This window comes from Vidua chalybeata, chromosome 14, assembly GCF_026979565.1.
Source record: "Vidua chalybeata isolate OUT-0048 chromosome 14, bVidCha1 merged haplotype, whole genome shotgun sequence".
NCBI lineage: Eukaryota > Metazoa > Chordata > Aves > Passeriformes > Viduidae > Vidua > Vidua chalybeata.
The window spans coordinates 19840826-19973650 of NC_071543.1; the positions used below are offsets into that span (position 1 = coordinate 19840826).

General features: G+C 43.4%; 4 protein-coding genes, 1 long non-coding RNA gene and 1 other non-coding gene across 17 annotated transcripts; 4 read left to right on the forward strand and 2 right to left on the reverse strand.

The window, feature by feature from the left end:
• Positions 1-21980: 21980 nt before the first annotated feature.
• LOC128795139 (transmembrane 9 superfamily member 2-like) lies at positions 21981-50181 on the reverse strand. The gene is made up of 17 exons (XM_053955675.1): positions 49969-50181; positions 49528-49595; positions 48129-48222; positions 46435-46562; positions 46071-46200; positions 44987-45114; positions 43684-43795; positions 41479-41558; positions 40483-40591; positions 37128-37260; positions 35925-36044; positions 35690-35747; positions 32635-32794; positions 31825-31976; positions 30740-30851; positions 30152-30323; positions 21981-22621 (listed from the first exon to the last, which is right to left on the reverse strand). Exons 1-17 carry the CDS (start codon positions 50083-50085, stop codon positions 22554-22556), a joined length of 1941 nt encoding a protein of 646 aa, XP_053811650.1. The 5' UTR covers positions 50086-50181; the 3' UTR covers positions 21981-22553.
• Positions 50182-50244: 63 nt separating this feature from the next.
• Positions 50245-53188, forward strand: LOC128795140 (uncharacterized). Its single transcript, XR_008433418.1, has 3 exons — positions 50245-50330; positions 51029-51169; positions 52650-53188. It is a non-coding gene; the product is annotated as an uncharacterized LOC128795140 (long non-coding RNA).
• A 1661-nt stretch (positions 53189-54849) lies between these two features.
• Positions 54850-65197, forward strand: RBMX (RNA binding motif protein X-linked). 5 transcript variants are annotated; one of them, XM_053955475.1, is made up of 9 exons: positions 54850-54918; positions 56179-56308; positions 56506-56612; positions 62040-62211; positions 63298-63414; positions 63758-63872; positions 63989-64114; positions 64191-64294; positions 64801-65197. In XM_053955475.1, the coding sequence occupies exons 2-9, from the start codon at positions 56200-56202 to the stop codon at positions 65106-65108; spliced, it is 1158 nt and encodes a 385-aa protein (XP_053811450.1). In that variant the 5' UTR covers positions 54850-54918; positions 56179-56199; the 3' UTR covers positions 65109-65197. The 5 variants fall into 5 exon arrangements, with proteins under 5 accessions (XP_053811450.1, XP_053811451.1, XP_053811449.1 ...); XM_053955476.1 differs by having other exon boundaries at positions 54870-54918; positions 56182-56308; XM_053955474.1 differs by lacking the exon at positions 54850-54918 and adding an exon at positions 55216-55239 and having other exon boundaries at positions 56182-56308; positions 64206-64294.
• On the forward strand, positions 56361-56432 carry LOC128795453 (small nucleolar RNA SNORD61). The gene has a single exon (XR_008433556.1). It is a non-coding gene; the product is annotated as a small nucleolar RNA SNORD61 (small nucleolar RNA).
• A 7945-nt stretch (positions 65198-73142) lies between the features above and the next one.
• Positions 73143-111950, forward strand: ARHGEF6 (Rac/Cdc42 guanine nucleotide exchange factor 6). 8 transcript variants are annotated; one of them, XM_053955717.1, is made up of 22 exons: positions 73143-73346; positions 74368-74451; positions 82271-82355; positions 86937-87061; positions 87473-87674; positions 90239-90309; positions 91485-91579; positions 92241-92336; positions 93173-93295; positions 94596-94734; positions 96569-96628; positions 98751-98897; positions 99760-99846; positions 100817-100895; positions 101774-101907; positions 102178-102303; positions 105062-105082; positions 105898-105991; positions 107099-107188; positions 107885-107984; positions 108813-108867; positions 109575-111950. In XM_053955717.1, the coding sequence occupies exons 1-22, from the start codon at positions 73182-73184 to the stop codon at positions 109713-109715; spliced, it is 2319 nt and encodes a 772-aa protein (XP_053811692.1). In that variant the 5' UTR covers positions 73143-73181; the 3' UTR covers positions 109716-111950. The 8 variants fall into 8 exon arrangements, 7 of the variants coding, with proteins under 7 accessions (XP_053811692.1, XP_053811691.1, XP_053811685.1 ...); XM_053955716.1 differs by lacking the exons at positions 73143-73346; positions 74368-74451 and adding an exon at positions 79257-79335; XR_008433423.1 differs by lacking the exons at positions 73143-73346; positions 74368-74451; positions 82271-82355 and adding an exon at positions 83558-83686 and having other exon boundaries at positions 107885-107988; positions 108816-108867; positions 109575-109597.
• A 3859-nt stretch (positions 111951-115809) lies between these two features.
• On the reverse strand, positions 115810-122110 carry CD40LG (CD40 ligand). The gene is made up of 6 exons (XM_053955895.1): positions 121955-122110; positions 120093-120230; positions 118914-118956; positions 118557-118613; positions 118213-118275; positions 115810-116275 (listed from the first exon to the last, which is right to left on the reverse strand). Exons 1-6 carry the CDS (start codon positions 122108-122110, stop codon positions 115884-115886), a joined length of 849 nt encoding a protein of 282 aa, XP_053811870.1. The 3' UTR covers positions 115810-115883.
• Between the last annotated feature and the right edge of the window lie 10715 nt (positions 122111-132825).

Sequence of the window (132825 nt, forward strand, 5' to 3'; positions counted from 1 at the left end):
CACCCAGAATAACTCCCCTGAAACCAGCAAGACCAAAACACCAGTCACAAAACCGTCCATACGCACTAAGGTCCAAGCCATGCAGCTGTACATACCCCACTGCTCCCTGGAGTATCACCTGTGTTCATGGTTTCTCACCACGTTTATCCCCTGAACTTTCTACATTCTCTCTCCTGCCTGCATCTTGCTGCTGGGAAAAACACACTTGCAGTGCCCATCACCAAAGAACAAGCTTTCAGAGGAACAGCAGCTCTGTGGCTTCATCAAGGTGGGCTTGGGTTTTAAGGAGTAGGGAAAGAGTGGAATAATTCTCAGGGATATAAATCAAAATTAAAATAATTGCTTGCCAATACCTTATAAATAGGACTCTGGGGAAAGCCACAGGCTCAGATCTCAGAAGTGCTGCTGCATCACATGCTATATGGGGCAATGGTTGTGTTTGTGCCTTTTCCACCACAAAACAAACAGTTAGCAGGTGGTTAAAGAGCAAAATTCAGAGACAAAGATTACAATCATGACTATTCCCTCTTCCTGGTCCCAAACCTCAGGCTTTTTAGAAATGCTAGTAATTCTTATTCCAACAGTAGATTATTCTCTGTCATCACTCCTATGAACCAAACACATGCATGCCTTTACTTTTCCAAAGACTCTCTGGGGGCTTTTTCTCCATCACACCAGATTCCTAAAGGACTCTAAGGTGCAGGGAGGAACAACAACTATCCTGCTGTAATTAAAATAAATAAGCATGTAAATTGAGATTTCAGTGATTTTTGCAGAAGTTATCTTTTTTTTTGCAATATTCTACTTTGCTGAACTTCATACTCTATGAGCAGTGCTCGAAAAACAGGTAGGAGAAAGAGAACAATTCCACTGAAAAGTAAATATAAGGATCAAACACTGAGGCTTCATCCCCCTCCTCTGATTATCACTAGTTCATACAAAAATTGGGGAATAAAAAGTCTGTTTAAAAAATCACATGTCAAACACCCCAAATGTGAAATATTTTGTCTTTGAAATGTTTGGGATCTAGTCTGACAGATCCTTAATACATACACATGTGCATCCCACTCCATGGCTGGAGATGCTCTGGGTTCCTGCGCCACAGAGCCCTCGCTGAGCTTGAAGAGGCTGATGAGAGCAGTTTCCCACAACACCCACTCAAGGGATGAATTGTGCCAGGGGTGAGACCACAGCCTGGTGCTGCCCTGACTGAAAATGCTGTGGGATGGAAAGGGGTGTACAAAGCTGTACAGACAATAATGGAAAGAGAACGAGGTGGAAGCCAGACTGGAAGGGAGATAAGGCACCACAGCAATGACTGTGCACAAAAGGGAATATCCCATCAGGTGATGACACGTTTGAAGAACATGTACTGAGACCATAATGCTGTTTGTCATTAATGTGTCATTAAAAACATCCCTGTTCATCAAAACATGAGCATGTGCTGAACTGCACCATAGAGCTAAGTTCCGGTGCTGAAATGCTTTGTTGTGTGTGGCCTGGATGGTGGGTAGCTCTGGTCCAGGATTTCTGCAGGATGAAATCCACAATCTGAGCAGGATGAAATCCTTCAAACTTATCCCAGAGCCCATGGAAATTTCACTCACCTTTCTGCCTGGATTTCCCTAGAAAGCAAACCATCTCAGTGGCTCATCTCCTGACTTTTAAATCCAGTATTTGAATCACATGCACACAAAATCATGTATAGCTATCAAGATTAATTATGTAATCAAGTCTCATTTGGGCAAGATATAATCTTGCTTGTACTAATATTTGATTCCTATTACAAATTTCTCATGCTGCTAAGCCTCCCCCTCCAGACTAGTCAGTAACATTTGGTGCTGAGGATGTACATAGGAGTGGAGAAGGAAAACGCCAAACCTCCAAACCAAGGCAAATTTCAGATAATTATTTAGTGCATTTACATAGAGATAGTTCTAGTTTTACAGTAGGCTAAAACACTGGACTATGGGCAGAATTAATCTGACATAATGAAGATAATTTTCTGAGTTTTTATAGCTCATATCTCTCTGAGAGGCAGATGCCAAGGACCAGAAGGGTTTTCAGATGGCAGCATTGCTGCTTGGCAGGCAGCTCATTAGCAACTGAGCACTTGTTTCAGCAATACTGATGCAGCTAGAAGTGATGTATTAACTCCTGCTAGGTGATCTGGGCTTGATGCCACATGCTTCTTTAATAGCAGTAGTGTTTTTCAGGGCAATCAAATTTTATTCCTTTCATGTTCAAATATGAAACACTTTCATGCCACATAAAATTATGTTAAAACACCCAAACTTACATACTGAAGTTTATTTCCACCAGAGAGGCTTCAGACATGTACAGATAAAATGGAAGGATATTTCTGAGTTGTATATTATAAATGTTCATTGAAGTCAAACAGAGTGGCTTTCGCCGACTTCAGCACACACTGGATGAGATCTTTGAAGATCAAAGGATGCAATTATGTCTTATTTGCTGCTGTGAATTTGAGTCTTAAGCAAATTATTCTGTTGGTCTGTGGTGGTATTTTTGGTGTGGTTTTTTTGGGGTTTGTGGGGTTTTTTTGTTTGTTTTTTTGTTTTGGGGTTTTTTTGTTTGTTTGTTTTTTGTGGTTTTTTTTTTTGTTTTTGTTTTTTTGTTTTTTTATACAAAAGCTATGGCTTGTCTTGAAAAAGAAAGGACAGCTTTGGGCTTGTAAGCCTGCAAATAGCCAAAAAAGGAGAGTTGCTACGTTACCCAGAAGATATCGATGATACCTGCCAGACTCCTTTAGGGTGGGAAAACTTATCTTTAGAGCCATTTTGCAGCTAAAATACCTCAGGAAAAATGAGGTGTAAGTTGGGCATGTAAGCATGCCCAACCACTCTCCACCAGCAGGTATTTGTGTGGTAAGTGACATCCCTGGCACTCACACAGTCTGGGGACACCACAGCTGCCAGCCCCAGGGTGCCCACAGGGTGCCAGTTCTCATCAGAGCAGCAGAGGGTGGAGGTGTAACAAGGCTCATCATCCCTCACAATTGACAATGGGTGCTTTTTATTTTTAACATGAAGGAGTAATCAGCAAGAGAGGGCATTTGCCATAGGATGGGATAGGCAACAGCTAAGAGTAGCTGATTTTCCAGAGGACTGGAAGCACTGTGCAACATCAACAATTTGAATTACACCAGGGTCAGACAAGTCCCAAGGAGTTCTCTGCTCTTGCTGCCCACCCACAGGCAGGGTAGGCCCTTGGCTTCTGCTTATTACCTGAATTACACACTCATTACCCTCACACGAAGGAAGACAGGCAGTGTGCAACCATTTATTTCATTAACTAATCCTTTCCCATCCAAGTTTCTTCTTGACTTCACTTATTGTGCAATTTTCCAATGCACAGCTCAGCATTTTTTCTGCCAGGGACACTGGTCACCAGCCGAGAGAGAAAGAGCCCAGCTTGTCTCTGCAGCGCAGGCTGTCTCCCACACTGGCTGCAGGCTGGGGATGTGGCACTGACAGAGCCTCTGCATGGTGCAACAACACAGCCAAAGTACACAGGGATGGCAAATCTTGGGAAAGGTGCAGACTCATCTGAGTACCTTGTTCTGCACAGGGATTTGTATCCACTGTGGTCCAACACAAAAAACCAAAAATGCATTCATGCTGTCCCAAATTTGGATAGCTCCAGACCTCCAGCTACCTTGGACAGTTGCCACTTCCAATTTCCTTATGACCATCTCAGGGTGGTGGTTTTGATGCAGCCTTACAAAAAACTCCTGCATTCAGAGGTTTGAACCAGCCCATGTGCCAGGGGACCTCTCAGGCTGAACATCCTCCAGGACAATGGGCATTTTCAAACTAATCACAGTGGCATCTATCTTGAGTTTTGGCTAGCTGGCACAAATGTCACATCTGGATAGGTAGGTAAAACTCAGCTGAACCTCCTACACTTTATCACTCCTCCTCACCTACTTCCTCCCATCCCAAACTCCACCTGCTCTCTAACCCCCACAGCTCAGTCCCTGTCTCCAATCCCCTTGCCATCCATTGATCCACAGCCAGGCAAGTCCACAGCTGGATCCCGACATCCTGGCAGGGCTGGGACAGCAGCAGTCGCATTTTGCCACCCCCAAGAGCCACAGTGGTTTCACTCAGTCAACATTGTTACCAGCAGAGCTGTGCAAGAACTGCAGCCCAGCTGCAGCAGCGGCTCCCGCAGCATGTGGGGACAAAGCCAGAGCCTTTGAGAGCTTTCAGCGCTCGAGAGGAACTTTCAGCCATCCCAGAGAAGTGACAGCTGTGCACAGGGACTGCCCTCTCCCTGATCCAAATCAGAGATGCTGTGCCACCTTCCCAGTGGGCACCCTGTTAGCCGGAGCCTCTGCACTGGTGCCAGCCCAGCCATTGCTCTGCAGGGCAGGAGCAGCAGAAATCCCACCTTGGGCAAACACTGATGACAGAAAACATATATTGCAACAGACCAATATTTTGTCCCAAAATGAGGAGTGCTAGCAGCAGACTCTCAGCGACTGGTTCTCACTTTACATGTGTGGCAGCAGCCAGCCCCTCCTCAGCCTGGCTGGTGAAAACAGAGGGTAAATCACTGACAAGCAGATCAAATTAGGTAGGATTAATTAATCAACATCTGTAAAGAGGTTTGAAGATGACAAGGACTTGTAGCTGCTCTGTGTTGGACTCTAGTGGACCCTCCTCAAGATCAAAGCCACTTTGCCATCCCCTTTTGCTCCCACAGGCAGTCCCACAGATATGACCCACAGCAGCACTGGGAGAGCTCCAGGGGCACAGTGCCACCACTGGGATGTGCTCTTGCCCAGCTGTCCCCACAGCTGTTTAAACCAGAGCAGGGAGAGCAGAGCCCCAGAGGTGCTGAATTTCCCCATGATGCTCGTTCATCCCCACATTCCCTGCTTGGGAACTGTGATTCACCTGCACCTCAGCTGACGGCAAATGAAATTTGCATTTATACAGCACTCTCCATCCACCAGTATTTCTGTGCTTTGATTTAAAAAAATAAATAAACTCCACCACAGCAGAAATGAAAAACCTCTGAGGAAAAGTGCAGTCAGCCCTCATAGTCCCCAGCTTCTCACAGAGCCCTTGCCTTTGGCTTTCCCACTGTCCCACGCAGGCTCACCTTCCACCTGCAGCTGGAAATGTATTTAAAGTCCAGCCTTTAAAATAAAGTCTCAAAACTTTCCCTGAACTTGGATCAAATCCTGAAACTATTAAATCTTCTGGGATGAGCACAAAGAGTTTCTCTAATCAAGGAAATAGAACAAATTATTGCAATAATACAGCACCAGTTTCAGTAAAAACCTCCCCAGTTCAGAGATTTTCAGATCCAATTGTCCATTCAACAGCCAGGTTTGAAGCAGATAACACAGCAAAGATTAGCATAATTAGCCCCAAAGTAAAGAGTTCCTTGTTAAGTGCATTTTACTGCCATTGCCTTGAATTCTTTTCTAGACAGAGCCTGAACCTCTTCTTTCCCCCAGCAGGAACACCCCAGTTTGTGTGTATTCATTAAAATCCTGTCCTAATTGCTTCCTCATCAGCTATGAATCTTAAGAAGCTTTACTGTAAAGTGGTAAAACTGTTTACTGACAGAAAATAGAGTATTCACTAATGATGAGATGGTGATGACTCAGGATTACTGTGGGGCCTTCACACCTAAGGCTTTGGGGATGAGGCAGTAATGCTTACACTGAGATTTCTGTCCTTAAAGATGACAGAGAGGCTTTGCCTGGACTGTACAGCACAAAACACACCCTGTGATGCCACTAGGTTCCTCTCCAGCCAGGGGAGCTGGAACAGCACCTTGCAACCCTAAAAAACATCTTCCCAAGGCACCTCCCTGCCCTGCAGGGAAGGGCCTCCACCAGCCCAGCATAGGGTGCTTCCAGTTTGACAACACCTCTCCCATTTCTGGGCAAAGTGCACATCAATGAGCTCAGCTTTTTCAGATTTAACCCAGCAGAAAGAACACAGATATTAGTTTAAATTTCAAAATTCCCATCCCCTGGCCTTGGCCCAGTGATGGCTGCTGTGGGGCATCAAGTAGTTGATATATTTATGAAGTCCTAACTTCCAAAAATATTGCCAGCAGCAGCTCATAATTCTCTGACGTGTGACCTATGGTTTTTAAATACTGACCTGAGAAGACTGGCTGCTGGGAATTGATGTGGTTTTTTTTCTTTCTCAAGTTCTCCTCTGAGACATATTTGCTGAAATACTTTATTACCTCATCACTGAGCATAATTTAAAACTGCAGTTAAGCACTCAGCATTTAAGTAAGAGCATGCATCATTCTGACGGTGTTCAGTTGTCAGGGTATAAAAACTTCACAAACATTAGTCCCAAAATTCCTTAAAATCCTCAGCTATTTGCTCGGCAAAAATGTTCTGACTTTGGCACATTCATTGACATGCATTTCGAAGCTTTAGGTTCAGCCTTCTGTGTTTCAAGGTAACTGTTATGGCTTGGCAAAACGTGTGAATTTAATTAGTGTAATCTAAACAAAAGCATTTCAGAGCTGCTTTAATCCATATGAGACCAATATGCTGATTTGTCAATGTGAATTTAATTAGTGTCTTTGAGTCTAAACTCCAACTCCCTCTTCTTTTATGTAATTATCACATTTATAAAAAATATTATCACATATTCATTTGCCTGACTGCTTTGCCACGCAGTCACACTGAAATCTCAGAGTCAACATGCACTCCTAATAAGCTCAGTATGTTTCAAGGTCACCACACTGGGCACAATAGCTTCCCACACAGCCATTGCACACTCCCTCTCCCAGAGGCCCAGGACAGCTCCTCTAGCATTGCATCTTTTCCTCATATTTGCCATGCAAAGTGAGATCCTTCTGGTGTAACCATCAGTTAAGTGCATCAATTATGCACCATTCTGGGGATGTCCACCACAAGGCATTCACTTATATAAGAATAATTGAGCAGAGAACAATTGCTATTCCTTTCACAAGTGGTTCCCAAGGGCTGCAAGGGGACTGAAGCAATTCACTCTTCATCGAGTAAACATTCAAGTCATAAGCCTGACCAAAATCTCTCTGCGGTACTTAAAGATGTCCTAATTTCTCCCTACAGCCCATATTTGTTAAATCCAGCAAGGCAGCTCCCAAGGCCAGTGCTTCAGCTGAAAGTGGGATGCCAGGCCCTGGGGAGTGGGCAGCCAGAGCCAGGCTGCACTGGACTCACACTGTGACCCCAAAGCCCTCGGTGGCCAAGGACCTACACAGGGGCCCAGGGCAAAGGAGCTGCACCTCCACTCAGGCCACCCAACCAGCAGCAGGGAAGCTCTTGCATGTGGAGGGAGACAATTTGGGAAGTTCCCACCTGCCCACCCTGACCCTCCAAGAGCGCTGCACACAGCCTCCGTTACTCTGCATGCCAACAGCACCAGGCTCCAAAAACTCCTTTCCATCAAGTTGCCACAAGTCTGCAACCTTTAGCTTTTAAGATGAGCAGACAAGCCTATATTACAGGGAGCAAAAAATATGTACCTGGGCAAACTCAACCTGCTGGAGCCAAGCAAGGAGTGGGTGATGGCTCCACATCTGCACTAGAAGCAATGAATTCCCTTACCTCCAGCTCCAACAGCACTGTCACCTGCCTTTCCCCAAAGGAGAAAAATCCTTCTGCAGGTTATTCTTAGGAACTGCAGCAGGATTGTTAAAAGAGGCGAAAAATTTAGACCCAAATACTGTTTTTCTTTTAAAGTTGGTCAAATTTCCCTAAATGCAACCCATTGAAGGTCATTCAAATAATATGTGATCAGCGATCCCAGATAATTTTTCCCTTCCACATTAGAAATTTGTAAATATCCTAAATTGTCCCCTTTTCCCCATAATAAGCAAAAATCCAGTGGGGCAAGGTCAAAGGCTGGATTTCAGACAAGCCCTCAAAGCCTATACAGCAGCACCCTATCCTTCAGGCCATCCTGCTGCCCACCCTCCTTAAACAGGGCAGCAACTGAGCATCATGCTCAGTTTTTTTTTTCTTCTGCGTATAGTTGTTGCATTTTAAGATAAACTGTCCTTGCTTGGTCAGGTTGTGATTATCAACCAGTTTGGCTGAGAGGTACTGTCAAGGAACTTAATCACCGGATACTGAAGAAAACAAGACCTTTACAAGAGCAGCTGGATCAGGTTTCTCTTCAGAAACAGGCAGACAGCTCTGCCAGAAGAGTGAAATCCTTGAAATGCTCCTTGCTGCACTTTAAACTAGTGCCTGGATTGCTCATCTGAGGTGGTTGCCTTGCCTGTGCTACCAGCAGGGATCCTCCAGTCTGTGCCAGGGGAGGGGAAGAGCTGGCCTTGTGGAGGCGAACTGCAGGCCCACCTCAGAAACTGTGTGCTGGAAGCTAGAGAGCAAAACTTGAAAAAAGTGGTCTGGGAAAGTTATTTAGGTCAAAATTCTCTGAAAGTCTTGAACCACAGAGGACTGAGGAGTTGTTGCCCTCTAGAGACCTTGCCCCCACACAACCCTTGTGAATTTGGCCTCCCTAAAGTCAGTCTGGGCAGTGGGGGAGGGCAGAGCATTGTTGGGAGCTCACTCACACAGCTGGTACAAAGAGAAAAAGCTTGGTCCCACTTTGGATGGAGAGACTTAAGGAAGCATCCAAACAAAGCCAGATTCAACTGATGAACAGCCAAATCATTACGAAGCTTCCCAAAAACCAGTGAAACTCCAGGAGGCCAGTGTTGGGAGCAGGAGAGCTGTGCACCGTCCTCCAGCACCTGGGTCCAAGTTGCCCAATAGACAGCTTGGAAGGTGCCAGAAATCATAGGAAATTGAGCTAGAAAAGATGCCCTAGTCTGTTCCCCTACTTCAACACAGACTGTGTAAACCTGCATGGCTGCAAACATGCTCAGCACGCTGCACTCACCCCACACTGTGCCACAGATGTCCTGGGCAATCCCATCCTTTACATTTAGGAAGGATTTCTCAGCATGAAGACTACCCATTCCTGCTGCAGCCCAAACCCTGACTTGTCACCTTACCCCTTGCAGATACAGGGAACAAATTACTTGTGATCCCAGCAGCAGGGTTGGGTATGTTCCTCTTGTATGTGTGTGAGATGGGGTGGCAGGAGAGGGGGAATCTCCATCAATGACAGCCAATTTTTTTCATGCAAAGAGATGAAATTCTGCATTTTTGGCAAAAGTGAACTTTCATTAATTCTCCCAGCTGGAGGTTCACCATTTTCCAGAGGAATTTGGCCATTTTCCCAGTGTGCAAAGCCTCTGTGGGTTAGCACCAGCAGGGTTTCATTTTCACAAGATCAGACTCCAAATACACAACACAGCCTATTGTCTAAATACAGTATGAGCACAGCTCAAGTCACCTGATCAGGGCCTGGTTTCCTGGCATTTACTTTCCCCATCTGTTGGCTTTTAGCACAAATTGAAGATAAAATGCCTACTAATGCTAGTCTCACATATGAACGTGCTCACAAAGCCATATTCTATCATGCAGAGCATATTGTACCCAGTTCAGTTTGTGTGAAATGTTCTCCCAAAGGCAGAACTGGAATTGCTTTGAGGGCATGCTCCTTGCCCAGACCTTTCTCTGCTGAACATACATATGCTGGAGACCTCGTTTGGAAAATAGAGAAATGCACGTAAATGGAAGCTTCCCTCAGGCTGGCTCTGATCCTGCTTCATTTCTCATCTGACCCCCCAAACACGTTCCAAATGAGCTTGGACAAATCAATCCTGTTGTGTGAGAGACAGCGTTTTGAATGATGATGCCCCAAATTTCTCTGCACGCTGACAACAGGGATGTGTGAAGAAGCGATGCAGCAGGATGGCTCCCTGCACAGCCACATGCCATCCTACAGCCAGCCTGGCATTTCCAAGCTGCCCACAGCTTTTGTGGCCTCCAAGGATGCTCTCTGCACAAGGGCTGCAATAAACCTGAGCTTCTGGACCACATTAAACATCTACCCTCCTAAAAGCGCAACGGATGGGTACAGAAACCAAAGCTTGTGTTTCTCCACCAGTCATTTTCAAAGGATCCTCTTTACGCATTCCAGCTCAGTGTTGTCTTGGGAAATTGGGAGTCAGAGTAGGCATTTGTCCTGTGCCCTTGTCCATTTCCTTCAGTCTTCTGCCCTGTGTCACAGCCCTGTGGAGCAGGGCCCCTCGCATGCCACCACCCAGCCTCAGGGATTGCCAATGCTCATCCCTGAACCAGGTTTCTGAAGGTCAGTTCGCCCATAACCCGGGCAAGGAGGGATCATGCCCATTAAGAAGCTTACCAAAATCAGCACCTAGACCAAACCCACAAGGCTTTTCTGGATTTGTGTGCCTGTAATTTCAATAAAGGAGCTTCTTCCATATGTGCACCTTCTCAGCATCTCAGTTTGCCTTTATCTCTTTGATTCATCCTTAAAAAAAGCTATAAAGTCTTGTGTCACATTTCATCTTCTGTTTCTCAGAAGCGCCTCAGGGAATCGCCAGGAGTGTGCCCAGGGCACCACAGTGAATTGGGAGAAAGCTCCACAGGGCCAGGACTGTTTCCCATGCCCACACAAGCTGTCTCACAGACTCCAGCCCTGCTTCCACCAAGAGCTGTTCACTAAGTGATGCCACGTGGACTTTGTCCCAGCAAAGATTGTGCACAACTTGGCCAAGCATTTCTCCAAGACAAAGCAAAGGGCTTTTTGCCCTGCACGTGCCCAGGGCAGCTCCCCACAGATGGAGTCGCAGCTCTGCACATCAGCACTGGCCATATCTGGAAACAGTCACTGCTCTGCAAAGCCAGGAGATTTGTTCACCAGCAGAACCCACCCTGGGGAGCTTTGCAAGTGGTGTAAGACCAGCCCTGGGAGCACACACCACTTCTGCCCCTTGCCAAACTGCCCCTTTAAAGAAAAAAAAAAAAAAAAATCCACCTTTCAAAGTATAAGGAATTGCTTAGCAGTGCATCTAACACCATCTTTGATGTAGCCAAATGGTGTGGCTGGGAGTGCAGCCCCATGGTCTGGCGCCAGCACTGGCAAGTTTGGAGATGCTGTTGCTTCACTTCACAGAATGAGAAGAAACCATTGATTTGACTTCCCTCCAACAAATGGTTTTGGATGAATCTTGTTGATGCCCACCACCTTTCTGACAGCAAACCAAAATTTCAGCTGCCAAACTGTTTGGTTTTTTTTTTTTTTTTAATGCTGAAGCCACAAATTCCTCCCTCCTGTGAGTTTCTTATGGCAGGGAAGATTTTGCTGCTGTAAGAAGGGGTAAAAAAAACTTGCACCACCCCAGACCTCCTCAACTAGAAGAAAGCCACTTTGTCACTAATTAATTTCAAGATGTGTGGTTTTCACTCCACAACCCATTGTGACAACTAATGGGCACCACAGCCCATGCCGAGGGCACAGTCAGAAACAGAAACAGGCTGGGTTCTGGATGCCCCAGCTGTCCCTCACACAGCAGTCCCATGCAAAGTACACGACCTAGCTGTCACCCCTGGGGATCCCAAGTTCTGGTCCAGTCCTGGAAAAGATGTTCTGAGTGTTGGTAAAGACACCTGTATTACCCTGCTATGAACAGTCTCTTCAAACTCTGATGTAACACTTCTTTCCAGCACAGCAGGGGTTGTGTCCTATTGCAAGCACTGGCAAATATTACATGCTTTTTAAATACAAAGTACAGCATCCAGCCCTCAGGCTGAAGTTTTTAAAATAGTCAGTGTGATGTGGGCCAATAGGTATTATATTTAGATGTATATGTGTCATATATAAGGAGTCTTACTCTTTGATAATCAAGACTGAGCAACAATTTTTTGAGTTTCTAGCTATAAAAACACCTTTCAAAGAGCAGCTTTGTCACAACAGCATCTTTCCACTATGGCATAGAAAGAGGCAGCCTGCAGACCCAGGACTGAATACTTGAGGAAGTGTCTTTGCACACATAGCGTGCAGAGAACCCAAGCTCCTGGAAAAGCCTGCCTCAGTCAGACAAATCAGGCTTATAAACTCACCCTTTTGGGGAGGAGGGAGTGCAGAGAGGGGGCTAATGGCTGCTTTATTGCATTAGGCAATATCTTCATTAAGGCAGAGGAGAGTAACCATGGGGAATGTGCATGTAGCGTGACTTCTTTGCTAGAACCCCACAAACCACCAACTGGCAGCTCCTTGGCTCCTCGCCACCCAAATCCAAGAGACCATCTGGCAACTGGTTCAGTTATCCCTCCCCACTTAACAGATGTACACTAGATGGTGTGGGAATGGCATTTTGCAGAAGCAATTAGTTTAATCCTCAGATAAACAGTTTAAATTCCAAGTGGTTTGAGGAAAGAAAAAAAAGGGAAAAGAAAATCCAAAAAACAAACCAAGTTGTTTCCACTTTCAGTGAGAATAACTAATGAACAGCCAATTCAGCTGGTTTCACCACCAATGTGTGGTCACAGGGCTTGTTCTATTTCCAGCTTCATGTGCTGGACAACACAAATCCACCAGATTTATTTGGAGGCAGCAACTGCATGGCCCCCACTCCCACGGCTCTTAAATAGCTGCACCCACTCTCCCACAGCCAAAACCCAACTGGGGAGAGGCTGATCTCTGAAACACTGCTCTTTCCTGACTTCAGCTCCTTGTCTGGCCTTGGGCAAGTCATTTAACCTGGTTAAATCAATTTGCCTGGCTTACACACCTCTCTGTCTCCAGAAAATGAGGTAAATTATGTGGTCCTGCCACAGGGAGTAGTAAGGTGGAATCAATTAGGGTTTGTGAAGCACTTGGAGAATCTTGAATGGGAGAAATTGCTAAACAGAGAACATCCTTATTAATTACACTAACTGATTAATTATTATTAAATTAGAACAATTTTGTTCTCTTGAGAGGAGAAAAATATATTTTCCAGCCATTTCTTTTGCTCACATCCTTGGAAAAGTGACGTCCAACTGAAGAAGACTGAATGAGGAGCTTAACCCAAATAAAATAAATTGCCAGTAATTTCTGGTATCCCCTATGCCATTATTGAACAATTTGCATTTGAATCAAGGCTTTTTCTATCACAATCCAGCTTCACCTGATCCTGCTCTATAATCACCATCCCCATTTATGAAATCCCAGCATGTTGCCATAGAAATTATGTCACAAATTCATCATTATGACTTCCCCAGCAGGAGCAATTGGAGCTGGAGATAGGCTGTAAAAGTTGCCTTCTTACCAGTCGTGCTTTAAAGATATTTTAATACTTTTTTTAAGGTAGAGAAGTGAGATTAGCTACCTTGGGGAATTAGACAAACATGCCATGAATATCCCACGGATACAAGATTACTTTCATGAGTCACAGGAACCATAAAATATGATCAAGAGACTTTATGGAGGATGATCTTTGAAATTACCTCCTAATCACTGAGCAGTTTACATAAAATCAACTATTAGTTAAAAAAAAAGTAATTCAAAAGTGAACCCGACTGATAATAGTGAAGTTGCAGCTATTCCCATCAGGAAGGCTTATCCATCAATTCACTCCAAACCCATGGCTTATAGGTTTGCACACTCCTTTGGTGACATGATAATTGGTCAGATACTGTGGCAAGAAACATTCAGAGAGTAAACTTTTGAGGTAAATTATTTATATTTAAATATTTTAGACTTTTCTTGTGAGGATACACTCCTCCCACTGCTGCTTGTCAAAGGCTAGCATGTGCTGCATTTCCTAATGAGAGCTACTGAGGAGCCTTGACACAGGAAAACCTCAAAACAAGGATTGTTTCTGCTACAAGTAATGCACTTTGCCAGCAATTGTCTTATTATACCTCTTAATCATTGAAAACAACATCAGAATAAAAGCCTCTTTTAAAAAGCGTTAAAATAGAAAATAATTCAGTGCAAAAATAGCACCTTATAGAGAATAACACCCAGTCTGAGGGCCCCACACATGAGCTTTATATATCCTTCCTCCCACACACCCATCCCTCCACACAGCTGGAGCCCACTGCTCCTCTCAGTTCTGGCAGTGAAGCCTGGGTGATTCGAGAAGTGACTGCTCCTGTGGCTGAGGAGATCAAAGCTGCCATGTGCCAGGTCTTCACTGCATCAGCTATTAACTCAGACTGCCATCAGTTCTCACTTGGGCCGACACAAATTATGGCAGCTGGAAAATTACCCAGCCATAAATCACCAGCGCTTGGCTGTCAACCAAGTTCTCCAGTTGGATGCACAGAATTCTCCTCTTCTCCCCACCAGCTTTGCACCTTCTCTAAATTTAAAACAAGCAAACTAGGAAGCAAATATGTTCTGTATTTAGTTAGAATAAATGTTTTTGTAATGTTGTTGAGCAGTCTGGCAGGTAAATTTGTTCTCTGAGGTATCCTAGAGAGCAAGGTTTGACTGGTAAGGGAGACACTATCCATTTTAAACCAACTAAAAACATTGAGGATGAGCAAGAAACCCCAAGATTTTGAAAAAAAACAAAAAAAACCCCAAAAAAACAAACAAACAACCCAAAAAAACCAACCAAGTGAAGAAAAGGTAAGTATGATACAGACAGGGGCTTATGCCTCCCCATGTCCCCAAAAGAGCAGCCCTACAAGCAGAGAGCAACCACCAACCTGCAGTCCAATAACAAGATCATCTAGCACCAGTAAGCCTGCAATTACACCTAAAGCCTGTTACACTGCAATTGAGCCCTTCCACTTCTCAGCAGTAACAGGCAATAATTAATTAGTAGCAAACACTCTGATGGGTGCTTGGTCCTTATTCCAGCAACTAGACTCTTTCAGCCAAGATGTCTGTCCCAGGGCAGCACAACTCATTAAGAGAACGAACAAGAGGAAACTTGGGAGTCATTTAGGGCTGGAATAAGAGGGAAGTAAAGAAGCAGAGACATACCTGGTTCCACAGCTCCTGTGCCAAGATCCTGAGGAGCTGGGTAACTGGATCACACTGGTGTGTGGTTTTCTACCCAGGGAGCCTGTGTCTGAAGCCTGGTCACCTCTGGTCAGTATGTAAGGAGCATTGCATATAGTACACAGGAACAGTGGTTTAAAGTTATTAACAATGTGGGAAGGCACCCTGTGCTCCTGAAGGATACCTGCATTGGGCCAGGAAAGCATGGCTGGGCTTACAAACTACACACTGAAGTACCTGTCACTCAAAGAGAGATCTGAAGATAAAAGCTACCCACTGAATCTGATCCACATGCCATGGACCTATTCAGAACCTCTAAGAAATCTTCCCTAGGGTTGAGTCAGAAATCTGCGGGGGGGGGGGCAAAAAGCATCCTTCTCCCTACATTACGCAACACAATGCTGTCCTACAAGGTCTGTAGGAGTTCCTTGTGCCCACAGCCACCCCAATCAGCCCTTTCACAAACTCCAAACACAATAGAGACATGTCTGCCCTAGCCACAGCATAGGCCACAGTGTGACAGCAGAGGAGCTGAACAGAATACACGCCCTGAGAGCCTTTCTTGGGCAATCATAGGCTGGCCACCCATGGCAGGGACAGGCCTGTCCATCCATCTCTGAGGGATAAACACAGTACCAGGGACAGGGGCCACCCTCCTGGTTTTGTACCCAAGGCACAGAAAAACCCCAGCTGATGGAAAGATGACATGGTCTAATTCCCTGCTTTAAATGTCCCAATTCACCATAAAACATTTTGGTCTCAAGCAGCACAGGACAAGTCATTGCCCCAGCACCAGAGTCCTGCTGTTTTCCAGACAGCATTTATTTGCCAGCTCTTGGAGCGGTACATGGTCTGTGGAGGACAACAAGCTTGTTGTGACAGCAGCATCACAGCCTAGAGGCACAGCCACCATCCTGCCAGCCCCAAGACACTCCCTGCCCCAAGAGAGCCTCAGAAGCCAGCCCACTTCTACCCAGAAAACCTCTACCCCAAGTCAATGGCATAACAATTACTGTCACAAACACCTCCCTTTTCCCCCTCTGCCCTCAGAGATGGGAAGTTCAAAAATTATGGATTTTTTAACTCACATTTTTTCCTTGTTTGTGATCAAGGAGCAGCAGACACTCCAGCCAACAATCCAGAACACACTCCTTCCCCCAGCTCCCTCCTCACTCACCACACCTGAAAGTCCTAACAATCCCAGAAAGTCACCGTTTTGCTGCTTAACTACCCTCAGCTGCACAGGCAACACCAGTTCACTCAGTTCCCTCCTTTCTCACTGATGCTGAGGCGAGTGGATCTCCCCAGCCTGTCCTGCAGGAAGCTGCCCCTGCATCCCCCTGAGAATTGTGCTAGATCTGCTTTTCCTCTACCTCTTCTTCAGCTTCCCCAGTCCCCAAAGGACTTCTTCCCTGAGCATGAGCTCACCCTGCAGGGCACAGAGGATGATGGGCAGCTGTTTTGGACAAGGCATCTGCCTTTTTCTTTTCTTCCTTAACCAAAGCTTTCCTGCTGAGGCAAGCCTCCAAAGGAGGTGTTTGGAGAACAGAGGCAGGAGGAAGCTGGAAGCCAGCTGAGGCTGTGTGGAGACCGAGGAATCACAGTCAGCTGTGTGACCCCACTTCCCTGAGTCTGGCAGGGAGCCTCCCACTGCCATCCCATCCACATCTGTGCCAGAGGCATGCCTGGACAGATGAAGACATTTCACCCTGCTTGAACATCACAGGAGCCTTGCAAAGCTAACAGTGCTTCTCTTTCAGCTCACAGACCCCTGCCACTAAGAAACCTGGAGGGATTCTGCTGCTGCCTGGGAGAATCAGAAAAACTCTTATTTGTTGCACCCCACACATCCGTGGCACATGGATGACTGGTCTAGAAAGAATAGCTGTAACAGGCAGGATGGAGATGGTCCTGAGACACCTAGTGCCAGCAACAGCAGGAATTTTCTTGGAAAAAGTACTCTATGCTAAGATCAGGAAAAAGCATACTTTGGTTCCTTCCATTCTGATGGATTGCCTCTTAACTGGGACAGTCTAACCCCAAGTGCACATCCAGGCTGTACAAATCAACGGCGTGAGCAGCATCTGCCAAATGAGCTGAGCTAAGTGCAGCCACAGGTTCTGCAGTTTGGGAAAACCCCTTTCTGCTGGTCACCCCACCTCCAAGGTCACAGTATTTCCCTACAACCCCTCCCAAAATGCTCAAATGATACACTGGTATTGCAGAAACCCCCAAGAGGCAGGGCTGTGGCAGCCACAGGGATCTCAGGATAGTGGTGGGAAGAGGTCTCCAGGCAGTGGGAATATCTTACTGAGCCAACCAAAACAGGACACCCAGCTCTGGGATGTCCTCCCCATGTCCATTCCAGTGGCCAGGCTCTGGCCTATCTCTCCCACCTGCTGGGGTCTGATGTGAGCCACCTAGCTCCAGCTTTCCCTGTATAGCCATTCCTAGCTGCCTTTTAAACAGTTTCTTTAGTTTTATCTCTTTTTACCTGCAACCATCATCCTTTGGGAGGAGCATTTCTGAGGTGCTGACATCCCACTGAGAGCTCCAGCACAGTCTGGGAGCATCAACTCTTGAGCCACCCACTGGGATTTCCTGTATTGCCATTCTCCAGCTCTCTGATAAAGAGTTCAGTTTTATATTGCCTCTTCTCTATTAACAGAGGGAGATAAACATTCACTGGACATACAAATATTATTCTTCTCCCATAGACTCCAAAACTTTTTTGCCAAGGCACCCAGGACTTTTCTTCTACTGCTGAGCTTGTCAAGGAGCCACAGGGAAACAAATCCAGAAAATATGGGAGACACATGTGCATGTCAGATTAACCCAAGTTTCTATGATAAACAAAGCAGCTCAAGTGCCCTCTTGTTTCTGTCTCTGTAATAAATCTCCCTGTTTTACTGTTTTGTGATGTAAAACATCTAAGAGCTTCCCCAAGTTGCAAATAGAACATAAATTACATTGGATACACTGTGCAGACACTAATGTTATCTATAAAATCCTGGCACTAATAACTTCACAGAAAGTCTGCAGGCTCGCTCTTTGTATGAGCAAAGCTAATTAGTGTGTGCAGCTTGTAACTCAGAGGCATCAAGATTAGGAAGATGAAGCACCAAAGTGGGAACTCCTGAACTGTAGCTACTTTGGATACCAAAATAGATGGTGACCCCGTGCTGGAACTCATCCCCATACAGGCCACCAATTGTTGGTGTTGGTACCAATTGATAGTGGAAGGAAACTGACTATCACTGTTAGTTTATTATCTTACTGTAAGACTTTCATACCTTCTCTCTGTGAGGTCTCATGGGCAGCTCCTCACAGCACGGACTCCCTTTCTCTTCCTTCTGCATGGCTGGCTGACTTCTTCCTGTCCCTTGCACAACTGCCTGACCCTTTCTGTCCCTAGCAGACATATGAACCCTTACTGTCCCTAACATGAACACCTGACCCTTTCTGTCCCTAGTAGCACATACTAACCCTTAGTGCCCCTAGCACAACTGCCTGACCTTTACTCCTTACAGCAGCACAACCAACTGACTCCAACTCTCTCTTAACCAACTAACCCACTCTTTTATAACACCCATCCTTGTTGGACACAGCTGTGACTATTAAGGGCAGGCCTGTTCCTACTCTTTGGTAATTAGTCCAGCTGCAACTCCTCAGGGGCGAGATTGCCTTTAGCACTATCTCTATTCTCCTACAATCCACCCTCCCACAACCCTGACCTGAAGTTTTTGGTTGGGGGCTGTAGCATCTCAACAGAACATGAAAGAAATCCATCCTGCTTTTATCCCAGCAAAGTCAAAGATACCCCACCCAGATGCAAAGAAACCATTCTAAGAAGGATGAACTGTGCCTCTTGGAGAGCTGCATTACTGTTTATTATCTCAGGGAAAGACTAGACAGTTGCTAAGCCTTTTCCCACTGTCTTTGCCATAATAAAGTCCACTCTCCACAAGGAAATCACACTGTGGGCAAATTATGACTTCAGCACTAATGAAGGAGCCAAAACAGTTTGACCTCTTCTCATGTGCATGAGCCCTCCAACACCTGCAGGGGCTGTGCCCTCCAGGAACTGCTCTGGGCTTGGTTCTTGTAGCAGTGCACTGGAGAGCTCTGGGAAATGAAGTCAGATCCTCTTTTTCACATTTTTCTGGCAAAAGGAGCTCTTCTCAAGGCAAAGGAGTTGCATGAAAGTGAAAGGGAAAATGGAGGCCACAAACCCAAATCCACCCACATGGCCCTAAATATCTTTTCTAAAAATAATGTTGTGCACACAATTCATATTTAATGAAAAGTAGAAATATTGAAATAACTCATCTCCACAACATAAGTTTAGCTGACACTATTTTAAGACTTAAATTATTTTATGACTTAGAAAAGTCATAGTTGCAGGTGAAGAGCACAGCTTCATCTCTCCATTCTTAAGCCTGGAAGCACCAGCAGCTGCTCTGTAGAAATTATTTCAGTCCTGCTTTAAAAGTGTAAATGCAAAGTGGTATCACGCTCAGCAGAGAAACAGGAACACCTGTGGTGAAATTTACTGCTCCATTTCCATTAGATTCAGTGATACAACTCATGAGGATAGAACTGGACAGCCAAACATCTGGTGTAAGACTACAGAAGATACCACCCAAGAATCACCCTTCTCTCCACAGTTTGTGACCAACATGGCCCAACTTTTTCCATTTGCTTCAGCAGTCACTGGACTTGGTCCTAATTCTTATGATGCAAAATGTGCAAATATTCTTTTCTTTATGTGTGATTTTCTTTATGTGTGATTTATGCTGGATCTTCACATGGTGAGTGTTATTAAAGATCCCACTCATAGGCTCCAAAAGAGATCCCATGTCCGCATTAGCATTTAACTGCAGGCATAGTTGGGTCAGATCCCCTCCCTCCCAGTCCTTTGACACAGAACTCTGTAAACATTTGAGCTATTGGCATAGCAGACTTAATTAGGAGACAAATTTTAAATGTGAACTTGGACTCAAACAAAAGCACAATTGCTACAAGGAACATCAGCAAGTCACTGAAGTCAAGCTTATTGCTGCTCACTAAACAACCGTCCATCACAACTTGTCAATGTGCCACATCTTCCCAGCTCCCCCAGAGCAACACTACTCATAGTCCTCAGGATTCTTCACACAGGGGTGGGCATGGATCCCACATACACACTACCCCCAACTCCCCTCCTTCCTGCACATGTGTATCTTCTTGACACTTCCACTCAGGAATAATGCTGCAGCTGTTCAAAGCTGTTCAAGAAAGTGGAATGAAATGACACCTGACACCTTTTCCGTAGTCAAAAAAGTTGCCAGAAAATTCTGAGGACATATATTCAGATTCTCGACAAAACAGCACAAATCTTAGATATGGGGACAGCAAAAGTATTTGGATGTAGAGGACCTCAGGAGGAAAAATGGGTGGTTGTCTCTTTGGCAGGGGGAGTGCAGCAGCAGTAGCAAATCTCACACACACACACAGAAGTTCACTGATAACAGTTAGAGAACAACCAATTTTACTTCATGGCTTTGGCTCTGGACTGACTGTCAAGTTTCAGAAACCTGTTCAACCCACTTTCTGTTTTAGCTCAGTAGTAGTCACAGTAAAAGCATCACAAATATAATTTAACAACACATTTTACTTTGCCTCTTGTGAAATGCATATTTATTAATCTGGTGAAATTTCCTGCTGGGAGTTTATGGCAATTGTAGCTCCAAATTCTCTCATTAATTAATTTCCCTTTGAACATGTAAAATTTAAAAGCAGCTTCATGCAACATAAGTATCCAATAAAATACCTCCCAATTTTAAATATAAAATTTAATAGGAAGGACCTATATAAACAGAGCAGCACCAATTCCAAGAGCATGAAATCTCTTAATAGAGTGGTGCTCTTGAACCAGCTGATAACCAACCACAACCTGATTTCTCTAACAGCAATGCTGTTGTTTTGTACCTCTGCCAGGGAACAGAAGGGAAAGGGAGGTTTTTCTTGGTAGGAGGGGAAAATATCTGTGTTGCCATCAAGAGCATATCTGAACCTCATTGGGAACTATGTTTACTGTAGCCAGCTCCTCCTGGTGTGCCAATGCTTGATACTTTTAAAGTTGTCTAAAGCTTCATTTTTATGCCACAGGCACTATTCAAAAGATGTGGCCTGGCAGTCATCCCACCTGAGCTAGGTGATCTGTCCCAACATTTCAGTAACCTCGAAGGAACAACTACACATAGACGTGAGTGAGATTTGAAATCCTCATACCAAAGATCACACTATCAAAAGGATAAAAAACATTAACTGCAGTTACCTCGTGTTTACATGACTATGGAAAGATACAAAGTCATTTTGGGTCTTGTTAAATTGTGGCTTTAGGTGATGAAAAGTAGCTTCCACTGATGAACATTTCCATATGCCATTTAATAAGCTTTGAGTATTTCACCCATTAATCTGAGTGAATATCCCCCTACTCATCTCCAACAGCATCTGTAACACAGCAATTGGAATTACACGTCTGCAGTGACTCTGCTCAGATTCCAGGGCCATTCAAGATTTTGGGGAGCCTCTTTAAAACTCTATCATTCCTGAGAGAAGAGCCCTTACCATCTTATAGCTCAAGAGGCTATTAAGATGTTCCATCCCATGCAATCCAGCATTGAAGCATAAGCTCTGCAGGGGAAGAAAAAGGCTTCACCTTTATGAAACACCCATTTCCAAGCCCACTAGATTCATGTCTAAATTTCCCAACAAGCTCAATTAATCTTCACAGGATGAAGAATAAGGAGACATATGTTTCAGATGGCTACAAGAAAAAATAGGGAGTAAATCTCTGATAGAAAGTAATGGTTTGCCCAGCAAAAAGTATTTTGGGGTAAGTTGGAGAAAGCACAGAGATGACACACACGTGCAGAAGCCCAAGCCCATTCTACAGGCAGATTCAAGGGACCCACCAGTCCTTGCACAATCTGCACCAAAGCCACAGTCAAACTGCTTACGAACAATATAAAACTCAAAACCAATCAACTGGTCCAACTAATATGACCTATGTCCAAGTAGTGAAGACCTAATTAACAAGAAAGGAAACACATCAGCTGGAGTTGTGCAGTTTTATTTGAACAAAAACCAGTGTCGGTATTTTTAATAAAGTCTACCTTACACTAAATGCATGTACACTTGTAAGAAGATAACCTAGTTGTAAAGAAGATGCAAGATAATATGTACAATCATAGTTTAGTTTAAAAAATTCACATTTTACATAGATTTACTTGACAGTCCTAGGCTTTCATGGTATATGAATGGTAACCAAAAGAGGTAACAAAAAAACCCAAACCCTAGTCACAAGGAAATTCAGCTGGAGGACTGTAAAATGCACTCATTTTTTCAAATAAACTGTTTCACAGAATTCTTATTCATCCTAAATCAAATTTTGGATATAATTTTTGAACTACTCTAATGAACATGTTCAAGGAGTATACTGATGTAAACATTTTTGTTTATATCAAAATGGCAATGGTGCCATTTTCTTCAATAAAAAATCTGCATTTTATGTTGTGGTCTGGCCTTCCACTTTTACAAATTAGAATAATTACACAGGATGTTTCTCAATACATGGTAAAAATTATCAGACAGCAAGGAGGATATGTTCAAAAGACACTCTGAAGCTTTTCAGTCCACCTTCACAACACTGTAAATCTTACTTACAAACCAGAAGCAGGCAAAAAATCCAATAGTCCCTGAAACAAGAAAGTAAAAATGGTTAGTTTATCTTCCAGTTTGCCCTGAGAGAGAAATCTAACATGTACTTCCCAGATGGACAGAATATAACCCTGTAATCCAGCTAACTACCCAGAAAAACAACACTTCTTAAATTTAACAACACACATTCATCCTCAGGCTAGGTTATTGATTTAGATCAAAGATGACTTTTAGGGACCAGGCTGCTTCATGTACATTTAAGCCACCGATGACCATGTTGCCACCACTATGTGCAGGGACACAAGCACCAATTCGGAAACTGACTTTTATGAACACACCAAGCCAGCCCCTACCTGATTTTTTTAAGTCTACAATACTTCATTGCTGCCTGTGAATTATGACACATAAGTAGGCCTTGGAAAAATTCACCTGTCCCAGTTTTATATTCATCGTGCTCTATTTATACTTGAGAATAGAAATTTCTTCTTCTGTGTATCCTGTTGCTTCCTTTTGGCAAAGGAATGCTCTGAGTGCTACAGCAGCTGGAAGCGAGCAGCAAATGAAAACAGTAGTCACAAACCAAAACACTGAATGAGATTAGTATATAACAATTTTCTATTTTTAAACTGATGAACAAATTTGTGGTTTTCACCAACAGTCACTATTATTGGGCAACTGCAAAGACACTGTCACCTTGTTCTTTTGAGAGTTTTTAATTCTTCTAAAAGTTTTATATACCTTCTGATGTTTACATATCTCTACTGAATTTTCTCACACTGTTGATGTAAATAATGATTGTTTTGCATTCTTTGTGGGTGGAGAGAATTGATGGACTGTTGGTTTGACCAGTGTGGTTGGAGAAGTGGCAATTTCATCCTCCAATTCACTGTCACTTGATAGTCTATATATAGTGGAGTCAGAAAATAAAATCCTCTCTTTTAGTTCTTTTTCTTCCTTCTTTTACGTAACATGCATCTGTGAGTTATTTCGTGTTGTAGTGTAACAACTGTCCATCACGTTTACTTTTAAATTACTTTAAGAACTTCATATGCAAGGAGACAGTCCCAATTAATTTAGTCTTCAGCCTCTAAAGGAAGCAATGCACTGCTTGTCACACTTTTGCCTAGTTGTAAACTGCCACAGAGATGTTAACCCTGAACAGACAAAAAAAGGAAAGACCTCAGTTTCAACTGAGTTCCCTCTCAAAAACACAGCTACATGCCAGCCCTGGGACAGCCCTTCCCAGCTCCACTGCAGGCACTCGCAAGATCATGCACTCACCTCCTTCCAGCTTTGTATTATCCTTTTCTGTCTGTACAGCCCACGTTTAACATCAGCTACAATCTCTTTCACTATTGTGACTTAATAACTAGAAGATTCTTTATGAAGCATTTGGTTTTTTTACATGAGTTACATTTCTGTCTTTCAGACCACATCTACACATTTCCCAAGCAAGCAACCCATCTTGGGATGCTTATTATCTGCATGCCAATTCTTACATTCCTCATGCTACCATGTATATTTTCAGTTAAAGGCTTTTTGACAGACTATTATTATATACCACAAATTACCCTTTCCTTCGAAGTTTGCAGTTGCTGTTCTCTGAAACAGTAGGAGACAGCAGATTTATGGCTGTTGATAGGAGATGAGACAGCAACCACACAAGGAATCTAATTCCTTTGTAGGCCTGACATCACTAAGTCTTTGCAGTTCATGGTCATATCTCACTCCTTCCTACTGTGTCAAATACTCCAATACCAGCATTGTTACTCTAAACCTTACTCTCAGAGTTTTGTTCCAATAATGGTTCTCAGTCTCTGCTTCCTGGTTGTTTTTATAAAATAGCCCACTCCAAGCCTTTTATGGCTTTGAAAGCAGTTTCTTCCAAATGTTTAACAGATTACATACCTTAAAAATTTATCTGCTGTTCCAGAACAAAAGTGTACTATCATAACAAAAATGTACAACTATCCCAAGAATGACAGCTACCATAGTTTTCTGAGCATGCCAAAACTTAGTAGGGAACACACTCTAAATTCACATATTTTCCTCCGATCCTGTTAGTCTGAATCTTTATAATGCAACAGTTTTCTATAAAACATTGCCTCAGTCATAACAGAACTTGAAGACTTCACACTGTGAACAATCATTTTATCTATAAACAGATTTTCACAAGTTTCAGTAACATTGATTTTCAACTCCCCCTCCTAAAAAAAGTCTGTTTAGCAGATTAAAGACCAAGTACACCCTGCTCATTTTGCAAACTTTATCAAAAATTTTGCCAATGTACTGGAAGCAGAGTAAGACACTTTTTAAGTGGTAATGTTTGTCAGATACTAGATTTGAATCATAAATTCAGGAGAGAAAGGCAACACTCATCACCAGAACAGAGGTAGTCAGAACCTTCTCTGATGAGCACAGATTCCTTCTGTTGCTACCTCTACATCAATAACTGGCACTAAACAGCACTGTAATTTCTTCTTCCCTCCCATGAACAAATGTATCTACAAACTCCATATATGGATAGCTCTAAGGACCAGAAATATAAAAAATAGAACATCAAACTAAAGACCCCATCATCTCTCAAAGGTACATCTCCTAAAGAACCACTTGATGCTCTAAGATCAGAATGGTTTAAAGGTGCTAGCACAAAATAGGTTGAAAACTCATTTTCAACTAGATTAAAAATTCAACTGCAGATTTAGGAGTGCAAATGAATCACACCAAATCAACTAGTGCACATGGGCCAAATAGACTAGAAGCTTCTAAAGGCTCAGGTCAGCAGAGTCGTGTTGACATTACAACCAGTATTTCTGGACAGAAATTAATATAAGGGAAGAGAACATTATTTATAAGGTTCTCCTGAACAGTAGCTTTACCTACATGATTGCTTATGTTAGTGCAAAAAAAAAAAAAAAAAGCTAAATTTTTGCCTCTATTTTTAAGAACATGAACCACAGCACAGCACCTGGTTCCACTGAAATTCTGTGTTTTCCCCCTCAGCCCTTGGGATGATTCCATGAACACTATAAGGCCCAAAAAAGGTAAAGCAGTAAAATTGCTTCTGATTTCCTACACAGCAATAAATACACCAGTCAAAGGGATCTGCAAATTAGTAGCAAGTGGGGAAAAAAATAGCTCTGAACTAGTGCGGCTTGTTTGAAAATTCTAGCCAGAATGCTTTCCACATTTTCTGTGTTTTAACCCATTTCACAAATTTGTCACTTGTTCCAGATTTGAGCACTTCATACTGAATCTTTAGGCTGGTGCTGACAAGTATCACAGGTTTTCAGATTCTCCTTTTAAATACTTTGACTAAAGCCAATCTTAAAACACAGATAACTGCACACTCTCTTTCCTACACCCGTACCTCTACACAGTAGAATTGCTATTATTAGTGGCACTAGTTAAAATCCAGCCTTGCCATATCACATTGCATGGCTTGAAATGTATTTTCTTGAAGAGCATAGGTAGCACTTCAATCTTGACCATTTTTCTAAGCTCATCTTGCACCAAAATGAAAATCATCTCTTATTAAAATGAGCCTCTCATTGGAACAGGAGAAGTATTTAGGTAAGGTTTAGATAAGAACATATCAGGATGTTGCTTTTATTTGTCTCTTTCAAAACACATTCAAACTGAAACCCAAGTTTTGAAGCACTATCAACAAGAAGCACACCTGTGCAGCTCAGGCTTCTCTGACAGACACCAATGAACACAACATGACAGAGAACAGATACCCAAAGGTATTTTTGGGAAAGCTGTTAAAAAAAATTCTAACACTAAGTACTTTAAAAAAAAACCAACAAAAAACTACAACAAAAAAAAGACCCCAAAAAAAGCAACAAACAAACTAAAACCACAAACAAATAAGTAAAATACCCCACTAGTTGCAAGAGTTGAGACCATTACATTTACATTTTCTGATTAGTGTAAACTCCTTTACATTTTAAGCTTTTTACATCTTTCACATGCACATCTATATCAAACGACCCAGCACCAAACCTGAAACCAATTCCTCCAATGAGCCTTTATAATCCATTTGGTTTAATCCAATATAACACATTAGTTTCTTGGCTAGTGTTTACTTTACTCAGTCTTAACCATTCACCAACTTAAACTGCATGTAAAAGCACTTGAAGGTCTGCATTGAAGAACTCACTGCTGTAGGATAGATCCTTATTTTTCCCCTAAGCAGGAGACCTGCATATTTTAAGATTCTGCCTTTTTAAATAATCCCTACTAGCCTAGGAAAGTGATGCCATCTCAGTGTGCAGCAGCTCACTTCATGTCATTGACCATTTTAGGGAGGTACAGGTAAAAGATCTTTTGCAGGAGTCATTTAAAACTCACAAACCCAGGTATGAAGATGAGTCAAGACACTTCTTTAACCAAGAAGCAAGATATGTCCAAAAATCCCATTACAGGTAGTGGGGAGTCACTGACACCTCCATTGTTTTTTGATGATCTTGTCCTCTGCTTTCTATTCTGCTGAATAGTCTGGTCTGCAATATATATACTACCACTTTCTGATACACAGAAACAAGATGCAATACACAAAGCCAGAATCTGAGTAAGGGACAGTTATTAGTAAACCAGGTTAAATTCAAAATTAAAAACAAGGATTATTGCAAAGAATAATGTCAAAATACATGAAGTAGACTCTTCTCCTCTACTCATCTCTTCTAGCTTTATTGTTTAATGAAGAAAGAAGAATTCAAAGCATGAGCAGATTGTAAGAAAGCAAACAGAAAAGCACTCTGCACTTGGCTGATACTTCTCATGTACCTTAAAAGCTCTCTGTATCATACTGGTTTCAATCACTGCACAGTGGTGGGTGCTTCAGAATCTCAGATTCTAAACACAATCTACCCAGAAGATCAAACATCAATTTTGAAAATGGCATTAACTCACAAGTGAAAATGATGTTCAAAAATAGAGGTCACTGTAAAGAAACATGCTTTGACTATGTTCAGGATTTTTTTGCCTCCACAAATAAAATACATGCAATAATGTAGCTACCCCCATCAAACAACACTTGTTATTTCTTCAAAGATTAGCTGCACTTCGTACATTAAAATCCAATTGGTCTGGTTTGGGTGTGCACACCATCAGATTTCACTGGTCAGACTGTATTACTGTCGGTGTTGGTATACAAGCATTCAGTTCCTATTTACTTATTCATTACGATCCCTTTTGAAATGCCCTGGGTAACGCAATGCGCTGCCTTGGAGGAGGTGTTAACACTGCCCCTTATATTTCTGTCAGTGTTGCTGAGACCTACTAGGCAAAAATAGAGAAAACCAAAATATCTAGCACTAACTTAAGTGGAACAGATCAAGGTCCCATTTTTGGAAGGCTATTAATGCAAACCATGTGTAACATTACATTAGCAAACTCCTTCACCTTCAGAAACTGTGAAGGACTGAACCCTTATTTTCTAAAAGCATGGCTGCTAAGGAGTATTTTACAAAACAAAGTTAGTTGTCTACTGTTTGTGCCATTTGTCTAGAACAGCTTTCACTTCAGGCCCAAAATCCATCACCTAACTAAATATGGAAAAGAAAAGTTATCACAGCATTTTACATTAGCAAGGATTTATTATGCACTTCGTGTATCTGTTGTACCCATTAGCCTTCTAGTGACTAGCTGGTCTATTAAATGTAAAAAAACAAATGAAGGGCCATGTAGTAGCTTTCCTCATGAGCTACAAAAACAGCTTACGGATCACTATTGTGGATTTTTTTCAAAAGAAAAAGATGACGCTGCAAAAATAACAGCAACACAGTTTATTATTGTACTTCAGGGGCCTCATTGGCCTTCATATCAAGAACTCCAGGATGAGCAAATCTGAAGCTTTGATTACCATTTCAGCAGCTGCCACGACAATTTCAGTTATCATTTTATATATATGAAAGGGACATTTTAAATTCTACCAATTTGCATATTATAAGTGATATTGAAATTGGCAGGATAGTAACTAACCTATGCTAAAACCCAGACACATATTAACATACTGCTTTAGCATAAAAGTAATTAAAACATTTTAGACTATAATTTTTGGGGTTTTTAAAATATATATATATATATATATATATATATTATAGAAGACATCTGGAGCTTGTCTGTTTCACCACAATTTAAGCAGAGGTTTAACTGGCAATATGTAAACTTCCAAGTTTGCCTTCTAATAATTAAAAAACAGAAAAATTGAATCCTCCTTGTTTTTTTTCCCTTGCTTCATTTTAGAACTTTTATTGTCCTTCTTAGAAGAGACACATTTCTAAAGAACAAAAACCAGCAATAAGTGACAGTTACTGTTATTCAATATCATTTCTACAGCATAACTGCTTTGTTCAAAGACATACAGGAATTTTCTTCAGGTTTTTATGAAAAGTGGTTTTTTTTGCCTTGTGTCAACCAGTACTAGGAAAATTAAATACATAAGGATGAAAGAGGTCCTTCTCCCTTTACACTGACAAACTTGAAGTCTGCCGCTAAGATTTACCTTCATTACCTACTTCAGCCACTCTTTTTCAACTGCATTTAACTAAGAGATGCATTTCACAAAGTGAACACTAATCACAGCAGCTTTCAACAAACAGGCAAAAGTTAAAAAGTAACAATATAAACTACCACAGAGAAATCCTCTATTAAAAATCTTTGGAGTGACTATCACAGCTGTTTTTATCAACAGCCCATCATATGTGAACAAGCATTTTCTCTAGTTCTGTCATTGCAGTATTTCATGAAGCCAAGCAGTGACACCTGAAAGATCTGACTTCATGTGTTAAATCTACATATACAACAGCAGCAGTATGATGAACACCAAGATAAAACACTCATGGCTATTTTTCAAGGCCCTTCAAAGAGCTTCTTATTTCACTAACACATGGTATATTTGGCACAGATTTCTCATCAAATCAGCCTCAAAATTATTGTTTCAGTCAAGTGACTATGAACATTAAAATAATCCTGTGGAAGATACTTTGTCTGCATCATTTACATCAGAGAAATTGGACAACTAACACTGGAGAGCCGTATTTCAAATGGGTTCCTCCAGTTAAGGTACATTTCCATCATTATGAAGTGGTTTAACGAGCAGGTAAGACAACTCTTAACAGTACTATCTTGTCAACAATCACTTCTTCCCCAGCACCAGCCTCCTTCACTTGCTCATTGTGAAAGCTGAAAATATCTTTTATCCTCCATATGCAGAGTGAAATTATCTCTATAACTACAGAACTTCTAGAACCAACTATGAAATCCAAAATCAAGTTAATACTCGATATCGAAATTAACAAAAACAGGCCTTTGAAAATATAATGGTTTGATATTCAATAAAGGAAAATTAATTCTACCATAAATAAATGTAATTTCAAGTTAGGAATAAAGTGTGGAAAAAAAAAATCTTACTGTGCTGTGTGGTGTCACAAACCATGTAAGTAACACCACCTAAAGAGTCATAAATTGTATTTAATATTTCATGTAATCTAAATTTCACCTAATGTTTCTCATTTCAAAACCAGAGCCCTCTATATTAATTTTAGTTTGAACATTGTACTTACCTGTGAAAAGGAAAAAAATCAAGACCATGATCATTGTGTAACCAAAGTATAAAATGGTGCTGGCAGTTCCTGTGATCTGGAGTTTGGAGAAGAAGTAATGGACTGCATAGATAAAGAGATAAACTGCTGTAAAGCTGCTGGTCAAGAACGACCTCCACCACCAGTGATAGTCCTGAAAGAAACAATAAACTGCTCATTAAGAATCATCATGTAGGAAATGGAATATAGATAAGATGGTGAAAAATTAACATTGTCTTATGAAACACATTTAATTCTGTAAAATTTAGCTCTGAAAAATTCCAACATGGTGTATAGATATTTCCTTTCTTCAAAGTCAGCTGTATTGCTTCCACTAGGAAGATGAAACTACTCTAAGATCAAAGCTGTTTGATTTTGCTTATCTGTTGCCAGCAGTTGATTTTGAAGCAAAAGGCACGTTTCAGAAGAGTGGCTAAGACAGGCACGCCAAGGCTGAACATGCAATCAGTTCACAGTGTCCAGCACTTCACAGTGTATGTGAATACCTCACCTGTATTTCTAACACCTTCCAGCTACAAGTCATATCTACATCAGAACCGCAACTTTTACCTCTGCACACAGGTGGAAGTAGCACAGCAAAACTGTAGCCTCTGAACATGTAATTAGAAGAATTATAAAAACTAGGAACAGGAATCCAAACATGTAATACATCTGATGAGACCTAAAATTAAAAACAAATAAAAACATGAATCGTATTTTTCATTGAGATTCTGAGTTAATTCACAGTGTCACATTACCAGATTCTGAGTTAACTTTATTGAGTGAAGGTGACAATTACTGCAGTACAGGATTTGACAGAGGGAGTCTTAGTTACATACTCCCTCCATGCTTCCCTTTCATGGAATAAAGAATGAGAAAATTTAAGAATTTGCTAACTTCAGCTACGAAAGTCCACAATATACCTGTTTGTCAGCTAATTATGTTTTTCAGCACAGTTACATTACCCATTTTTTAAGGACTGATATAAAAAGTTAATCTAATGAATTTGCATTTAAGAACTGATTTAGAAAACTGTTCTGTAAGATCTCTCAACCTATACAGATGACACCATAAAAACCTGGCACCTTTAGGATAAAATTTCCCATTGAACAACAATGTATTAGACATTTCACATTTACATTGTGAAACTAATGAAAGATTGCACTGGTTTAATTTTTCACTCATAGCTTGATTAGGTCTTGCAAGATTTAGGAGTGGAGTGGATTGTTCATGGGGAGTGGAGCCTTTTTTTGCAGAACATGGAATCCCAAGACCTTGACCTGATTCTGATCTACACAATTGAAACTGCTAGATCACATTAGTTTCATAAATCATAATATAGTTACACAATGGATTAGGCTCTACCTAACCACAACAGTATGAAACCACATTAGTGTTGTACAGAGCCAGGAAGATAAAACAAGGAAATAGGACTCTCATATAATACACTGAAGTTCTCCCTAATAATAATTAGTTTTGTAAATTCTAAGCACAGAAATAAATATAAAGACTCCAGAAGTTCCATAAAATCTGCAAAATTATCAGAAACTTTCAAAACTGGTTTATTTCTTATATTATTTGCTTTGGGATGTTCAAACTCACCATGTGTATTATCAAACCTGCATAAATAGAGGGGAAAAAAAAGTGATACTCACCAAATGCTATTCAGGATGAAAAAAAGTTGAATAAAAATACAGCCAAAAGGTAAGATACCACCCATGATGATACCAGGCAATGGCTTTGTGAAAAATGACTGCTCTGGAATTTGGCGAGGAATCTGGTTTGTACGCACTGGATGTTCAATAGGCTGCAGAAAAAAATAATAGAAATAGAAGATTAATTTTTGCATCATAAATAAGATTAGTTTTCCCTAGTATTAGCATATAAAGATTTGATAAACGTAACTATATTTTCATTCATAAGCCATCACAAGTCATCAAACAAAAAAACCTACAAACTTGATGTCCATCACTAGGAAAAAGCACATGTGCTTTAGATATTCCAACTACGGGCCAGTAATCAAAGCAGAACACAGAGGAAATAAATCTGTTCAGTCCTTAACTAAAAACAAAATAAAATTTTAAAAAATCCAATAACATTGCCTTTTTCTTAGCTGTCTGGCATTACTTCAAACTAGTGAAGCACAAAACTGAAGCCTCTCAGAAGCACTACTTCAAAACTCAGCAATATTACCAGCAATACTACTACTATTGCTGAAGCACAAAAAGCAAGTAAGAGTTCCAAGAACATTACTAAAACCTTATTCTAGTGAATGGACTGAAAAAAATGGTTTGGTTTGGTATGACATTACAAATACACGCTCTGTTTCAATATCAAGACAGTAAAATATCATTTTACAATCATGGGATCACAGATGTTTCAATCCAACCAGATCCTGTCTAGAACCCTTGCTTAGAGATTCAATGGCTCAATTACAGAGGACAGGTGTATTCCAAGGGCCATACCTTCTCTTTGAAGCCAAAATAGGCACCAACAAAGGTTAGTGGGACTGAAATTCCAAACCACATAGCAAGGATAGCAACCAAAGTGCCAAAAGGGATAGCAGCTGAGGAGCCTTTCACCCACAGAATGAGATTCATAATGAAGAAATCAGCAAAGACAATCCTGAAAAATAAGATCAGAAAATATATTAAAATATTCAAGAAAGAATGAATATCACTTAGCATTTACAAAATGTAAGTTAGTTAATTAATAAATATAGCTTCTTTAAATTTTTAAATTTCCCACAGTCCTAGTTTTTTTCATCACTGGTGCAGGTAAAGTAAAAATGCCTGCACTACCCAATGCTTGTAATGTAGGTACCAATGGTAAAGCCATTATTTAAATAAAGACTCTGTACATAACACCAAAACTTAACAGAATCATGCCATTGAAAAAAATCTATACAAATAATGGAAAAATATAGAATAAATGTAAAAACTTCTTATCTGTACCTTGTTTCCTATTAAAACCATAAATATTTTCTTTATTTATGTCCCTTATAAATAGTAAATTCCTTCTGAATAAATACAGTGATAGCAAAATCTCCTACTTAGGAAGCCCCATGGACTCTCACAACATGGACTCTAATGTGCTGCCGCAGTTTGTGCCACAAGGGGAAGGGGGGATTAAAGAGGGCTCTGCTCTACAACAGAACTATTTCTATAAGCATGGAGTTACACATACTAAGTAGCCCATGCTTCTGGATAATTTAAATAAAGACTGCATCAGTCATGATTTGTCTCCAGACCTTCTCTTCCCTTCCCCGTTAAACACATCTGCCTCATTTTCAAAACATCCTGGACAAAAACTAGAAACAACTCAGAGACGAGAATCAAGGTGTTGCTGAAACAAGGTGAGATGAAGATTTCGAACATCCCATTCTGTAAACAAAGCAGAATGTCCATTTTGCAAAGGAACCCCATATATAAAAAAGCTTGTGCTAATTGCCATTATTCCTGGATTCAAATATACACCACAGAAAATTCAGCCTCAGAAAAGGTCCTGTAAAGTGCATCACAGTCTGGGTTTTGTTAAAAAAGTGCTCCCGAGACAGAATTTAAGCTGCCCTGAAGTGAAGACGCATCCTTTGCATTTGTATTTAATTTAAAAAGGAAGAAGGAAGGATTAGAGCAATAGACAGGCTCCTTTTTTTCCTAGGAGTGGCCTGACACTTGCCAAAACTGCTTGGGGGAACAGACTTGTTCAATAAGCACACCCAAGCGACCCCTGGTGTAAGCATCTTGTTGAACAAAAAATAAAAATCAAATCCATTTTAGAAGTCTTTCTAATCTTTATCATCTATCCAGGCTCATAACACAGTCCTCACTTACCCCCTCCAGAAGTATAAAAAATACTGCAAATATGAACTAACATCAGTCTACTGAGATTAAAAAGGCCCTGGGCTGTTTATGATATTATGCAAATTCACTGAACTAGCACAGTGTAATCAGGGCATCTGTTCATATTCTGTCAGCCCCAGTCATTTTACTTCCTCTGTGAAACTCAATTTATTTGGGAGTTTAACTGACTAACAGTATTCTTTCATCAATATATATTTTCTTCTCTCTGCTGATAACATCTAAATGACAGCAGGGAGACTGAAGCACATTCTGTTATGAAGTAAGATTTCTCACGGAAATACTAGACTTGGTTGTTATTGAATACATTACCTTTCATTTGATGGAATTGTGCTTTACTTGAAGCCAAGTCATGTTTTATTTATTCTGAGTTTTTTTGGGGGAAGAAACACCTTAAGAAACTTATAATCTTCCACTTTTGCCAAAAATATTTGCCAAGGGATGAATTCATGTACTCAAAGTTGCAACCAAGAAACACGGAAGACTTGCAGAAGAAATTAGTTTCTGCTCCCTCTCCCCACTAATTCTCACAAAAGGTCCTAAGAGCTATGAGAAAACAAAAGGTTGAAGTGCTACTGCCCTTCCCAAGCACAGCATTGCCCACACTATATACTATGATACACACTGCAGCCACATCCCAAACTGGACACCACCTACATTCATGTAATCTTATAGATACATACTATAATATTGGCTTTTTGCAAATATTAAAATGTATTCTATATGTGTGGTGTTAAAGTAACTTTGCTATAAAGATATCATTTTTATTTCTGTTGTTAATTAAACTTAGACATAGTAGTGAAATAACTGATATAAGTATGCTTGTGTTACAATGCTGCTTGGATGGGATAACATCCAATGAACAAATGATGAGGACACCTGCTACAGATCTGCCAACTATCAGTACTCACCCTCTGAAAACAGCATGCACCAAGGCCCAAACTGGAAGTGATAAAGAGAAGGAGCCAAAACCCCAGCCAAGAAACACGCATGCTCTAAAAAGGTGGACCCAAGGAGGGGCCATCTAAAATAGTTCCTGGAACATGTAAACTAGTTTGGGGAAAAGTTTACTATGCATAATTGTTTATGAATATGTAACAGGCTGATGCAATAGAAATGGTATATAAAGGATGTTTTCCAAAATAGCAGGTGTGCTCTTGGCTGAGTGCCAAGACGCACCCAGCCATAACAACTTTATTTATTGTCTTTGTCTCCTATTGTCCTCTATTAAACTTTCTAAATTTTTACAGGAGAGTGAACCGTGTTTTTCACATGTAAGAAGATCATATCCAGAATTACCTGGTATTGCAGTACCAAACTGGAATTACCCCAGCACTGTGCCCAGTGTTCTGGTGCAATGAGTCCCAAAGGCTGTGACACAACCTTGCAAGAGAGTTGCCCCATTCCTTCTACCCCATACCTGACAACAAAACAAGAAGCCAAGAAGATGTGTTCTAGACTACCAGGCTCCAGCTCCTCAGAATTCACTTTTCTTTATATTCACAGATAAACAGTGCACAAAAGGAACAGCAGCTTAGGAGTACCATAAACAAAATCACAGAGACAAGCATCATAACAATTGGCTTTTCCCAACTCCTTCCCACTTCCAATTTGTTTATACTTAAGAATAAAAGAAAGAATTAGGGGAAACAATACTAACCCAGGGCAGAGCAGAGCTGTAAGCAAGACATTGGTCTTCCACTTCTCACCTCTGAATGCTGAGGAGAAAAAGTAGAAACAATTTCAAGGTCAAGACTTTTTCCAACTGTTTTGCAGAATGGCAGCAAGAAGCAGATACGCTGTCTGAGACACCAGCTCCAACTGGAGACATATATTCAGCCCAGCAATTCTGAATTTAACATGTTGTGTCACATTAAATAAATGCATGTACTTACTCTTGTACATTCTAGCAGACACATAACCAGCTGGAGTTCCCAGTAAGACCCACAATACAACTGCACAGGTCATCAGAGCACCACGGTTGGCAGGAGAAAGGAAACCAAGGCAAGCTAGGACTAAAGAAACAAAAAGATTTAGTTATTTGTGGACACATGTCAAAACATCCCTGTAACACAGATCACTGTGAAGGTTTATCCCTTTCACTAACACATATTTAAATGAAGGCTGAGTGCATAAGCTCTTGTACAACCTCAACACATGAACATACCCCTAATGGCACTGTTTCATTCAAATGCATTATTTCCACCTCATCTCTTAAGTAGAAAACTTCTCATAGCCAAAACGCTGAAAAATAAAATGCCACCATCCATCAAAAGAATTTTCTCTTGCCACCAATTTTCTTCTATATTACTACACTGATTGCACAGTAAACTATCATTGCTAAGCAAGATACAGAGTTATGATTAACACTGATAGACAAGCCTATCAAGAAAATTCTAGTAATCTTACAGTATCATGCAATGAATAGAAAAAAGCAGCTCCTCTATGAAAGACCAAAATCTGAATTAAACCTGGAGAACAAAATTTGAAAGATTCTTCTTTTGTATTAAGTATCAGTGTACTTTCCAATTCTACTGTACAGTAAAAAAAGAAATGCTTATAAACTTTACAGATAACCAATAATAAAATACCATCTTGTGACAGGTTACATAATCACATGCATATACAGCTATTTATGATAGGCTATCATTATCTCAACATTGTGTCAGTACTATTTCACTAGCGTGCACTCTTGCTTGTACTTCTGTATGGCTGCAGTCCCATGTAAAACATTTTGGACAGAAAGGGTTCCCAGAACATTAAAGCTTGGATTACATCTTTGAACTTGCATTAATGGACCCTTGGATAATTTACACCATGCAAAACTGTGTTTTTTAAAAAGAAACTTGTAAGAAGGAAATTTGATTTCTGAATTAATGAAGAATCAGCATTAGCCCAGATATTACAAAGTTTTCAATGACAAGGCTTACAATGGCATTACTAAAGCTATCTAATTACTGTTATGGAACTGCCTTAATATTTTATGTTACTAAAGGGAGAACTTTATTTCCAAAAGAAGGTTTCTATAATTTGTTTAATAATATTGCATCTTTCTTATTATTACACTACATACACATCACCTTAATGAAGTTACTTACATAAAGTAATAAACGTCATAATGAAAATTTGGGTTCCTTGGCCCAAAAAGACAGACAGTAACATTCCCTTCCTTGGAGGTCTAAACACATCTCCATGAACCAGCTTCCAGCCAAATTCCTCTTGGGCATCTTCCTGTATAAAATCAACAATGTCTTTAGCAGCAATACATAATGCAGTAGTGAATTAACACAAACAAGATGCAAAACACATATTTAAAGTTTGATTAGCTTCCAGTTAAGATCCAAAGCCAGACTAATTGCATCTGATTCATCACTCATTGATTTTATAACCCCCTAATGGTTCAGTGAAAAAGGCAAGATTTATCAAGAAAATTCTCATCTCCTAAAGCAAGAAAAAGCAAATGTAATTAGTCAAACCATAGAACATCATTCTAAATTTAAACTAAAACAAAGCATTCACATTAGTTTTAACTTCAATCTAGTTCATGCACTTTTTTTTCTGTTTTGATTTCAAAGTTCATTGGTCTCAATGACAATACTGGAGAAGAATGAAACTGTCTCTGCACTCCAGAAGGAAGTTTACACCCTGGAATCATGAGGGACAAGTAGCAACACTCTGGCTCCTGCCAAAGGTGAATGGATGAAAGGATGGAATGGGGAGGGGGAAGCCTCAGTCCAGTGGCTCTAAGGAACCACTGCTGAAGAACAAAACTTGAGTTTTGAGTGACAATAAAGACACTCAAAACAGACACCTCCCCTCACAAAAAACAGCCCAACAACAAAATTAATGCACACAACCACAGATAATCAATCTCACAAGAAGACCCTCTACTCCTCATAAAGTTAAAAGCTACAGGTTCCATTCAGTGTAGGACAACTGAGTTCAGTTCAAAGGATTGCTTATCACTAGGATTAAAGCTTGACAAAAAACAGGGTAAGAAAGAAAGCAGACCACACCTGTGAATGACATAGAGAACCTTAAATTGCAACACATTATGTAACTTTTCTTTTTCTGGAAGACAGTCTTTGCTTTTCCCATACTGATACCTTTGCTTGCTAGAAATTACTCTCAAAAGGCTGATATATGAATAAAAAATTGAAAACTATTAAACACAAGATAACACTGATTAAAATACAAAACCATACCTCACACCTGATAGAAAACTATACCAGATATCCAGGTATAATTCCAACATATCAATGTTCTTCCAGCAAAGAAAGATTTGTTTGGGCAAAGCATAAATACAAAACTTCCTGTTCATTCAAGTCTGGAATTGAACTAATTGCAATACAGACGAGAAAATCGTTGAGGTAAGACAGAAGAAAGGCTTTTCCCAGGTAGTTGTAAGTAAGGAGTTGAAGAGTTGCAAAGGTTACCACCTGAAGCAAATCTCTGTTTCCAAAATGGTGAACACTAAGCAGGAACAAATGCTCAGTATTTCACTTTCTGAGAGAACACAGAAAATGTTTACAGATTTGAAATGACTCGTACAGAATTCTTGTCAACAACTCATCTGGGAAATGCACTCAAAAGACACCTTCTGATTCCAATGCGAACTTTGAAACAAATAGCTACATGGTAATTATATTCATTTAAGAAACAAAGGGAAACCAAGTCTGGCAAATTGAAACCCTTGATTTATCCTGTATAAGCCTATGCACCAGTTTGTCTCAAAGCTTTGTTTTTAATTAAGTTCTTTCATTACTGGCTAATTAGCTGTGAGTCAGAATATTTTCCAGACTTCTGTACAAAAAATTCAGCAGTATTTCATATTGCTAACCTTACAACACAATGATATTAACTGTACAACTAAACCAAGTAGTAAGTTGTATTTTAGAGTTTCAAGAAATATTAGAGCAAAATTACTCTAAACTTTTCAAAGGTGCGGTAATCCTCATCTTACCCATTAATTTAGCTTAGTTCTCAAAACATTCTAACAAAGATTTAAGTCCCCTACATTCAAGCAGTCATTATCAAAGAAATTTTACAGGGAAAAAAAAAAAAAAAAAAAAAGAGTGTTTCACCTCTCACTGGTGATGAAGACATACTGACATGAGTTCTCTTCAGTTCAGGAATCCACTCTTAGTCATAAGACCCTAAAAGTAATCTAATGATTTCTGAACACTTCACTAATGAATGTCTCACTAAATCCACATCACACTAAAAGCCAGCTAGCATCAGTTGAAACATTAAATGCACATTCTAAGACCACAGTCACTGGCTGGTGCATCAATCTCTTTTGAAGTACAATCACCAGCATCCCCTAAATGTGAGATACTACTTTGCTTCCCTGCATCTTCTTCAGGCCACATCCTCTTTTGCACAATTATTTCACACCTTTTTAAATAAGCTCCTTGAGCTGCAACAGAGCTTTAAGTCTCTCACACCTGGCAAGAAAATAAAAAACTGTGGCTTTCTGAAAGTCACACCTATCCCTGTTGTTACTCATGAAAACTAATCAAGCTTCTACCAGTCTTGCTCTTTATCACATTAAGAATGATCAACTAATAAAGACAACACAGTATAAAATATTGAACACAATTTAATTGAGAGATCAAACAGAAGCCTCACAAAAACTATCAATTAAAGGATGTGAGAAAAATCATTCCACTTTAAATCACTGTCTGGATTTACACTAACAAAAGATATTCAATATTAAAACCACAAAGAAGAACAGAAGTATTTTCACACATAATTCACAAAATTACTAGGTTGTTTTAGTTTCAATATGAAACATTTTTCTGTATTTTGAAGCATTTTTTTATCCAGATGGAGAGCAACAAAAGTGAAAATTCAAACCTTTGTTGCATCTGAGATTACTTCTCATCTTTGAGTAGCAGATACCACTTTTACCAATGAGAAAAAGGTTGAGTAAAAATCACCCTCAGTCTACTGGTCAAATCTTTCCAGTTCACAATCAGTTGTATTCTCTTCCACTATAGAAACCTGCAGCTTTCCCATTTTAAGGAGCCCATATCTCAAAAGAACTCACAACAGGTTCAGTGAGATGGTAATTTAAACAAACGAGACTCAGTTTAACACAGCAATTACCATGGGAATTGTATTTACAAATAAAATAAAATATCATTTACACACATACCAAGTAGCTCTAACACAGCTAGAGGTCAGAAGTTGTGTTGCACATGAACTGCAATATTATGATCTCCTAACTAAACAAAGTGATTCCACCACAGTTTCCAGCCACAGGTAACATCAATTTGTATCAGCCTATGTTAATCAGAATATCTCCAATAATTTTTAACCCCCAGAGATATTAGCATGTATCAAACTCATCATAGATATACATCTCTCTAGACTGTACTCAAAACTAAGAGACAGACATCACTACAGACAGAAAAATGTGCTCATGTAAAAGCTGTAAATTTTACTCACAGAAGAGTCGATCTGGTTGTATCTTGCAATATCTTTATGAAGAGTCCTCAGAATGATCATAGCCACCATGCCAGATAAGAATAGAACAATTACGAGGGAATTCATTATACTGTAGATAAAGAAAAAGTCAAACTTTGAATCCAGTTATTCCCTTTTCAGGACATGTACCAGTTCATACTACATGTATACAACTCAGATCTGAGGAAAAGCCTTAGATATTCAGACCTTTCAGTATTTTCCCATCTGGAGAAGATAAAGGTACACAACTTAAAAGTCTGTGACTTCTTAGGAGACAGAAGTGAGGAAAACAGTATTTCATGATACCTTGCTAATTCTGAACACAGTAACATATTGCTTTTCTTTATTTTCCTCCTTATATAGCTAAGAAGTAACTTCCCTGGTGAAACAGCAACAGTTCTTAAAGCAGACTGTCAAGTAGGTTTTATATCTATCAACCAATGAAATCGATTTTGTGCCATTTAATATTTTGTAGAGAACAATTTATTTGGATTAGTCTTTTCAAGATTTACATTGCAAAACATTAACACTTAAACACAAATATTATACTTACTTAGTGTCATTCCCATGCTACGGAGGGAAATAAAATAAACAAGAGCTTTTCACATACATCTTTTACTCATAAAAAAAGACCTTTTTACTGTAAGCAGCTGCTGAGTACAAAATATGCATTATATATATGTACCTCTTACTTGGTAGTCAAAGCCAGACAGTAATAGTAAGAACACTGTAGAGCTGCAATGACTCAAAACTTCTCCAGAATGGAGATGATAAAGTAAAAAATTGCAAGCTGCTTTCCTTTTGGATACTGATTATGCATTCCTTTCACAAAATGCTCCCAAGAGATGGAAATTTAATTCACATATGAAAGCAAAAAGTTTTCTTGACTGAAAACATACATTGTTCTATCTCCCTAGAAGTACAACTAAGAATTGTGCTCCCCTGCAAGGTTACGCACTGAATAAATGCAAATCTTACCTAAACCACTGGATGTTTGTATGTGGCATGGACTCCAAAATGTAGTCCCACCTGGAAGCCCACTTAATATTATTCTTTTCCTATAAGGAAATGAAATAGTAATTAATAGAAGCAAGTACAAGTTTGTTGCAGTCTCCAAGAGGAAATAAGCATACCACACCTCTTCCCCAAACCCTCCAGTCAGCATTCATTTCTAAGCTTGGTGTCCACCCTGGATGTAAGACCTCTCTCTTGCATTAATTAATCTCTAGAGACTCTAAAAGAATATATTTTCATTGAAATCTCCTATGCACGTCTTCTACCTTTAAATTAGGCTTCACTAAGCCTTACCTTTCCATGATTTGGGATGTAGCTGCCTGCAGATCCCAACTGCTGAAAAACAATTATGCCATCACCACAAGATTTTCCCAGCATAGCACATCGATCTTGAAATTTCAACTTTGTCAAACATACTCCAGAGAAAAATTCCAGGGGAAATTAGAAATATGTTTTTCTCATCACTTTTAATGGATTTAGCACAGGCTTCTTCGCTCTCTGCCATAGTGTTGGCTGATACAGACTATTTCCCACTCTGATTCCTGGCAGACAACTTTCATTTCCAGATATTCCTGTGATGGACCTTCATGTCTACAACTGAACTGTCTTTCTGACCCACAAGCCTTGTCCTCCCCAGTTGCTCTCTTTGGATGTACACACATGTCCTGCTACCAAACTCTATCCCCTGACTGGCATGAAGTTCTGCTGATCACAAGGTGCTAAGTTTGTACAGCTAAGTACCAAATTGCTCTCATACGTACAGTTTTGTACACTTGTGTACTAAACGTTAGAGACATGATGATGTATACTTTTCACATAGTGCTAAATACCTTGTCCATGTCAGTTAATTAAAGCAGACACCATAACTCTCTCATCAGAAGCCAGCTGCCATATTAGAAAGGACCATAAAACAGTTATATATTTTACTGCTTTATGTAGTCAGGCTTACTTAAACTGATGTCTTCCTATTTAAAAACACTTCTCACTGATAAACACTCCACTTTCTAATTATTTCAAAACAACTAATAAAAAGTAAAACACACAAGGTATTATTTCAAACCAAGGCCTATGGATGACAGAGAGAATAAGCAGTTTTGAAGTGCCACCTGCTGGAAGTATCCAAACCCACTGGATGTGAGCCTTACCTGCTCCACAACAGGGAGAAAGAGTGTGGGTACCCAAACACCTCACCCATTGCATGAGTAACCAGACAAAGTTCACTGAAGTTCTGAATCACAATTTACCTCACGATTTAAACACAAATGTTAATGAAAGAAGGCTCATTCATGTAGGAAAATCAGAGCTGAAAGAGGATTGGGTGTCTCAAGGGAAAAGTAACAGGCTATTGAGCCTTGCACCTCAAGGTCACTGGTTCAAATCAAATTCAATTTGGCAAGATGAAAGGTGCTGCCACATCACGGCTGCTTCACTGTCTGTACAAAACAAGCTTCTGGTCTCAAGCCAAACCCTCTAAGACTGGTGTCTTACATCAGAAAAACAACCACACTTTCAGGACAGACCGGAACAGAGGTACCAAGATTTGAAGTACCTTTAATCAAGTTATAGTCACATCCACAGGAGGCTCACTTTCCATGCTGAGGTAAGGACTCATTTGCCAGAAAGCAACTTCCTCCTACCTCATTACAGGCTGAATAAAGCATTAGTGTATTAGTAAACACTAGAGTATTAATTGTAAAAATAAAGATCACCTACTCAAGAAAAAGCCAGTGAACAGAACAAAAACCACACAAAATGAGACAAACCCTGCAACTTCATGAGACAGAACTGTACAGTCAACATTTAACAAAGAAAATGTCCCCAAATATAAACTGTTCTTTAACTTATGTTAAAGACTCTCAGCAGCCTGACTGAAATCTGAAAGCAGAGTTTACCTCAAGAAAGACAACTCTTCCAGTTATTCAGTCTGCTAATTTTCTATTAGTAATAAAATACGGGGGGGAATAAAAGGCCTTCATTTATATTTTCATAGCGTCACTTAAGTTACAGGAACAAAAAACCTGTTAAAATTTTCAGAAAAATACTTCACAAGACCATCCTTACAGAATTTACACTGCTGTAATCCAGTTACGGCAATTAGCAAGTTATCCAATTGCTCTGATTTCATTCTTTTGTGGAATTACGTATTCATGTAACAGATTTAATACTTACTTCAAATGTCACTGAGTAGGTGTAAACCAAATTCAGTTTATTGGTGAATTCTCCAGGAATCTCCATAGGTGGGCCTTCACAGCTTAAGTTGTTCTCATCCGTGTGCTTGTAGCTAATGGGGAAAAGAAGTTAAATAACATTTTTTAAAACTTACATTTTCTTTAAAATCATTTAGCATTGTACTCCAACCACAAATACTCCCCATCAGGAGAGCTTCAAGGTTGAAGCAAAGCACCTGGTCAGAGAATGACAAAATTAAGGTTATGTGCAACCTAACAGCCCCCTCATGGTCTGCACTGCCAGGGAAAAGGCAAATTTTCATTTTTCAGCCATTCAGGATGCTACTGATAAAGGATTTGTGAAAAAATTAATACGATTGGTAGAATCTTCCTGGCACTCATGGAAGGAATAAACTTGCATAGCAAGTATAATTCACTAAAAAAACACTGTACCTTTGCAAGAGAAAAACCAAGAACAATCAAGTTATGCTGTACCAAGTCTGTCTGTATGACTTCAGAAACTGTAGTAGTGTAATTTATTAACTTACTTAACTTCTACAGGAAGGTGGGAAAAGTTTAGCTATAAAAAAAACCACCTACTTTGAAATTTTATAATTGGGCTGCAGTTTTCAAATACAGATAAATACAAACTGTGTACAAACAGATTGACCAGAGGCCAAAGTAATTGCTCCAGTGTTCTCCTGACCTCTGAGTTATTGCACCTCCACTCTGGTCAATGCAAAAACTAAACAGCTACTGTTTGAGAAAATCAGTTAGTCTTCTTAGGAAATTAGTTGCTGTCATCTGCAGTTCTGAATAGCAGTGTTAACATAGTATTTCAACTACACCTCTGTAAACAAACTTACACAAGAAAAAGTACACCTGTACATTCATCCAAAGTACATTTGGGACAGGTAACAGATCTGACATGGGAAACTGTTACTCAGGGAAAGGATGTTTCTCAGTGTATCTGAAAACATGCACACCCAGATACAAATCAACCAAAACATGAAAAAGGCTCTGTTGTTTGGGTCAGGTTCTAAAAGTCTGCATAAGCAGCTTTTCCATCACAAGGGACTTTGGGAAACACTTTAAAAGCAAAGTTAAATGATATTAACAGTTGTGGAACTGTCCTTGTAAACAGCTCCAGACATAAACCAGCACACTGAAACCTTTACCAGAAGTCAGAACAACAAGTTCCTCAGAATCTATTAACTCCAATAACATCTCTAAGGAACTGCTCTCTCTGGAACTGCTGTTAGGACTCCAGAGTACCAGAACCTGATGCTTTAATGCACAATTACCTTTGTGGTCTCAGTCTTGCCATCACCAGTCTTGCACCAGGCCAGTTTTCTTCCTTCCCGCTGTGGTACATGATTGTTATGTCAACGTGGTTGAAGAGGTAGAAAGTGTTCTTCTTGTTAAACTCTGACTACAAAACATGATCAGGAGACTGAGCAACTTCTCCAACAGGAGAGGGCGCAAAAAGTCAAGAACTTTATCATGAGACTGGCATTGTATGAAGGAGCAACAAAGGGAAACACTTCAACATTAATACACCTGTTTAAAAGACCACTTTCAAGAGCCTGAGGAGTAACTGAGTTGGAAGGTCACTGTAGACAGAGTAAACTGAATGTGCATGATAAATGCAACACCTCAAAGAAGCATCAGACCTGCTGCATACAATTGAACTGACTGCACTGCATGCAAGCAGCAGGTCAAGTGGTAGAGCAGAGTCATGGAAAGCTCTCTCCTCACCAAGAGAAGTGCTGTCCCTCACCCAGGAGGGATAAAACTATCACTATTATCTGTAATTGTATTAGTTCACAATGGAACTCCCAGGATGACTGACACATTTCCAACTGTCAACATAATTTTCCCTGTCACAGTTATGTTTGTTATCCTTCAGCCACCTGGGAAAACCCTGACACATTTAACTTATAAACTGTGCTAGACATGACTTTTGCAACTAGAACCCAGAGCTCATTTCTAGGACTTCACTAGAAAGCTTCTATCTGATACTGATAAAAGAATATCTTGCACATGAACATGACATAGACAAAAAATGAGTAGGTACTAGGATGGATACACATGAAATTTCAGAATAAAACCTCAAATTTTAAAGGCTTTTAAACACCCACACCATTATTTTATAGCTTTATAAAAGCTATTAGTCAAAGACCTGTAAGAACATTTTATTTGGAAAACTGTATCAGTGAGTCACTGCACACGCAAGCAGCATCCAGCTCTGTCAGTGCCCACAATCTGAACATTAAGCATGTTTACAAACATATGTTTACAAACATGTTCTTTCTCAGGAAAAGAAAGCTTGAAAGTAAAACCACAAATGAAACCACCCTATACTAACAAAAAAGTTCCACCACTTACATTTATAACACAAGCATCTTTAACTCTACCATCTGGAGTAACAAAACATCCTATTGGAAATCCTGGATTACAGTATTTTTGTCCATCTTCCACATCATAACACCACGTTACAGGCATGTTATCGATAATCCTAGACAGAAATCATCAAAGAACACGTCCTCAGAAAGGGGTGCACCTCACTTCACAGTGACATTTCACATTCATGTAATGCACACACTTTTCAGTAGTGCCTACAAGATGCACAGTAGAGAGACAACTATCACACAAAAGGAAAAAAGCAACCACTTAAAACATAGATAACAAATGTACAAAAGCAAAAAAAAAAAAAAAAAAAAACCAACCTCAAGCATATGTCTTGGCTTACCAGTGATGCTGATAATTCAATTGCATTCCTTTCTTCAAAAAAGCCAGTTTGCTTTTATCAGCACTGTTTCCTGGGTCATATGATCTTGTACAAACCTTCTTGCAAGTTTCTTGCTTTTTAAAAGTGAACTGTTAAAAAAAGCATACAAAAAAAAAAGTCACTTCTATTTTGCTTCAAAGATCTTTTAGCATTTTGGGTTTTTTTCAGGTAAAGTAGGGAAGGTTTTTTTTTTAGCTACTTTAGCTCATTACTGTAAGTTTCAGAAGGATAAACCCTTAGGATTTAAAATTTAAAATTAGTAGAAAAGGTATTGCTTTTTCTTTTACCAGTTTGTTTTATTTTGATAATTTCATCATGGTCTAAAACAGACTTTCACTACACCATTCTTGAATGTTTCATGTTAACTTTAGCTGGTTTTTCCCATGACAACCAAGTTAGATATGGCTGCCAAAAGCACAAGTTGCACAACATCCAAGCTTCAAGCACAGACATCACCTAACACACACTCAAATGTGCATCGCCAACTTCTAACCCAGTTAATATTTACCTGTTAGTGAGCTTAAAGCATGACTGAAAATTCTAATATTATCAAGGCCCAAATGCTAACCAGGAACAGCACTTTCTGATTACTGTTGTGTACAGCCATTTCAAACAGTTGTTATAACAATTAATCTATTCAATACATATCCAGTCCAAATGATCCACCATGCTACATGTTTAAAAGCTTCTTGTGACCACTAGTCATAAGACTTAAAATTACATTAGCTCAGAGAATCAAGGAGATTTCTAGGAGCAGTTCATGTAAGGGAGGGGGCATCACCTACTTAACAGACTAATGAAAAGATGTGATCAGGTCCTGAGCAGCAGCAGAGTCAGAAACAGCTGCCTCTTTTTCTCACAGGGATTTGGATTATCTAGCAACCATCATACACACATAGCACAGTCTTCAGTTTCACTGGCAAATCCAAGTCAGGAAACTGCATTTGAACACCATACAGCTCTCAAACACCAAGAGCCACAGTTTCACCACAGCTCCTCCACTGCTAATAACTGTCCGAAGTTGATGGCACAGCTTTTTAGATATGCTACATTTGGTCATTGCTAATGCAGGGCATGATACAGAAAAATACCACATACCCAATCCACAAAATATTTCCAAACATTTATTTTACAGAAGGTTCCAAGTGATATGCATCAACACTGAAAAATTTGGTTTCAGACAACAGATAATAAGTACGTACAAGCAGAGAAAAGCTGCAAGTGAGCCATAACCTCATTTCCCCTTCCCACTCTGGAAGTTGCCCAATACTACAACCAAGTATATGAAACAGTTCCTGAACTATCACTTTTTAGTCTCCAATGTTTTAATAAACCAATTATTTCACAACATCTAGCACACCTTACATCCAGCTATTAAATAACTACCTAAGATATAGTTTCTGGACTTCTCTACTACAGAGCAACAGGCAAGAAGGGTGATCACTGGCTCAGTTTCCTAACTGTAATTAGCCAACCTAAGATGCCTTTGGGTTGGGAGGAGTTTTATTGGGTTTTATTACACCAACTCCATAGTGGTTATATTAAAAATATAAACAAAAATAATCACCCAGTCATCAAATCTTCAGCTATGCCTACGGCTATCAGAACAAAGGCTATCAAATTTAAACAGGATCAACTTCAAGTGATAAAATAACCTTATATGGAGACGATGCTATTCTCTCTCCAAAGAGCACTTGTCCAAGATTTTCTGATGGTCTTTTCTCTTCCTTATCTTGACAGAAGTCAAAACTGCAAAAAAATAGCAAAGGTTCCCTTTTAATTGACATGTAATTGTAAATACCAACCTAAAACAAATTCTTAAATTATGTCCTTAGCAGTTTTCATGATGTTTTTAACACTTTAGACACCAGAAGTTAAAAATCTGAGAGCCTTTGCAAAGAAAGCTGGCATTTCAACCAATACATATTCCAGCATATCTTTAACAAAATGCACGATGGCTAGTTCACCCACCCTTTTTAAATGGCAATTTAAACAAACAGTAGAATGTTTCATTTTGTGGGGGAAAAAAAAAAGGCACTGTGCTACAGATTTTTCATTTCTCCTGAAAAAAAAATTCTGAAAAACTACACTCGTTTCTTAAAGGAATATTTACAAATAGCATTTAACACGAAACACATTTCAAAAAAGGAAAGTGCTTTTAGTCTTACAGTGCCACACTGTCAAACACCATTCACCAATTCTTTTCAGCTACATACAGCTTGAAACTGCTGAATACGGGAGAATGTAACCATTCTGGCTTTTAATTAAACACAGGTAGCAGCAGGTTATGTTAAAAAAAACCCAACATAACAACAAACAAACCCATACTTATCTTTGGTACATAAGTACTTTTCCTCAATCAATGGTCCTAAATTCACTGGCTTCCATAAAGTTTAATGGAAATAGAGATGGGGGATTTCTTAGCTAGTCTTTGGTCTTATTTCTACTGCTGCACTGCTCAGGGAAAGAACTAAAACACCTGCAAGTTTTCTTTTCTGTGCCCAACAGCAAGACTGCAAATTGTATTGTTTATCATTGCTTTGTAGGCCTACCTTCTATCTGCAAAAGCAGACAGAAGTTTTCATATCAAAGTAAACAAAACCAAAACCAACAAACAAAGAATTAGCTACAGAGCTTTGGCAAAAAAAAAAAAAAAAAAAAAAAAAAAAAAAAAAAAAAAAAGGAAAGTTAACAGAGACTAGTCTCCAAGTTTCTTTCAATTATCAGGAAAAAAAAAAGGAACTCAAAACATTTTATTCCTAGATTTGCCTAACAGAAAGAACTTTCAAATATATCAAACAGTCAATACTAAATCTTGTACTCAGCTCAAAAAAATGCACCCATAAGAAACCCTGCAGCCTTTTTTTAAACAATAACCGAGGACAGTCAGGTGGCACAGGTGGGGCCTTCATCCTTCCCACCCTCTTGTACTTCATTCCTGCCACTGAGCACCGGATTCGCTCTTCCACCCCTACAGCCAAAATACTGACACCCTTACAGTAACAGAAAAGCGCCTTTCCAAACACTCCTAGGAAATGGTTGGGATGTACTTACGCATCATATTCGTATGGCAGAACTGATTCAACAGAGTCCAGCCGGTTCACGAAAAGCTCAATTAGTGACTGAAATAGGAAAGGAGGAGAAAAAGCATGAAAATACGGACTTTCAGAAACAAACGTGTGGCTGGTACAAAACGCGTGGCTAACTAGCAAATGCTGCTACCCCACGGTGGAGTTACCCTTGGCTGCTGACAGGCCCCGGCCACGCCAGGAACAAGGAGCTACGGGTCCTCCCAGCGCTGGCTGTAAAGTTCAGCGGGAAAAGGGAATATCAGCTAGGGGTGCCTGTCTTCCTGGAGCAAAGGCTGCCGCCCGCGGGAGAACACCTCTGAGCAGCGGAATTGGGAACACCCCGCGGAGTCCCCTCGCCGCGGGAGCCCCGCGGGGGCTGAGCGAGGGGACGGCCCGCGTTGGGCCCGCCCGTGCGGGCGCTCACCTTGCAGCTCTCGGTCTCCTCGCTCTCCTCACAGAAGCTGACAGGCGCCAATCCGGGCAGGTAGAAGGCGGCGCCGAGAGGCGCCACCAGCAAGAGTGCGGCAACTAGCAGCCCCATCTTGCAGCCTGGACGGGCAAAGGCACCATGAGGCGCAGCTGCAGCCCCGAGCGCCCCGGGCAGCGCCTTGCGGAGGCGGCCCGAGCACAGTCGGAGGTGGGGGCGGCCGCGTCACGGCCGGGTCGGGGCCACAGCGGCTGCGCAGTGAACGGGGGGAAGCGCCGGGTGCCATCTTGGGGGAGGGCACGCTGAAGAATGGGAGGCGACTGGACAAGGGGGAGCGGCTTCCACTGCCAGAGGGCGAGGTTGTATGGGATACTGGGGAGAAGTTCTTCCCTGAGAGGGTGGCTGTGCGGTCCTGGCGTAGGTTGCAGAAAGAAGCTGTGGATGCCCTATTGCTGGAAGTGTTCAAGGCCAGATTGAACGGGGCTTGGAGCATTCTGGTCGAGGGGAAGGTGTCCCTGCCCATAGCGAGTGGGGTGGGGGTAGTGAAATCAGGTGGTTTTGAACGTCCCTTCCAACCCAAACCATTCTAGGATTCCATGGTACCAGAATCTCTTTTCAGGTTTTAGCCCCCAGCAAAAAGCGCAGAATCAATTAGGTTGGAAAATACCTCATCGAGTTTAACACAGGACTGAATACCACCACGTCAAGCAGACCACGGCACTGGGTGCTACGTCCAGTCTTTCCTTGAACACCTCCAGGGACAGTGATTCCACCACCTCCCTGAGCAGCCAAAATGTCTAAGTACCCTTTTTGTGAAGAAATTCCTCCTAATGTCCAAACTTCCTCCTGTACTTGAGTCTATGTCCTCTCATCCTGTCACTTGTTACCTGAGAGCAGTCAGACCTTCTCCAACCTGGCTACATCCTCCTTTCAAGGAGTTGTAGAGAGTGAGTGGGAAAGGCTTAAAACAGATATTACCAGCTCAGAAATTAGGGGTGGAAATCCAAGTTTTCATATAGCAATCTGGAATTATATTTGGTGGGTTTTTTTTATGTAGCCTGTGATGTTTGCAGCCTCTTGGTACAACACAGTCACAGTAGTGCCACAAACATGATGCCAAGCTCCAGAGTCAGCTGTTCAGGTGGCGATGGCAGGAGCAGTGCTCTGGGACAGCTGCAAAACCTGTCTGAGGAGCAGGGTAAGTGCAAGTGATGGCTGCAAGCTTTGTGCTACCATGGCAAGATGGGTACTCACAGCTGTCTGAGACACTGTGCTAAAGGCATTGCTGTAAATACTGAGTAGTAAACACCTCTCGCTGTATTTCCCATTTTGGCAAGCTGTTGCCACTCACGCTTCCGGACAGTGAGATTGTATTTTTATTGCCTTCCAAAACATCCATGTCCAATAATTTTAACCAATTCATCAATCTGTAGTGAATTGCTCTTACCATAGAACAGCAACAGGCAAAAGGAAAAAGAGTAAGGGGCTGCACAGGAATTCTCATGTCTTTTCAGCTGAGCCTGGAAATTAGAGTTGTCATTTCAGGCAGTTCCAGCTATGTCTTAGGGACCTATGATCCACCTTGTATTGCTAAACTGAAAGGAACCACAATGAGATCCCAAATAGGTGATTTGGGAGAAGCTCATTAAGGAGTTACAGTTTAGAAATGGTTGACAAAGTCCATGCCAGAAACAGTTATTTTGTGCTGTTCTCATCTATTCTAGTCTGAGTTTTACAGAGGAAAATTCCTGAATTTCTATAAACACCTATTAACTGACAGTGCCTAGAAAATTGCTCCTTGTTATTAAAACTGTTAAGCTGATTTTTCAGTTATCAGTTTTTGATTGCATATCTAGAGTGAATTACATTCCATTTTATATTAATTCTGAATGAATCTTTTGTGATCAGATTATGTATTCATTAGTCCCCATCCCTCAGCTCTCCTAAACTCTTTATCCAGTTTAAAACCAAAGCATGATGAACTTGGTAAAAGGCCAATAATATGTTTGATGAAAATATGCAGCATGGTACAGAGGAAATCCAAAACACTTTGCATGAACAAGTTGGCAGTGTAAATTCAGCAACATTGTAAAACATCCAGGGATTTATTTAAGAGAGTGACATTTTAGTTGAAAGCTATCACAAAAATAAAATATTACCCTCATGAAATGTTGTCTACCTCTCCCATCTACTAGGCTCAATTTTAGGGTTATCAATGAAAAGGTAGAAAGAGATCACCTTATATGTATGTGGGTTTGTAAGTAACATACTTAATTGCTTTTCTTCTACTCTCAAAAATGTGATAATGCAAGGGCAAGTTATCTGTGCTAGTTAGGGAGTAATTCTCTTCTGTGTAAAGGTTGGTGAAGTTTTCCTGGTCTCTGTTTCCCCAACTGTCCCATCCAAGTCTGTCTCATATTCCATAGGGTCCAGTATGTTATATTAATACCTATTTTCCTATCAGAAAAGTCAAAGTTGAAAGGTCATATGCAGAAGAAAATGTCATAGCTCTTCAGCCTTGAACTTCTTACTGAAGAGAAATTAATTTCAATTCAGACTGCAGTTTGTTCCCTGATGATTTCTGTAGTTTTTCTTCAAAAATTCAAAATTCAAAAAAAGAGGAGAGAAGATAAGAGAATTTGAAGAATTAAAGAATTATATATCCTTTAATCCTCTAGGAAAAGATCTGACTGAATTTGGAGCAAGACCATACATACACTGTGTAGTGAGAGACTGTAAATACTGATCCAGTTTGCAATGAAGATGCAATTAAGTTTTGATGAGAAGCCTCATGAAGATACCTTTTAGAACAACAGACAGAAGAAATTTTAGAATGGGCTTTCCTGATACAATTACAGTATTTATGTTCAAATGCTGTTTCAAATGTCATTATGTTCATGCTAATCCTGCCTAACTACATGTTCAGTACTGTTAACAAAGTGTTACTAAAATGAAGCCTGGAGTTATCTATTAAATATTTTACTCTTGTAATCAGAAGAGACAGAAAAACAGGCTTTTGTTTGCATTTGCTTATTTTTCCAGTTGTGTGGCAGTCAGTAAATACACCATGGATCAGAGAAGCACAGGGGCCCTACCCTGATGGAGGCCATTTTTAGCATACTTCTTACAGGACTAACAATTTGCTTTAGTTTTCACTATCCATCCCAGAGAGGCTCTGAAGTTTAAATTCTTTTGTATTGAAACTAGAATTTGAAGCTTTTCAATGATAATTGGATGATATCTGATAATGCCATTCTTTGGCAACTGCATTGGTATCACAGGCAGTGCCACACCAACTCCTTATAAAGGTCATCTTTCCCTTTTCCCCTTCACAGTAACAGCATCCAGAAACTCTGAGCATCCACACTGGTTAGGTGATATCTTCAAGTACATACTGGAGTTTAGAGTAGTGTTTGAGAGCTTCCCTCCTTTGTGTTCTTAACACATCTATGAGCTACTCTGAGGCAATGCTGCCTTCTGCTTCCCATAGCACAAACAGCAGCTGAATATCAGTATCTGACAGACTGAAAAACTGAAGATAAGGAGAGTCTGCTGTTCTCTTATCAGAATGTAGCAATTATGCAGCTGTACAACTGTAACAGCACTGGGCAGTGCCCTTAAGAGTCCGCAGACTCTGTGGCATCTCCCAGAAATGAAGGTCTGGAGAACTACAAGCAAGAACTGCAAGGGAGAACTTAAAAGTGGTTAGACTGGGTGGCACTAAGAAAATAGGTCTTGATAACTGATTAATATAAATTTAGGTAATCTACAGGTTCAAATAATGAAAGTTTAGCCAATTTTGCATGACCAGATTTCCTCCTAACTTTTCCATTATCAGGTTTAGCCAGCCAAAGAAAATCACAGTTGAACTTTGAGTACAAATAATTAACAAATTGAGTGAGTTGAACAAAAAATGGCAAAACTTTGTGCCATCAACAACACATTTCAATTTTCAACCATACTTGTTTTAGTTTGCTGTTATTCTCCAAGGAAGGGGTGCTGCCATGCACATCTACTAATCAAACTAATTAAAAATGCTTTTAAGGCTGCTTTAGCAAACTGGGTTAAGCTCCTGCACAAACTCCAAAGTTAAACTGATACTACTGTGATTTTCCTTCCAAAGAAGTGATCTGCTGCTTCAAAAAATCAGTTAGCATTGGAAGGGACCTCTGGGAGATCATCCAGTCCAATCCTCCTGATAAGGGAGGGTCACCTGGAGCAGGTGACACAGGAATGTCTCCATAGAGGGAGACTCCATGACCTCACTGGGCAGCTGTTCCAGGGTTGTGCTACCCTCAATGCAAAGTTCTTTCTCATGTTGAGGTGGAACTTCTAGTATTTTAATTTATGACCATTGCTCCTCGTCCTGTTACTGGGCACCACTGAAAAGACTCTGGCACCATCCCCTTGGCACCTGGCTTTGGGATACTTATATGCATTAGTGAGATCCCCTCTCCTCTTCTCTAGACTGAACAGCCCCAGCTTCTATATGTCTCCTCGTAAGAGAGATGCTCCAGACATCTAATCATCTTTGTGATGATTACTGTCTCTAGTAGCTCCTTTCTCGTGCTGAGGAGTCCAGAACTGGACGCAGCACTACACATGGGGCCTCAATCCTTCGGGAGGAGTCGCAGCCGGCAAACAAAGCTCTACCCCTCCTTTCCCACGGCCCACTCCCGCTGTTCTCCCGCCGCTCGCGGTCCCCGGCCCGCGCCCCGCTCCTGGCAGGACGGGAATCTCCGGCCCCTGTGGCGCCGTCCCCTCCGGGCCCCGCTGTCCCTCGGCCACGGCGGGAGCTTCGCACCGGCCGCGGCCGCCCCCTACCGGGCTCGGCGCTGCTGCCGCCGCCGCATCCGGGGCTCCGTCCGGCGGGTGACGTAACGCTATAAAGGCCCGCAGCGCCTTTGTTCACCCCCATTGCGCAGTTGCAGATCGGCGCGGGCGGAGGTGAGCGCTGTTGCGGGCTAGGGCTCTGCGGGCGGCACCGCGGGGCGCTGCGGGGGTCCGCGGGGTGGGGGCCGCGTGGCGCGCCGCTCACGGCGGCGCGGAGGCACGGCGGAGCTGGGCCCGGCCCGCAATCCCTCCCTGCCCGGCGCCGGTTAGGACGCCGGGACCCGCGCCGTTGCGGTGGGGCGAGGAGGGTCCTTGCGGTGTCAGGCGCGGTGTCCGCCATTTTATGTGCGGGGGTTCTTCAGCATCCCGGGGGAGGGCGAAGGGGGAATGGCGAGAGCGCCGCGCCGATGTGTCCGGACGGGGTTGAACCGCGCGGTAGGTGAGCGCCGAGGAGGCCGCCGGGCACGGGGACGGAGCGGAGCCGCTGCCAGAGGTGGCCGCCATTTTGTGGCGGTGCCTGAGCCCGCGGAGGGTCCGAGGCCCCCCCCTCCGCTCACCGTGCCTGGAGCGCAGCTGAGACCGGGCCCCGTGCGGCCCGGCCCGGCCCCGCCGCGGCTCCTTCGGGGTGCTTTGTCCGCGCTCCCGCGTGTGCCGGAGCTGGCGCGGGCCTTCCCGCCATCGCGCTGGAGACACGCGGGCAGCGCTTGTCCGCAGGCGCCGGGCGGCCTGCCAGGCACGGGGGGTTTGGCTTTGTCTTCGGCTCTTGGGCTTTTTTCTTTTTAAGGTCTCCCGCCCCCGCGGCTGTAGCTGTGACATTGCTGTGTAGAACTGCAGTGGTGGTCTGGTGTCTGTTCAGTCTCACATGTTGTGTGGGTCAGGACTTCAGCATAGGCTCCATGTACTTTAAATGATACAAAGAATGAACTTAATTTAAAAACACTGACCTAAGATGCTTTGAAGAGCAATTTTGTATTGCTTTGACATATTAAGTAAATTACTTGAAACGTCCAGGATTTAAAGGAAACGTGTGTTAGGATTGCCACGCAAAGGACAAAAGGAACAGCACTTCTGGAAGAGTTTTTGCATTCACCAATATTGCTTCATTTTAACAGTGCTTTGTTCCACTATTCAAAGCTCTATTTAATATCTTCTAAGCACACTACAGAATGTGAAGAAGTAACTGTTAATACTACTGCCAGTTGCTTCCACTACAAAAAATTATAATTACTTAATTTTTTTTTATACCTCATATTTCTTATCTAATATCTTTCTAAAGAAAATTTGCTTGTACATTTGAGGACAGAAGTCATTTATATACCATGAAGTCTCTATTGCAGTCTGATGTTTTGTTAATAATGGCCTCATTCTTTTTAGTAGGTCATTTGCAGAATCAAAATGGTTGAAGCAGATCGTCCTGGGAAGCTGTTCATTGGGGGTCTGAACACAGAGACTAATGAGAAAGCCCTTGAGGCTGTATTCGGCAAATATGGACGCATTGTGGAAGGTAAAGAGAACTTTTCTTTGGATGGTAATAGTATAAAACAAACAACAACATAGCTGTGATGACTTTTTGGCGTTGATCATCTGAAATGATAGCGCTTAGATGTCCTCTAAGAAGTTCTGAGCTTAAAAGGTTAAATAAAGGTTAAGTGTTCCTTACAGGGAATTACAGGGAAGGCTGATGTGACTTTGTTTCTGCAGTCCTTTTGATGAAAGATCGGGAAACAAACAAGTCCAGAGGATTTGCGTTCGTCACATTTGAGAGTCCAGCAGATGCAAAAGATGCTGCCAGAGATATGAATGGAAAGGTAGGAATTAAAACCATTTATATGTTGCAGCTGCTACTGACCAGGACAGTTAATCTTTGGGGTAAATCAACTGGTAATAAAAGTTGGAAAGAGAATGGATTAGGAGATCGTGGAGACAAGTTGTAACTTTAAATTTGACAAAATGTCTCTGTTTCCATGAAGCTGAAATCTGTTTCTCCTGTTCATGGATTTGCTAATAGAAAATGAAGTCTGGCTGACAATCAGCTATGCTCTTTTCTTATTGTTCCTTAATCAGTGATGGAGGGTTTTTCACCAATCAGGTCTTCATTCTTGCATGTTTCAATAATGATTTTTGGGTTGATTTTCCTTTTTGATTGTATTTGAATGCAATACTGTGTCAATTACACTTCAGGGAAGTGACTTACCTGAACGTTAGTAACTGTTCCCTTAACATGGGTTGACTGTGACTTCCCTTGAGTGTTGGAGCATTGATGAGCTATCTCGTATTCTGTGGATAATCTCCTACATCTGTGACTTGCATCATTGATCTGCTTGGTCTGTGTGAGGGGCATCTTTTCCAGTTAATGTGCAATGGCTTTGAAGTTAGCCGGCAGCTGAATTTGTTAATTTTCGCCCTAAAATGCAATGGTCTAGCTTTAAGAGTAATAAGAAATGTAATGTTTTTAAAAATTAAAATATAGGATTTTGCAGCACAAGTTTCAAGATAATACAGGATAGTTTGTCAAAGAATTGTAGGCTGCTGTAATCTTTCTGTTGTGGTATGTGCTCGAAAAAGTAGATGCAAGTTGGCAATTTTTTGGTGAGTAACTGCTTATCTTCATAGAGGTGCTGTCTCTTCAGGTAGTGAAAGCCATCTTAGGTCACTTGAATTGCAGACTCTGGTTTTCTGTGCCTTATGTGAATGATTGTGTTTAGGTCACACTGCACTGGCCTTGTAAGCAGTGTCTCTTGAGATGCCATTCAAGTAAAGTGAAGAAACATTGAGTGATTGTGATTAATTGACACTTGGGATTTTGATATATTTGTCTTGTTAGTTTAAGAAGTTGAAGTGAAAGAAAAATGTCAGTTATTGTAGTCAGTAAGTAAAACAACTTTAGGAATAAGAAAATGAGCTTTATGTGGTGTTCTTGAACACAAATAGTAAAACCTCTTGTATTTGTGTTATAGCAGGCTATGTGTTATAGAAGGATAGTGGGTTTTCTACTACATGTACATGTTTCTGGGTGCTTCATGAGAACCTTATCACAATTAGGGTTACTCTCTTAGAAGACTTCCTTCCCTTTTAAGCAAGCTAGTAGTTTTGTCAAGGCAGAGAGTGGCAAATTCAGATGACGTTCTTTCTATATCAGCCTAAACATCTGTCAAGGTGCTCCTTTTATTGAATTTTATTTCTCCACTGTCTAGTTTGCCACAGTTCTGAAGACTTACTGCCGTGCTTAAATAATTCATTTTCTCTGAAACGGTCATTGAACTCTCATATCAGGTAATTTCAAGGACCAATAGGTAATTGTCAGACTGAAATGAATTCGGTCACTGATCTGCGTGTTTGTGGAGTGCAGCTTGCAAATCAAAATCCCTCTGAAAATAATCAGCAACTGTTCTATATCTTGAATGTTGAGACTTGTGTTTGGTCGCATTGGAAACATTTGGGAGAGTACTGCTTGGTAAAGTAGCTAAATTGGACAATGTTTGTGGCTGAGGTTATGTCTACTTGTTCTGGAATGCACAGTCTCCATTACTGGCAAGAAATGCTGGAAAGGATGGCCTTGTGGATCATCATTCTCATGGGTTTATCTTCGCTATAAATCTAGAAGTACTTTCATCTGCTTTGAAATTAGAACAGCAAGTAGTGTATGAAAAGAACCTCCTCAGATGGGATTTGCCCTAGAATGTCCTCTGGTCCAACTTGCTTTGACCATGGATATGAAAAATATTCATGAGGTGGTCTCTCATTCTCATCTTCAGAAAGCCTTCTGGACAACATGTACTGGTTGTATTCCAAAAAGACTATGCATTCAAGGTTTGAGGAAGAGCAGTGTTTGAGGCCTGGTGTGAGAAGAGGTAATGGTCATTAATCACGACTTTGAAGGTCTTTTTGTCCGTTTGGAAAAGATGGATTGGCGCGTTCTCGAGATTTTAATGCACTTGAGAAGCAGCAGCAAGAAGCACTGTGCAGACTGCAGTTCAAGCAGTCTGTAAGGCTTGAGGTGACCTGTCTGGCCAGGGGGAAGAGTTCTGCATTGCCTGTCTGCTCATTCTGTCATCCCAAAGGAATTAGAAGTTGTAGCCAGTAGAAGAGGCTGACTCCAATAGATTCTGCAAGAATGAATTTGCATTTGATTTTTTAGTTTGCAAATGTTTATGTAAATATAGCCACAGTTTTGCACCAATTTGGGTGAGGGGTAATTCGTGAGCAACTATATTTCACTACTGGGACAAGCATAGACTAGTCAAAGCTTGCTTGTTGAAGATAAGTTTGTCCTGCAGAAAGAGATCACAAGATAATTATTTTAGAGTTGGGATGGAGATTTCTTATTTCAGTTACTTTGTCTTCTAGATTTAATCAATGCTGTCGTGTCTGAGCAGTGCAAAAGAAATGTAGAAGTACTTTATAGCAGCTTATCAGCCTTCCTTAAGAAGAATCTTAAATCATGGCTGTCAAGTCTACATCCTGATGCCACACAATGCACATGCTTACCTGGACATCAATGTGGATACTCCCGAGTCTGTAATGGTTGTTTGGTGCAGTGGGCTGTTCTCATGACCTTCTGATTCTACATCCTTAAAGATGAAATGGATAAATAAAGAGAGGATATGATCTTGTGCAAAGGATCAGGATAAACCAAAGATGTAATTCCAGCGTAGACCTGCCAAGCCAGGTCTGTGTTAGAGGAAGCAGATGCTACAATCCCTACAGTATAAACTGTACTCAGCACTACGGAAGGTTGTCTGATTGACAGAAAGTGCTTCCTGTTCTTTGGGGAAGAAGTGATGCAATGTACAGAAGCTTGGCCTCTTGAGAAATGGATCTTAATTTCTTGGATATATATGGCAAAAGGAAACTCACTTAATGTGCCATCAAGGAAGGTGGAGAAATGGAGTCATTGCAGCATCAACAGTGAAGTGATCCATTGAAGAGGAAAGCCCTGTGCGGTGCTAGGACCTTCATGCAAGTTATTGTAACAGTTTATTTGAAATACTCGATTTCTTGCCCCGCTCCCAAAATTATGCAAATTTCATTCATCTTTTCTGTTGAAATGTGGAACAGTTTGCAGGACAGTTCTCTAATTGTGTTTGGTTAAAGTTCCCTGTCTCACTTTACAAATCTGTACAGATTATTCATTCCACACATAGGAGACTTTGATTGCCAAACTATTACCATTCTAAATTACTTGTAGCTTAAATTATTTCCATGCTTTTTAGCACCAGGGTGACTTCACTTTCTGGTGCTCATATCGTATTAAAAATGCTTCTATAACACTCTGAATCAAGGTTATAAAAAGAAACTAATGAGTGTTCATGTTGACAGCTTGTGCTTTGAGCTCATTGAAAAAACGTCCTTATTCTGAGATGGGTTGTGTGACTTTTATGTTTGGTGAGGTAAGACCTTTCTTTGAGCTAAGAAACCATAAAATGTCCCCTCTGCTTTGAAATAGGACTAACTTTGACAAATATTTTCTGGTTAGCAAAAAATATGTTCTTGTACCTAGTGGACGGTCTTTCTGGACCTATGGCTTTTTTAAGACTACTTTTGTAAATCAGTCTGCAAAGAAACAAATCTTTTGCCGAGGTAAGATGCTTAAGTGCAAGGCAGAAGAAAATAGGAGGAGAAATTACAAGGAAAACTGTACCTCCTACCTAACAGAAATGAAATAACTTAAACATAGCATCCAGGTTTTCAGAACCCATATTAGCAGAAGGGGACGGTGTTTGCTTTCTAAATTTAAAACAAGCTGTCAAGAATCTGCCATGAAATGGAGGACAGCAGTGGCCATAGCAAAGCTTAAGGCTTCAAGCCCTCTGTTCCTGCTTGAGAAGGATGAAACTGAGAGATGAATTATGATGGCAAATCAATATGATGCGAACTGAGAAGTTCCAGTCATTAGAATGGATGTTTCAGTTTGTCATGCCGAAAGGCTTTTTGAGAAACCTTCCATAAGTAAAATATTGCACTAAGTCAAAGTCAAGAGCAATATGATTTTGCTGGTATTTCTTTTTTCCCCTCACAATGGATCAAGTTGAACCTGTGTATGTACACAGGTTTTCAAGCAATGACTACAACTCTGATATGGCAAAATACATGCACTACTACAGTGAATTTTCAGAGAGCTAGATTTTGACAGAAAACAAAAAATATTCAGTACTTCAATAAAATACTATTAGCAGTGTAGCTAGAGACATTACTAGCAGTCATGTTTGTGTTCATTTATTGCAGCAGAGAAGTGCAATAAATTACACTTTCTCCCTGATAATTAATTAGTTGTCATGGCAGAGTTAAATATTTAACTGCTAAAAAAGGGAAATAAACCATGTTCACCAGGATAGGCATGCAATAATCCAATTTTAGCAGAGCTTGTGATCTTGATTCTGCGATAATATACAAACGTTTGGTGTCTAAAGATCATACAGAAATTTGATTAACTAGGTTGAATTACTCAACATGTTAGTACCTGCTCATGTTTGCGGTATATTAGTTGGCTGCAGAGTTCCTGGTATTGCAGATCTATATTCCAGCAAAAGCTTCTACTTTTTTCATACCACAAAAAAAAAATACAACCACACAACAGAACCCACAAACAAAAATACCCCAACCACAAAGCACCTTCCCTGTGGAAAAGCAAGTAATAGAGTAAATTATGACAGTCACCTTGATTGAAAACCCTGCTTGAAACACTAGAAAAAAGGGGTGAATTGTCATACTCAGTCTGCTGTGTAGATGCTGAAATAACTTCTAAATACTTCAGTGATCACCGTTTTATCAGGACGTCAAGAAAATGTGCTAAACGGCCTCCCCATTGCCAGAAATCCCGACTGAAGCTAAGTTACCTTCAGCTTAATCTTGTAACTACAGGTGCACTCCTAGTTTGGTACAAAAGTACGTGGCAATTGAAAGTAAATTGTAGATCATAAATCATGTTTCATTTACAGAATAAATGACGTGGGGCTGCCGTAATCATTGGACACTTGTGTTTTCACTGAAAGTCCTTTCTGATGCTGCTCTGTGGTTTTTTTTTGCCATCAATACCACAAGAATGAAGTACTGTAGAAATTGAAATTAGGCCCAACATGCTGCTGAGTACTTGGGGACTAATACTGAAGACTGAAATCAGTTCTAGAGTTGCTCTAACTTATAAAATGGAAGCCCTATAAATAGTGAAGCAAGAGGGGCTTGATTTAAGAAATACAAACATGACTGAGCAGTAAGTAAAGCAGCTTCTTCTTTAGTCATTAGATGGGAAGGCAATTAAAGTGGAACAAGCAACCAAGCCATCCTTTGAAAGTGGTGGTAGGCGTGGGCCGCCACCCCCTCCCCGAAGCAGAGGTCCTCCCAGGGGCCTTAGAGGCGCAAGAGGCGGAAGTGGCGCGAGAGGACCACCTTCAAGAGGGAGTCACTTGGGTATGTATTGACCTCTCTCATTATACACTTCGACAACACAAGACAATCCCATTGGAAGATGACAATAATCCTACTGGAAAAAAAAAAAGTCAAACACCTGAATAGTGCACTCCTTGTTCTTTATTAAAATGATGAAATACGATCTCGGCAGTTTAGTCAAATTTTTGATTAGGCAAGTACACCTTAAGAAAAGGCTTTCAGATGTGAAGATTCCTTTCTACAACTAACACTCCACTTGACTTTTGCCTATGAAAGAAAAGCAGAACTCCTGCCTTGCACGTGAGAAAGGAAGCTTTCTGGTATTCAAGTTGAAAAAGTGATTCGCTACCACCAGGGAAAGGGAACTGCCTTTCGTTCTTAATAGCAAGAGGTCTAAACTGAGAAAATTTTAGGGCTGATCCTTCCAGATCAGAGTGAGAGTTAAGGCAGCTAAACCTTTTTTTGTTGAGTTGAAGCTTTTTAAGTGTAAGGATAGTATATTACTTGATACTGGATATTCATTAAGACACAGCTATTTATTCAGACTTTTCAGTATCAAAACAAAACTCACTTAACTAGCAAGCAGTACCTGAGGTGTAGCAGTAAAAGCTGTAATGCAGAACCTCCCCCCCCCCCCCCCCCCCCAAAATAGTGAAACTTCTGTCTTGAAGAGTCTGTATAGTAGGTTCTGCAGACTTGGTAGCAGTACCTCTGTTCCCTCTCTGTAGGCTCTTCTCTAGTACATCCTCCCAGGTGGCTCTTGTCTTCTGAGAACAGTAACTTGTTTAGAATTTAAGCTGTGAAGCTGTGACTGATTACAGGTATCAGCTGTCTTTTGCCTTGTGTCACACCCTGTAGCTTTTAGATAAGTTCTAAAAGATAGGTCTTGACAGGAATTTAGGCTGTGGAAAGTTTGGCTCTCAATCCTGCCAGTAGCATTTAATAGTGGCTAGAAGACAAGAGAAGGCTTTGAGGTCTAGTTTTAGAGGTTTACTGTTGATCATATAGTGGTAATAATGGTACCTTTAGGTTGTTGTAGTTCAGGCTTTAAGAAAATGCAGGTAAGTATCACAGAAGTAATAATTGGTTCATGGCTTCTCCTTCTAGGATCTTCTCGGGGGCCACTTCCCATGAAGAGGGGTCCACCTCCACGAAGTGGAGGCCCTCCACCTAAAAGATCTGCACCTTCAGGACCAGTGCGTAGCAGTAGCATGGGAGGAAGAGGTAAGGACTGCTGACTAAATTAATTGCTTGGTCAGCTCTAGCACCTTAGTCTTCCCTTAGGAACTGGTGCAAATCATTGATTCAGTCTGCTGTGGGATAGTGTACTGTTTCTCTAACCTTTGGTTCCTTTCATACCAGTATAATTTTGTAGCTGTTGGGAACAATTTGGTGCAATTTGAATATGTTTCTTCTAGTGCTGCTTTAAATCTCTACAAGCAGAAATGTAAAGTGTTCTAAATGTAGGCTCCAGAGATACTATTAAATTGTTCTAAGCTATTTACTAGCACTTGCCTTGAATGTTCTGCATGGCTAAATGCTACTTAAATGGACTGTTTCTCTGAAGCTCCTGTGTCACGTGGAAGAGATGGTTACGGTGGTCCTCCACGCAGAGAGCCAATGCCGTCACGGAGAGACGTCTACATGTCTCCAAGAGATGATGGCTATAGCACTAAAGACGGGTAAATTCTTCTACTGTTTCATTTTAGTGAAGTGTTTTTTGTTTGGAGAAGGATCTTGATTCCAGACCTTCTGTGATAGGACATATGGCTAACATCTCAGTTTTTGCTCTTCGTAGTTATTCAAGCAGAGATTATCCCAGTTCCAGGGATACCCGGGACTACGCACCACCTCCCCGAGACTACGCATATCGTGATTACGGTCATTCGAGTTCACGTGATGAATACCCCTCCAGGGGATATAGGTACCTATTGTTGGAGTTTTCTCCCTGTCACTGTACACTTGCTGTGATGTTAGTGATTTGTACTAAGTCTTAGTAGTCTTTCCTCCTATAGTGATCGTGATGGATACGGTGGTGGACGTGACAGAGACTACTCGGATCATCCAAGTGGAGGCTCCTACAGAGATTCATATGAGAGTTACGGTAAGAATCCATTTTGAGGATCATATAAATGTACAGATGTCATAACATCTGACTTTGACTAGGTTGCTTGTGTTTTAGGGGGAAGTGGCACACTTTTTTTCCCCTACAGTGAAAGTGCAGTTGTTGGTTATCATTTGGTCATCTTGTTAATAAGCTATAAGCTAAAGAAGGAAAGTCTACAGTTGAGAATGACACCTGTCTCTGGAAAATATGGCTGAGTTTCTTCTCTAAAATAACAAGCTGTACTGGAATACCCAGTTAAAGAGCCTGCCTGAATAAACAAACACCGTCTTCATTCCTTCAGAATCTTTAAATCCACTCACACTGCCTGATACACAATCCCCACTTAAAATACCATTAATGTGGCAGATTATATTAAGACCATCTCAATACATATCAAAAGAGTAGCAGTAAACATTTTAATACAGCAATTCTGTAAATTCAGATTTGAAATTGTTTTATATAACTTATGGTGTTGCCATATTACCTGACCATTGACCCTGCAGGTAACTCACGTAGTGCTCCACCTGCTCGAGGGCCCCCGCCATCATATGGTGGAAGCAGTCGCTATGATGATTACGGCAGCACACGAGATGGATATGGAAGCCGAGAAAGTTACTCAAGCAGCAGAAGTGATGTCTACTCAAGTGGCCGTGATCGTGTTGGAAGACAAGACAGGGGTCTTCCCCCATCCATGGAAAGGGGCTATCCACCTCCTCGGGATTCTTACAGTAGTTCAAGCCGCGGGGCGCCCAGAGGTGGTGGCCGTGGTGGAAGCAGATCCGATAGAGGTGGAGGCAGAAGCAGATACTAAAAACACTCTTAAACTTTTGGACCAAGACAGATTATTTCCCAAATGTGGAAGCTGTTCTATCTTTACTACCAGAGGACTACTAAAAGGAAAAGTTGTTTTTAACCTTTTTTTATTGTTGCCTGTTAAGTTTTCCCCTCCATGACTTTTATGCTTTTGTGAGAGAAAGTTGAAACAATGTTTAATATCATTTCAAAATTGTTAACATTTCTTTCAGAAAGCAGATGTTAAATGTATAAGCTTGAGCTGTGTACTAGTGTTGTAATTTTCAAAGTAAAGTTTCCCTGAAATGCCGCACTTCCATCTGATTTTCGTCGTGAATGGAACAAGCTGTTCTTAAGATCTTCTGCACAACATCCAACCATCTAAAATGGAGATGGATTGCTCTACATGTTCAGCATCTTATTCTGAAAGTATTGCTTGTGATTTGGAGGGTGGTGGGGATGATTCCACATAAAGCTCAGTTGTGCCTAGAGTTTGAAGTCGCAGTATTCCCAGTACAAAATGCCTTCAGATCCCTGTGTAAAGAAAAATAGAGGATTTCATTCACTTAAGCCGAAAAAGCAAGTGGATAATACCATATTCTACCTTCCTACTGTTTCATGGGGAGTTTAAAAAGATCTCCCCTGCAAAAAAATCATGTTCATGTAAGTCAGCTACAAAATACTGTTAAAAAAAACAACAATCCACAAACCATTGACCAATTCCATCAAAGAAGCTGCAAATCAATGCTTACTCACACTGTTTCAAATTTTTGCAACTCTGTAGTGTTTCACTTTTAAAGGAACATCTTTGATTCCAAAGGAGAAAATAAGATAAGCAAAGAAGTCTTTCTCTCCAACTTCTGAAAGACTTATGGCTTCCTAAAATAAGTGAATCTTTCAGCATTCCACAGCTGATTAAGAGCATCAAATGCCTGTGAAACAGCAAAGATGGTAAGCAAAGTAAACTAGTTTTTCAGTCTAAGTCAAAATTGAAACAAGTTACCTTCTTCTAGTACAGTAAGACAAGCTGCATGTCCTGGCAATGGAAGTGCTGTCTAGGTTAAAGAAAAAATGGAAAATAAATTCCCCAATACATTAGAAATTCTCCAAATTCAGCAATCCTTGGATAAAAAGTATTTATGGCTCCAAATTTGAAACTAAAGCTGTAATGCAGCTCACTGTAGAGACACAGTATTGCCATGTAGAGTGGGGAGGGGGTATTTTATGACCATTATCTCTCAGTGAAGATACTTAAAGAGGCTGCATATACAGCATTAACAAAATTAAAGCCTTGTGAAATCAGGAATTTGTTTAGATTGAGAAATATCAGCTCAACTATTGGGAGTTGGAAGCAAGAAATGCAGACTTGATGTTTAGTTGGATGCCTAACTCTGTTTAGTTTGACACTGCATTGCAGGGATACCCAGGGATACATGTGGCATAGCCTGTGGCAAGTTGTTAAAACTTGGGTGAAGCCATGAAGTTCAAAAGATACTCTTGAATATAGTAAACATGAAGACCTCCAACTAAAAAAAACAACCAAACCACAAACCCAAAACCTTTGTACTACTGTTTAGTCCTCAGTAAATTTTGTCATTCAACTTATGGATTTAACATGGCAGTGCACCATTGAAAAGGAATGAGAATCCATAAGCCGTGCAACCTTTCTCTAAGCCATTCCAGTCCATTCCAAGCCAGTGAATCCTCCACCATTTAAAGAAGTAGTAAAACCTTTCAACCGAATAATCTGCAAACCAAACTTGTGCCATTGTTTTGAAATGGGGGCAATTTTACTGTAGGTTAGCTTGTGCTGTAACACATGTTTTTCTCAATTTGTTGTATCTTCTCTTAATTGCAGAGGGATAACTTCTAGAAGATACCACTGAAATAGAGCTCGTTCATCTGTTGATGGAAGACGTGAGTGGTACCTGTACCAATACATAAGGTAAATATTGCAACAGTGTAATAGCTGCAAGGAAGTTCCCTGCTCATTGTGTTTGTAGGTTTGAATGGATGTTCTTCATGGCTAAGTGTTGTTTTTGACTTCTGTTTAAATTTTGGAGGAGGAGGCTTAAGAAGGCTTTGTAAACCAACCAATTTAGGAATGGCAGCAAGACACTACTTGTCGGCAAAAACAGGGCCAATTTGGGTACAGCTAAAGAAAAACATGTTTACAACTGCACTTCAAGTCATGGGGCAGAAGGTGCTGAGTATGAATTTTTAGAAGAGCAGACCATAAAAATCAGTGTTGTAATAATAAATGTTAGTGTAGACATTTATTCAGTCTTGTTAAATGTGCAGGATTAGCAGTTAGAGTGAGCATAATCTTGGATTAGGAATTGATCTCTGCAGAGGTCCTGGGATTAAGCTGCAGACTTCAGGTGCCTCCAAAATGGTTTAAGACTGTAGAACAGCTGTGTTTTGTGGCTCTAAAGCCTACCCTATTAAAATAATTTTTCAAGAAGATTCAAGAGCAGCTGTCTTTGGATTTAATGTGAAAGTGTGACTTGTTTCTGTTTCTCTGAAAACTCAGAAGGAAAAAAGTGGAAGTGGCTGTCATGCCAATGTAGCTTTTTGGAAAATAAAATTTCTCTACTAAATAATTGCTAGTAAAAAAATGGAATTGACTTACAGTGTGTGCAGAATTTGATAAAATCTAGTTGAGATTAAAGGATAAGGACAACTACCTTTTCCAAGAGAAGCATTTATGTAAAGAAGCATGTGTACTCTCTTACGTAATTATTGAGTCTGTAAATGCAAGAACCTATTTTGCTGTTAGTTTCAAATTCTACTTTCAAGAACCAACTTCAAAATGGTAAAAAAGAAAGAGCTGTAGTTTTTGCAGTTGGTTTATCTGACGGCTGGTCACTGTTACCAGGGAGATCCTATCTTGTAGAAGGGGTAAGTTCTGTTGTATACGGTGTGATGTTTGTAGCCTCATTCTCCCTGTGGAGTGTCAGTAACAGCAACTTAAATAACCATGCAATGCCCTTGTCAGAATATGCTAGTAATGTTTTATAAATACTCCTGATAAATTGCTGCTGTTACCTTGATAATAAAGGAACAATATGCTTTGTTTCAGATAAAATACAAAATCAGCACAAGTTTTTTCTGTTCAGGGGACGCATGTAGTTAAGCAAAACAGAAGCTACTGCCCTACCAGCTTTTTATTTTTCTGACGCTTGATAAAATTCCAACCAGCAAATGCTTTGTTTTCCTTTTAAGATGTGACTGTTGAAATATTTAAATTAGAGTCTTACTGAAAGGACACTTCACAATAAGGTTTCTAAAGGTTAAGAAAACCTTTTTCATATAAAAATCACTGATGTCACTAGTGTGCCACTAAAGTGGATTAGGGAAATAGGTCTAAAAGTAGCATTTCCCTTTCATTTCCCTCACTCACCTGCAAAAAACCACCAGGAGTCAGTTTTTAAATTTATTGTTTGACCAAGATGTAGGTCTTAAATCCTCTAATGAAGAGATGAAATGCTGTCTTTAATGCAGCATTCTAGGAGACTTCAAAAGATACTGATAAATCATCATATAGGTGTGTCAGAACGTTTTAAGCTTCATGTGTGTGCACCTCAGTTCTCTGTTAGCTGGGAAGCTGAAGCTTAATTATTCTTGCCAAGTGAAAAAGGCTTCCCTTTTTTAAAAAATAATAAATAGGTGGTTTTTTTCAGTTTAGTATCTGCTGTGACCATGTTGTAATAAATATGGGTATTAGAGACAAAAGCGCACTCTGTCAGCTATCTCTTCAGCTTCTAAATGTTTCCAGATTCTTAACAGGCATGGTACCAATGTTAAGGGAGCAGTAAACAGACCTTAACTTGTGGCAAGGAGGGTAATAATAGCCGTGTGGAAAATCAGGGTGCAAATGGAATTGCCAGCTGTATACCTTCCCTTGATTACAAGTTTTATTTTATTTATAGCACATTATTACTTACAGATTAATACCAGTATGTATACCAGTGTATAACAGAACTCCTGAGTAGCATGTTGAGATTATCAAGAGCTGGTGGGATTTTGTGGTGAGTAGAATTTGAATGGGGAATACACCCAGGAATTGCGGTACTTAGTACCTGCCCTGGAGACAGTGTTATACAAGCAGTGTGCATTAATACAAGTTGTCCTCAGGGCATTTTGATTATTGTAGTTAGCTATTGATGTGCTCTCATACTGTTGGAACAGATCAAATACAATCCAAATGTATTAACTATATATATGAAATGAATTCAAAGATAATCTAGCATTTTTGTCTCTTGGCTTCTGAGAGGGTACTAACTTGCATTTCTTTTTTCCAGTTGCAGTGACTAGAAGGTTGCAGTGCAGCAGTGGATGTGCATTGGAAAATCAAAGGATAACAAATCACAACTGATGCAGCCTGGCTTTTGAGTGTAGTGTTGCCCACCATTTTCTAGAGGATTGTGTAAGCATTCAGGAGTTGCCTTTGAAAGTAGCACTACCAATCTCTTGGACATACATAAAATTTCTGGTAGAAGCCAACTGCTGTCTGCCGTAGCTCGCACCTTCCAGCAGTGCAGAGTGAGCTGCTTCGTTGGTCATTGCACGCACATCCTACGGCAGCAAAATACTTTGGTTGGCTTTTACATGTGTGCTTGCCATTTATGCTGATAAAAGGAGTAAGTTACGCAGAAGTGAATCTTAGTCCTCTTGAATACAGAGCACTTCACCAAGAAACCATGGAAAGTTCTGCTTTATTACATTAACAGTTTTGTCCCAACCTTCTGGATGAGAGGAGGGGAGTGTTTGTGTACTCAGACAATGTTAGTGATGAATGGCCAGAATAATTAGTGTTCCTCTATGTACACTGGACAGCAGTACATCTCTTGGGAGTAGGTGCTTTCTTCAAAACTTTGTCTTGATTTTGATGCATTTTTATCTTACATACATGTTGATGGTCCAATGTATGTGAGAGGAATCCTTAGGCATTGGTATTTCATGTAGAAAACTCATAAACAATCATGGATAATAAAATTTATACTGACTTCTGTGATAGACATAAACTGATCTCATATGAACAGCACTTAGTTCATAATGAGTAGCTAAAGAAGAAAAAGCATGCATACTTTGTTTAGAGATTTAAACTTTATGTTTGGGGTGAGGATATCACTTTGAACCTCAGTTATGGGCTGCAGATTCTAGGAGTAAATCTGTATAGCAGATTGGTCGAATTGCAGTATTTCCCAGGACAAATAAATTTACTGTTAACAAGTATTACAGGTTTGGGGTTTTATTGTCTAATTTAAAAGAAAAACATATTCTTCTCGGAGATACTTGGATGGTGGTCAAGATTACTAGTGTTACATCTTGGAAGGTTATCGTTACAAAGTTATCTCAGTATCTCTTCTGCAGGAAGGAGTAACATTCTGTACTATTGGACTCCTTTTTCAGCGCTGTATTAGCTTGTAGTGTTGTGCACTGCTGTTCAGGCTGAACTGGATCATCCTACCTAAAGTGTAATGCCAAATGGCAGCTACTGTATGATCAGTGCCTGCCTAAAATCCTAATTAATGAGATTGTACCCTGATCTACAGTATTAGCTCATGCACAGAGTCAAACTTTGTCATTGAAAGCTACTAGTTGAAATGTATCAGTAGATTCTGCAGCAGACAAATACTCCAGTGCTGTTCTTTGTGATTGAACATTTTCCCTCTGCTGGGAAAAAAGAGTGAATTACTTAAGCATGTGTGACTTCAAGAAGAACCACTCAAAAATGGTTTCTGAATATGTGACTGCTCATCTTACCTTGCTCCTGTCGCTGTGCTGTTCTGATGTGTATGCTGCCAGAGTCACTTGGTAGTTGGGTAAAGGAAAGTCACTCCCTTTTAAAATAACACTGTGCTATTTACTCATCACTGGTATAAATCAGCCTGTAAATAAGTTTTTTTTTTTTCTATAAGTTGACTCTGCAAGAGATGATCGATTTGCTTGATTTGTTGCTGTCAGCAAGTATTCAGAGGTGAAGCCTTTCCAAAGACCAGACCAGACACTGTTCCTTCCTTAGTGGCTCTACCTTCATACCTTGGGTTTGCCACAGAATTAATTTTGGTGTGGAAGTGGGTAAACAAGCTGGAATGTGTTTAGAAAGGTTTCTAAAGGATGTGAGGTTGGGATTGAAGTGGCTAATCAAAAACTCCATAAATTTTTGGACTTCATGAATATTCATATCTGCAGGTTTTCCAAACAGTTGGTAAGTGTTCAAGATGTGGGAAGTATTTTCATTTAATTGTAGTTGCAGACATTAATATCTGCTTGGCTGCAGTAGCTGCATGTGAAATAATCATAAAACTAAACCTGTCCATCTATACCAAAGGTTTCCTTTAGAGGAGGGAGTGGGTGAAGTACTTCAGTGTTCAGGTTTGTAACACTGACTTCACTGAAGCAAGTGTGCAATTCTCCCAGTGGTGGAAGTATTTCTCTTTACATCAGAAACTGCTGTGTTCCGATGAGGTGACTTGAGGTGTCTTCTATATCCAAATGTATGTCCCCACTGATAAATGAACATTAGTAGTTGTCTTAACTACCTACAGATTTGAAAAAAAAAAAGATTTATGAAATTATGGGTACTGTATGTATTTCCTTCTGCAAAGCAGTAGCGCTCATGACAACTGGAAAAAAAGCTCAAAACAACTAAATTGCCAATTGGTCATAATTTTGAAATATTTCGCACGCATGTTTGTACCTCAGCAAAGAGCAGTGAGCTGTGATTGAGCTGTAACCCACTTTATCCACAGTGCCTGCAGACATGTGTTAAGAGTACTTCCACAATACAGAGACCTGGAACTCATCCCAAAGTCCTGAAAAAGGACAGAATTGTGTCCAACCCTGAAAGGACAGTTCTTATTTACTGGTGGCTCTTAAAATTGGTCCTTAGGTAGGTCCCAGTACCAGTCATAAGACCTGCAAAGTGGAAGCAAAACCATGCACATTTACTGTGTATAGTTTATCGCTCTGCTGCTCTGTTTTTCTCAACACTTTAAATCATAACTAGTTTGGCAACACTGGGTTCTAGAAAGCTGCTTTAAGTAACAGGATAGGAATTGGCTCAGAACATTGTAACCAAGAAATTCTGGTCTCTAGGATACTTTGTTCCTGTTGGATTCTTCAAGCCATGATGTTCCAGCTTCATCATCAACAGAATTGCTTCATTTTCCATCTGTTCTGGTGAAAGGACAGTTATAAAGATGACTGGATTTTTCTTGCTGTGATATGTAGTGGTGGTTAATACTGCCCCGGGCAGGGTGGAAAACTACCACCCTGGATCACAGAGGATCCTGAAGTGGTGGTAGAAAGGGACAGCTTAATACAACAAGTAAAATAGTTGGGAATTTTATTCTCAGCTTTGGATGACTTAAATTTCTGACCTTCTTGAAGTTACCCAGATAATTGTTTTGAGAGATGATCATCTTCTAAATAACCATTTTGGATTATATGTGGACTTCTACACAGCAGTTGAAGAGGGGCATTATTTATGTGTAAAATGCATGATCAGAACTTATTTTCAAAAATCAGACAATGGAAAATAGAAAACTACTGTAAAAGGCAATTTTAATAACTAGGTTTGCCACATAAAGTTGAAGATCTGTATTTAGTCCTACATTCCTCCAAAATATCAACATTGTGAATTCTGTTTTAACACTGGAAATACATTGTTATTTACAGTATTAAGAAATTTATTTCTTTGGGCAATAACCTTAAGATCAGACCAAATTTATTAGGTGATAGGGTGCCAGCTGCCACAAGGAGGAAGTCCCTATGTGAAATATTTTTGGTGTAATAACTATTCATATAAAATACTTGCATTTTCAATAATTTTGCAAAGATGTACTTAACAATCTGTTTTCTCTGTCTCCTGCTGAGTGCTAGAAACTATTTAATTTTGACAACAGTTTTGTACCTTAGAGTAACTTCTTTTAGTTCCTAAGATTTGGTTTCTGTAGCAAGCCAAAAAAAAAAAAAAAAAAGTAGTTTCACACTTGAGTTGCAGCAGCAGGAAGATGTAATCACGGATGTGGGTTCCAGTGCACTGTTGTACAGAGGAACAGCTCTGGCAGCAGAGCTCTCCACCATGAATCCAGAAGAACAGGTTGTAACATGGCTTATTTCACTAGGAGTCTTAAATTCCCCTAAGAAAATACTGGATGATCCAGAGGGGTTCCTGAAAACTTCTCTGAAAGATGGAACTGTGCTTTGCAAACTCATTAATCGGCTTCTTCCGGGATCTGCAGAAAAGGTAATGCTTTCTGATGTGTTTCACTATGCTGAGACAGAGCCCTGCTCAGTGGAACCCTGCCCTGGGCATTCTGAGGTCTATTAACCGGTGAGAGGAGTAAGGAGCTTCAGAGAGAGGTGTTTTACATTTAAGTTTCTAATTGAGAGCCAAGTATGATTGTAGCTTTGGTTCTTTGATTTTGTTTCTACATCCAGGAAAAAACCCTGCAAGGCTGCAGTTGACTCACTTACCCATGTTCAGTCAGTGGCAGGAAATACTTGGCCTACCAGAGATCAGAATATCTTGATTTTAAATAGAAGGATATACAGTGTATCAGTATTTACATCATTAATACATAATTACATAATTAATTACAACTGTAAATACATTCACTCTTTCAGAACTCTTACTGCAAAATGCTTTGTTAGTTGGGAAATGCACTGGAGAAGCAGATTGGAGCAGGAATAAGCAAATAACACTTGCATCTGTGCCATTTGGTCTGTCCCAAGACCAGCAAATGTGTTCATACTGAAGCCATGTGAATACCTCCTGTTACAGTTTGACAAGGCGTGTATTCACAGTCCAGAAGTGTGATAAGAATCTGAAGGAGAAAAAAAGGGAAGGAGTCCAATGAGAGATAGGAACTGGCAACACAGAAGAGAAGCTTTTAAAAAAGCAACCACACAACAGGTTCTCCACCCTATGAAAAAGGAGCCTTTCATTATGCAGAATTCAGTTTTGCTAGCTCCTTATCTTTTTCTTTCTTGTGGTGGTTCAGGGCAGCATGTTGTTAAAGGTCATCAATCTCCCACTGTCACTTAGGGCACTGTCGTATGCTGGCATTCAAAACAAGATGCCGACAGTTTCTGTGTGTGCATCACTTCCTCCAGTGGCTTTCTTCCTGCTTCAACAGCTTGCCTGCCACCCCCATCCGCCCTCTGAAGAAGCTTCCCTAATTCAGTATAAAAGGCACATGTCAATATTCATGCAGGCCTTCTCAGTACAGGCAATGCAATGAGATCAGTGGATTTTCTTTCTTTAGTATTGCCTGGAGCCTAAAAATGAAGCTGATTGCATCAGTAATATTCAAGAGTTCTTGAAAGGCTGCACACTTCTGAAAGTGGAGGTAAGTCAAGTTAGATCCTTTCTTTTATTGTAACATGCCAATTTGATCAGCCTTCTCAAAGGAAGCCAGATATCAGATGGAAAAAGCTGGTATCAATTTGTCATCTTTTGTATTAATGACATAAATCAGAGCATGGATGATTTAATACTTAGTCTGGGTAATTTGGAAACAGTGTATTAACTGTAAGCTTAACAGATTTTCATCTTTTGAGACAAAACATGCAGCAATAACAGGAGGTCTGTCTAAACAAACTTCAACTTGGACCTGTTCTTAATCTTTTTTTTTTCATTATTAGAAGGAATTGCGGGTTTTAGCCCTGCTTTCATGGGAAGGTGAAGTATTCTTAATACTGCACTATTTTTTCGTCCCCTGCAACTGTTGTGTAAGATTCTGCCAAACAGAATCTTAAATTGTTCCTTACACAAAACAATAATCCTAATGAAGTGAAAAGATACTTTTCTTGTGGCTGTTCCTGATCCTGTGTAGTCTCTTATGCTTAACCATAGCTCATATTTGCAAAATCAGATTCTAAATGAATCACTTCAGAGTTCAATTAATTTTGCCATCAAATTTTTTACTATCTAAGGACTTTTGTGTCACACTTAAATTCCTACAGTAAAAAAAAAAAAAAAAAACCAAAAAAAAAACAAAAAAAAAAAAAAACAAAAAAAAAAAAAAAAAAAACACCAACCTGCTGTTGCAACTATGTTTTTTGAAATAGGCTCAAGATTATGGAAAAAAAAAAATAATTCTGAAGACAAGTCTGCCAGAAGCAGGGACAGAATCCTTGGGCATTATACAGAGTTTTCATGCACCACAGTGAGAAAAGTCCAACCCACAATAGCTCCGTTCCTGCATTTTTTCCTTTGAAGGTCTAAACAAGAAAAGGGCCTTTCTTCCCTTTAGAGCTTCTTAGCTAAGAAGCATGAAAATGTGCTCATTCCAGAACTGTCTCCGTGGTCTTTTGTTGCCCAGTGATGCATTTCTTGGAGCCTGCTGCAGCAGCACAGTCTTAAGAGCATACATATATAGAGAGAGAGATTTATAATCCCTGAAGGCCTATTGCATCAGAAATCAGTTGTTGCCAGTCTTCTGGTACTGACCATGTGATTTCCTTCATTTTTCTGAGTTTAGTTTTCTATTTGCAAACTAATAATAAAATGGTTGTGGTGGAAGGTATTTTTAGAAATGGGAATCTTAAACATCTAAAAGGACAGGGGAACAGTCCTCACCTGTTGTGCAGTGCCATCTCATAGCTTTGAAGCTCATTCTGCAATACTGCAGTCACACTCCACAATTTTCAGCTACTCAGAACAGGCAACATGGCGTGTCCACCTCTAGGTGTTCCTCTGATCTTCCATGTGCCTTTTCTTCCTTGGCTTTAATAATTTCAAGGTTTCTGGCTTCTTTTTTCTTCTGATTTATAACCCACTTCATCTTTGAAATATTCTGAACCTTCAGTAGCTTCCCTTATGCTCATGTGTGCCTCTCCTGTTTGCTGTGAGAGGAGACTTCAAAAGCTGGAATAAAACTCGAACTTCTCTAGTTAGAGTTTAAATTTTGCAGTGAAATGACAACAATTTCTTCTTTTTTTTTTTTTTTTCCTTTTCCAAAATATTGTTTTATTAGAGCACCAAGTGAAAACATTAATTCATTAATTTTGCTTCTTCCTAACTCCTCTGTAGCCTCATGCAGAAGAAGGCTCAAGGTAGGACAGCTGAGATGGTGGGCAAGACATGACACAGGCAGAGTGCTTATGCTTCCTTCCGACTCTTCTCCCATGTTGCCAGCTTTTCTGAGTCCTCTCAGGCAAAGCCTCTGCCATCTGTTCCTTCTAAAAGCTGCTCTATTTGGAACATTTTGACAAGGAGACTCTAAGCAGCATTCCTATGGGTGATCCTCCCTCAAGCCTGATCCCTAGTTTGCCTTGGAAAGGGCCATTGCCCTTTAGGAGGTGATTTACTGCATCACATTTACTCTGAAAGCATGTCTGGAGCATCAGAACAGGCAGAGAACGTTCTGCTTCCAAGATCTATCAGCATTTAAGTTGCAGTGATCAGGTATTAGGTAAAAGGAAGATGAGCACAGAATAGTGTTCTGTTCTGTCTCAGCAACGTAGCCTGAGGAAAGGGTAACATCACAAAAGGTCTGGGCTTAGTACATTTGAATTCTGTGAGAGCCATCCTGCTGCTTACCCAAACCATGGAAATGAAAATGAAACCCCAGTGGTTCTCAATTTCTGTCCTCCTCCAAATGCCACAGTGAACTCTTGCTCCTTAGATATGAAGAAGTACCCTAGGGCTGGACCTGAGCCACTTCTGTCGTGAGACTGACAAGGGTATGTTAAGGTCAAATATTCTGTTCCTGCTGCAGATGTGAACAAAAGAGGGTATTCTGAGGAAAATGAGAGTTCACGACTTATTTTCTGGGTGCTGACTTGTAGAAAAGGGCCTCATTCTGGGGAATCTCAAACATGACATTAGCATGCCGTCCTGGCATCCTTTGGCTTAATTGTACTCTGCCTTCCATTTGCTTTTGTCATGGGTGTTTGTGCAGCTGCCATGGAATACTCCACTTCATTGGACATTGCCAGCATGCAGGAAGGGTGGTCAGTGTGGAAGGTAGGGTTTCCAGCAGCTTTTGGTGGAAACTCAAGTCCCACCTCCCACTGAACAGAGACACTGCTTGCCAGTCTTTCCCAGTAGGAGGGAATGCATAGAGGTTACTTTTTCAGAGCTACATATATGCACTTCCCTCCTACCCTTTGTTGTCCTGGTAACTCAGGAAGTGAAAGAAAGACACAGTGAGGCAAACAACAACTTCGGTTGTTTTACAGGAGCAGTGAAACATTTGGACATAGGGATAGATGGACACTCTGACCTTCCTGCTATGAGCTGGCTCCATTAAGTTGAAGCCATTCTACAGGCCGGAGGTGTGAGCTGGAAGAATCCACCTCATGGCAAAGCATAAATAACAAAACTGTTCCTTAGCTGCAGCCCAGGACTGAAGCCTGAAATCTTTTACTGTTTCACGTGTGTTAGTCCTAAAAGAGATGGCAAGCAGGGGAATCACTCCATCCTTCTAACCAGGCAAGTGTTGTAATGAGGTGAAATAATGAGACTGTGTCCAAAACTTTCCAACAGCTTTTCAGTGCTAGAATTTGATCCAGGATATAAGAATATCAGTCAACTCAGCTCTGCTGAGGCAAAGGACTAGGCAAAAGACATGGGCACTTCATTGGAGCTTAAGTGTCCTTAGAGGATTCTTTCATTATTTGGACTGAGGAGCAGTGCAGAAATCCTGAATGTGCTTCATTTACAATCTGGCTTCAACATCTGAGCTGTCTATCTGACCCAAGGGCTGGTCCAGTGAGTGAGCATTGCTAAGGCAATGCCAGCTGGATGCAGGTGGGTTGAGGTGGAAAGTGGACAACAAAGGGTTCTGTCCTGACAGCCAGGTGGAGTCTAGTGTAGAAGAGACAGGGAAGAGATCATGACAAAAGAGAAAAATCATAAAAGGCTCCTGGCCTAGCTTGTGCTTGAGGACAAAAATGGGAACTTTGCTTTTGCTCTTGACACCAGTGTGCATATAACAACAGCTGATCAATACCTAAGCATCATTTGTAGTGAAGAAGCACAAGACCTTCATTCATCAGCCACATTATATTGTTAATACGACTACAAAACTTCTGGCAAGGTCTGAATTTTGTGAACTAAGAACAGTATACGCAAGATAAATCAATAGCTGGATTAAACCTGGCTGTCCAGAACAATCACAGAGTATGCAGAGGGCAATTACCATCACAGGCAGCACAGAGGTTATTTGTGCTGTTGGAGGTGCCTTCAACCTCCAACAAACTACCTGGATTGAAGGTGTAAGAGAGCAGGTGAGAAATAATCACCCTTTTAGCTCTCCATCCATGCTCTCACAAAACCTGCTCTGCTTTGGCTTCACTCCAAAGTGAAGTGCTGATACCTCTCCTAGCTGGATAGCGTCAGAAGCAAGAGCTCCTGCCCAGCACCAACCAGCACAAGCACTGGAGAATGGGTCTGTCTGCAGTTAAGAGTGACCCAGTGTACCAGAGACCCCTGGCTCCAGGTGTGTGGGCTGTTCCTGCATGGGCTTGGGACAGCTGGGCTTCACCCTGGGTATCAGTGCAGTGCTCCATTCCCTGTCCACACTGCAGCCTGCTGGTGTGCTGAAGTATCTGGGGATTTTCCTGTTCCCTGCAGGAGAATGTTCCCCAAACAGATGAGCACAGGCAGAAGAGGACACGTCTCACTGCCTCAAATGAACTGTGCCTCATCTATGGACCCTTCTGCAGTGTTTCTCTTCACAGTGGTGCAAACCTGCTGCAATTACTATTCCAATAGTATGGGTATTCCTTTCCTGTTCTATTCTTTCCTGTCCTTTTAAATTTTTCTTTTCCTGCTTTTCCCTCTTTCTTTTATCTCCATCTTTTTTTCCCTTTTCCTTTTCCCTCTCTTCTAATTCACTTTTTCCCTTTCCCTCCCACCTTTCCCCTTCCCCTCCCTGATTTTTGCCGTCCCCTTTCCCTTTCCTTCCTCCTCCCCACCTCCGGCCTTTCTCTTCTTCCCTTTCCCATCTCTTTGCTCTTTGCTATCCGCTTCCTTCTCTTCCGGGGGTCTCCCGGTGCCTCCGGCCCGCGGCCGGCGGAGGGAGCTGCGGCCGCACGGCCGCGCCGCGTCCCGCAGCGAGCGGCGGGGCGGAGCGGGGCGGCGGCGCCGCCTGTCACTTCCCCTTCCCTTCTCTTCCCTTCTCCGCGCCGCGATCCGGCTCCGGGTCAGAGCCGCAGCGGCCGCTCCGCAGCACCGGCCGCGCTGCCGCCATGCCCCGGGGCTGCGCGCCCGCCCGCCCGCCGCCGTGAGTACCGACCGCCGCCGTGGGTCCCCGCGGCTGTCCCAGCCCTCGGCGCGGGTGTCTCCGGGCAGCTCCCGCGGGTGTCCCCGCTGAAGGAGGGGACGGCACCGCGGCACTCGAGCCGAGCACCCGGAGACGGAGCGGTGGCTGCGCTCCGGGTGCTCCGCGGGGCAGCGGCGCTCCCGCCGCCCGCCCGGCTCTGTCTCGCCGATGCTGGCGGAGCTCCGGCCGCGCCGCCGCTCCCGCTGGAGGCAGAGGCTGGTCCAGGGGGAGCAGCCGGGTCAGCGAGCGCCCGAAGCGCCGCATCGCTGGGGAACGGGCGGCTCTTGCGCCCGTGTTCGGGTTTGGAGGGGTCGCGGCCGCGCCGGGCTTCGGGCTTGACACCCGGCTGGGGGTTGTCCAGCTGTGAACAGCTCGGACTTGGAACACAACCCCGCTTTCCCTAACTTTTCTGTGCTTCCCGTCGCGGGACTGGGATTTTTGGTGCTGATAACTTGCTAGCCGCACCCGCACCGCAATTGGGTCCCCTATTCTCGTGTTTCCCGAAGAGCCGGGCGCTCTTCTGGTCGCGAAGCACCGGCTCCTGCTCATCCCCTCGCTGCCTATGGCGGAGGCTGGCGGTGCGGCAGTGCAGGGCTTCTCTTGCCCGGTGCGATGCTTGACGGAAACAGCCAGAGTGTTTTACCGAGGGGAGCTGCCGTCTGTGATTCTGGAAGTGAGAATAGCTTTTTAATGGAGATCCTCAGATGACAGGTGTAGATTTAAATGCGGTTTTAGTTACATACACCTGATCCTTCCATGTGTTGGAAGTGAAAAAGCCTTTTCTGCCTCTATTTATCTTCTAGCTGCAGCTTGTCTTTTAGCTATGAATGGAATTATCAATGGATTGTGCTGGAAAAAGTAAATTTTAGCTCATAAATGAGGACTTTTCTGTATGAGGAATTTATTCTGGAAATGAGATGCAGAGTATATTTACATTACAGTAGCTGACCTCACATAGCCACTGTTCCACAGTAGCTGTTCCAGAAAATTTCCCCATGAACAAGTTCTAAATGTTATTACTTGCTTTTGTGCTAGAATTTTTTTGCATATCTTTCTTCCTCCCATTTTCATCTGGACTTTGTCAGCCTGATGACTCTGAGGTTACAGCATTATTCTCTGCATTGAAGGATTTGGGATCTATTTTACTACTTTGCTCCTTAGGAAAAAAAGGTGTTAATTCAAGGCAGAACTTTATTTTTCTGGAATTACTGAAGTGGAAGAAAAAGGATGTGGATGAGAAAATGACACACCAGAGAGATGCATGCAAACAACCCAGCCTGGCTGTTTACTTTCCTCTTGTGCAAGTGTAAGGTCCCATGCTCCAGCAGCTGCCACTGGGGTCAGCACACGTCTGGCCTCTCTGTTACCATCTCCCTTTCCACGGAGATGGGAATGTCACTGCTTAGGGCTGAAGGCTATGCTTGCATGGCACTGTAACTGCAGGGCAGGAAAACTGGTTCCATGCACCAGCTGGCAGAGGGGATGGGACTTGCATGGTCCAAAGGAGCAAACCCAAGTGAGTGCAGGTGATAGATCAGCTCAGAAACAGCCCAAGGTAGGTGAGTATGTCCCTGGAATGTGCAGAGCAGTAGATGCGATTGGAGCTGTGGAGCTACAGGTTTAAATGTTTGTAATGACAACAAACTGTCCCCATGCTAAGCATGGATTAAATTTCTTTAGGGTAAAACATGTCTCACAGTATTGAGTCGCTGAGTCAATCTGAAAACATATTCTCAACAAAGAACAGCCTTCGTACTGTCCGTGTTGGACTTTGGTGCTGCTCTGGTGTGTCTGTTAAGAGGAGGAGATGCCGCAAGCATCCAGGACTGTGAGAGACGACAGTCCCCTTCCTATTTGAAATATGCCAACCGTACTTAAGGAGCTCTGTGTGGAAAGCAAGAAAGGGCTGTTTTAAAGGGCAGTACTAGCCTAAAGGTAATTAAGACTTGTGTCCTTATTTAGCAGGATACACTCTTTAGTGTGTTGGAACTGTTTGTAATTAGATGGTGTCTGCCAGGAGAGATTTAAAATCATCTTTCTTGTTCATTGGAGTTGTGTATCTGTGGTCTCGATCTGCAGCATGTATTTGGGGATTACCAGATGGTGCCATGGTGGTACCAACGAGAAGGACTTTTTGTAACTCTTATCTTTGCTTCATTAATGGTAGGATTTGTACAGTCTGTATGAAATTTAGAGCATTTTTTGGGTGTTAGAGAGGGTTGAAGTGTTTTGGAAACTCAAACTGCCCCTTACCACCTGTACTGGTGGTAATTTCTGAAGTGTACAAGGTTCAGGTTATTAGTCATGGAAAATAAGCCCTTGCTAACCATGCATTTCTGTTTCAGCATTGAGGACTAGCAACACAAAATTCTTTAGGGTGAAATTTTTGTATATGAGATAACTGGGTTTGCCTTCCTGTAAAAAAGTGTAAATATACTATATATTGCAATAGCAGAAAATTCCATGTGTGTTAATTCTCCTGTGGAAAATATGTGTGTGTCGATACATAGATCTGTACGTACAGCCTCAATCTCTTCAGCTTTCGATAACAAAAATAGCGACAAAATCTTTCTTTCCCTCAAGGCCAGCAATAACCTTCTCGGTGATTTTCAGAGGAGTCTCTGCTCTGCAAACAGCACTGATTCCTTCCCTGTTCCCAGCCTTACACTCCAAATGCTTCTGGGTTCCCCTGCCCTTCCCACGCTGCCTGCCAGCGGTGCCCCAGGAATTCTTTAGCTGTAAAGGAAATGGGACTTGTCAGCCCTGAATGATCACCCTTTCCCTGCAGAGACATAGGGACTGCCTAATCCTCACTGTCACCCTCCAGCACCATGGGCGGCTCCAGCAGCCAGTGTGAGATGTTTTGGGCTCAACTGACTGATTTCATCTTTCACAGGTGTTTGATCCACATGATTTGTACACTGGAGATCAGTTCTCCAAGGTCCTGAGCACATTAACAGCTGTAAATAAGGCTACTGAAGGTAAGAAAAAAGGGGTTCTTCTGTTGTCCTTTCAAACTATTTCTTGTGTGTATGCAGGGCTGGTTTTTAATTTAGGTTAATTCTTACTTTATGGTGGTTTCTGGAGGTTTGTCAAATTGTGCTGCTAGCACTGATGGCGGGATTGACATTTCAGGCTTCTGCCAACTCTGGGTTAAAATGTGATGTTTCAGAGTTGCTGTGTGAACTCTGCAGAGCTCAACTATCACTTTACACTGAGGGACCTCTGCTTAGTTTTGAACATTAAGTATTAAGGGGCCTCAAAGTAGGTCAGCATAAGGGATCCTCAATGTAAATGAACATGCACCTCCCAAAATGCAAATATCAGATTTTAAAGAGTGTGTTTTAAAGCTGAAGAGAAAAACAGCTTCACCTGCATAATACCTTTCCTGAATGTCAAAATAAATGTTGTTGCTAGCTGCTCAGTCAATTGTATTGATGTTTTTCTCTCTCTCCTCTCCCTGGCTCCATGGAGTAGCTCCTGGATCTGGGAAGCAAGCTGGTGGCTTGTCCTGTATCCCTGGGAGCAGGAGTAGGCTGCCGAAGCAAAACAAATCACCTTATCCTGATTCCATCCCAGATATGTAGCTGTTCCCTACAGATTACTTTAAAATGATATTCAGTAGCATGGTCTGTGAAAGGAGAAGTTCAGTGGTGGAGGGTGGGGGGGTGATGGCACAGTGGTGCTCTGGGGAGGGGTGAGAGGAACAGAGTCTCTTTTCTGAGATGATGAGGAGCAGGTCTGCCTGGTGCTGGGAAGAGTTCCCAGCCTCCTGTCATACAGGTGTGTTAAGATAGACTCCTGCACACCCACCAAAGTCCAGCACCAGGAGAAGAGTTCCATTTCCTGCTTACAGGTTACATTTGAGATGGTTTAAAGGAGGAAATTTCAAAATGAAAACTCATTACTTTCCTCTCATGGGAAGGCTTTTCTTTTGGCTTACTGCATTATGTCTATACATTATATAAACTGGTGTATTAATTACCGTGCATATATTGTACATCAACATATATCATAATATGTGTAATAATAATATATAATGTATAACAATAATAGTATATATTTGTAAACCCCCTCCTACCCCCTATGATTTGTCCATATGTGTGTATGTGTGTGTCTGTGTATAATGCTGTTCTGAAGAAATTCAGGTTCTGAGGATGCTATTCTGCAGCCAGGACTCAGCTCTGCTGACAGCTCACTCTGTAGAAGTTTGGGAATGGGAATTCTGCCTCAGCACCTCCTCAATTACCAACAGCACCTGCTGACCCTGTGTAGAAGCTCTTGCAGTTCAGTGTGATGGGGGATATAAAATGTAGGTTAACTTGACTGGGAGCAACCTCTGCAAATGCTGCTGTTATGATTGATATTTGCTTCATTAATCTGAAAGCAAACAGTCCTTGCCTGTTGCTGAACTGGAGGGGTGTGATGGGGTCTGTGCTGACAGGGTGGCAAGGCTGCAATGCCATTTTCACATTCATCCCCTTGTTTACAGCCCCAGCTGCATACTTCCAGCCACCAATGTGCCAGCTCAGCCTGGGACAGGGCTTTGCTGGGGAATAGTTCCTGTCATATGTTACTGATGGGGCTATAGAAAAGCTGGGATCCTCTTGGTTTCATGGCAAACATCTGTTTGAACATATGCTTTCAGTGTTTAAATGTTAAAAAGCGCAATGCCTGCTAATTATATAATTAGCTGCTCAGGCAGAGAGCACCCTTGGGAAAAGTACAGGGTAAAATAAATACGTGTCTCAAACATTTACTTTTTGGTGGCTTAGCCAAATTCCCGAGGAGCAGGAGACTGTGTCCTACAAACTGCCACTGCAGATGGTCCAGTTTGTTTTGCCAGAGGCCACAGGCAGAACAGAGCATCAGGGTAAGCCTGGTACCAGCTGCTGCAGTTGCTGCTGTCGCCAAGGCTCTGACATGCCTGCACATCCCAGCACCTGCAGGACTGCTGCATCCCAACATCCTGGTTGGAGGCAGAGGGAAGTAGGTGTCAGCTAAGGAAAGGTTGTGGGAATGTATTTCTGAGCATCCATTTGAAGTCCAAATCCTTGTGTCTTCATGGATCTTTCTATGTAAGTAACTGGAGGCATCATTTGCAGTGGATATACTTGTAGTTCAGCAGCTGTCCATCAAAACACAGCAATACAGATGATTGATGCTTTTTGTCTGCAAGAGAGGGCAGAGGAGGAAAACCAGCTGTGCTGGATCAGACAAGGCTCATCTGCCAAAAATAGCGTAGGAATGCGAGCAGAAAACCCAGCTATTTTAACCATAGTTTAAGCAACATATGGCAGCAGTGTTCTGTGCTGGACCAGGCATAAAATAGGACACTGTCATGATGCGATATAAATGATACACTTCCCTGCCAAACTGTCAAAGGCAGTTTTACATTTGTTTCTAGGTTGCTGCAGATATTTATAAAAGCTTTGGAAGATTGGGAGGGGCAGGGAGAGTCATAAAATCTACAGTAATGGAGTCATTTCCCTGCGACTGTGGCTGATGACTTGAATAAGTGAAGTCTGGACTCAGGATTTATGCCCTCCCTTTCAGAAGGGATCAGGGGAAGAATATCTCACACTGGCAGCCAGCCACGCCCCTGGCCTGTGAGTCACCAAGAGCAGCCAAAACCACTCCTGCTCAAATAGCAAGATACTTCAGAGAGAAAAACCCACTCTGTTGGCAAAGTGGGTTTTACATGGGGAGGGATTTTGCAGTTGCCACATCCCAGAAAGCTGGGAATTCACCGTGCAGTTGTCAGGCAGTTGTGTAATGAGCAGGACAAGAGAGAAAACTGACTCACTGACAGCACACAAGGTTTACTATGGATGTTGTCCATCTCTGGAGCACGGACTGGCTAGGTTGCTGTGTGAGTATGGCATGGCTGGGCTTTGTAAGGCAGCAGCACCTGGCAGGCATAGTCATGGACCTGGTCCCCACTGTGCAAGGGTTAGGAGAGAGACAAAGCAAGTCCCTTCCCCAAGAACTCACAGTTTGTGTTGTTCCAGGTCCAATCTAAGGATGAGGTATTTTCCTATTGAAATAAAAATCCTCTGAGGAGAATAAAAGCCCAGCTGAGTTCCTGTAACTCCTACCAAACTTCCCCTTCAGAATGAGTTTTCCATGCTGACATTCAGACTGGAGGAGAATGGAGGAAAAGCAGCCTTGCAGTTTGTCTTTTCTGATTTCTGCACATGTTTTATGGCTGTATCACCCTCTCCTCCTGCAGTGTTTTCAAAGCAGAACTCCAAACATGGTCCAGGGACTTGCACACACAGCACAGGGATTCCTGCAGACTACTCTGTTCTGCTTTCGAGGTCCATGGACACGTGTGGTCCCCACTGCAGGTGGAAAACTGCAGTACTGGAATGCAGAAATGTCCTAAAATCTTAAGAGAAGCTACAAGACCAATCTTAAAAGTCCTTCACAGTTTACTGAAATGATAGTATCTGTTGTTGTGTCTTTTGAGCATCGTGGGGCACAGAAAGGAGGTGATCTGAGTGCCACAGAAAGGTGGTGTGAGGTATAGTAGCAGTGAAGTACTGGGAATTAGTGGGTGGCTTGCATCCCATGTTTTTACACCTCTCCAGCATCCAACAGGATTCTGGGGTTCAGTGCTGCCAGATCTGCCAGAGCTGGAACTGCTCTTAGCAACAAGGCTACTGACTCAGTCTCTGCATAGTTAGGACCAGGAAACCTTTTACCCTCTGGCAATTTTTTGATATTAATATAGAAACAAATCACTAATTACAAAAACAGATGTGTCAGAGCAGCAGCATTGCCTCCAGCATCAGGTGGGGAGAAAAACAAGCCTAGAGACTGGTTTGCAAAGCAAGGAGCTCTGAGTGTGTGAAGGAGGCAGCTCCAGGAGCTGCTGGGATGATCTGAGCCTTTCCATGAGCAGTTCATCTCCTGGGGATGACACTCCTGTCCTTCTTTGGCATGGCTTGAATCCCTCTCTCACATGACTAATGGCAATGGTCCATGAACAGCAATCAAAGTAGTGCCTAACCTCTTTCAGCTGGATGATGAACCCAGAAGGACTCCTCTAAATAGAGGAGCCGATTGTGTTGACCAACTGTTCAGCATTCCTCCCCTCTCAGCGGGATAGCCCACACTGCAGCTGCAGAGGTGACCTAAGAGTACTCACTGGAGAGCTAAACTTTGACACACCTTCAACATTTGATCCCAGAAGCACCCCCTGTGGGAAATCACAGTACTGAGTACTATTCTACTTTTCTAGAGTTTTAAGGGGGATTTCAAAGAAATACTGCAATTGGATGTGTGGCTGCAGAGCTTGCAGCCTAGGAGTTCCTTGGGGTACAATTCAACTTCTTCCATGATGGAAGGGTTATCCTAGCCCAGAAAACCACCCTCACTGCTGACTGGGAGTACCCACACTGCAGATGCCGTGCATTTGCTGTCTTGCTCTCATAGATGCTCTTTGAACTGTTGGGACCTGTTTCTGTTCTCTTTACAGGCTTTACTCTTTGCTTTACTGTGATGTGGAGGGATGGTGGACAGCTGAGTAAAACTCAGATGTTGTTTTGTTTCCCCAGATCAGCTGTCAAAAGGGCCATGTTCACATCTGTCCTCTCCTAACTCCGCGGCTGGAGACCCCCACAGTGACTCCAACGGCACAGCTTCACAGTCAGCGAGGGTGTTACGGAGGTCCAAGCCTGTGGTACCCTTTATTTAATGTGTAATCGTGGGTTTGATGGCCTTGGGGGTAGAGGAGTATGATTGGTACCTCTGGGTCAACACCAGAGGTTGTTCTCCCCTGATCTCCATCGTGGGTTTGCTGTCTCAGCTAGAGAGAGTCCTGCAGCTTCTCCAAACTGCAGGGTTTCTCTGTGTGACATGAGAAGAGTGATTCTTATCTGCCACTCATTGCACTGGAAAACTAAATTAATGCTTGGGAGGGACCTTGTGGTCCTCTGTAGGGAGGGTTTACACAACAGCAACATATTATTTGTTGTTATACAGAGCAATAATGAGAAAACAGCTGTCACAACAGAGAAGAACAATGGCTTGTCCTAGATGTTTCTGCTTTTTTTAACTATTTACTGATGTTTTTCCACATTTCTTTCGCTAGGAGATGACCGAGAATGGCAGTCACCAGCTGGTGGTAAAGGCCAGGTTCAATTTTAAGCAGACCAATGAGGATGAACTCTCTGTTAACAAAGGAGACATTATTTATGTCACTCGAGTTGAAGAAGGGGGCTGGTGGGAAGGCACCTTGAATGGAAAAACAGGCTGGTTCCCAAGCAACTACGTCAGAGAAATCAAATCTACCGGTAAGCAAATTGCTTCAAGGGCTGATTGAATGACACTGGCATAATGCAGTGAGGACCCTTGTGCCTTTGGGAAATTGCTGCTATTTATTAAGGACTTTTTGTGTGCTTCAGGCAGCTGGGCTAATGGAAGGATGAATGGAAGGGTAAAGCGCAGTGTTTCGGATTAATTGCTTGAGAGCTGCTTCACCCTCTTCCCAGCACATTGTGCCTTTCTCTTTCTCCCCTCAAGCCCCAGCAGCATGGATGCAGGGATATTGTCAGAGGATGAGGACAGAGATGGATGTGGGTCCCCTTTGTCCCAGAGAGCTGTCAGGTCATTCCAGTGTCTGAGCTCAGAACTAGCTTTTTGTTAGGGACCTTGGTCAGGCAACGTATTTGTGTTTGATCCTGGCTTTTCAGGCATCAGTGGAATGGATGCTCACCATCACGGTGTGGAATCCGAAAAACGGTGGAAAACTGCATGGCCACAGGGCCATTGTCAATGTTTTGGTCCAAAAGTGATAGTTGATTTCACAGAGTACATTTTTCCCCAGATGCTTCTGCTGCAATATTGAGAAAGGAAGAGAGAGGGGATGATCTGTCTGATGACATCTGTCTTTATTGAGCTTTGTCTTGAGTGTCGTTAACATTTTCTGCCATGTGGTTGTACCCAGACATAGGGTGGTGATGATGTGAAGCCCCTGGCCAACTGCCCTGTGGCATTACACATTCATTCAAGCAGTTCACTCCTGTCCAGGCATTTGTGTGAGATTAAGTGTTTTTTTGCAAAATGCAACTTAACTCCTTAGTGTGCCTTGAGCACTTACCATAGACAGAGACCAATTGTGTGCTTGGTGCTGGTTCTGTGGCTCAGGATCTGCTCTGGCCTCAAACACTGAGACGCCAGCAGGGGTCTGTGAAGTAGCTGCAACATGTGCAGCCCCTGTTAGACACCCTTTCTTCTACTCTTGCAAAAATAAAGCAAAGGAGGGGAAAAAATTTCACTATATAGTGCTCAGAATGAGGTCAGTTTTTATTTGATTCTAAATGAAAAAATCATTGTTAAGATATCTCATCTCCCACTGTTTCCCTCTGGGAAATGATGTCTGAACTGGAGCCGGAAGTTGAAGGGATTGAAGTAGCAGGGATTGAAGGCTTGTCTGGCACAACTCAGGAATCACTAATTAACTCAGTGAGGGGAGAAGAGAGATGTTTTAAACAAAGGAGAGCAAACTTGAGTCCTAAAGGGAAAATCAGATGGGAGCTGCATGACATGACAGTACCTCACTGAAGGGCCAGTCTCCCATAGATCCTGATGGAAGAGCCCATGAGATTTTTCTGTCTGCAGAGCTTTTCCCTCCAGATCCTCTCTCAGCACCATTTCATGTGGCAGGAGGGTTCATTGCCCTGGTGTCTGCGTGCTCAGGAGATGTGTCTGTATTGCAAGTGAGGAGGGAGGGGCCATCAGTAAACCTTCCCTGCCCCAGGAGCGCTGCTGGGGCTGCAGCCAGCAGGGAGCTGCTTTTCCCACCTCCACAGTGTAAGACTTCAGACACACTCTGAATGGAGTTACTTGTCTTTCAGCAGTGTCCGTACCTCTGCTGTGTCCTAGGTGGGCCCTTTGGGAGGAAATACTCTGTGATTCTGTGAAATAACTGTGGAGCTGAGCTCCTCTGAGCCTTTAGCTGGAGGTGACAGGAAGCACTACAAGGACAATATTAAGACAGTACATAAAGAGACTAAATGTATCAATCTCAAGTTTCTCCCCTGCTATCAGTGTGTAAGTAATTGCCTTGTGGGAGCAATTGCAAGGAGCCAGGAGAGCCTGGCTGCTCCACGTGGCACAGAGCTGTTTCAGTATGCGCAGTGTGGCCAGGACTGGGGCAGCCTTGCATTGCCTGCCTGTCCCTGTCCAGAGGGAGGATGGAGTTGCTGGGAAAGCCATGCTGCTGGAAGGGAAGGGGATTCCTCAGTGAAGGAAAATTGGAGCAGGGATTTGTCCGTGTGTGTGTGTGTGCACATATGTACAAAGCTGGATGCATCCACAGGGATTTATCAAATGCAGAATGAGAATTGATTTCCAGGGTTTTGTGAGCTTTTCATTTAAACTACCTTCATTCGGAGAAGGATTTTGCATCACAAGTGACTGTGGGGATAGGATTGATTGGGGTTGGCTTCAAGTGCCTTGTGAATCACCTGGAAAAAAACAGAGTATCTGTAATTTCTGACAGACGGCCAGTTTTAAAACTGAATTTAGTGGGCCAGGTGAAGCATCACTGTAGTTCCAAACATTGACTGGGCTGCTGCCAGGGATTTTGGAGCAAACCTGGACGTTGGCTGGCAGGGGCTGCACAAAGCTTCTGGTGTGACTCGCTTGGCTACTGTCAGTATCATGCATGCCACTGGTTTTATCCTAGTTTTCTTTGAAATGGGGAAACAAACCCTGCAATTGAAGTTTTGTGGTCAGAGGGGTGAAGTTACATTTGCTGGACATAATGTGACAGTGTCTTTTCCCGATGGAATAATGAGAGCTGTGCACTGTAATTTGTTCATGGCTTTTTTTTTTTTTTTTTTTTTTTGTACAGATAAACCACTCTCTCCCAAAGCATTAAAAGGGCTAGAAAACACTCAGCTGACAAAGAATTATTACCCTGTGGTAAGTTTTAAAGTGCTGATCATACCTTTTAATAAGTACCATGTTATTAATCTTCTGAAGTAGCTCCTTCCCTTAAAAAATCATTGATGCAATTTGTAACAACTGGGGATGTGACTCTGTGTTTAAATGCAGCTGTTCACATTCCCTTGATTCAAGGCCATTAAGACAATAAACCACGAAGGGAAGTGGCTGCAAGATATCAAAAGTAGAGACTTGAAGTAGACAACTGAGATAATTAAGGAGAGGTAGCAGCTTTCAGATCAATGCAGGGACAGAAGGCACAGTATTTCCTGTTGATAAAGATGGGGAGATAATGTCATGGTGTAAGCAAGCAAAATCAGGGCTCTGGCCCCTTTCTTGGCTTTGGCTGGAGATGTTACACCCCACGGTGCCTGTCCTATGCCTCTGCCAGCAGCTGCAGCCCTCAGAGAACGGGCAGCTGCCACAGCTCATGGTCCTCACAGCTTTGTAACTGCTTTGGGCCTGGCTTTGGAGCAGCCTGCCAGGCCATGAATTGCTGCTGCAGAAGGGGTGGGGAAACATCCCCTCCTTTACATATTGCTGCCAAAGCAAGGAGGTCTGGTAAAGTAGGGCAGCTACCATAGCCCTCTGTGTCCAGGCTGTGGTGTGAGAGAGAGAAGATGCCTCATGTGAGTATCCCTGGCTCTCAGTGCTGGAGCTGAATCCTGCTCATCAGTATGTCTAAATATATATCAAGCAAAGCAAAGCAGAGGCAGTATGTCCAGGGAGCTGGAAACCACCTCCGCTATCTCCAGAGCTTATCCACACTGAGAAACTGGAGTGCCTGACTGGGAGTGTGCAGGCACTGTGTTTTTCTGCTGTGCAGCCAGAGACAAACCAGCTGCTGAGATGGATTAGCAGATCATTACATCTCTGAAGTGGCAAATGAGGTGTGCCCTGCTTGATCTGCCACAGAAGCCATCCTTGGTGCAGCCTTTAACACCTGCTTTCCAGGCCTCCCCAAGTTTGCAAAGTAAAATCTCAATATTTGACCACCAGGACTTCCCTGAGTGTTCTGGGTTCTGCACTAAGAAATGTAATTTCTGGACTTAAAATACACTTCCATGCTTTTCCAGACTTGGAAGCTGATGTCATGTTCTTTTGACTAATTTGCTAGTACAAAGATCTTCTCAGTGCTCTGTCTCTCACCCTAGGTGTTGCAAAATATTCTGGAAACAGAACGAGATTATGCGAAGGAACTACAGTCACTTCTGGGAACTTACTTGAGACCCCTGCAGTCTTACGATAAGTAAGATATAAGGGCATCTGAGGTGGAGAGAACACTGGGAGCCTTGGGGTGTCATGGACAGAGGGCACGTGTTTAGACATCGTCCAGTCAGGAGAGATGGGAGAGTCGTATTTAAGGCCTCTGTATTTCAGTCACTTCTCCCTTCCCAAAATCTTCACGTGGGAAAAATTTTTGTGCTCTCAGCCTTGGAGGCCTAAATGAGGGTGTTATGACTCTTAGGATGACAGAAACAGGCACATTAGCTTTGAAAACACCCAACCTCAGTCAAGGAACAAAGAAGCCCCTACCTGTTGGACCTTCCTCCCATAGGGAAACCCATGGCATGAATCCCTGAAGACAAAACTCTCTTCTGTGCACACACCTCCCTGCCCACCTCTGGCTGAAATCCCACCTGTCTATGTCTATTAGACAGCTAAAGAGCTGAGAAGAATTGTGGGATTAAGTGATTAAAATCCAATTAAGGTAATCCTTGGCAGCAGACTTCTTCTCTAGGAGACTGTGGTCTGTAGCTCATAGATCATGAATTTTGTGTTCTGTCCAATGCTGTATCTGGGGAAGGAGAAATTTTGGTGTCTTTTTGGAAGGGCTGCTAATGAATAAAAATGGGATGCTCCTGAGAGGAACTTTTCTTTGATGATGACTGGTGATGTGGCTCTTGCAGGCTCAGCACCGGGGACATCGCAACACTGCTAGGAAACATGGAAGAAATCTCTGCTTTTCAGCAAACACTGAACCAAGCCTTGGAAGAAGTTGCAAAGTAAGTTTGTGTCATAGCACTGAAGTTGTTAAGCTTTGTAACTGTAGCCAAAAACAATAGAAAGGCATGTTCATTAATATTTCTCCTGACTACTGTCTTAGACTTGTTAAATATAGAAGAAAATAACAGGACTGAGAAAAGGTTGCAGGCAGAGCTTTGGCAGGAGGAAAGACAGAAGGAACTCTGACATTGCTGGTGTAAAGGCATCTGCTGAATGGGTGTCACTAGACCTGACACAAAAGTGTGCCTAACCCAAGATGCAGGCACATACAGGGTGGGAGATCTGGCAGGCATGAAGATGGGAATTGCCAGGGAGCAAAGAGAAAATTATTAGAGGTGATAATTTCCTGTAGGGAAGCTGACAGACATGATTAGCCTTAGCTAAGGGCTGAAAAGAGATGGGGAAAGACTGAATAATGAGAATATATTCAGGCTGTGGTTTCTCCTTCTTTCTCAGTCTTTTCATATTAGTGGGCAGCCCAGAGAGTGGTACCCCCCCACCCTCGCACTGCCCTTAGTTCCAGCACATCCTCATCCTCATCATCCCAGCTGTTGCTCTGCTGGTGAGACATATCAGGTTGAGTCACAGGTTGTCTGAGGCTGATAATGGATTGTGATGCTCACTGTCTGCACCACAGGAATCCACACCCACCTGAGGACCCCCTCTTCCTCCTCCCCAGGTGGCAGGTGTGGATATTTTGCTGAGTGCTGCAGTTATGAGGTGACCCAGGAACATCCCTGAGCAGTGGGTAGCTCCTGGGCAGGTCCCTGAGAGTGCTGTAGCTGCAGGGTGCAGATCCAGAGGCTTAACATGGCTGGTGTGTTGGTGTCTGTAGGCTCCCTGAGAACCAGCAGCGTGTGGGAGGCTGTTTCATGAACCTGATGCCCCAGTTCCGCTCCCTGTACCTGACATACTGTGCTAACCACCCTTCAGCAGTGAATGTCCTCACACAGCACAGGTGAGTGATGGAGAAGGAGATTCAGACTCCTTTAAAAAGTTAACTTTTGTTAATAATACTTGGCCTGGCATGGCTGTTGACCTATGTTTTGACAATAGGTCAAGGGTATTTCCTGCTGCTGGGACTTCGAGCTTTTCAGCAGGGCCTTTCAGCTTCAGCATGGAGACAACTCACATCGCTAGTGTTCAGAGCTGATCTCTCAGGTCCTTTTTGCACAGGACTCTCACCTTGGGTCAAACAGGCAGCCTCAGCTCTGGCAGTAGGATCTTCTGTGATTATTACTTGCTAAACAGCCCAGATGCTGTTTCAGACCCACTGCTCAAGTGCTCACACACTGAGAAATGGGAGGGAGTTCCCCTGTGGCACCACAGTGGGGAGCACATCACTGCAGAAGGAGAATGGTCATCGAGTGACCCAGTTACCCAGTTTATCCACTGAGCTTCTATTCAACCAAATGGTTGATTTTCAGGGTCATTGGTAGATCACATTAATAACATCTTTCTTCAATGTGACCCACATGAGTAGACACTTGAATTTGTGTGATGTCCTGCTCAAGAGTGTGCCAAGCCAAGATGCTACCTCTGTGTCATCCCTAATGTAGGTTAGCTGTCTTCCCTGCAAGGATGGGAAAGCCAGGACCACTTCCATAGTGTTGAAGTCTTCCCATTCTGCAATGGGAACTCACAATGTATTTACTTACCTGCTGAAATCCAGCTTTAATTCAGTGTAACAACAAGCCTGGCTCCAGCAAATGACTCATTCATGTGATTCCTCAGTCTGATCCCTTTTCCTAAATCAACCAAAGAATCAGTTTTGGCAAATGTGCTGACACACAGAAGCCATGTTCTCTGGAGCAACATACATGCAAACACCTGCATCACAGCTTCCAGCAGGGTCCCAGTGCATTGCTGCAGCCTCCTCCAGCACAACACCAGTTTATGCAGCCCCTGCCCCTGCCTCCTCCCCATCCACCTGATACCTGGCCCTGTGCCACCTTGCTGTGCTGGGAGACCAGCCGCTGGCACCCAGGAGCTGTGCGTTCCAACACCAGTGGCCACACGACATCCTCTCCTGCTTTCCAGAGGAGAAAGGTCTTGCTTGGGTAGAAGCTCCCTGCCTGTTCCATGGTGTGGGTGGGGGGTGCTCAGAGGGGATCGGGCTCAGAGCAGAGCCCTGGCCATCAGGAGAGCATGGACAAAACATAGCCCTCAGCTCTTTGTTGTTTTTCTTGGTTTTTTTTTTTTTTTTTGAGAGCCCTCCTTGTTTTTTTTTTTGTTGATGTTGTTGTCTCTTTTTATAGTGATGAGCTGGAGAAGTTCATGGAGAGCCAAGGTGCAGCCAGCCCAGGCATTCTCATCCTGACCACAAGCCTCAGCAAGCCCTTCCTGAGGCTGGATAAATACGTGACACTGCTGCAGGAGCTGGAGCGGCATATGGAGGTAGCTGGGGTGTGGGGCTGCTGGGCAGGCTCTGCCCCTTGATGCTGCCAGAACTGCTCTCTGAGCTTCAAGAGACACCTCTACCTTTTGGTATTTGAGCATCATGGCTAAAAGTATTTACCACATCTCCAAGGAGATGTCCCACATGCCCCAGACATTATCCACCTTTCAGATTAAAAATGAGAAACTGATGGAAGAGTCTGAGAAATGTTGTGGAAACACATTGCCTGCTCTTCACCTCAGCCCTTCCCCAAAGATGGGCCATTTCCAGCACAAGTAAAAGCAGAGTCTAGAGTCGGGCTATAGCTGCTGTTTATTTTCACAGCTGAGAATAAATCTGTGTTTTTGTTATCATTTGATGAGATTCCTAAGCCTGGCCACTCACTCCTGTGGCTTGCAGGCACATTCCCACCCCTTGCCCCAGGGCTGTGCTCCTGGGTGGGTGCAGAGCTGCACAGACAGACACAGGGGTGGAGAGCGAGCCCCTGGGAACAGGGAGAGCAGCCAGGGACACAGAGACTTCCTTGGCAAGAAGCAATTGTGCTTCAGGACATTTTTTGCCCCAGGCCCCAGGGAGATCTCTGCTACTGGAGCTCTGCTACTCAGTGCTGGTGCACTCCTGCAGGAAGGCAAAACTCGGGGGTGTGCAAGGGGCTGAAGAAAACAGAAGTAACAGTCTGTTTTAAAGCAAGTTTTCTTTTTCTTCTCATCCAGTTTTAATTACCAGTTAACTCAGCACATTTATCCATGACCTACAATCAAGCCAAAGGATTAAAACTTCTATGCTTGAGCCAGGGATATTCCTGCATAGGAGAGGGCATGAGAGCCTGCAGGGTAGACACACTCCAGACCTGCCTGTTCCCTCTCAGCTGGCTGAGCTGAGCCTGGCTGCAGCCACCGTGCCCATGCAGGGATAAAGTGCTCTTTGCAGGATATGCATTGTGCTCTTTGCCTGCTCCTCGCAGGCAGTTCAGCAGTGGGTTTGGGGACACACATGTCACCTATTTGTCTTGGTTTCTAAGCTGAGTGTGGGAGTTTTGTTGCATGAATCAGTAGGCCTGAGGTTTAAGCTGTGATGCTGTGGGAAGAGGATGGCTGTGTGCAGTGTGGATGGACACCACAACATTCCCTGCACTGCTGCAGAGCTGCTGAGGAGGCAGGTGTGTTCAGGGCAGCCACTCATCCCACATTCCAGATGAGCAATGCCAGGCTGCAGGAGCAGCTCCATCACTACCTAGACACCTTATGATCTGCTTGGCATGAGGACTTGGTGGTGAGGAGCAGGGCCTTAGATCCAGGAGAACATTCTGGGAGAGTATTAGCATACAGCTGGGGTCAGAGATAAGAGGCACCATTCTGCTTTTACCCTGGCCCAAGAGCTTTCTGCTCAGACATGCCCTCCCTTAAAGCCAGAGGTGAAGCCCCCACCTTAATGGTGATGGATTTCCACACTTGATGGGGCAGTGGCTGGAATATCTGGCACTGCAATGGAAGTTTCCTTCCTGAAGGTGCACCCTGCACCACTGCCTGTTTTTATTGATTTTTCTTTGCAAGTCAGATTTGTTCTAAGTCCAGTCATACCTACTTTTGCTCTGGCCCCTTCACACTCATTAAATTTGTATCAGTAAATTGCATAGTTGCCTTTTGCCATGCCCTGTTGAAGTGGATGGTGGGGAAGATACCTGGGAGACTTTGACCTCCTCCTGAAGCCCATAGGACCTCCTATCCTCAGCCCTGAGTTTACTGGAACAGTGGGTGATGCTCAGGGTGGGTTAATGCTCAGGGTGGGTGCAGCTGCTGCTGATGGCTGAGGAATTTGCTTTCCCTTCACTAGGAGGCGCATGCAGATCATGAAGATGTTTTGAAAGCCAGCACATCCTTCAAGTCCCTTGTGGTAGGTGGCAATTCTTAAAATAGAGCCCTCCATTTCAGGTCTGCATTTCATGAAGAATGAGTCAAGCCTGACATTTGTCTGCTCATTAGGAAAAAAAGGTCTTTTGGAATGGAAAACATGGGTTACAAAGAAACTTAATTTCACATTTCAAGCCTAGAGTTGCTCCTCTGGCTGTGGCAAGTACATGCTGGCTCTATGGTGCCAGAGCAGAGATGGTGGATCTCCAAGTTTCTCCTCTGTTACTGAAAGCCACGTGTGGACCGTGGTGGCAGCAGAGTCCCTTTCATGTCCTGTTGCCTCCAATCTCTAATCATTTTCCACCTGAAACTAGACCAACCACTTGCTCATTGAGAGAGGTTAGCACAGCTGTGACTGACCCAAGTGCTGGTGTCAATAGGAAGTTCCCCTCTGAGCCCATGGAGTAACTCTTGGTTTTGCTGAGGTTTGCTCCACAGGCATCAGGAGGCTTGGCCCACATTCCAGTAATTTGTGGCTCCAGGTGTCATGGCCATCAGTGGGGAACAGAGAGAATGGGTGAGTCAGAGATAACAAACCCATTTCTGTGAACTCTGTCACCTGCACCCTTCAAAGTCCTGCTGCACTGAGATGAAATAGAGGCGGAAAAGCCATCCAGATGCACACAGGTTTTTACCTGGAAAAGCTTTTTATGGGAAAAAACCTCTAGTCTCTCTTGCTTTGTAGCCACAGAGAACCTTTCACTATAACTACTCCAGATATGGCCCAGCTTCCTTCCTTTAGCACAACAGATGTCACCCGTTTGTGACAGATGCAAGTGTTTAGCAGTGCAAATAAAAGATGGGGAAGAGAAAGTTCATAGAAAACAGGAAAGGGTAATCATGTTACATTTACTTAGAAACTCAGCACTCTTTCCATTTATTCTGGAAGCTAATAGGGGAATAACTCATTTAAATTACAAGGTGTCATTAATCTTTAGGAAATCTCGTAAGTGGTGGATCGTTTTACTTGAAATGTGTACTTGGGTGATGAGTAATTTAATGTCATTATGACACAACTAGAGGTTCAGTGTGAATTTGAGGTTAGACAGGCAGAGATACCCCTTGTGATGGGTATGTGATCCTGTTATAGGACCAGAAAGGCTCCCAAGCAAAGGCAGGGAGGGACCAAGGAGCCGCTGTGATTCACAGCGATGCCTCTGCACAGACTGTGATGAACTCCTGTGGATTATATTTGCATTTTTATCCTGGGAACATTGGATTAGGACACTTAGGGAGCCATCAAAACATATAATAGTTGTAGAACCAGAGTAAACCCCAGTTTGGTTCAAATGTGTGTGGTTTCAAACTAGACTCAATGCAGTCTCTCTTTGGAGAGCTGGATAGTCAGTGAATTGGAAAGGAGGAAAATCTCCAGAAAAAGAAGTTTGGAAAAAAACAAGCAGTTGATGAAAATAGCCCTGGTTTAGCTTTGCAGCAATTTTCCCTGTTGGCAGAGGGGTCAGTTAAAGAAAGTATTGCTTGAATTTGCAGGACTCTTTGTTCAGACAGCATTGTCCTCTCTTGCTGAGAGCTGATGAGATACTGGTCACTCCCTAGAGCTTCTCCAGTCCCCAGCTGCCCAGCAGTGGTGCAGTCTTTTCAATAACAGCACTTTCAGAAGATTATTTTTTGTGCTAATCTACAGCACCACCCAATCCTGCTTTTGGGTTCCCAGATTTTGGTTAGAAAATATCCACCCATCTGACTTGTGGGGACTTTGCAATGCTGTAAGTTCAGCTCTGCTGTTTGAAAAAAATGGGCAAGATCCCTCTAAGCACTAGCAAAATTAGAGACATTTAACTGTGCAGCTGTCATGGTTTGGAAATTGCGACCCTGAACTCCCAGAGACAGGGCTGGTTTGGCAAGAAAAGTTTGCTCAGTGCAGTTTGCAATTTCCTTGACATTTGAATGTAATCATTACTTCATAAATCACTGGGATGTGATTTTTTAACAGACTTTATATAATGGAGCCAAAGCAGGCTTTCCTGATCCCTGACATGACCATCCCATAGCCCACAGGGCTGTGTGAGTTGTTGCTGGTGAAACTGGGATGGTTTGGGTTGGCTTCTGCCCTTCAGCTGACAAAGCTCTGCTGTGATTCCCAGTCACAATGCCAGGAGCTGAGGAAGAGGAAACAACTTGAGCTGCAAATCCTTTCTGAATCCATCCAGCGCTGGGAAGGAGAGGACATAAAAATGATGGGAAACGTCATCTACATGTCCCAGGTCATGGTGCAGTCTGGGGGAAGTGAGGTGAGTGTGGTGTTCCTTCTGCTGGCTGTAGACCTCATGTCTGAATACCCACTTGCTCCCAGGGTAAGTGATGTGAGGCACTAGTTCCTCTCCTTCCAGGCCACAAACTGATGACAAATAATGCTGATAAATAATTTTATCTTGGGAAGAGCTGTGCAATGTGACTATGCACGTCTTTGGAGTGAATCAGGCACCCCGTAAGCTTAGCTTCAGGCCTTTGGTGACCCACTTTTCAAGAGAAGAAGTATCTCAGTGTCATGTAGCACATTAATTTCCCTCTTTCTCCCCTGTGACTTACTCTGAGAAATGAGAGTGACTAGAAAATGTCCTATGTGCATCACAGGGGCTGCTCTGATGCCCCACCCCAGAGCTGATTGTGTTTTGGAACTAACTGGAGTGATTCTTGTCCTACTAATCCTGACACATCTCACCAGTGCCTGACACAGACCTTCCCCAGTGGTGCTAAAGCCATGGAGCTCCATGCTTAGTGTAGGAAAATACCTGTTAGCACTGAGTTGCTTGCTGTTGCAATTTTTCCCTGGGAAGGGAAGACTTGTAAAACCAACCCATGCAGCATCTAGTCCCAAAAGTCTTTCTTGTTTGGGATGTGAGATGCTGGGGAGCATAAGGCCTTCCGAGGCACTCTGCAATGATTGAAAGAGGATTAGCAGGATGCAGGCAAAAATCTCTGCAGGGAAAATTGGTACATAAATGAGATGCTGTAAAGAAAATAAAGCCAAAATAGTTGGTTTGGGGGTGATCTCACAGGCTGTGATTCCAGCTGCAACACGTTCAGTTTCCTAGAGACAGATGCTTGTGATGCATTGCAGACTGGACTAACTTAAATTCTTATCCCCCCCAGGAGAAAGAGGAGCGGTATTTCTTGTTATTTTCCAGTGTTTTGCTGATGCTGTCTGCAAGCCCACGGATGAGTGGGTTCATCTATCAGGTAGGCCTGCTGAGTTTGAAGTTGCAAGGCATTCGGTGTAAAAAAGCAAAACAGATAGTTCTTATCAGATTCAAGTCCTCTGCATCCTTTGAACTCTCTGTTGTGCTGCAAACACCCCAGCCTGGGAATGGGGACTTGGCTTTACTATGTGCCAGGATAATCAATGCCTTTGTCCTGATAATTGGTTAAACAGCATTTGGTAAGTGAATGCTATGAAATTAAAAAAAAAATTAAAAACCTCAAAACCTGTTGTTATACCTGCTGTTTCTGAGAGTGGGGTGTGTGTGTAAGGTGTCCTGACCCAGCTGTAGTGTTTTGACCAGCCAACTGGCTCTCAGTTTTGTGACATCTCTGGAAAATACTTATAAAGCCCACTGCAAAGAGCATGAGAATTCCATTCCATGAGGTACTACATATAACTCTGCATTTCTTGTGTTTTATTATTTTCCATACCATCCAATGGCTGTTGAGCACTTGAGCTTGGCTTTTCTCCAGCTGTCTGAAACCATCAATACTGCCAGGAAAAGGATGCTCTTGTTTTGATGTGTCATTTGTCGTAGCAAGGGAAATGAGAAAGATTTGGGAAATATTTGGCTGGGTTTTCTGACTTGACCCACTGGTGGGAGTAAGGTGAGCAGGCAGTTCGGCATGCAAATTAGAGGGATGGGGAAGGCTTTCAGAAAAAGCCAGGGGAAATTGATCCTTCTGACTTGACTGTAAAAAAGGTTTGCACTGAATGAAGGGAAAGGGCGGCAGATGAGCCGGGGATGACTCAGTTGTCATGGGAGCCTCATCTCCAGGGTTTGACCTAGTTGTGCAGGGAAATCTAGTTCCATGCATTAAAGGAGACTTTCATGCAGTCTGAAGCCTTCACAAATTAATTTTAAATGGTGATTTCCAAAGAGAAAGGAATCAGCAGAAACAAGCAGAACAACACCTGCAGACACTGACTGCTCTTCAATTCTCCCAGGGAAAACTGCCTTTGACAGGAATGATGCTGACAAAGCTGGAAGATGCCGAAGGGAATGAGCACATGTTTGAAATCACAGGTCAGTGGGGCCCTCCGCCTGGGGCATTCTTCCCAGTGCAAGCCACAGTTGCCACTGGAAGTACTGGTGCTCCTTCCACTAACCCCCTGCCATGATCTTCCTCCTGCTCTTTTACCATGTGTTGTCTGAGTTTCTGAGCACCTCTGTCCTGCTTGAGGCAATATCCTTCAAGTGCCCTGGAGCTCTGCTTCTGGCTGCTTTTGGAGACCATAGTGTTTTGTATGAGACAAATCTCTCGCCCCAGGAGCACTGCTCTGCACTGGTGTACCCTGTCTGCATCCAGTAACTACCCCTTGTACTCTGAGTACCTCATTTATTGACAGATACATGGTTCTGGTTATGAGGGAGCTTTCATCCCATTTTCCCCTTCAATTTATCTCATAACTTGTAGGTATACACAGTCATTTCATGCTCAGTGCCGGGGCTGCAGTGCAGCTGTTTGTGCTGGTGGTATTTGGTGTCAGGATCCTGTTAATCATGGAAATATTGTGTTTAATGACCTTCAACATGATATAATCCTCACACATTCATCTCACCAGCTCCCTTAGCATTTCTTGCAGCTCCCACACTGTCAGTGGTTGCCTGGAGCAGAATGGGCAGTCACATCATCATTGTAGATGAGATGCTTAGGGATGTGCTTTAGTGGTACACCTTACAGTGCTGGTTAATGGCTGGACTTGGTGATCTTAGATGTCTTTTCCAACCTTAATGATTCTTAATGATTAATGCTTGTATCTTTGCCCTGGGCTTTTTGGAGCCACTGGACTGTGCAAACAGAGGAGCCATTTCCTGCTGCACTGAGCTGATCTCATGCTGTGTTTCCTCCTACCACTTGCTCTGCCACTTGCTAAAGACAGTTATTTAACCCTCTGCCATAGGGAACACGATGGAGCGGATCACTGTGTCCTGCAGCACCAGCCAGGACTTGCACGAATGGCTTGACCACTTGCAAAGGCTGACCAAAGGGACATGCAGCACTGTCTCCAAAACACAGTCCTGGAGCCCTCATTCGGTAAGTTTCACCTCCTGGCCTCTGCTGCCTGGGTTCCTCACTGCTGCCTGAGCTCTCTGTTTCAGCAGCACCCTGACTCTGAGGTAACATGACAGCTGTAAGACACATCTTGCCCTTTCTTTGTAACCGTGTTGTGCTTGTACATGTATCCTGCCCTATTTTTATTGCAACTTAGATGGCTCAGTATCTCAACACTTGTCCATCCCCCTGCACTTCTCTGCCTTGTTTGGTGGTTAACAGTCTTGGTTTGCTTCTCATCTATTTTCTCAGACATTTAGTTCAGCTGGGCAGATTCGTGGGCCTCTGGAACCCCCCAAAATCCTCAAGCCCTGGAGCTTGAGCTGCCTTCGTCCTGCTCCTCCACTCAGACCTTCAGCAGCACTGAGTTACAAAGAGGTAATAATCCCACCTGCCTATCCAGGACCCTGATTTCACACAATCCCTAGACCTTGTGTCCAGGTTTTTTATCCCACAGCAAGGGCACAGAAATGTAAGTTCTTGGGGATGTTGAGAGAAATTACTCTGCCACTTTGGCCCCAGTCCTGTCATGGATGTAGGTCACTGTCCTGGGCTTTGTGCTACATGGCACTCATGAGTACATGTGTTTGCAGGCTGGATGTTAGCTGTTGGCTGCCATAGCCAGCACTCTCAGCTGCTGGATTTCACCAGTCCCACATCTGGGTTGAGCCCATTAAGCCCTGTCTTTTGGAAGTACCATGGTGGAGCTGCCTCCTCTCCTCCTTCCTGCCTTGGTCTGAGCTGTGGACAGGGGCCTGCTCCCTGCTGGAATGTGTTGCAGCTCCAGCTGTGGCAGCAACTCAGTGGTACAGGATTGAGAAGTGATAGTGCACCACAAGGAAGAGGCAAAATGCCTGCCCATGTTTCTCGTGTCTTCCACCCTGTTTTGGTGGCTGGAGTAGGATGTGGGGTTTGACCCTCCTTTGCCACCCACCCGAGTGTTACACAACTAGGTCCTGCTGGGAGGCATCAGCGAGGGATGGCTTCACCTGCAGGAATCCCGAGCTGGGAGCTGGTGTGGGAAAACCCAAAATACAGCCTGCCTCTGTTGTCACCCTGCACCACAGCTGTAGTACTCTCCTTCCCTACCTCATGTTAAATTTTTGGAATTACTCACCAGTATCTCAGGTAATGTTCCTTTTATTGAGTGAGCACTCTGGGTCTGAGTCAGCTACCTTTCTTGGTACAGCAGCCCTGGGAGTGTTTCTACCCCGGTAGGGATGGGGGCAGGGAGGGGGCTTGGATCCCCTCAGCCCTCCCAGCATTTAGGGATGGAGAGTCTGGCAGCTGGCAGAACTGTGGGTCTGCTGCTCCAGGTAGAGGCTTTAAGTAGCCTCATTGCATCTTGTTGCATTTATTTCTTAGAATTTGTAAAGACATTTCAGTTTGAGAATTAAATTGTTTAAATACCAACTGAGCAGACTGAAAATGACCCATAACCTTTGCATGTTCCAAATTCCTAATGGAGGCTAAACCATTTCTTGCTTGTGTGGTGAATTAAAAATATAGCTAGAGACTTGAGGTAAAAGAGAAATTTTTCTGTGAGAAAAACAACAGATTGAGTGATATCATTAATACCATGGTCCTTTGCAGTTTCTTGTCCCCTGCCACTCATAGCAGGAGTTAAACTCTCTGTGTTGAAAGCAGGGGAGAGGGTTTTGCCATAGAGGCCTAGCCCACAGCGAGTCCCAAGAGATAGGATGCTGGATGGTATCCTGCACGATGTCACAGGACCAAAAATGTGGCTTCTATGGGAACAGGCTGTGCTGACCATGTCGGTAGAAACCCAAAGGCCAACATGTCCAGCAGAGTTGGGCAGGCACAGCCTGGTATTCAGTCAGTCCTGCCTGGGCCTGGGGAGAGACTCATGGACAAAAGCCGGTGATGATAGATAGGGAATAAGTCTGGTTGCTGGCCCAAGCAGATCCATGTCTGTCTCATCTCTCCCTCTGGGATGCTTAATCCCTAAACAGAATCCCTATTTCAATGTATTTTAGGTTTTTTTAATTTAAAGTAAAGCACAAAATAAAGAATGCTGAAAGCTCCATGCAAGCACCTTCCTATAATGAAGATATAATGAAGGAATACAAATTTCAAAGGTTACTTGCAGGGAAGTGAATGGAACAGTTTGATTAAATGAGCTGAGATTTTTTGACATCCAGTGTTACTTTACTTGTCTTCTCATAGTGTATGATGGGATGGCATAGTCTTGTACACTTCCTTGTACCCAGCTCAGGAAACCTCAGACCCTGCTTGTGTATGGCACCTCACTCTTGTTATTTCCATTGAAATTGGGTATTTTTCCTGTTCTGTTTCCAGTAATCATTTGAAATGACAGAACAGGTAAGTTCTGTGGGTAAAATGCTGTGTCTGGATTCAGTTTAGCAAAGGGAAAACGATTTACAGTTCTTTTCTTCTACTACTTTTTTTTTTTTTTTTTTTTTTTTTTTAACTGGCTGCTTTGCATTAGGGGAAGGCTTTATAACATCAGGGTTCAGGACTTTGCTGGGCAGACCTGCAGGAGAGCCTTGTGGCTCCCTGGATCAAGCACCCCAGGGGTGGAATCCTTCATAGGATGTGCAGGGAGCTCCCCGTCCCTGCCAGTGAAGCAGGGAGGTGTTGCAGTTCTGATGCCTGACACGGTCACGTCTTCAGCGAGGATGGAAGGTCCCTTTTGAGAAGATGGAGTCCCAGGAGATTGTCACCAGGGTGGGCAGAGTGTCCTGGCATCCTGACGAGGTTGGGTTGAGGCCCTTAGGGTTGGTGTTGAGTGCAGGCCCTGAGTGCTTCCTGGGACTTGGATGGAGCCAGGCACATGGGGCTCCTGCACTTGTAAGCACCAGTTTAGGCAACCAACATCCACAGACACCCACTACTAACCAAGGAGGCATGTTCTCTGTGTTTAGAGTGTATTAATGCCCACTCATCCTGCGTCTCACATGTAAATTTTCAGTTTTGCATGACACGGTGTTCCTTTGCATGTTGATAGAGCTTTAAAACCAGTACAGAGAGTGTGCTGCATTAATCTCAGGACTAACACTGAAATGTGGTTTAGAATTGTGGATTTAATGGACTTGGTGATAAAAATCATCAGTCTCTCATACCCATCTTCTCTTTCTTTGCATATTCATTGTAGAGGATGTCTTATATCTTAAAGGTAAGCGTAGATACATCTCTTTGGCTTGTCGTGGCAGAGAATGCTTGTTCCTGTTAATGCTTCTTGCATGTGCTTGCATGACCCTAATTTTGCCTCGTTGTATCAGTAAGTTATTATCAGAGTCACTAGCAGCTGGCAAATATATTTTAAGAGAACTCTCAGAAACTATTTAGTGTTATGGTACTTAAACCTCCTGGCATGCCTCTTCTCCTTTAAATCCTTATCCCATGTAACCTACTAATACTCTAATTCTCTCCAAATCAGCAAGATTTTTAACTGAGTGAAGGAGATAAAAACTTGTGTTTCTTACTCATGGAGTCATAGCAAACACTAACTTTATGTGCGTTTGTTTGTTCTCTGTGTATATTTTTGTGTGGGATTTATACTCTCAAATTGTGGGCATTTAGAAGCAGAACTATTTGCCAACTCTTTTATATTAGAAATTAAGTCAATGGAATAAACCACCAATTTTAGGATTTTCTAGCACAGACCACAGAGTTCATAAGCAACTAAAAGTGCTATGAATGTATTTGAATTCTTTGGCTAAAGGATTTTAGAGAAGAGTTGAATTTACTAGAGGAGCCTGTCCTGGCCCAAACCTGCAAGTGCAATTCCCACTGCTGTTCCAGGGAGCAGTGGGTCACAACTGGTACATGTGAAAGGCAAAAACTATAATTTTCCCCAACTTTGTCACTGTCTGCTTTGTAGCTTTCTAAAGTGTTGTGTGTAGCATGGGTAGCTGCACCCCTCTGTGCTGCTCCACTGTTCCAGCTGTCTTTGGTTCTGGTTAAGCACAAGAGTCTATTTCTCTGTAGGATTCCAGCAAAAGTCCAAAAACAATGAAGAAGTTTCTTCCAAAAAGGAAAACTGAGAGAAAACCATCCGATGAAGAGTTTGTTATTCGGAAAAGTAAGTGTTGCCCAGAGATGCTTTGGCTGCCCCATCCCTGGAAGCGTTCAAGGCCAGGTTGGATGGGGCTTGGAGCAACCTGGTCTGGTGGAAGGTGTCCCTGCCCATGGCAGGGATTGGGACTAGATGATCTTTAACCCCAACCATTCTGTGATGCTATTTTCCTTTCATTTCTGGAGATTTCTGTGTTCTCAGTGATCTCCATGGGACTTTGAAAACACCCGTTTTTTGCAGTGCAGGATGTGACAGGATGCTCTCACTCTGAACCTGTATGCTCCTGAGCATGGGAGACTTCAGGAAGTGAATTGGTCCTCAGTCTCTGACAGATTCTTCCTCCCCTCCCAGTTATGACTGCCAGACATGCCACCACCCTCCTTGTGATTGTTAGCACAAGGTCATGGGTTGTGGGTGGTCTTATTCTGTGTATGAAGCCAAGGAACTACTTTCAAGTAGTTAAAAATTGCATTCAACTGCACACCAAATATATCTGGCAGCTGGGACAAACCCTTACCTGGCCATGCCAGCATGCCCTAGAGCAGTGTCCATGGGGAATTAGGAAACAAAAAGGTCCCCATCCCGACAGGGGTGTTCACCTGCAAAGAGGGTTGTCCTGAGAGCTCCCTAGAGCCTATTTGGGGCACACCTTGGGGGCTTTACACCAAAGGCCATGGTCACCATGATCAAGCCATGGTCATGCTGCCATACACAGCTCCACTATTAGCTCTCTCCCTTGAGAAGATGGCACTGAGCAGAGGCTGGAAATTAACACTTCATGTTTCCAAGTCCTGTTCTGGTGCTGCTGTACCACACTAGGGCTGCTTTGCCTGCCCATCTCCTGGTGCTGCCTGCACCCAAAGTAGGGCAACACCCTCTGAGTTTTGCCAAAAGGAGCAACTAGAAATAAGTTTTCACACCATTTGGTCATGGTGCTTGATGCCACAAAGCCCAGAAAATGTAAAGGACCACAAAACAGATTGGCCAAAGTCCCAGAGGCAGTCAGCCAAAGAAACAGCATGATCTCTTAAGGGGCTTGAGAGCAAAGACTGGGAGAGACAAGGCCAGAGTACCTTGTTTTTTGTGCATGCTGTTGTTTGCAATGTTTTACAGGTACTGCTGCGCTGGAGGAGGATGCTCAGATCCTGAAGGTGATTGAGGCATACTGTACTGGGGCAGGCTTCCAGCAAGCTCTCAGCTCAGGTGGGCACACAAACACATTATTTAGCTCCTACTCTGCCCACAGCACTGATAACCCCTTTGGGAAAAAACAGATGTTGCATCATACAGCAACGAGACTCATGCTAGGAAACTGTAGTGTTCAATCTTCAAGATAAGGAAGCTTCATCTGCCTAGTGGTTTAGTTGCCATTGTTTTTCTTCTAAACACAGAGAATGAAGCAGGTAGGAGGGCAGATGAGACACAGCTATTTCACCAGTGATTACCTGATGATAATCTCAGGTTGCTTTAGAAAGGAAGCATGAATATTATCTCTCAATCAGCTGCATGTTTAAGAACAACCTGCTTCATAAGAACCTATCTAACATCTTCATCTCTGGAAATATAACTATTTATCATTGCTGGTAAGATGTCAGCCAATTAAATCTCTGAACTTTAATAATGGTACATATTAAAAAGAGAGGCCATGGTTCTTTGGGGAGCTCTAGACGCTAGTCGAATGGTTTCATTTATAAGTCATGATGTAACTTTAGGTGCAATGAGTACTCTTGAAAATTTTCCACTTGCTGCTGTAGCTCTGGGTTAGTGGGATGTAGCTGACATCTCCAGCCTGCCCCAGGCTGATGGAGCAGGAAGAATGAGAGCTTCTGTCTCTGATATAGCATGGGCACCAGGGAAGATTACCCCTTTTTCTCCCTCATGGATATTTCTTGTACACAGGCTCCCGTAAAGACTCCATCCCCCAAGTCCTTCTTCCTGAGGAAGAGAAAATCATCATAGAGGAGACACGAAGCAATGGCCAGACAGTCACGGAGGAAAAGTAAGTGCGGCTGCTCTCCACTTGCAGATAGATCCCTGTGTCACTTTTTGGAAGGGCATTAAAAACCAATGCCCTCTCCTTCTCTGCCCCCACAGAGGAGCAGGCCTGGTGTCATTGACTAATGCCTTAGTTCTGGCAAAGAACCACCAGACAATTTCAACTGCTATTTTGTCCCTTTTAAGGACAGGGCCACCCTCCCAGCTGCCCTGACATGGCTGTATCCCTCTGGGAATCTGGATCCCCATTTTATGGCTTATGCAGATGTAGGATAATGGGGTCAGTGAGGACAGAACCAAACAAGTGGCTCTTATTTTTTTAACTACTGATGTACTGGACTGTTGCTGCCTCTCAGGGGCCTGCCTGGCACCAGCCTGTGAGTGCTCCCAGCCTGTTCTGTAACTTGTGCATCTGGGTCACTGTGTTGAACCTCTCCCTTTCCAACCCAGTCAGTGTGTTCCTTTCACGTTTGATTTTTTGCAGCACAACCTCAAGGAATCATGACTGCTTTACAAAAGATACTCAGGCATTTCTACCTTTAAAGTCGTTGTTATTTATTGCCATAGCATAAACAAGGAAGCCAAAGCCACAGACCTTTGCTGATAACTCAAAGCACAACAAAGTATCAAGGTTTGAGAAAAGAGCTCTGAGTTTTGGATCAGTGGCCTATAAATGCTCCTGGGCTGTGTTTCCAGAGTCCCCTCCCAGGCAGCAGCCTGATGCTTGGGAAGCAGAATCTGGCTGCAACTTTCCTGTCAGCCCCTCCCATGCTATCACTGTTTTCCTGCATGCCAATTCTAATTTCTTTTTTCTTTAATTTATTTTTTTCAGAAGCCTTGTTGACACAGTTTATGCACTGAAAGATGAAGTCAAAGAGCTGAAGCAGGTAATTTGTGTGGGATTGTTTGTGCTGGGAGTTGAGTGACAGCCAACCAATCTGTGCTGGGTCATCTTCAACTGGTTGGTGCCCGGAAAAGTCTTGCTGATCCTGGTCCAATCCTGCAAATTCCTGAATGAGCATTACTTTTTTTCTGGTTTACCTCCCTGAATCACAGAATCATGAATCTTTAAGGTTGGAAAAGACCTCTGGAATAATGAAGTCCAACCATCAACCCAGCACCACCACTATGTTCACCACTAAAACATGTCCTGAAGTGCCATACCCACACATTCTGTGAACACTGCCAGGAATGGTGACTCCACCACTTCCCTGGGCAGACTGTTCCAGTGTTTTGACAACCCTTTCCATGAAGAAACTTTTCCTAATATCCAACATAAACCTTCCCTGTTGCAGCTGGAGACCACTTCCTCTCATCCTCCATGCTTGAGTGCTAGAGAAAGCAAGAGGGAAGGAGTAGTTGGTCTTTGTGGTAACACAAAAGATGTGTTACCACCCTGTCCCAAAAGCTCTTTCATCTTGCCCACTCATTTTATAGGGGTCTGGTAGACACCAGTTCTTGTAGACTCAGAGGAAATATGTCCTCTTTCCTCCTGTCACCTCTGAGGCATCGGGCAGAAGATGCATGCAAGTACCTCACTGCATGAAGTGCATGGGCATAACTGCATCTTTATTCCTTTGTTTTTACCTTGCAGGAAAACAAAAGGATGAAACAGTGTTTGGAGGAAGAGCTTAAATCCAGGAAGGACTTGGAGAAGCTGGTGAGAAGGCTGCTGAAACAGACAGATGAGTGTGGCAGGGAGGACACCGGGCGCAAGTCATCCCTGATTGCCTAAATTCATGGAGAGGCTGCTGGCAGTGGTGTGTGACCTCAGGTGTATTTTTGGGAAGTGGAACTGGATCGTTTGCCTCTTCTTGCTCCTTATTTTGTTGGTTTGGGGTATTTTGTTACAAAAAAAAACCAAACAAAAAAACAACAACAACAACAAAAAAAAAAAAAACAACCAACAAAAAAGTCATAGAGAAAAAAATAGTTTTTCTTCCATCCAGTAAGGAAATAAAGCAGAAACAATCAATCACAACTGAACTATTAAGCAAGCAGTCCACGATTCACAATTCATCTGCAGCAACTAATACCTCATTGTACCTGCTACTGGGAGCAAATACAAACTCTGCTAGTGATTGTTGCTCACAAAGGCTTGGGCAGCAGTTTCCTAGAAGAAGCTTAAGCACTTTTTAATACTTTAGTTCTTTCCAAAATCACCAGTACCTATTTATTGAATGAAAATGTTACTGAGGTGGCATTGATCAGAAACCAAAAAAGCACCATGCTTCTTTTTTTAGATAATCACAACTGGGGAAGCTTTTCCCATCCATCTTCTCTTTCCCCATTAGTTTACTGTAGCGAACTAGAGCCCAGCAATACTGTGGTTCCTGTGTGGCCTTGATATTGATTAAAATGTGCAATTAACATGAAGATGTTTGAACTCCTTGGGGGAAGCCAGATCTGGAGCACCTGTCAGAGCGCATAGGAAGGTATTTTGCACAGTGCTGCTTCCTTACAGCTCATGATTAGCACAACAGGTATCTGCTGTTCTGCCCCCATCCCTTTTCATATGCATGATGTAGAATTCCTACCCCCTGCTTTGTTTTCACATTGAGTGTCTAGGTATCCTAAGAGATTATAATTTTGCTGTGCTTCCTCTTGCAGGACATGCTTTTCTCCATATGAAATGTAAACACTGCTTGGCAACAAAAAGCAACCCCAAATGTGCTGGTCCACTGCTGCCTTTTGCCCCCTTCATGCTTTCCATCGCTCCTTCCCAAAGGCTGGGAACGTTACCAGTGGCCACTTCTCCCCACATCATCCCACAGGGACTGTCCGCTAGGGAAAAGGAACTTTCTCTTGAGATAGGGAAGGTATTTATGCTTTGACAAGAGCTGGAACGCTCCTAAGGCAAGGATGTGCAACACCCTCACAGATCCCTGCACAGCTCCTTGAACATAGCACACAGGCAACATGCATATGTATCAGCTCTCCTTATCTTATTTGGTGTTATGCCCTAGTTTAGAACTGGTGTTTTCATTCCTTCCTTCTTTAACATCATTATAAAAATAATCCTCTGTTAAAGTTATGTCTTATTTATCTCACAGGGCAGCATGGTCCCAGGGTGTGCAGAGGCACCACAGCTCATTACAGTCACACCATTATGTTGGTTGTGAAGGACATAACAGAGGCAATAATTACAACTCCCTCCTTGCCATTAAAATTTAGCCAGGACATTGCAAATGGTGTTTTGGGAGATACAGACTCCAAAACATCTCAAAGAGCGTATTAAGAAACCCTCTTTAAGCTATTTCTAGAGCAAAACGGAGGTCTGGCTACATTTGCCATCCCCAGAGCATCCCAGCCAGATGGCAGCTCCCCACATCCCTCCCTGGTCACACAGTTGAGTGATTTGGTCAGCAGTCAAGCCCTGCAGTGCTTGTGAATTGTTTTCCAGGAGCAGGACCTTTGCTGCACTTACTGCTGCTTGGGGAGGCCTTGCCCAGACCCCTCGGTAATGCCTGGCCCTGCTGCCTGCTCCAAGCTGGGCTGGGGACTGGGCTGCTGACATGCTGAATAAACCAAGCGCCACTGACACTCCAGGGAGAGGGTGGAAATGTGTCCTCTCTGCCCCCAGGCTCAGTTGAAACCCATGCTATGTACATATATATGCATGTTTGTGAGATGTAATGTGATGAAGGGCACACTGGGACTTTTTGGATCAAGTGTTTGTCAAGAGCTAGAAGCCAAAAAAAGACAAGAAAATAAAATAAAAAGGAAAAGAAGCCATGCCAGATGGACAGCAATGTTTCCATATTTACTTTGTTTACAGTGTTTTGTAAATAGGTTCCAGTGAGTCTGTATTTAGATGGATGTTGTGTCAGCTGCCTTCCAGTGTATCTTTGTCATGTAGGTTTATTTACTGTAAACTACTTATGCAAGTTCAACTTTTCTAACATGTTTTTATTTTGAACAGTTTTTTAATTGACATTTTCAACAAATAAAGGATAAAAGTTGCTTCTTAGCCCTTGGAGCTGCTTCCTGTGTTTCTACCATGAAAGCAAAGCCAGTGCTTGCTCTGGGCATCACTCATTTCCTCAAAATGCCATGGCAGCATCATACCTCTCTGATTTGCTGGTGGGACTACTGGTGTGAAAGGTGATGCTGGCACTTGGACTGTTGCTTCCATCATCACTCATATCTGCAGCAGGCCAAGGGTGCCTGGTCCCAGGGCAAGGGATGCATTTCCATCCCTCAAGCCCCACATGCACTCTGTTCACAAGGATGCTTTGTGGAAAACCGACTACTCTGCTGCACCAGGCAGTTGCTGTAGATAAGTGACATCCTGCCTGTTTGAGATTTTATTTTTTTTTTAGTTAGTGTGTGTTTTTTTCTGGCAATTAGGTGTGGTGACAGGATTTCCTTTGGTCTACCACCACTTGGACAAGACATCTCCTTCAGGTTGGGAGTTTTTTAACTCTTTGGTAGAGATGTGCCTCAGTCTTCAGCCCACAGCAGAAGTGGAGGATCAAGGGCAGGAGGGCTGGACCCTCCTCTCCTTCCCCAAACACAGCACTCAGAGTAGGAAAAAGAGCAAGGGAAAAAAGAAGCACTAGCCTTGGGTGCATCATGCCAAAACACTGAAGTCCAAAACTTCCAGAGGGCAGGGTTAGATGGGATATTAGAAAGAAATTCTTCCCTGTGAGGGTGGTGAGGTCCTGGCACAAGTTGCCCAGAGAAGCTGTGGCTGCCCCATCCCTGGAAGGTTCCAGGCCAGATTGGATGGGGCTTGGAGCAACCTGGTATATATATATATAATATGTATTAAAAAAAAAAAATATATATATATATATATTTTTTTTTTTTTTAGTGAGCTTAGTGTGTATTGAACCATGCAAACACCTCTCCCAGCAGATGCCCATGCTGCTGCTTGTTCCTGCCACTGCTCATCCATCACCCCCTGTGCCAGTCCTGCTGATGTGCCCTGCAAACTCATTACCCTCTCAACCCCTTCTTAACTCAGAGCAAAAATCATTTTGGAAACTGTAAAATCCACAGCCTCAGGACTGGCATAGAGGCCTCATATCAAAAATCAATGTATTGACAACCTTTAAACTTTCCATGGGGAGAGGAAACAGTGCCAGCTACGGCAACAGGCAAGGTTGGGGGAGGACACAGGTGAATGGTGGCAAACGCACCTTGTCCCCTCTCATCACACGCTACCTCACATCTGAATCCCACAGGCTATTTTTGGCACATCAAGAAACAGAGGCAAGAAACAAAAACCCTGAGAAAGGCAGCCATGGGGGCAGGGGCTGGGGCTGGTCAGGCAGCCCACAGGCAGGGGAGGTGACAGTTGGCATCTGTTGCCCTTGCTGCAAAATTTAAGGATTTGTTTAATGACTGTTTTTCTCCTCTCCTCTTTAATTGTTTTCCTCAACCATGCAATTTGCAGCTCCTGGATCCATGCTCAGTGATCTGGGCTGGGCACCACAGCAGGTTTCCCACTCCTTGTTTTTGGCCACACACACTCTCTTCACAGCTCTCTCCTCCCCATCCACTTGCTCCAAGCTTCTCCCCCTGTCTCAGACCATGCTAGTTTGCACCATCTTTGGTTTCTCCTGTAGTTTCCACCCACACTGCCACCATGACTGAGCACCTCCACCTCCCCTGCAGAGGTTTGCGGTTCTTCAGGCAGCCCAGCACTGCCTCCAGGAGCCCAGCCCAGGGCTGGCTGCGTTTCAGCTGCAGCAGGGATGTGGTTAGACCCACACCACCACGGGGCACCCTGGGAGGCAGAAGCTGCCTAGCTGCACACACAGCATGTGCAGGATCCATCCCTCTGCTCTGAAGCAGAGACATCCCTGCAGGCTTCATGACCTTAGGACAGGCAGGAATAATCCTCTTTCAGTCAGGTGTCCTAAGTCCCATTAAAAACTAGTCCCCACCCCTCTGTTTCATGGCTGTGCTAGGGGCTTCAGCCTTGGTGTCTCACTGCCCTCCCAGGACAGGGGCTCTCTGCTTCCTTCTGCTGCCAAAATGTCCCTAGTGCTGCCTGGCCCTGGCATCTCAACATGCCCCAAGGAGCATGATTGAATGGCTGCCCCTGTCCCCATTGTGACCCCCAGTACCACCCCACTGCTCTCTTCGACCCCAGACCCCTGTGAAATCTCAGCCTGGGGCTGGGAAGGGTGAGCAGTGTTCAAAACATACAGAACCACCTATGTCTAAATCCATAAATTGTATTAATTGTGGGGTGATCAGTGGAAGAAACCCCACACTGTGGAAGGGGGAACCATGAACACTGAATTATGCTGCAAAACACAGCATAATGCACAGTCCTCTGGCACTCAGTCTCTCTGGTTACAAATATAAGATGGGTTTAGTTAAATAAATAGTCTTCATACAAGATGTCAGACAAGAGTGGTCCATCCTCTAAAAAAGTTAGGTAGTTTTGGAGAACAGCCAAAAATACTTACTAAATTACAGTGAAACCAAACAGTCCCTGAGCTGTATTGACTTTGAAGGGGGCTGTGCTGGGCACCCAGCTCTGCAATGAGCTGTGAAAAAAAATGCCCCTTCTATCCCACCAGTGGTGGCATTTGGGCACCGTGTTAGGACTAGATCTGCAGCCTCCAGCACAACAAAGCCTAAAGACTGTCCAAATCTGGAAGCTTTTCCATTTGCAAACCTGTTGGCATCCAAGATTATTCCCAAACTTTGACTCTCTAAGTGTGACCTGTATAACCAAAACCCCCAGGCTTGTCACATGTACCATCTTCAAATGTTTTTTAAAATGCAATCAATATCCTTGTGCCCTGATCACCTTCCCTGCAGACCAAGCTGGAGAATAGGGTTGGGAAGACCCTAGTGTGCAGTGTCACCCAAGTACCCCCTGCCCAAGAGGGCATCTGCACAGTCCTGCTCTCCTGGAGCTCCAGGAAAAATGCCCCTGTGGACATGTCCTCACTGAGGACAGCCAGAAGATGCTCTGCACATGTGCCTTGAAGGGAAGAAGTAGGTGAGCCTCCCAGCCCCATGGTTTCCTGATCCTCCTCCTTGGGTAGGAGGGGTGTCAGGAGAAGATGCAGTTCCAGTTTTGATGGTGGTGCCCAGTGCCCCTTCCACAGGGTAGTGAAACTGTCCACAGGCAAAGGTTCCTCTGCCTGCAGAGGCGGGAGAACAGTCTGGTGAACAGATTCAGGTCACTAAGAGCAGACCACCACTACTTTCTCTCTGCCTTGAAATCTGCAGTCCTCCCTCAAGCCACCAATCACCCCTCCGGTGTGGAGCGATTTTCACCAAGTATGACCCCAGCCAAGGCAGTGCCACCCTGAGGACGTTAGTTGAGTTTCACAGACAGACATGGATGGAAAAAAGGCGTTTCTCCAGATACAGCAGACAGTTGGAGTGGCAACATTGCCTCCCCAGCAGCTACCATGTAAAGACAGTGCTGGGTTTACTCATTCTTTTAGAGAAGATATTCCTAAACCTTTTTATGTTTTTCCATTGATGCTTGTACGCAGATTGGTCCTGGAGATATGTATGAACCCAGCCTGGCTGAAGTGCCCTGAGCCATCCTACATTTCTAGGAAAGAAACATTGATGGCAGAGTTTGGTAAACAAAGCTCTTATGACATAACAGGGACAACGACCCTGCCAGGAACGTGGGGTATGGTGGACCCAGACACACAACACCAGCATGTACCAAATCACCGGCTGCGAAAGAATAAAAACTGAAAGCAAATAATAACAGCTTCAAACTTTGTTCCATTTGTGTTCTCAGGGCCCTTGGGCCTTCATTAATAAATAACAAAATTTATACATATAAAATTTTTTACAAATTAAAAACCAAGGAAAACAGAGAGGCAGAGGAACATAAATAAGGGAAAAAGGGAAAGGCACTTTGCTCAAGAAAGCTGGGCTGGATTCCCAGCTCAGGATAACCCTTTCCTCACTACAGCTTGAAGATGCCAAAGTAGGTGTTGCCGTGGCTGTACCTCACTTTTGTGGAGTCTGTCACATTGACAAAGACCATGTCATCTTCCCGGAGGTTGAAGACACCTCCCACACGGATGGACTGGAGTTCACAGAGGGTCTTCAAGTGTCCTTCTTCACGTGTCTTCAAAGAGCTCTGTGTCTTTTGTCCTTTCAGCAAGAGCCGGTCCTCTTCCTTGGGGATATGTAAATAAATATAGAGGGTGAAGGGTGCCAAAGACACTTCTGTGGTGCAGAAGCTGACTTGGGAGTAGATGTAGTAGAGCCCTGCTTCCTCCACCTTCAGTTTCCCCTCCTTGTTGGATATCAAGCTGTTTGTGGGGCCATACATGGTCTCCCTCCACTCCAGCACTGTAGGGAGAGAGCATGGCAGATGAGCTCAGAGAAGGAGATTTCCACTTTGGCAGGCTGATTTGAGGGAGCACCCACAGACATCTGGCCTCAAAGCCTCTGTCTGTCCGTGGGGTGCAGTTAATGGGGCACCCAGCCCAGGACACCATTCCCAGCCCACGGGAGCAGGGACCCTTCCCCAAGGCCGGAGCAGATTTAACCCATGTTGCTGATCACTGGCTTTGTCAGCCTTGACTGGATATGTGAGTGGAGGTACATTTTGCTTCCTTCATCCAGCCAAGTGGAAATGCTTAGGGAGAAGGATTGTCTGTGTTTACTGCAGCAGACCAAACACTCTGTCACTTCCATTTGCTGCCTTCATGGACTTCAGTGGGACACCCTTCAAGCCCTCAGAGCACTACCAAAACATGCTGCAACTCTGCTCTTCAGAGCCTCCCATACCCATTTTTCCCAGTTGGGGGCTGACTTTTCTCCACAGTCCTTCCTCCTCTCAGCCTCTGGCTATGGCAAGACTTTACCAAGGAAGTACAAAAATTAACATTGCACAGTTACTATCCCTACCTAAGTGCAGAGCTGCAAGGGCTTAGCACAGTGAGTGCTGCCTCCCATTGCCAGGACCATGGCCCACACAGATCAGGTGATGCCATGGATTTTGGGACATTTTTGGTGTCATCAGAGTAGCTCATGTGGTTAGTGCAGATAAGCCTACAGAACCTATACAGCCTATACAGAGACCTGGAAGCCACGGCTGTAGGGGCTGAGCTCAGCTACAACCTCTGGAATTTGGACATCTGCCTTCCCCAGCCTACAGAGACACCTGGAAGAGCAGCCAGGGGGAGCAACTTGGCTCCAAGGGGAATAATGAGTTCAACTGTCCCAGCCTAGAGACAGTGTGCCATGGGTAGTCCTGGAGGAATCACACAGCCCATGGGCCTTGACCAAGCATCCCACAGGGACATTTCCCCACACAGAGTTGAGCTCCAGGCAACTGCTGCTCTCTACAGGTTCTCTGAGCCTGCTTTATAGGCTCAACAAGTGTTTGAGCAGGGAGTTTTAAAATACAGTGAGTTTCTCACTTCTCTGATCTTATCTAACACTAAGCTTTCCACAGGCAGACTGAGCATTGGGTCAAATGCTGCGTCAGAGATGGAAAGAGCAGTTGCCAGTTACTGTCAGTTACTCCAGAATTAAATCAGAAGTGCTTAGATTGTGAAATCCTTGCAGATGGAGTGACTGACCTTGCAAGCTCATACACACTTTGGTAATCCTTGCTGTTGTGGGAAGTCCCTCAGCTAAGGCTAAGCCAAGGAATAGAGCAGCAAGAGCAACCACAGTCGATACAGTGGGATGCAAAAATGCAAAAGGACTCATGTGTTTTTCTGAAACCTGATGTGGCCATGGCTGTGAATAATTGCACCTTAACTAAACCAGTTTGGAACCCTATGCTGCGATTGTAAAGCCCTCAGGCAGCCATCTTACTACCAGGACCACTATGGGTGAGAAGAGGATTCAATCAGCAGACACAAATGCAAGCAGGGCTCTCCTGCAGCAGCCACCATAGCAAGAGATGGCCAGGAGAGCAAAAAGATCTATTTTAAGAACAAAAGAAAAATGAGAGGTTGTTTTCCTTAAATACAAAACTAAGAAGTTTGCCACTCATAAAAAACACTGGAAAGATTAAGCCCTGTGGTGCATTTCCAGGATGGGCACACATAGGGCTACTGAGGACAGTTGGGATGTGTGAACCCCACATGGCACAGGTGCATGTGGCAATGTGACCACTGGGAGGTTTGATGTGTTTTGGGGACACACTTTTGTGCTGGAGTTGTTCTGTCCCTTTCCCTGCCCTTAGAGAGCAGCAGGGCAGGACTGGGAATGCACACTGCTCTGTCCCTCTGGCTCCCCAGTTGAAGTAGGACCAAGTGAGTCTGTCTTACCTGAGCCTGCCTTGTTGCTCTGCTGACCTGCCAGGTGAACTGCAATTGGCTTCCTCTTCTCTGCTGCAATTTAGAAAGACCAGTGTTATTGATGCCTTGGCACTCACTGTTTCCCCAGTGCTCCTCTGCGGGGACTGTAGCACCTGCCACCCTTAATGTTTCTCTACAGGCCAAGATTCTCTACATCTCCAGATTCCACCCCCAGCCCAGAGTGAGGCAGGACTCCACTCAGCAAAGACCTGCAGGTGTCTCTGAGGGGAAGCCTTTGATGAATGAAGCCTGTGGAGGAGATGATGCCACCTTGCCCACTATTGGAACAGGACCTGGGTGTGCCCACACCTCACCTGCCACAGATGTCTCATTCTTGTGCGTCAAATGGGGATGCTCATGGTGCTCAGGACCTGTGACGTAAAAAGGCCACAGATTTAATTTCGGGCTCAATTTCAACAACTTCAGACTGTCTACTCTGGCACCCAGAACCGCCTGCCCTGGGGAGACAGCCATGCCCAGTGTCCCCCTCTACCAGCCCACACCAAGCTCAGTCCTACATCCATGGGGATGCTTCAAACCCCAACCCGTCCCCTGCCTCCACACCATGCCCTGACAAACTCATGGGCTATTGAAGGAAACCCCTTCCCAGGCCAAGGAACTCCTCCTGCCCTAGTAAGCCATGAGTGTACCAGTTATACCAGGAAACTCACCTCTCTGCATTTCAAACTTGGGCTGCTCCTTGGGGGGTCTGTCCTGTTACAACAGAAAAAATATATGAGTTTTTTTTCAAAATCAATGATTTTGAAAATTTATGTATAAAAGATGCTCTGGTCATTGCTGGAGTTGGTGATATTTGGCTCCAACAACCTTGTCAGCTCATGACAGAGGATACCCGAAGCCAGAGAGCCCCTCTTGTACCTTCCCCAGCTTCACACATGACCACGGGCTGTTTGCAGCAGGGAGTTTATAGGTTTTATGGTCTTAGGTTTTATTCAATTAAAATGATGGGTAAAGTTTATTGAAAACAATAAGATAAACAAACAAGAAAAATCTCCTTTTGCATCATTGCCATGATGCATGATGCCATGATGCAAGTGCTGCCAAATGTACATCCCTGCCCTGCAGTTGGAGTTTTCAGGACTGCTGAGCACAGCCTACCTCAGACATAATTTTTGGTGGTCAGTTGGGTACTGTTGCAAACCTGAAGATTTAGCTGAGGCAGGTTTAGCTCAGGCATTTGTTGTCATCAGGCAGTGACAATGAGGAAAAAATGTTCCTCTCCTGTCTATTCTGGCCAGCACAGCCACTCCTAAGCAGTGAATTCAGGGCTGAGCAGGATTAGAGCACCTCATTGCAATGCACGTTGCAATGCAAATTGGCTCTTCTGCATCCAAATGTGATCATGCTCCTCCTCACTGGTTGCCAGGAGCTGTTTCCTTGCCCAAGCCTTGTACTGTCATTGATACCTGGGCAAAGTGGGCGGAAATGCGTTTCCAGTGGCAGGTGGCCACAAGCATCCTCACAGCCAGCCAGCACAGGACTGGAGCAAGGTGCCAGACAGCAGAAAATAAATTCTTTTCAGACTGGAATCAGGGAGTAGTGCCAAGGTGGCTGTAGCTCCATCCTGCTCACCATGAGCTCCAAACACACCATAGCATGTTGCAGCTGGATGTGCTCTGATCAAGAGCATTTTAGGAAAAAATCAATGAGATTTTTCAATAATATCAATATAGTATAAAAAGAATACAGTACAAAAAAGGGCATGTGCTACACAGCCCAAAAGTAAAGGGCACCCATGGTTTTAAAAAAAGCTTGGGGTGAAGCTCTATGTGTGACTGAGAGCCCCTCTCCTTCTTCAGTGGGATCTTTATCCACCCAACAGCATGTACCTTGCACTGGATGTTCTGGAAGCCCTTTATAACCTTTTCACAGTCCAATAATGTCGACTTCCGACCTTCTGCTGTCTGACATTTCTGTACTTTCTTCAGGAAGATGTAATCTTCATTTAAGATCAACACCTCTTCCATCTGCCAACAGAGGAGAGAAGGGAGGGTCAATGGGATGTTAGTAGGAAATCTGCAACAGCTGGCAGCAGAGCCATGCTGCATTCCTACCAGCAATAAATCCAGGGAAGCTCAGGGTCAGATGTTCAGCACTGGGATGAGGTGGGCAGACAAACCATGGGCAGCAAGAGCTCCCACCAGACACCCAACACAGCATCTGTGCCCTCATCCACTGAGAATTAAACCCATGGAGCTCACCCCGAATGACAATGCCAGGTGACAGAAGGATTGCTCAGGATCTATTTTCTATCACCTTGATAATTAATTTAAATGTCCATCTCTGACTTTTCTTAAAGGCACAGAAATCCCAGTGGGTGGCTCAGGGGCTCGGGCTTTGCAGGTCCTTCCCCAATGGCCTCAGCAGGCAGCTGGGATGCCCACTCAGCCCCTCACAGAGGGGTTTTAATTTTTTTCTGCTCACTTATTGACTAAAAGCATTGCCAGCAAAACAAAACAACATGTAGGTTGGGGCTAAATTGTGCCAAGATCTTCAGATTGAAAAAAAAAATTAGAAAGCCAATAAGAAAATAATTAAATGCATCCAAATTATGATTTTTATATTTACACCTATTTGGTTTTTTGTTGGTTTTTTGTTCCTTGTAAAAACCTAACATTCAGTTAAATGGTAAAGTGCAGCTGGACATGAGGACACACAGCAGGACAGAGAGCTCAGCACAGGCAGCACTAAGATATGAAGGATCAGATTTGAAGCCCTGCCACAAGCTCTGAAGGCAACTGAAATCTTCTTGCCACCTGTGACTGCATTTCAGCTGCCTCTGATCCTCAGCCTGTAGTCATGTTTCCCTCTGCCAGAGACCCTCTACACATTCCTTCATGATAGCCTGCAACCTCCATGCAGTGAAGTCCCCTTCCAGCCCTCTGATATTAAAGCCCCTCTAGCTCAACATTGCTCTCCATCCTTGTAGATCAGAAACCACACATCTAAATTTCAAATTAAGTTGAAATGACACATGTAAAAATCAGTAACCTCCACCATGCCACTGTATCAGGTAAGAAAAATTCTGGGTTTTAGGCACATATTTCTTTAGCTGGCAGTCATTTCTGGCTTCATGCAGTGCAGCTGCAGCCATACCAACCTCAAAACCAGCTTTCTGGACTTCAACTTTTTGGTAGATATTGTCCCAAGTATGGGACAGGATCACTGCTACTGTGTACCTTCAAAAATGGAGAAAGTACTATGGTCCAGTCTTTTCTTCCCTAAACTGAAAGACAGCACCTGGAGTGAGATGTTGATAAAATCACTGAAACATGAAAAAAAAAAAATTATTTCTGGACCTTTCATCTTCTCAGTTTACGTCACAGTGCTAATAAGTACTACAAAATCAGAAAAACCACCACCAAACCAAAACCAGCCATTTGCATGTCTAAACCACACCCTCTTGTCCTCAGACTAGCCATCAGCTACCAGATTTATTCTAAATGTCTCTTGGCGATTGGTCATTCTGTTTTTTGTTAGCAAGGGGAACAGATCTCCCACATATGTCTCGTGGCAAATTAAAGCAGAAATGAGAAACATGAGTGTGATAAATGATACTGCTACCTCCATCCAGTGGTCAGCACCATCTTCCACCATGCTCATCCTCTTGGTGAGCAGATCTCACCAGACCTGAAGTCAAAGCATGCCAGCAATCCATCAGGGACAGAGACAACCTTCTCTATCTGCTTACCTTATCCATCTTCATGTGAAGATACAAACAGAAGAGCACGGTCCCAATGGTCTGCACTACAGTAAATACAATGAGGAAGCACATGAACATTTTCATGGTGCCAGGAGATGTGCTGCTGATGGGACGGGGTGCCTCAGGGCCATAGGGTTCGTTCATCCTCTGTGCACGTTGCTGGGGCTCCTCCAAATTCTCTGCTTGCAAGTAGCATGAGAACTGTTGTGCTAGCGCCTGCTGCTCAGGGGATACAGGGTACAGCAACCTACACTTCCTGGAAAAACTCTTCGTAGTGGGTAGGTTTGTTCACTACCATCTCCCAGAACAAACAGCAACAAAAAAGTTGCTTAGACTTTCTTCTCTGTTGCACTTCCATGCTTTTTCCTACTGTTCTACCAGAAAGAGAGAAAGGTTCTTATTTTGTATATTCATATCTGCCCTTGAATCACTCAAAAATATTTCCTGATGGGTTTTTTTTACTGTTGTGGATGAAAGTTTTGTGGCAAGTTGCCTTAAAAGAAATGTAGACTGAATACAAGTACAGAACTGCTGAGCAGTACTGTGGGCTGCCAGGGGCTGGGAAGAACTCAGAAATTTGGTTGTTTCTCAAAAGGAGAAGAACAGCTTTTTCACTTAATTTCCTTTAAGAGAAGGATGATTTCTGCAGTGAAGATGCTTGGCCGAGGCAGGTGGGTTGTGCTGGTTTCTACTTTCCCTTGTGCTCCCCCTGGGTGATGTCTCTGCCTGAGTAGGCTGGATGCTCTGGGAGAAAGGACCATCTGTACAGACACTGTAACCCTGGTGTGGGTACAGCTTTCATGCTCTCACCAGACAATGAGACTTCGGGCTCGGTGCTTGGCCATCAGTTTGGAGAGACAAGTTTTAAGAGGCTTTCTTGATACCCTAGTGAGGTGCTCACCCTGTACCCAAGGGCACAAGTCATCTCATACCCTGTCCCACCCATCCCTGTTACCTGTATCTATGTACCTAGGCATGAAAAGGGCTGTTGGGAATGCCAGATGCTCTGGTCAGCTTCTGACCTCCCAGCATCACTGCCATGCAACTTTGAGAAACCCATGTCTCCTCTGCACCCTGACCCCTCTCGAGCTGGCTGCAGGGAGGTGAGGTCCTGCCCCCCAGCTCTTCAGGAATCCAACATTCATGAGTACATATAACACTGCTAAAATAATTTACCAAGTAAATACCAGGGCGTCCTCATTGCTTGTAACAGGGGACAGACCTCATTTTCTCCATGTAAAGAGAATAAATGTGGTACTTTGTTGACATGTGGAGGAGGGGGGCTGCAAGAATGTGTTGAGTGGTATGCTAGAGGAGATGTTCTTATCAGATATGCACACAGCCAATACAGGGTTGGATTCTGCCAAGGCAGTAGGGTGCTGAACAGGTCCTGCTTGCCAGCAGCCCCAGGAGAGGAGGGTACACAGTGCCTTTTGGGGCTGCTTCAAGCATTGCAGGATGGAGTCCAGCATCTGCTTGTCCTATCTGCCTTCTCTCCCGCATCCTGCCCTGTGTGGTTAACGTGCTGTGAGCTGCAAAGGCAAATGCTGGTAACAAAGCACCAACACCTCTGCAACTGAATCAGGGTTTGAATTTAGCAGGTCACTGTACTCTTAAATATAACATCCTAATCACAAGTGTGCAATGGCTCCAGGGTTTTGTGGGCAGCATTTGAGTAACAGGACAGAGGATGCCTCGGGGCTGAGGCCCTGGCTGGTGCTTTGGAGTCATGTAGCCCTTCAGCTTGCCAGGACTGTCACACCTCTGCAGGGAGGGGTAGGGCTCATCCTTTGGGAAGTAGGGAACACAGTCTTTGGGAAAGTGGGACATGATCCAGAGAGATGATGGGCAAGGAAGAGAGGACCCAACACCAGAAGGAACAGCCTGCCTTCATGGGATAATCTCAGGGAAGATGAAGTCACATCCTCATCTGGTGATGAGCCCATCACTAAAAACAAACCAGGTTTTCTTTCATGTCCCAAACTCTCTAAACATAACCATACCCACACACTCGTGAACCCAAACTGGTACAGTTCCTCCAGCCAGATAACCCCTGGGTGAGACAATGGGAAAATGTGATCCACTGCTTGCATTCCTATTGCCCTAGTTGTGGTATTTCCACTGATCAGCAAATTGTCTCCATTCGTATTCAGGGTTCTGAGTTTTGTTTACTGAGAAAATATCTGGTTGCCTGCCCCAGTGATCTGTCAAAGTCTGGGAGCATCTCTGAAGGCAGCAAGGTGAAAGCTGCTGAGAGGAGAGTGATTTTTTTGGGGTTTTTTGGGTGCACACTGTGGTTTCTTGACTGGCTTTTTAAAATGTGATGCTTGCCCCACATGCTCTTTATGATTAACAAAAGCTGGGTGTTGTGCAGTGCTAAGAACAATACATTCGAAAAGAAGACTTTATTCTGAGTCAGAAAAAGAGTTTGCCTGCAGTGCTGTGGGAGGGATGCAAAAAGGAATCTGTGAGAGAAACCTAAGTCCCTTCAGCCCAGGGCCAGAGGCAGAAGTGAAATATGAACTTGTCTGCCATTTGCTTTTTCACTTCTTTAGATTTTTCACTCTCCTGTATCTTCTGAACTCTCATGTCTCCAGGACAACCCTGTCATCAGAGAGGAAGAGGGAACAGAAATAGCCAGAGCAGAAAACATAACCAGCACCCAGAGGAGGAAAGGTTGCATTACAGTTTCTGTTCACTATCTACCTCAGTCAAATAATAGAAAATTCTTGGAGTCCAGAGCAGCAAGAAGCAGTTTCAGGGAGAGAAAAACATGTCAATGCTTGTGAAAGTCACATTCCCTTGTGGAAGAGAAGAGCAGAATATGCTGTTTGTAGCCACCATGGTGGCAATGGCAGGCTTCAGCCCCATTGCTTGCCATGGTCCACAGCCATGGAGAAAACCATGTGGAGATGAGCAAAAGTTCCAAGCTCCAGCAGATGTGAACACAGGTGGTCCTAGCAGGTAGATCAGATCAGATGTACAGTGCCATCTCCACTGCGTTTTCCCTGCAGATGTGAGAGAACATCTGCCCCTCCAGACATCTTCTCTGCCACTGTCCAGAGCAGCAAAGAACAATAGAAAAAGAGCACTGGGGGTGGCACTGGGGTGCTGCTGTCCCTCTGAGCAACCCTGTTCCGAGGGTCACTGTCCCCTGTGCCCCCTTCCCTCCTTATCCCCTCACCTCCTTGCTCTTCTGTACAGTACAATTCACGGTTGCACCCCGTGCCAGCCTTTTCCCGAGGGAACTGAGGTGGGTGGAGAGCAGGGAACAGTAAAGAAACAAGCCCCAGTGACCCCACAGAGGATGGAGGGCACCGAAGGGCATGTGGCTTTCATGCCATATCTGGGTGACAATGCCAGCCTTGCTGTGCTGAGCCACAGAGAGCACCTGGCCTCAGAACTGCTGATGCTGAGCTTTGCTGTAGCTGCAAAACCACAAATGGCACTAGAAACTTCTCGCTGTGAAGAGTGCACCTACTTCTCCCAACTTCCTAAAAATAGAGCCCAGTGTGGGGAGGCCCACGGCCCCAGCCCTGCCAAAGGAGCCCCTCTTGCCTGAGTCACGGCGGAAGGGAGCAGAACACCCCGTGCCTTCCCCCATTCTCGGCCAAGTGTTGAAAGCTGCTCTCCCTGCACGGGGTGCGGGGGCCTCCGCCCATCAAAACCGCAAACGCCCCGGTGAGGCTCTGGCTTTCATTTTGTGAAAGGAGAAGGGAGGAGTGGGGGAAAGCAAAACCCGGGGCGGCTGCAGGGCTGGCAGTACCAGCGCTGCCTCCCACGGCGCGGCGCGGCGCAGCGCGATGGGTGGGTGGGGAGGGTCCTAGCATCACCTTTGCTTCCCTCCTTCCTCCCTGCCTGTCCCGTCGGGACAAAGAGTGAAGACAGAACTGCCTGTTCAGTATCCGTGTGGGGCACACAAACAAAACAAAAGCCTCGGGAGGAGAGGGAGGAGTTCCTCAGAGTTCCTCTCCCCACTGTGGGGCTTAGCCCAGTCCAGCCGCGACTGCAACTGGCTCCAAGCACTTGCTGGGCTCCACAAACAAACCTTGCCACTACCCAGCCTTGCCACAGCAAGGTGGCCACTACCCAGCCTTGCCACACCAGAGCCACCTCAGCTCCCACCACCCCACAAGGGTTCCTGGCCACCGACTGGGACATGCCAGTGGATCAAGGCATTGAGCCTCATGGACAGCTTCACAGCTCTTGACCAAAGTCCAGGAGGAGATGTCATATGCAGCTCTGGGATGGGATCTCAAGGATTTCGTGGGGGTTTGTGTCCTGGGAGGTGGGTAAGACACAACCTGAATCAGCTGTTGTTCTACTCAGCCTGCCTCTCCTTTCCCTCCCTCCACAGGTGGAGGTTTGCAGTGAGCCTTCACCATGGCTGAGTCCTCGGCTGGCCGTGCCTGATTGTTCCACGGGGGCTGCACAGCGACACATCCTGCAGCAAATCATCTGGATCCTGATTGGAAATTATCAAGACATGAGCAATCTCCTGAGGCAGATTTGGCAGCCACTAGTTCAATCTTTTGCCGGTTTCTTTTCCATTACACCACAATCCCCCCACCAAGGCAATATTAATGCAAATTACTCATGTTTTCCCAAACCTTTCACATGTCAAGCTCCATAAGGCTCTCATCGCAGGGCTTTCTTCACCACTATGGGAACCACATCTGTGGCTCTTCACTCATCCCCTTTCAGTCTTTGCTGTCATTTCTCCTCTCTCCTCGTTGATCTTTAGATCCCCTGGGGGGCTTGTGCTCCAACCTCTGGATAACTAGGATCCCACTGGGGTCAAACACAGCCGCCAAGGCAAGCAAGAGAGAGTGAGATTGCTGTCGGTGCCAGGAGATGAGCCAGGCAGGGTGAGCAGCCAAAAGTGTGAGGGGCAGACAAGGAACACTGCTCTGATCTGAGATCTTAGGGGAGAAAATCCTCAGCCCCTACTTGGGACTAACCAACCCCATGAAGAAGGCAGTACGAGGGGCAGCAGAAAGCTGTGCTCAGGTGGAAATTCACATGCAGCCATCTCAGTCTGGGAGCCCAACCAAGACACTGCATGCATGGTCAGAGGCAGCAAAACCAATCTTGAATCTCTTGCAAAGCAATGCAAAGGCAGAGCAATGCTGCCTTCCATGCATGTATAGACACTGCAGTATTGTCACACAGCCCGTTTACCTTGGAGCTGTAAGCCAGGGTGCTCTAAGCAGGTCATGTTGGCATCACATGGAGCCCTTTCCCTACATGCTTCCACTCCTGTCTCAGCTGTGGCATGATGGTGGGAATGCTCAGCCCAGCTCCATCCCAAGCTTGCTCCTTGGCCAGGCTGAATACCTACAAACCTGAGGCATCATCTTGGTAACAATTCCCCCATAAAATCCCTGTGAACCTGTGAGAGGAACAGCAGAGCGCAGAGAACAACTCTGCCATCTACTGATTCCTCCAGCTCCTCTCCCTGCCCGATCCACATCTCCATCTCTGCCTCACACAGCCATCTGGAAAATTGTGGCTAAAAATGAAGGGTCTCCATGCTGGAATGTGATGCCACAGGAGATGCCAGAAAAGCCCCGCAGTCAAGCACACATCCTGACTGACCTGCCCAGTGGCTTAGGGATGTAGCCACAGTTCAGGCTGCAGAGCAAAGGACTTTGTGGTGAAAAGAGCAAAGTAAAGCTGCAAAAGCTGCTGCTGACATAACAATGTTCTTTTTTCTCATGGCAGGGACAAAATCTGCTTAAAGAAAATAAGAAGTCCGGTTTCCATAGAGCACAGATGTTTCAGGAATTCCTCTGTCTGAAGAGACCTCAGGTGCAGGTTTCCTTTGCAAGGAAGCAGCACCTCATGATTGGTGAGTGTCTTGTCAGAGTTCACAATGGCTTTCCCCACAGTCCACAGTAGGGCTGGCTCACTGTGTGCTCAGCCCAAACACTCGCAGCCACAGTGGGGAAGAGTGAGTGACAGCCCCAAGCCAGCCTGGCAGCCCTGACACCATGACCAGAGCAGGTACAAAGCCTGGGCTTGGGCTGAGCACCGACCTTACTCAGCTGGTTCTGCTGATGGCGAAAGGAGCATAGACAACCCCCAGACAGAAGTGGATGTCCTCCCTTTTGTAGGAACTCCTGACTGGGGCTGAGAACAGACATCTGAGCAGCACAATACCCTACAGAGCCATCAGAGGTGGCTCCAGCCTGGGTGGATCACAGCCAGCAAGGCTCTGACATGCAAGCAGGGCATCTCCAGGAGGATGCTGCAGCCCCAGCTCCTGCATCCTGCTGATACTGGGAGCAAAGCCGCTACAATTTCTAGGTACCAGAGGCTCTTACCAGAGGCAGACAGAGGGTGCTTCTTGGAGCTCACTGTCTATTTACAGAGGCTTAGAGACCCCAGCTCATCCCACATTTACCACGGGGGCCAGAGGTACATCCAGGTAACATCCACAGAACACCAGCCCTTCTTGGATCCCTATGCCCAGCCTCTCTCCCACCATACTCAGGCTGTGACAGGCTGGTGGCTGAAAACTCCCGAATGTGTCAGCTGCTTCATCCTTGCCACAGCTTTCCCATAAGATGTGAAAAAAATTGTGTCAAAAAAACAGAGAAACATGGTTTGTTCAAGCACTCTGTTTCAGGAGATGATGGGGCTAAAAACCCCCCCAAAACAGAGATGATTATGCAGGTCCCCCCAGGATGAAGTCATGCCAGAGGAATAAGCTTCTCATGGAGAAGACTCCTGCAAACATAACTCATGCACAATAAATCAGACGCAGGGCTATATGCCTCATGAGTGGATGCTACTTATGGGTTCAGATCATCACATCAAATTTCAGGGCCATGGGATTTCAATTTCTTTGCTGGTGCCCAGGCTCATCCAGAGTCCTCGACAGCACATCCCCACACCCCCTTGGAACAACCATGCCTTTACTTTGGCTGATGAGACCTGGCCTGGGGACACATAGATGTTTTTCAGCACACACGTTTTCTTTCCAGAGCAGCTCCCTAATAAGCTCAAGCTGTTGGTCATATTTCTTCTCACTCACTTGAATGAGTCACCAAACCCCAGAGGCTCTAATTCTCTTTTAGCAGAAAAGCAACCTTATTTCAAAGTGGAAAATCTTTGGCCTAAAACCCTCTGCACACCTAGAGGGAAGTATTACGCAGAGGTTATGCAGTCAGAGAGGCTTGAATGTTGGAATGGCCACTTGCTGTAAAACACAGTGAAAGGAAAACCCCAGACACCCTGTTCAAGGAAAACACTACTGGCACTAAGGCTAAGGACAGGGAAAAAAAAAAGGACCATTTCTCCCCAGAGGGAGGGGAAGATGAACATGCAACAATCACCATTTTGCTGAGCCACAAGAAAATCTACCCACGTAAGTATTGTGTTGTCATCTCTATGACAGTAATTGGGGGAACCATACCAGAAACTGGGTTCAGTGGTTGGACAGGAAGGAAAGCAAACCTAGAGCACATCCCAGTCTGTTCCCTCAGCACCAGCCATGGGCCAGCCAGGATGTGAATCCTGTTTGCCTTTGGGATCTGGGCATATAGATGGAGAGATCTGGAAGGCAGGACATTCACTTTCTATTGCTGCCTGTGTCTGATTGCTTATGATATCTTATCTAAGTCGCCTGGTCTCAGTTTCATCACTGGTGAAATGAGACATCTCTCTTGCTGGGTAAAGATCCAGAGATATAAACAGTCAAATAGATTCAGCCTATATAGAAAATAATCACTATGCCAGCTCTAATCTGCAGAGCAATATAATTTCAAAGTGTGTTGTATCTTGAAGTGAGGCTGCCTTTCCCCCCCACCCATCTAAGCTTCCCCCCCAACCACAAGCTAAGTCTGTTTTGGACATGATGGTAATTTCAGAGTCATATCCAAGCCCTTATGTCAGAATTTTATCATTTTATCTTCCTATCTTGTGTTGTTGAGTGGCTGGGTGGGCATCTGGCAGCAAGGTCAACTCACCACAAGGTCTCAGCCCTCCCATGAGCTACCCTTGAGTTCCTACTTTGCAATGCAGATCCTGAGGAACATCACTGCTCTTCCTTGCTTCCTTATCCAGGAATTCATCCAAATTTTCCAAGAATTGAGATTAATTACTACAGCTACTAATGATGTAGTGCAATGCTGGGTCTTAGTGCTGCCATAAGCACACAGCTGTGAAGCTCTGTTGCACTGACACATGATGTAGAGAGACTAAGTCACAGCCTGGATTTGGTGCAGGAAGCCAAATTTACCCCTAATTCCCTTCATAACAGCAGAGCACGCAGCCTCTGGAGTGGTTGCTGGGGGTTTTTGAAAAGAGGAGTTAGGTGGTTTTTTTTTTACGTTTTGCAGGGCAAAAAAATCAATGGAACTGAAAGTAGGTTCACACCACAGTGTCCACCCATGTAAAGCTATCATGAACCACAAAACCAGGCAATTACACAATCTCCTTCCAGTGTTTACCAGGTTCATTTTCTGAGCACTGGCTGCTACTTACAGCAGCCTCAGAAGACTTTAAGTAGAAAGGACCTCTTGGTCTGCAATAGCCAGAAAATCCACTGAGCTTGTCCTAGACGGTAGAAGTACATGATTCAGGTCTCTGAGAATGAGCCCCAGTTTTCAAATAATCCTGAGAGAGTTTTGTACAAACCCAGAGCTCTCACATCACCTTCCTTCACATACTTGAAATCACAGGGAGAAGATATAAAGCAAGACTTCCATCCTGTGTGGTGAGGAAAGACAGGCATCTCCCAGGAGAATAGAGCTGAAGTCCAAGGTGCCTGGAAAGAACTACATGGAAAGGTCAGATCTGATCGACAGCAGATGAGTATCTCTAAGACAAATTATGTCATTTAAGCCCATTTCAGGAGCTGCCAAACACTGTCCCCACTGATATCCACACCAGGTTCCCCAGGTTCTCTTTGGTCATGGCCAAAGGCACTGTCACACAGAAAAGAACCGGATAATCACTCCTTGCTCTAAGCAGATTTACCAAAACCCTGATATATATCTCTCCAGACTTGGGAAGAAGCACAATTTACATCCCCCTACAGGTGGGGCATGCCACGGGGTTGGGACCCTTCTTGCATGGCACAAGAGAAGCAATATTCCCTGGAGACCTCCGCTGGAGATTTATCCGTGGATAATCTGTGTTTCATAGGATAGGGCAACTTTCTGCTCCATCCCAGAATGAAGAGGAAATTTCTTCCCTAACAGTCACCACTACAACCCTTTGCAACATGGTGGCTCCTGCTGGGTGGCCACATGCCAGTGAGTCCTTCATTAAATTATGCCTCTGGTAGGAAAAAGGCCAGAACTCTGAGTGGGAAATTAAATGCTCTTGAAATTCCATAGCTGTCTTGGGGATATTAATGTACAAAATTAATGAGGAGCCCTGGAGGGTTTCATACACGTGTCCAATGTGCAGCCTTGGCGAGTACGAAACCCCAACATTTGCAGCTCTGGGATGTGATTAAGGCCAAGGAAGAACTGACTGAATTTCTGTGTTCCTGCAGCGTGTGGTGGTGGCAGCAGGAACTCTCACCTGGATTGGTACAACATTGCCCAATGATTTTGGTCCACACACACAACATTAGAGCATGTGAGATGGGGTTGCACGATGCTCAGTACACACCATCACATGGAGCAAGGGCTGGATTACGATTCCAGCCCAGCCCAGCTGGAGCTCAGGAGACACAAGGCATAAAAGCCACCCTACATTAAGATCAAAGATGCAATGCTGATATCCAAGAGCAGCTGATAACCAAGGAAATTAAGGATTTGTCCACATCAAAGTTTGCTTGTAAATTCCTACACTGGGGGCTACATCCAGAGTGCTGCATTTCAGAGAGACCTGTGCTTCCTGCTGTCCCCCACAGCATTCCTGAGCAGGAAGCACCACACTTTGGTCACACACTGCAACACAAACACTTATTTCTCCTTGCTTCACCTAGTCTAATCCTTGCTGAGCTGCTCTACAGCTTTCATTTCCTCAGACCTGAGAATGTGCTGCTTTTACTGATGAAGTGCAGTAATGTGGCACTTCTCCAAGCTAAACCTGATGGAAAGTTTGCCTCCCACACTACACTGTTTGACAGCAGCTCTGGGACACAAAGTGGCTCCCTGGGAAACAGTGGTAGCTGTTGAAGCCTGGACCTTAGGAAGATCTGGCTTGCCTGCAGTCTGTTACTGTCACCTTTTGAGGACTAAGGCATATGCAGAGCACTGTGCCTAGAGCAGGCATGAACTTTGCATTATTCCTCTTCCAGTGGGCATTGCAGGTGGCTTTACCAAATATCTTCCTTTTTTATCAAAAGGCAAAAAGATATTATTTGTGTTCCTTGCCCTAAACCATTACTAATTCTTGGGTCTTTTGCTGTTTATACAGCCAATGTATGGATCAAAGACTGCACCAGTAGTAGAGTGTGACAAATGTCAAAGTCCTTGGGTTCACTGAGCATCTTTTCATTCTGAACCTCTCCAAAGCAGATGAGCTTTGTCCTGATGGAGCCTCTTGGAATTAACATGCCAGCATCATGACATGGCATCTGTCATGCAGGAGCTGCACATGTATCTCTCACAAGTCCCGGCAGCACCATGAGTGCACTCACAAACCAGAGGCAAACTTGATGGCACATGTGAAAATACATTACACACCCTCAGGCACACAGAGTGATAATTACCAGGTGCTGGAATATACAGAAATAGTGAGACATTTGGATTTGCTGTTGTGACCATTCTCCTTCCATCCTAGAGGAGGAAGTAACACAAGGCAGGAGATAAAGAGAAAAACCCCAGAAAGCAAAGAGAGATGCAGCATTTGCTTGATCCAATGGCACAGGGGACTATGCACATGTGTGAAAACCT

What these genes read in the sequence shown, in the direction of transcription:
- ARHGEF6 (XM_053955717.1), top strand. Translation starts at nt 73,182, where the DNA reads ATGAATCCAGAAGAACAGGTTGTAACATGGCTTATTTCACTAGGAGTC. An exon ending in TTCCGGGATCTGCAGAAAAG is followed by an intron (nt 73,347 to 74,367) that starts GTAATGCTTTCT and finishes TTCTTTCTTTAG; the next exon opens with TATTGCCTGGAGCCTAAAAA. An exon ending in GGATGTCTTATATCTTAAAG is followed by an intron (nt 105,083 to 105,897) that starts GTAAGCGTAGAT and finishes ATTTCTCTGTAG; the next exon opens with GATTCCAGCAAAAGTCCAAA.
- RBMX (XM_053955475.1), top strand. Translation starts at nt 56,200, where the DNA reads ATGGTTGAAGCAGATCGTCCTGGGAAGCTGTTCATTGGGGGTCTGAAC. An exon ending in TACCCCTCCAGGGGATATAG is followed by an intron (nt 64,115 to 64,190) that starts GTACCTATTGTT and finishes AAGTCTTAGTAG; the next exon opens with TCTTTCCTCCTATAGTGATC. An exon ending in AGATTCATATGAGAGTTACG is followed by an intron (nt 64,295 to 64,800) that starts GTAAGAATCCAT and finishes TTGACCCTGCAG; the next exon opens with GTAACTCACGTAGTGCTCCA.
- CD40LG (XM_053955895.1), bottom strand. Translation starts at nt 122,110, where the DNA reads ATGAACGAACCCTATGGCCCTGAGGCACCCCGTCCCATCAGCAGCACA. An exon ending in CAAGTTTGAAATGCAGAGAG is followed by an intron (nt 118,614 to 118,913) that starts GTGAGTTTCCTG and finishes TTTACGTCACAG; the next exon opens with GTCCTGAGCACCATGAGCAT. An exon ending in GAGCAACAAGGCAGGCTCAG is followed by an intron (nt 116,276 to 118,212) that starts GTAAGACAGACT and finishes CTCTCCCTACAG; the next exon opens with TGCTGGAGTGGAGGGAGACC.
- LOC128795139 (XM_053955675.1), bottom strand. Translation starts at nt 50,085, where the DNA reads ATGGGGCTGCTAGTTGCCGCACTCTTGCTGGTGGCGCCTCTCGGCGCC. An exon ending in TTGAATTATCAGCATCACTG is followed by an intron (nt 46,201 to 46,434) that starts GTAAGCCAAGAC and finishes ATTTCTGTCTAG; the next exon opens with GATTATCGATAACATGCCTG. An exon ending in CCTACTCAGTGACATTTGAA is followed by an intron (nt 41,559 to 43,683) that starts GTAAGTATTAAA and finishes ATTTCCTTATAG; the next exon opens with GAAAAGAATAATATTAAGTG.